The sequence below is a fragment of the Peromyscus leucopus genome, chromosome 2 (assembly GCF_004664715.2).
Source record: "Peromyscus leucopus breed LL Stock chromosome 2, UCI_PerLeu_2.1, whole genome shotgun sequence".
In the NCBI taxonomy this organism is placed as follows: domain Eukaryota; kingdom Metazoa; phylum Chordata; class Mammalia; order Rodentia; family Cricetidae; genus Peromyscus; species Peromyscus leucopus.
In genome coordinates this window covers 128,543,925-128,688,103 of record NC_051064.1, presented here as the reverse complement: position 1 = coordinate 128,688,103, position 144,179 = coordinate 128,543,925, and the positions used below count along the sequence as shown (strand labels likewise).

At 46.5% G+C, this 144,179-nt stretch overlaps 2 protein-coding genes across 2 annotated transcripts in view; one reads left to right on the top strand and one right to left on the bottom strand.

Annotated features, from left to right (window-relative positions):
- The window catches only part of Csmd2 (CUB and Sushi multiple domains 2), a 568,711-nt gene extending 558,273 nt beyond the window's left edge, over positions 1-10,438 (bottom strand). Inside the window, 1 exon segment of the mRNA XM_037203342.1 lies at positions 10,129-10,438. Coding sequence (XP_037059237.1) covers positions 10,129-10,333 — 205 coding nt within the window. The 5' untranslated portion in view covers positions 10,334-10,438.
- Positions 10,439-25,729: 15,291 nt separating this feature from the next.
- Positions 25,730-69,330, top strand: C2H1orf94 (chromosome 2 C1orf94 homolog). Its single transcript, XM_028857708.2, has 7 exons — positions 25,730-26,918; positions 45,850-46,541; positions 50,408-50,668; positions 51,877-52,052; positions 57,020-57,097; positions 61,112-61,308; positions 68,907-69,330. Exons 1-7 carry the CDS (start codon positions 26,605-26,607, stop codon positions 68,980-68,982), a joined length of 1,794 nt encoding a protein of 597 aa, XP_028713541.1. The 5' UTR covers positions 25,730-26,604; the 3' UTR covers positions 68,983-69,330.
- Positions 69,331-144,179: the final 74,849 nt, after the last annotated feature.

Sequence of the window (144,179 nt, the reverse complement as noted above, 5' to 3'; positions counted from 1 at the left end):
CTGAGGACTGGCTGAGCCTATGGGCTTTCGAATTAAAATCTCAAGTCCAACTCTTCCCCCACCTCACCCCCCACCCCCCACCCCCACCCCCGTGCCTGGATGGACTTAACAAGTAACTGACACTTCTTAAACCTCAGTTTACCCGACTATAAAAAGACCCATCTCTTGGGGGTGCTGTAAGGTGTAAGGGAGAAATGTGCAGCCCACGGCATGAGAGTTCTGTAAAGAACAGCTTTGGAGAAACAGTCACAGTGCAGAGGGAGGAATGCAATGTCACAACCCCCAAAACAGCCGCTACTCAAACATACAACTCCGTATTCTTGGCACCAACTAGTAGTCACCTGCTCATGCTTGAAGAATCTGCAAGGCAAAGGCAACCCAGGGTAGCCCACCCCCTTTCTCGCTTTGATTAGAGTTCCCCGGGCCCTAGGTACCTTACAGCCGTCCTTCAGGGGGTGAACTTGGTTTGAAATGGCATCTGCATCTGTGTCCCCAGCTCAGGGCCACTGCACTTGGTTCTCAGTTAATGTTCTAGTGCGCTAGCCCTTGGGTCATAAGCAGATGGAGTAAGCAAAGGTCTTAAAACCCTGCTAGCTGTCAGAGCTGTTTGAGCTGAAGAGAGACTTGAGGAGAGGCCAAGGAAGAGGTCCTGGGTGGAGGCAATGACGTCAAGTTCAGGAAGAGTCTCTGAGGAATGGTGAGGGTTGTGTAGAGAGGATGATGACCTCCACAGAGATTGAGGGTCTTGATGTCCAGGGAAGTGGAGGACTAGGAAGGAGGGGGTACCCGAAAGGAAAGGGAGGAAGGTAAAGAAAGAGCAAGGCAGAAACCAAACTGAATAGTACCCATGGCTCGCTGGGATGAAGGTGAATATGCAGTCTCCCCACGAGTGGGAACCGTGAAACGCCCTGCTAACCCAGCCCCAGCAGGCGGGGGCTCTGCTGTCCTTTTTCTCTAGTGACGAAAATTGTGCCACACTCACGCAGAGGCAGCACAGTGACACAGGAGGCAGGATCTGCGGAGTGGCTTTTATGGGCTTCTGACAGCTCCTTCAGGCCCACGAGGCTGGGGCACAGGGCAGAGACATGGGAGGAACAAGGTCCTCTGAGCTTCTCCCAGCTCACTTTTCTCTACGATCCTCCAGGCTCCCCCAACAGCACCTGTGTTCCCCAGACCACCGAACTCTCAACATTTCCTTAAGCCTTAATTTGCTTTTGTTGGATATTTAACCATATCAAAGAGGAAATTAACGAACACAAGGCACAGCCGAACATCATTTTAAAACACTGTATTTGTGCTACCCTCATGGCACTTATTTGTCCCTTATCTGTCCACATGCATTTAGGTTGCTGTCCCATTTCACAGTGAAAAATGATGCTGTGAACAGGTACAAGATTACGCAGCCCCTCTAAGGGTCCGGTATAGTGCAGGCCTTCAGTAAATGCCTGCAAGAGATCTCTATTTCCTCCTATCCTCTAAGTGAAGCGCCCGCAGATTAATTCATGTGTACTTTAACTGGGGTCTGCAGGAAACAAATGCCTTGAGCCAGAAATCGGGGGAACTCTTGGAGAACCTGGGAGTGCAGAATGGACAAGAAGGATCTCAGACTTCGTAAAACAAGGGGTCGGGTGGGACTGGGAACCTGCCTTGTCCCCACGCTCAGCAATACACTCGGGTTTCTCAGCTCCTGCCTTCCTTAAAACGTGCCTGAAGATGAGGATGTAACTCAGCTGGTATAATGCTCATTAGCATGCAAGAAGTCCTGTGCCCAATTCCCAGCCTATAAACCAGGCATGGGAGTATATGCCTGTCATCCCAGAACTTGGGAGGTCAAGGCAGAGAGTTAGAAGTTCAAAGTCATCTTATGTAGCAAGTTCAAGGCCAGGTTGGGACATATGACACACTGCTTCAAAAATTTAAAAAAAAAAAAAAAAAAGTGATGTATCAGACTGAGTCAGAGTGAAATGCCTCTCTCCAAAGAAAGATGCAGCAAACAAGACAGAATATCTTCAAAATATACAAAATGCAAATTAACTCCTCAAATTTTAATTTAGGAGCTGGAGAGATGGCTCAGTGGTTAAGAGCATTGGATGCTCTACCAAAGGACACAGGTTTGATTCCCAGCACCCACCTGGTAGCTGGCAACTGTCTGTAACTCCAGTTCCAGAGGATCCAACACCCTCTCCTGTCCTCCACAGGCGCCAGGCACACATGTGCACAGACACACATATAGGCAAAACACCCGTCCACATAAAGTAAAAACAAGTAAATAAATCTTGAGAGACAGAATCCAATTTAGCAATTCGGCTAGGTCTCATGGTATAGGCCTATAATCCCAACTCCTTGGGAGGCTGAGACAGGAGGATCACAGATTCAAGACCTGTCTGGGCAACTTAGGTCCTGTTTCAAAGTCAAGCACAAAGCGGGCAGGGGCTGGAAATGCAGCTCAGCAAGAAAGTGCTTGCCCAGAATACTAGAGTTCAGTTCCCAGCTTTGCCAAAACTAATTCTAAAATACACTTTTAAAATACACAAGAAATATGCCTGAGCAGGTCACAAAAAGAAAAACCCAAGAGCTGGCAGGCACATAGTAGACTTTTTTTTCCGGAGCTGAGGATCGAACCCAGGGCCTTGTGCTTGCTAGGCAAGCACTCTACCACTGAGCTTAAATCCCCAACCCCCATAGTAGACTCTTTCAAACTGACTAGTAATCAGGCAGTGCAACAGTTATTAAAACAGTGACAAGTCACTTCAAGCTCACACCAAGGGCAGAATCAGAAAAGTGAGTAATGTAAGTATTGAAGAGGATGTGGGAAAGCAGAAACTCTGGGTACTCAAAGTAGAACCAGGTCCTGGCAATTCATCGGCTACAAAACATCATGGGAAAAAATATAGAAAATTAGCCTGCTGTTGGATACCCCAGGCTCCCATTGATAATGACGGAGTTATTTATCAAGTAGAGTCCCAAGAAAACCTGTAGGAGATATGAAAGGTACAAGGAGGTTCCTCAGCACTTTGTGAATTGTCATGAGGTCAAAGAAGTTAAGAGTGGAGGAACAGGTGCAGAAAATATAACAGGTAAGTAATTCCTAAATTAACACTGTCTCAGAAACCCAAGTCCCAGGCTAGATACACAGAAGAAGCCCAGCGGGACCTTCTTTTCCTTTCTCTCTTTCTTTCTCTCTTTCTTTCTTTCTTTCTTTCTTTTCTTTCTTTCTTTCTTTTCTTCCTTCTTTCTTTTTTTCTTTCTTTCTTTCTTTCTTTCTTTCTTTCTTCCTTCCTTCCTTCCTTTCTTTCCTTCCTTCCTTCCTTCCTTCTTTCTTTCTTTCTTTCTTCCTTCCTTCCTTCCTTCTTTCTTTTCTTTCTTTCTTTCTTTCTTTCTTTCTTTCTTTCTTTCTTTCTTTCTTTCTTTCTTTCTTCCTTTCTTTAGACAGGGTTCTCTGTGTAACAACCCTGACTGTCTTAGAACTCACTTTGTAGACCAGGCTGGCCTCAAACTTACAAAGATCTGCCTGCTCTGCCTCCCTAAATGCTGGGGTTAAAGGTGACCAGTGGTATCTTCAAAACACGGTGTTGAGTAAATCATTCGGAATCTGGAATTGTATAGGTCGATGTCATTTAGAAACACCCCTCCAGATTCTCTAGGGACCATGCCTATTTCAAGACCTATATCAAATCTATCAGGAGGGGTTAGAGACCTCAGTTCAGATCCTATCCTCTGAATGGGTGTGTTTGTGAAGGTCTCCCCTCTCCCAGGTTCACAGAGCACTGCTGCCAGGGCTCAGGGCTTTGGGAGATGCACACAGGTCTGGTGAGCTATGGGGGGGGGGAGGGGCTTCTTGCTTCTTTCCCAGGTACAAGGGGCAGTTGTGCTGGCTTCATAGCAGGGAAAGGTGGGCAAGGGATGGGAAGCTGAGATCCATCCTCCCCACTGCCCTGAATACCCCAAGGCACAGACAGGCAGACTGTGGGCAGAGGCGCGGGCGCCTGACCACTGGACAGAGCTCACACTGGTAAACCTCTGGATTCCAGTGTAACAACTCTGGTTTCCTTCTATTTTGTGGCTTCTAAGAGCTTCTAAGTCCATCCTGGCATAGACGGGGTGGGTCTTACTGCTGCTCCCAGTTGACAGGTAAGGAAACCAGAGACCAGTTAAAGAAAGGAAATTATCCTCATTATCTCAAGGCCACACAGGTTGTGAGAGGCCAGATGGACGCTAGACGAGCTTGCTGACTCCTGGGCTGCACAATGCCTTTCTCCTGGTCACTGCGCTGTGAGCCAACCTTCTAGGATTGTACAGATGACAGAGACCTGGGGGCAAGACCACACAGGTCCTCAGGGAGCCAGGATGTTATTGTAGAGGTGGCTGTTTTATGCTGGGGACAGTTTAATGGGGAAAATAAACCATTCCGTTTCCACCTCTTCATCGCCGAAGGGATCAGACACACCCACTCCTCCCCAATCCTGCAAACTTCTGAGCTTTGACCTCCACCCTCCAGTGGTGCTGCATGACTGGCAGTGGGACTCAGGCAGGGGTGGGGGAAGGGCAAGGAGACAGGCAGCACCGGAAAGACAAACCTCCGGGCGCCTGCGTCAACCCTACCACACCGGCAGCTCATCTCAGAAAGCCATCAATCACGCCACACAAAATGCCCGCATGTCCTCTGATAATAGACTCCACCAATGGTCTAAATTCCCGTCTCCGCTTTCTCCTTTCAAAGTTACAACCGTCACACTTGCTTGCTTTCAATCAATAAAGAGATGTAGCTACTTAATAATGGAACTTACTCGGTTTCTCTATCTGAAAACCTAGAAGATGGACTCCATGCCCGTTTTGAAGTTTCTGGATTATAGGTGCACTTACGGGAGTCTGAAGGAGACACTGGCTGGGAAAAAGGCTCTTGGTGCAGCAATGTGAGCCCTAGACCACACAGAAAGTCTCAACTAAACTTCTAAGAGTTACTTGGCACTCTCAATAATTTACCTATGTTATTTTTAGCATCACACATACACACACACACACAACCTCATGATGATGATTAATTAGAGGGCTGACATTCCCTTAGAGATCAGTTCAGTTTCACATTTTCCAATGATATAGCAACAGATAGGTAGAAAGTAAAATGGGGTTTTCAGTGGGAAAACTCTCCCCAACAAGGAGAGTCATGAGTCAAGTGCCCCTGCCCCACCCAGGCCTTAGATGCTGATAGCTCAGGAACAGACACAAAGGCTTTCTGTGTATTGGACTTGACATGAGTTGCCTTTATACCCCTGGCTCAAGCCAGACACATTTATTTCTCTGATATGGCTCCTGGTGGTGACCACCCAGCACTCTCCCTGAAGAATGCTTCATTACAGTTGGAGAGGGGAACCCACAGCAGTTTAGGAGCCACACCATAGGGGAGAAGACGGTGCAAATGAGGGCTTTGTTACCCTGGAAACTTCACAGTCCAGGCAAGAAGCTGACTGAAGCTCAAGGAGTCGTGGGGAGGAAGACAAAGGTCCTGGGACATAGGGAGAGCTACCTGGAGAGGTGGCCAAGGCTTGACCGCGAAGTGACAAGTGACTTCGAAGTTGTCCCTGAGACATCTGCACTGAAAATGGAGGAACCATTGCGTTTTTTGATGACTAAAAGTTTGGGATCCAGGGTAGAAGGATTCCAAGTGGCTGACACCTCCTGGGTCCCCTGAGTTAAATGGCATCTGGAGGAATGCCCGGACCACTGCTGTGCAAACTGAGTTCATTAATACATGCCAGAGCTTGAGACGTTGGCAGTGAGCTCTCAATGGCTACAGGTGTCACTCCCTTGGCTGTCCAGACAACTTTCTGAGAACCCTAGCTTGAAGAACACATGTTAAAGGCACACAGCCTCCCTGGCTGGCTCCTTGGTCCCCCACTTTGCTGCTCGGACCCACCTTCCCCTTTAAGAGGTACCTTCCCAAGGCAGGTATACAGCCCAGGTCAACTGCCCTTATCTTTTAGAATCTGATCCATAACGCCAGAAGGACTTCTCCCTTTGGAAGTGGGGACCCTGGGGCCTTAGAGAGCTCTGAAGATCAACGTGGTCTCCAAGAGGAGCGTGTGAATTTCCTGACTCCCGCTGGTGTGACAGTGACATGACGTGGGCAAGCCAGGCACAGGAAGCTCTGCTGCCAAAGCCACCTGCTGGAGTCTTCTGGACCGACAGAGCCCATCAGTGTATCAGAGCCTGTACACTAGTTTTCCAGTCCCTTTGATGCAAGGTGTACAAGTCACCAACCCCAGACAGGGCCAACATTGCCAGATGTACTGTCGTCGGCCTAGTTTATTTTATTTTATTAGCCAGAAGCCCACAAATCAACTGTAAATGAGATTCCAAGCCCAAACCCATCTTGGTGACCAAGCCGTTAAATGCTGTTGGGGGCTAGGGTAGGTGAGACTTGTTGCATTGCTTCTAGAATCTAGGACACAGGTTTATCAACCGGTGACATTTAGTTGTAGAGCAACTGGGAACTGAACTTGGTGTCTGTCACTGCGCTACCTCTGCAAACTAGCTGGCTTCCTAGTCCCTGAAACTCAGTTTTGCTTCATCCGTCCCTGGAAAACTATCCGAGGAAAAGAAGACGAAAAGCCTCTGCTGGTGGACCGGCTGCCCATCAGCAGCTCTGTGCTGAGCAGGCCACCCGTAGCTGGGCGCTAGGGCTACCAAGAGAAATACAGCACTGTCTCAGCACCCAGAAAGCTCACGGCTTAGTAGCTGAGGCAGACAAACATGTTTACATTTATTGGGTACCATAATAGAACATTGGGTCCGTCTGGTGCAAGAGGCAGACTAAAAGTCAGTCCTTAAGTAACAAGCAATGCAAAAGACAGCAACTAAAATGTATTTTTTTAAACCCTAAAGGTGAAGACCTAGAAGAAAATCAGAACTCTTTGCATGCACGGCTTAATATCTGTTCTATTTGTAATGACTCCTTGAGGACGAAGGTCCATCCCGGGCCTTTTCAAAATGTGAAGTTTCTCAACCCAGGGAAAAGCAGCTCTGAGAAGAGCTGAGGGGGTCAGATCGCAGGCCTCAATGGCCAGTGATGCAGAAGGAGATGAGGGTTCACCTAAGGCTCTGGGCTGGGCAACTGGGCAGTATTGGAGGGGAAAGAGGAGTGCGATGACCTGAGGAGGGAAGCCCCAAGGTAGGGTGCCCAGAGGGCAAGTGGCTGTGCAGGCTGAATGGACTGAGCTTATCTATGAACTAGGAAGCCAACAGACATACATCCGGAGACGTCTGACAGGACGGATCTGTCTGGAAGCTTCTGAATAGTGTTAGAGGACTGAGCAGGGATGCGCTCACCAGAATGAGGACAGAGTGAGCCAAGTGATTGCTCCGGGACCCCACACTTCAGGGAGAGAAGCTGCGTGTCAGTGTTAGAGACTGGGAAGCAATGAAATATAAAATCCCAAAAGCCTGAAAGAGAGAGACTTCAAAAGAAGTGGCTCAGAGTGGCCAAGGCCACGGCAAGTAGGCAGAGGAAGTGCAATGGGGTTGGCAGTGAGGGTGATCACAAGGGTCTCTTCTAGAATGTTTCAGTGCCAGGCTGCACCGGCGTGACTGGGAGCAGGGAACGTGAATGAATATCCCCTCTGAGGAGAGCTTAGTGGGGGATGGGAAGGTAGTTAAAAGAGGTCAGGAAGGCCAAGTGTTTTATGATGCGTTTTATGTGAAAGACACACTTGCTTACAGGCCAATGGTCAGCAGGTTTCAAAGAGGGAGAGTAACTGGCAGAGAGTAGAAGGGGCAGATAACTAAGGAGAGGCCTCTGGGGAAGCTGGGGTCTAAGACAGGTGGGGGTAGGGGTCTGATGGGAGACAGGCCAGGAAGGATGAAGTGGAAGGAAACAGGCATGGACAAGGAAAACACACACACACACACACACACACACACACACACACACAAATTTTCATATTTATTCTTTTCAGCAGCCCCCCTAGTTAAGGGAGGTCCTCAGTGCCCAAGGGATCTTTTAAAGTCAACAGTGTGAAGAGATCACAAAAGGAATGCCTTTCCTTCCCCCTGCCTCACACATCACATCCTGCAGACCTGTCACTAACTCCACTTCCAAATGTCTGCTGACTGCAAGGCCAGACAGTATGTGGAAATGCACAGGAGAGCTTCCAAAAGAAGCGAGCCAGAGCTGGGCCTGCCAGAGAGCAACTGCCCCTCCTTCACACACACACACACACACACACACACACACACACACACACACACACACACCGACTTATGTACCTACCCAAGAGACAACGACAAATGGATCTCAACAAGGCAGCCTTCCAGCAATCCTGAACACTGTGCAGGCCCGGGTGAGTCGGCCTTTTTCTCTCCCCAGGGGCATGGCATGCATGCTCAAGGGGGCAGGGACAGACCTAGCACGAAAAACATAGTCGGCAATCCCCAACGAGTTCCAGTTAGCCAAGGCAGAGAGGACCCTAGACCGGACGACTATCCAGTGGGTCCTACAGCAAGTACAACCGAGCCCACAGCCCATGAGAAGTCTTCTTGGGGACTGGAAGCACTGGTGTGAGCAGCCTACCGGTGGGTGTGGGTGTGTGAGAGGCCAAAGCTGAGAGGCACGCGCACCACGGGCGCCCCTCTCTGGGTGTCAGTGGCTATGACTCCTTCGGTGAACTGAGAAAGTCCGGTCAAGAAGGGATAGACAGACAGGACTGTCTTGGGGAGCCCTCCCTGGTAGGGAATCCCAACACTGAGTGACTACGGAATGGATGACAAGGTCTGAAGACGCGAGATACTGGAAGCCAGAGAGGGCTGAGAGTTTTTACCACTTTACTCACTGGACAACCATGGGAGAGGCGCACTTACCAAGAAGCGGCAGGGTTTGGGATAGCCCAGGCCAAGGCTCGAGAGGCTCAACCTGTGGTTTTAAAATACCAAGCAAACAAGCAAGTGCTACTCCATGGTGGAGGGTCCCGGCTCCAGGCCCGGGCATCAGGTGCTTGGGGTTTTCTTCCCCAGCGGGTGTCAGCATCCAGTGAACTGAAAATGCAGCCCCAGGCATCCCTGTTTGGACCGGTCCCCTCACAGGCACGAAGAACTTTCTACGTTGTTGCTAAGCTTCAGAAGGTGCCGTGGGAAAAGTAGGAGAGGACCAGCTGAAACCAGTAACCTCTAGTGTGACTGGGTTCACTAAAAAGTCCACGTGCCTCCCCCGCCACGAACTATAAGCTGCAACCAGACATCCATCCTAAAGTCCCGGGGCTCGCCTCACCCTTCAAGTCTGTCCCAACTGGCTAAACGAGACCGGGTCCTGCCACCCGCGCCACGGTTGCCGCAGCCCAGGCGTTCGGCTGCAGCAGGGCGCGGGAAAGGGCACTTTGGCGCGGAGTGGGAACCGAGTAAGGGGGATGTGTCGGCGCAGACCCTGGCGGCGACATTCCCTCCCTCCCTCCCAACCTGGCACGACCCCCCACCTCCACCTCCAGTGGTTCAGCCCCCTCTAGCCCCCCACATAAGCCCTTCAAGAAAGATTGCATCGGACCCCCGACCTAGGCGCGCGCCTACCTGCATCCCGCCCCAAGCCGGAGCACCGAGGGGGCGGAGGGCGTGTAAGGAGGGGGGTGGTGACCGCAGTCTCTGGGCTGCTTGGGCGGGGGCAAGGGCTTTGGTCGGAGAAAATGGGCGGGGGCAGGGAAAGACAGACCCTGCAGACGCGGAGGGGGCGCACCGAGCCTCTCCAACCCCCGGGACGGGCGTGCCAGGCATAATGGGGGAACGGATGGGGGAGTAGGGCTCCGGGAAAGTTTATACCGGAAAAGCCTGGCACCTTGGGGGGCTGGGAGGCTGGAGAAACTGAAGCCACAATTCAGGTGCCCCGCAACCCGGGGAGGGGATGTCTGTCTCCCAGGCCCCAAACACCAGCCGGATCCGGCCAAGTTGCGGCTGGGGTTGGGGACGTCCATGAGGGTAGAGGTGAGGACGTGGTCGAAGATGGAGTGGAGGATCTAGGCAGACAGAGGCGAAGATGAGAAGCAGGGTGGGTAATCGGGAGGAGGAAGCCAAGCCGGGGTGGGGGAAGGGACGGGGACCGCGTCGAGATTGGGTGGGCTCGGGTGGGGCGCGCGGCGCGGCCGGACTCACCCGCGGCAGCCGAGGCACTGAGCAGCCCCCAGCCCAGCAGCAGCAGTAGTGGCGGCGGCGGCGGCGGCGGCGGCGGTGGTGGCGGCGGCGGGCGGCCCCAGCGACTCTCGGTGCCTGGCACAAGCGCCCAAATCCCGGTTTCGCCGCGAGCCCTCCCTGCCCGGCAGCCGCAACATCCCTGCTCCGGTGCCCGCGAGCGCGGCATGGCGCGGCCGGCAGCCCGAGGGAGAGGCTCCGCTCGCCGCCGAGGAGAAAGGAGGTCAGGAGAGCTCTGAAGCTTTTTTTTTTTTTTTTTCCTTCCTGCTCCGGGAGAAAAAAAAAAAAAAAAAAAAAAAAAAAATCCCGGTACGCGGGAGCCCTGAGCTTCTGCGGCTGGAATGAACCAAGTGTCCGCCCGGCCGGGGAGAGGCGCGCTGCGCTCTCGGAAATGACTCGCTCCAATCCCGCTTCGCGGGGTTCGCGCCGGGGGGCGGGGGGGTGAATTATCCCCGGATTAATCACTCCGGAGCCGCTTCTCCGCCGCTCCAAATGCTGGGGGTGGAGGCGCAGCTAAGGAAAAAAATGGGGGGGGGGAGGAATTCAGCGCCACCTGCACCTCCACATAAACCACAAATTACATCTAAAGGGTTGTTTATTCCCATTTGTTTTACAATTGACCAGTTTCTTTTAAGTTCAGTCCTCCAGCTTTCATTTATAAGAGCACCATTAATACACCCCCTCCCGTAGACACACATACACAAGCATAGAGACACACACTCAGCACACACAGGCACACACACGCGTTTGAAAATGGGAATGCTGTCTGGGGAAAGGTAGCCAAAGAAGATCGCAGTTCCCCGAGTCGTGGCTCTTAAGAGGGGGGCTGGCTTTGAACTTGCAGTCTCAGGGCTGGGGAGGACACTCGGGAGCTCAATTCGCAATAGCTCATCCCAGGAGATGGGTGAGTGGGCACCGGAGGAGGCAGGGTTAAGAACTGGAGTGAGTGAAACGGGGTGAAGGGTCCCTTTCACTAGGTCCAGGACAGTCCTACCCCTAGCCTAAGACAAAATCGCAGGTATGTGTACTCGGTTGGGGCGGGGGTGTGAGGTTGGCGGAAGGACTGTGTTAAGACTTACTTGTACAATTTATCCTCAAATTACGAATGGGCCCTGCTTGTCCCCCACATCTTCCCAGCCAGGGCCCCAAACCAGATGAGTTTCTCCCAAGGAAGTGAGCCCTTTTCTTCCTCAGGCCGGTAGCGGCTGCCTTCAGACCTCAAGGGCTCAACGTAGGTCCCCTCCCCATCCCCCACCCCGCCTCGGCAGCAGTCTCAGTCTGGTCTACCCTAGGCTGCTCTGCCAGTCACGATGGCTCCTTCGTTGTCAACGCCAAACTCCTGCCTAGGGCGAAGAGACGCTTAGGGAGGTGGGGGAGACCGGAGGGGACCACGAGCGGCAAGGCTGGGGGAGGAAGCCCCGCCTGGCGCGCGCAGCGTAGAAGCACCTGCCTGTGTACACCCCACCCCCTCTGCCAGAAGCACCCAGAGAGGCAGATCTTGCGTTTAGGGAGTCTGGCAACCGGGTGATTTGGCCAAGCTGGCGCTCTGGCATCCTGGAGGCTCAGGAGACAAGGACCACTGATGGCAGGCGGCGAGGCCGGGACATTTCCTGGGAAGGGCCGAGGGAGGGACTTCAGGGTTGGCGACTTGGGTTGAGGGGGTTGGTGAAACCCAAGTTGGCCAGCTGTGGGCGAGCCTGGGAATTTTCCGGGAAAGGCATGCGGGAAGGCTTCGGGATTATGGCTAGGATTGGAGAGGAGGGGAACAGGCAGGAGGAGTGGACGCTAGTTTCTTATTCCCACCAAAAACTTGCTCCGCAGAGCCACGCTTTCTCAGAGCGCTTGGTATGAGTCTTTCTCCCTCCCCCACTCCACCCCTGATGGTTCCGGTTTCCCTGCATGAGCTCATCTCACAGCTGGGGAGCCAGCCCGGTGGCCCCCGGGGTGGGCACGGAGAATTCTCTGAATCGCGGGCCCCATTCCCCACCCCCATCACACTTGCTTCCCTGGCCCCTACCGACTCGGCCTAGATGAGTGCCAAGAACCAACTGAAGCAGCCAGAAAGCCTCAGTGAAAGGCCGGCTTTATGTGCCTGGGGCAGCGAGGAGGGGGTTATTCGCTTCCCATTGTCCAGACCCAGCCCCCCAAAGAGCTCAGCTAGTCTAGGCTGGCTGAGCCTTCCCACCAGCCCTGCGGAGGGAGGGAGGGAGGGTATGGTGCTGTGTGGCCTTAGGGGAGGTTTTCCTGCTTCCTGGACCTTGCCTAGGGTAGACTCTTGGCCCTTCCCCTTGCTCTTGTGAACAGGGTTCTTTTCCAGGGAGAGGCATGCAGTGATGGCCAGGCCCCTGCAGCCTACAGCTGGGCTGTTCCATAATTGTGGGGCTCAAAGCCAGTGGACTTTCTGCTACCCAAGAAGCCGGCTGACTGGAACTAACAGATGAAGTTCACCCTGAATTCCTCTGGGAATTCGACTGTTTGGCTCTCCACTCTTCCTGGGGCTTGTGGAAGGCAGGGGCACAGTTTTAATCCCTGTAAACGACCCACTTACTCATATCCTCCACCTCTGGGGCTTACTCTGATCTATTTGGGTCCACACAAATTTACCCAGCGCCTCCTGTGTTCAGGGGCCCCATGCTAGGCTGTGCTGTGAGCCCTGTGGAGATGCTCAGTGTGTGGTCCGGGTTTGGGAGGAAGCAGAGGTGGAAACCCACAGGTAACTGATCCAGCCAGACAGCTATAATCACCACAGATGAAGAAGAAGCATGCTACACAGATCCTCATCAGAACACTACGGTGGCTTTGGACTTGGTGTATCAAGAAGGCTAATTTAAGGAGGCCAGGAGGATCTGGGCTGGACCATGATGCCAGGATAAGGACTTGAAGAGGATGAAGATCCATTTACACAACATGTTAGAAAAGAAATACACAGGATAGTGGACATTTCTTAACCTGATGAAGCCATTAAGTAAGCAAGCATGCCTAAGGTTCCTATCGAAGGGTGCTGATGAAGGAAAGGTGTAAGACTATGGGGTGAATTTCACAGGCATCACCTGGGAAGCCCTCTGTGATGTGACCATGAAAACGGATCTAAAATTAAGCAAGTCGCAAAGGGGGTTCTGTACCAAGGGATCAGGCAAGACCTTCCTTGTGGGAAGGCTCCAAGTGACAGAGGGTAAGGCTGGATTGAGGTGAGCAGGAAAGATGGTCCAGAGATGCAGAGATGGAGGGGACTCAGGCCAGGAGGCAGATCATGCAGATCTCCTCAGGGCTGGTGAGGATTTGGACTTTATCCTATGCAATAGGAAAGAGCTATATCTTCTTGCTAGGGCTGAAATAACTGCAGATTGTGTGGCTTAAGCAGCAACGATTTCCTCACAGCTATGGAGGCTCCAGGCATCCCTGAGCTTGGCCCCTCCTGAGGCCTCTTTCCTTGGCTTGTAGACATAAGGGACTTCTTGCATCTCCCCAGGCATTCCCCTCTCTACACACCTGCATCCAGAGTTCCTCCTTTTAGAGGAAATCAATCATTTCGGGTTAAGATCCCACCCTAACAATCTCATTTTGACTTAATTGCCTCTCTAAAAACTCTATCTCCGAATAAAGTCACAGACTAAAAAAACGGGGGAGGCGACATCGAGTTATGTCTTTTGGGAAGTGGGAGCACAACCTAACATGTGGGAAGGGCTTTTCACGTGGAGGAGGAGCAGACAGATGACAATCAGAACACCGATCTAAGGGGGTGTCTGTTAGGGCTAAGGTACAGTTCAGTGGTAGAGTGGCTGGCTGCTGGCTGGCTGGCTGGCTGGCTGGCTGGCATGAAGCCCCGAGTTTGAGCCCCAGCATGGAGGTGGGTAAAGGAGTGTGAGAGATAGGTGTTTGCTAGGCTGTTGGCATCACAGGGGATTGTAGGTAGTAAGACTTACGGTGGAAGGTGGCTGCAGTGCTGGTTTCAAGAGGTATATTTCCCTTTCTAGCCCATGGAGCCAAGTGGCACAGCGCTTCATGTACTCTGTCTGACCTCTCTGCGAAGAATGAAAAGGAAGGGGAGGAACAGAGGAGAAGAGACCGCTCAGGGGCCGGCTGCAATGGCCCGAGGAATATGGGCAAAGGCAGGACTGAAGAGACGGAGCGGGCTAGGTCGATTGATCCTGTCGAGAGGCTGAGGAGTAGGAATCGAGACATTCCAGGCCCTCATCCCTCAGGCCTGGGAGAGTGTGGCTGTCAGCCCCAGAGCCACCCCTTTCCTTCCCCCAGATAAGCAGCCTTGGGTCAAGGTCTCTTCATAATATCACATTGCAGGAAGAAAGAAAGAGAGAGAGAAAAAAAAAAAAAAAAAGCCAGTGCAGTGTAGTGACTTGCCAAGATAAGCCTAATATCCAGATAAGATCGTAGTTAGTTTTAGAAAGAAAACAAAGCCTGATGCTTTGGAGAACTCAGGCTGATTCAACTAAGAACTGTAGTCTGGGTGCCCTGAAACTTTCCTTCTGACCCAAGAAGAAAATCAAAGAGCCTTCTGAAGCTGGGAGAGAGAGGACGAAAAGGGGGAGAAGAGAACTGTGCAGAGAGAAAGCACATTTGGCTGCCCCAGCCATGTGAGGGCTAGGCTGGGCTGTGGATGCTGAGGGATGAGGCGTGAGCCTTCAGAGGGTCTTTGGAGCCAGGGCTGGCCTGGGAAGAAAGGATGGGGTCCGCCTGAGAGTGGGGTTCTAGTCCTGAGTATGATTAGACAGAACTGAGGATTTCTCAAGGGTGAGGCTGGCGCTCTGGAGCTAGCATGATGGGCGACACAATCGTGGGTGAACAGCCCAGGAGGGGCCACACTGAGCTCCAGAACACAGAGGGAGACGTGAGCAGGACCAGAGTCCAAGCTGTTCCCTCCAGTGTTACTGTCGGGGCCACCACATTCTTGAATTCTTCCAGGAAAATCTCTAGTTGTGAATGGGGCTAACACAGGGGACAGGACACCTCAGTTTTTTTCCCTGTGTGTGTGTGCCAAGTCATAATCCATAGAAAAGGGGCTGCCCAGGCTTATCATAGCTCCTTAAAGCTCCCCTTAATAGCCATTCCACACTCCACTTCCCTTGCCTGCAACATCACTTCCTCTCCTGAGTACCACCCAGCTCAAGTGCCACCTCCCCAAGGCAGCCTTTTGTAAGTCTTCCCCACTCTGCCCCCCTGTTGGGTGGGATGGTGCTTTAGTCACAGGCTACTAGCTGGACATCACTAATACCTCCTTCCCTTTTCAAAACAGAGATTCTTAATGGAGGATCATTTTTCCCTCTAGGGGACATCTGACCGTGTGTGCAGGCATTTTTCGTTGTCTCACTGACAGGTACTACTGGTGTCTAGGAGACGGAGGCCAAGGTTACTGCTAACTATCCTGTGATGCCTGGAGAGGCTCTTTCCACCCTCCAAAGAATGGTCCCACCCAAACGTCAACAGTGTAGTGCTGAGCTGTCAGTGAGAAATGAATGCTCAGTCGGGACTACATCTCCCAGGCACCTTTGCAGTTGGGTGCAGTGTGAGACAGGTATTAGCCAAAGGGATATAAGCAAGAGTGGACTAGATTTAGAACCTTTGGGGATGGCTAAACCACAGAGAAGATGAAGCCTGGGTCTCTAAGTCACCGTGGGAAGGAAAGTCGCCTGCCCACCAGAAATACCCGTCCCGGGCCATTCTGTGTATAATATTCTTGAACAGTACTAAGCCACTGAGTGACTGGGGGCTGTTATAGCAGCTAGTCATGCCCTAGCATAGCTTTGTTTCCTTTATGTTTTCCTAGGCAGCCACGTTCATGAGCCCCTCACTCACTCACTCGTTCATTCATGCTACAAATATTCCCTTATATGCTCTGTGTTCAAAGAAACACTCGGAAAGAACGAGACACCTCCCAAGGCTCCTGCCCTTACCTGGTTGATGGTGTACTAAGAAGAGCTAAACAACGGAGCCCAGTTAACTGTGCTAGGTGATGGGATGCGATGGAAACAAGAGCGCCTCCATGCTCGGTCAAGAGACAGGAAGGTAGGTGGGAAGTAGCATTTTCTAGAAAGAAATCCCAGAGCGGCTAGTGCAGGGAGGTAAGATAACAGTAAGAAGCTGCCGCACCAGGCTGTGGCACCAAGAAAGGGCATGGGGCACCACAGGCCTCTGTCTGTGCCACTCCAGGCTCTCTGCTAGCCAGTTTTCTCATTTGCTGTCCCCCAGGCTGACCGGAAGCTCCTGGTGGCAAAAACTTTATCTCGTCCCTTGAGTTCCCAGTGCCTGGAATTCTTTCCTCTGGAATGACCCAGGAGGCTTTTCCTTCCAGCCTATTCAGAACAGAACTCATTTCTAATTTCTGTTCAGTCCTCCTGTTCAGCAAATATTGTCCATACCCACATCGACTCCAGAACCTGGCACCTGGATAGTCACCCTGGTCCCCCATGTCCATATAATCATTAGTCTTCTAAATTCAGCCCCCTTAATACCAGATCCTGACTGAGACCCCATTATCTGTCCTTCTGTTTACTTCCAACCACTAAGTAAGCCACAGGCACCCGCCTCTGCCCATGCCCTCACCAATCCCACTCTACCATGTTCTCTTTTAAAATACCGACTTCATCATTTCACTGCCCTCCCCGGACTTTCTGTGAGCCTGCAGGGTGAAATCCAAGCTCCTGCCAGGCCCTCCCCACAAGGGTCTTGTCTTCATTGTCTGTCTTTGTGCTGCTGAGCTTGCCTTTCCTTGATCTTGACTTCCTTGCTCCAGGCCTACTGAGGTCCTCACATTCTTACCGGGAGCCTTCCTTCAGGGTCCTGCTGTGTGCTGCTGTGTCTACCTGGAATGCTCCCCACCCCCTCCCGCATCTGGCCTTCACCTATTTGCCCTTCAAAACAGTACAGATGTGAGAGTTCTCAAGCGTTCTTCCGCCAGTGCCTTGGTGGATTTTGTAACTTGAATGTGAAATGTCTCGCATAGGTTCACATGCTGGAACACTCATTCTTCGGTCTCAGGCTGTCTGTGAAATGTCTCACATAGGTTCACATGCTGGAACACTTTGTCTGACTGAGAAAGCTGTAGAAACTTTAGGAAGTGGATCCTTGCCAGAGGTCTGACCCACTCCCTCTTCAGGCTCTTCTTCCTGAACGTGGATAAGCTCTTTCTCCTTTAAGTTGCTTTTACTTGGGTGTTTTAGCACAGCAACAGACAATTAACTAAGTCAGTGGACATTCCGTGAACTTGGATGAGTGGATGGATTCAGGGCTGGATAGATAAGGGGATGGGTGGGTGAGTGGCTAGATGAATGAATGGACAGATGGCTAAATCCTTGAGAAGATTCTCAGTAGTATTTGTGAAATGGACTCACTACTGTCTCCTGGACTTCATTGACTGCATTTCTTAAAGAAATGCCTTCCCTGAGTTATGATTTAATGTTACACTCTCTGTCTTGGGAGAGCCCTGATATGAGAAACTGACCACCTTAACAGCATCGCTGTCTTTTAGGAAAGCAGAATGGAATATATTGCCCACTATGTCACTCAGTGTCCTTTATGCAAGGACTCATGATAAATTCATGCTTGGGGTTATTTCCAGGAAACACTTTGTCTCTGCATATGAAGATGTGTGTTTTCTGCTGTCGGGAAATAAAAACTGCCTCTCGACTTGTTTCCACTTCTGCTTTAGCTCACAAGTAGGGATACCTAGTTTTATTACCTCATTTCCTCCGTGCAGACAGACCAATTCAGGGGCCTGAAAGCAGCAACTCTTCCAGCCTTCTTCCAATGGAGTCAGTTTGGGCTTAACTCTGTAATGCCAAATTTTGTACTTGTAAGTCTGAAAGCCTCCTCGAATCAGTACGGTGACCTATGTCCCAGTGCAGAAGTCAAGAAAGGCAGGGTAAAGCATGAAGCTTCTAGTTGGTGGCTTAGTTAGGGTTTCTAGTGCTATGATAAAACACCATGAAAGAACTACTTGGGAAGAAAAGGGTCACATTTAAAACTGAAGGAACTGAGGGAATTCAGGCAGGATGGGAGCTGATGCAGAGGGCCGTGGAGGAGTGTTGCTGACTAGCTTGCTCCCCATGGCTTGCTCAGCCTTTCTTGGAACACCCTGGACCAGCAACCCAGGGGTGGCACCACCCACAATGAGCTGGGCTGTCCCACATCAATCATCAATCAGGAAAATGCTCCACAGACCAATCTGGTGTTTGCATTTTCTCACCTGAGGTTTCCTATTCCTGAATTACCCTAGCTTGTATCAGGTGGACATAAACTAACCAACTCAGCAGGAATCTTGTATAGAATGTCTCCAGAAACCTCCAGGTGGCTAGCTAGCATAACTGGGGCTAGCAGGGGGACCAAAATGGGAACCAGCCTGATTCTGGCTTTTATTGTTATTTTATTGAGCCACCCTTGCAAGCCACTTCTGCAGACTGTTAGGTTTCAACCCTGGGACAAATGGCAGAGGTGCCTATTTAACTTAACAAAGTGGACACAGCTGCCAGATTCTCCCAGCATCCCTCAGTCCCCTCCTGTCATAGGGTCCTCCTGGCCGGCATACCCTGCCCCCTACCCTAAACTTCTCCAGCCCAGGAGCTGGGCTGCCCTTCCCTATATAATCCAAGCATTTTTGGTTTCCTGGTCTTTTTGTCTACTCTGGGCCCCCCGGCTGTTCCACCTGGTTCCCCTCTCTCCCCTTCCCCCTCCCCACCACTCCTCACATGGCTCAGGGTCATGTTCACTCTGGGCATTCCCAGATGTCCTTGCCTCTGACACATCTATAATAAACTCTCTCCTCTACCATATCTAGGAACAGTCATGTCCTTTCCTTTTTTATTTTATTTGTTTGTTTGTTTGTTCACCATACCATGGCCTTTCTTTACCCCAGATCTCATAAACTGACGTTTTTACAAGATTGCTCATAATAATTGCTGATAATAATATTGATTTTCTTGTACCGAGGGCCAGACTTCATACTGAGAATCTTACATGCATCTTGCCCTATTTATTTATTTGTTTGCTTATTTATTTATTTTACTTATTTAAAGTATTGGGGATTGAGCCTAGGGCATCACTCACGCTAGACAAGAGCTCCAGCATTTATGTGTATATATATATGTATATACATGTATATATGCGTGTATATATATATACATGTATGTGTGTGTGTGTGTGTGTGTGTGTGTGTGTGTGTGTGTATCCCAGTCTGCATTTCCCTATTCAAAATCCCCTTAACTGCTTGTTGTAGTCCCTTTGCATATGAAGGCAATGGCAATCCCAAAGGCACAGAGCAAGTAAGGAAATAGGAGGACCAACATTTTAACTCAAGTGCCTCAGTTGCTACCTTCCAAGCTCCTACCTACCTCCTCACCTGTGGGCCAAAAGGACGAATACTCCCCCACCACACTGCCAGGAGGGAGGGATTGCTGATGATGTTGCCAGGAGACAGATGACAGGAGGCACAGCCTTGCTTCCAGAACACTGTATGCTCCTTTCCAGAGCCCTAGAAACAGCTGGCTAGCCTACAGCCTTCTTCCATTTCTGAGACAGGATGACAGCAACTTCCTCTTTTTCCTGATACTTTGCTCCTCAAGAAGTTTGGGATCCTGGGATATCCCAGTCCTACCTCTGGGCAGTTTGACCCTTTAGATATGAAGGAAATGGGAATGGGGTGGGGTTGTCTATAGATATTTTTAGGGACTTGCAAAAGAATTTGAGGCCTGGAAATTTTTATTAGCCCCACAAGAAAAAGAAGAAAATGGCAACATGGAAATCAGTAAATATTTAATCAAATGCAAAGTGTAACATTATGGCAACTTCATTAACTGTCGAATTTGGTAGGCATAATTTTTATTACATTTGATAAGGATTTATAGGTTAGAGTTTTTCTCGATGCACAAGATTTCCTGAGTAGGCACCAAGATTGGGGAGAAATTACTGTTGACCATAAATTACATAAATTACTCGTGGTTTAAACATGTCTCTGGCTGTCCTGGAACTCACTATGTCATCTAGGTTGGATTCACACTTAAAGAGATCCTCCTGCCTCAGCTTCCTGACAGCTGGCTCTTCGCTTTCTTTTTCTTTATGCATGCTAGGGTAAGTACTTTGAGTTGTATCGGATGCTCCATTGAGACTTTAAAAGAGCCCAGGACATGCCCCCTTTTCTGAGTTTTGCCACCTAGTCTGTCTGTCAGATTCGAAGTAGCCTTTGGCAGGAGGGCATGTAGGGATGCTGCCTTCCCCTGAGATTTTTCTGATTGGGGCTGGAGAGAGAGAGTTCATTTGGTAGAGTGCCTGCCTAACATTCACAAGACCTTACTTTCAGTTTCCAGCCCTATGAACAAAGTGTGGCAGTGTGTGCCTGGAATCCCAGCATAGCCTTGGGAAGTACGGCCATGTTTTTGTTTCTCTGAAAAGGGAAAGAAAAGCACAAAGAAAGTAGGAAAAGAGTGGGTAAGAGGAAGAAAGCAAGAATCCTCTCTAATGACAGCTAACGTTCACTGGAGACAGTGTATTCGCCAAGCTACTGAGCTCTTCACACATACTGTCTCAATTGTCACCAAACAGCTCTCTGAGGTCAGGGTTTTTATTAGGTCTGTTTTATAGAGAAGCCAACTGAGGCACCAAGGGCAAAACAAGCTGCCCAGGGTCATATTCAGAGTAAGGGGGAATTTAAGAATTTTTCCAAGTTAAAAATAATTCATAAATGAAATGGTGTCTGTGATCATTAATGGCAGGCTTTAAGAAAAACAACAACAACAACAACAACTGGAAGCCAAGCCTGTCTTCAGTACTCTATCTTCAGCCTCAACCATTCTTGGGAGCTAGGGGGACATAACTCCCTGGACACTGGGATTAGCTTAGTCTGTGCCAAGCATTGGTGGGTTGCTTTGCCCCTTCATGAAGTGGCAATCTGTCTAGGGTACAGGACTTCTTTAATCCCTGTGCCTTACACTATGGGGGCCCATGACTTGTGTTCAGAAATGCAGCCAGTGGCGGGGTGGGGTGGGATGATATGTACACAAAATGCTCGCTGCACAAGCATGAGCAAGAGTTCATCTACCCAGTATTCGCATCAAAAGCCAAGTGGGTGTAGCAACCCTCTTGTAATACCAGGATCTGGGAGGCTGAGGGAGATTTACCCTAGGCAAGCTGGCCAGCTAATCTAGCCCAAATGAAGAGCTCTTGGTTAGGTGAGGGACCCTGCCTCAGTAAACAAAATAGAGAGAAATCAAGGAAGACACCTAAAGTCAATCTCTGACCTCCATGCGAATGTGCACATACATGTACTCAAGCACACACACATTGAGAGAGAGAAAGAGAGAGAGATATGCTTACACACATGCAACACACACACACACACACACACACACACACACACACACACACACACAAATGCAAAAGTAATCACAGCCTGGTGAGGCTCACTTGATGACTTCCCCAGTTAAAATTCTCTATCGCTTCACTTAGCCCAGAAGCCACAGCTCTGAGCTTCCAATAGCATACATTTCAATGTAATCAAAAAGCAAACCAATGTACGGGGCTTTGATGGGCCTCTTCTGTGCCAGGTGTTGTTCTAGCAATTGCTATGTGCTAAGCAATTCCTGCATAACGGAGCATCTAGCACCAGGTCCATTCTACCCAGCCCTAGAGAGCTGCTTCCCTCTGCTTTCCCAACACTGAGATTGTGTGCAGGTACCACTATTTCCAGCCTTTCCCTTGGGTGCTGAGGACCAAAGGCAAGTCCTCGTGCTTTTGTGACAAACACTTTACCAATGGAATTATCTCCCCAACCCCTAATGATCTGGCATCCTCTTCTGTATACACAATGAATAAATAAATCTTAAAAAAAAAAGAAAGAAAGAAAGGAAAAGGAGATTGAGACAGGGTCATGGACCTGTGCAGACAAGGGAGAAGACACCTCTACTTTTATGGAAAAGAGATCCTGTCTCAGTTACTTTACAGTTGCAGTGATAGACTACCCTGACAAAAGCAACTGAAGAGAGAGAGGATGTATTTTGCTCACAATTCTAGGTGATCGTCCATCACTGAGGGTGTGTGCTAAGGCAGCAGAAACCTGAAGCACCAGTCACATTATACCCACAGTCAAGAGTGGAGAACAGCAACTTCATGGGTGCATGTTAAAGCTCAGCTCATGTTCTTCACGCTTATTCAATTCAGGACACAGGGAATGGTGCCACCCACAGTGGGTGGATCATCTCACCTCAACATAATCTATCTCGATTGTCTGTCTCAAATTTTAGGGTTTCTATTGCTGTGAAGAGACACCATTACCATGGCAACTCTTATAAAGGAAAACATTTCACTGAGGTGGTGGCTGACAGTTTCAGAGGCTCAGTCTATTATCATCATGGCAGGGATCACGTTGGGCGTGCAGGCAGACATGGTGCTGGAGAAGTAGCTGAGAGTTCTACATCTTGCAGACAACAGGAAGTCAACTGAAACACTGGGAGGTATCCTGAGCATAGGAAACCTCAAAGCCCACCCCCACAGTGACACACTTCCTCTAACAAGGCCATACTCACTCCAACAAAGCCACACCTCCTAATAGTGCCACTCCCTATGAGATTATGGGGGCCATTTACATTCAAACTACCACCCTAAGACTCGCTGTCACTCCATTTCCCAGGTTCTAGATTAAGTTAAGTTGGCAATTAAAATTGATCGTCACACTTCCGAATGAAGACAACACTGCTGACAAAATTCAAGTCCTATATTTTGAACTTCTAGCCTCTAGAACTGTTAGAAAGTAAATTTCTACATTCCAAGCATGTAGTGTGACAGCCTTCACAAACTGGTACGCCAAAGCACATAGTGCTCCCCTCAGTTTCTGGTGAAGACAGACAACTCAGAGCCCAATGAAATCTTAATTTAAACCTAAGTAGTCTCACCCCAGAGTCCATGTCTTGTGGTATGTTCTCTGTGCTATCCAACATGATAATCCCAGACACTTGAGGTGTGCCTAGTGCAGGTGAAGAATGATATTTTTCTGTTTTATTTAAATAGGTGAGTGTGTGTGTGTGTGTGTGTGCTTATGTGGTATGTTCATATATATATGCCAAAAGGTCAATACACTGGTTTGCATTGTCTACCACTCTCTTATTTTTTTTTAGACAGGGTCTTTTATTGACCCTGGAGTTCATTGATTCCACTAGACTGGCTGGCCAGCCATCCCCAGTGCCTCAGCTAAGGTTTCTATTGCTGTGATAAAACACCATAACTAAAAGAAACTTGGGGACAAAGGGGTTTATTTCAGTTTAGAGTTCCATATCACAGTCTATCAGCAAGGGAAGTTGGGGCAGGAATTCAAGGTATGAATCTGGAGGCAGAGGCCACAGGGGAGTGTTGCTTACTGACTTACTCTGCCTGGCTTGCTCAGCTTGGTTTTTCACACACTAGGACCTCCAGCACAGGGGTTGTACCACCTACAGTGTGCTGGGCCCTCCCACATCAGCCACTAGTTAAGAAAATGCCCCACAGACTTGCCTACAGGCCAGGCTTATGGAGGCAGGTTTTCAACGATTCCTTCCTCTCAGATGACTCTAACTTGTGTGGAGCTAACACTAACCTCTCCAGGACACCCAGGGATCCTCCTGCCTCTACCTCCCCAGTGCAGGAGTTACAGGGTACTGCTGCCTCGCTTCTTTATGACGTCGTCGGGGACCTGAAGCCAGGGCAGCCTCATGCTTACAGGGCAAGTACTTTACCCACTGAGCCCTTTTCTTTCCAGCTCAAGAACTGAATTTTTAAACTTATGTTAAAATACAATTAAAATTTCAATAACTCTGTGAGGCTGGTGGCATTCATATCAGATGTGGCTTTATGCAGTTTTAAAGACGGCACTTAAGGATTTTTCAGCATCTCGCCGAAGCCTGTGTACTCTAAGAAACCACCTCTGCCTTTGTTCCGTACTCCTGCTTCTTTTACCTTTTTTTTTTTCTCCTGTCCTTTCTGATTCAGTCCTCTGTGCCTGGTTTCCTGTGCAGGGGAATAGAATGCAGGGGTTGGGGCGGGTGGAGCCAGACTGGCTTTCTGAATCCTGTGGCCTGGACAGTGCAAGGTCTTGGCACTGCTCTGAGCATGGGTGTTAGCCAACCAAATGCCAAGCGGCACAAACACTGAGTGACATTTTCAGAACTATTAATATTTCATCAGAAGTGATCACTTTTCCTTTAAATACACTCTTAAAAGGTTTTCTACATTCTTAACTATAATTTTATTCAGTCTAGGTCCTCAGAATTTTCCCCAAAGGAGCACATCTTCAATTTCATAATGAAAATCAAAAAGGAATGAAGCTCGGCTTGCAAAACTCAGAGTCAACATTTCCAGGAATTCAGCCCCTCTGTAAAGAGCAAAGCTACGTAGTGGGCACCTACAGTATGCCAGACACTTTATATATACAGTATGCCATTAATTTATCCGACATGAATTTATTAAGTACCTACTGTGTACCAGAAATATGATGGACTGGCTCACTGTGTAGCTCAGGCTAGCCTGGAACTTGAGATCCTCCTGCCTCAGCCTACCAAATGCTGGGATTACAGGTGTGTGCCACCACGCCCCAGCTCAGAAACTCAGTTTTCAAAATCAGCTACTTCGCAGCAGCTCTGTGGTCTATCTGTGGGTCACTGCTTCTGGCTTTTTGAGTTGATAATACACCTCCCTTGGTCAGAAGATGGCTCTGCGAAAGGAATCAGCAGATCTTTCTCCATCATCTTGCTTTCTCCATCATCTTGCTTCTCCAGGGCCCAGCAGCTTACCTGGTACCGAAAGGTCCGTGAGTAGTGGAGAAAAAGGAAGAAGGATTCAGATCACACAGTTAAGGAGTATAGTGTCAGTTCACCGAGACTGGCTGCTCCGGGCTGTCTCCATCTGCCTCTGTTCTTTCTTCCTCCAACTCCTGCTGGTTCTTCCCAGGGTGAACCCTTGGAGGGGTAACCACTGTTTTGTGGGTGGGAGGTGGGGTGGGGGGGAGACCAGGGACTGCCTGGCCTGGCCAGGTGCTGTGCACGTTTGTAAGGAGAAGCTACGGTGGGGGTGGGGACTATCGATCCCTAGTAAAGGTGAGTGAGCGGAGTTTTTTTTGTTTTGTTTTGTTTTGTTTTGTGTTTTTTTTGTTTGTTTGTTTTCCACCTCTGCCTGCCTCCATGTCCCAGCACTGGGATCTGCTTGGGAGCCAAGGGCACTAGATCAGGTCTAGAGTCCGGAGCTTTTGAATTCCAGTCTTCCCTCTTGAACTCTGGACACAACCTTTTAGGACTTGGAGACTCAGTTTCCTCCCACCGTGTATGCCGAATAAAAAGTAGTCCTAAACTCTTTAGCTTGAATAGGATAGGGTTTGAGCTCAGTCCTTGGCCTTCGGCAGTTAGGCTTAAAGCCAGAGGACCAAGGGGCAAGTCCCCCACCCCCGCAGGCTCTGAAGTTTGTAATTCATTGGTGGGGTAGAGACACTGTTTCACTTTGACTTACTTCAAAAGGGAGGCTTCCTGGGGTCTTCCCAGCTGCACCCCTCCCCCACTCCACCTGAGATCCTTGGGTGCGAACGCCCGGCCCGTGCCCCCGCGCACCCAGCGGCCGAGCCGTTGCGCTTGAACCCACAGAAAGAATCCCAGCTCTCGACGGCAGGGGTGTGGGAGCTACTCGGCACGCAAATCTGCTGGCCCCCGCCCGGGCCCGCCCTGCCCAATCGGCGCCCGTTTTAAGGGTTGGGACCCCTGCGGTGCTGAGTCGCCGCTCTGCGCAGAGGCGCCACAGGTGTCCGCTGGGGACCTGGGCTAGGCTGACTGCCAGCACAACACGGCATTGAAGATTTCTTTCTAGGGAGGCAGAGCAGCAGCAGCAGCAGAGAGAGAGGGACGAAAGGGGGCAGCCGGGAGAGCTAAAGCCAGGACCTGCGGTGGGCGGGGGCCGTTAGCCCTCCGTGTGCGCCGGATCTCTGGGAAGGTGGGAGGTGACAGTCCCATGGCCTGCCCTCACCCAGTCTAATACAGTGCCCAGCCCTTACTCAACCCTCTTAGTGGCTTGACAGGCGAGAATGGGCTGAGTCCCAGGCCCTGAAAGGTGTCACAGGGACGTCGCAACGGGGGAGTGCCGGGTTCTGTGGGGAGAGCCAGTCCTCCCCTCCAGCCGTTCCCAGATGTCATTCTGCCCGCCCAGGCGCTTGGTTCCTGAGTTCCGGGGCATTCCACGGTTACTAAGTTACTGGTTTTTGTTGACTTTTAAATATTTTCTTCTAAGGGAGAGGGGGAGGGGGGCAAAAGTCAGGAAAGAGCAAATAAAAGCAAGTCAACATAAGCCCCCCCTCCCCAAAAGAAAGTCGCCCCCTACTCCTCATCCCTACCCAAACCAAAGGCCTCTGAAACCCACCCCTTGGCTGCAGCAACAGCCAGCCAGAACTGACTACTTCCCAGGCCCAGTCCTCAGCTCCTTTTCTGGTGAATGAGGGCTGGTGGTGGACAGTCCCTTTGTCTCCCAGCCCTGGGTGGACAAAGGGGCTTCCGGAAAGAGAGAAAGAGGATGGCTAGTGGAAATGGGCTCCCTCCATCCTCGGCCCTGGTGGCCAAGCGTCCCTCCGCCCTGGGGCCATTCCCCAGATATGTCTGGATCCACCAGGACACACCCCAGGATAGCCTAGACAAGATTTGCCATGACATCTGGAAGAGAGTTCAGGGCTTGCCGGAGTCCCTGCAGCCCAGGACCTCGCTGGAGAAACTCTCCGCTCCAATGACTGCGACTGTGAGCTTCCAAGATGAGTGAGTAGTACCCTGTTTGGTTGATTATCAAGGAATGAAGGGAGGGAGATTGTAGTCTGACTTCGGGTTGAACGATCTGGCCCGGTGTTAAGCTCTACATACATTTTTTTCCCTCCCCATAATTCTTAGTAGGGGCAGTTTGGAGGAGGGAGCTGGCCAAGGTCCTGAAGTTTCAGCGCGAGGGAAGAGACCTTTACTGGCAGCTTCTTTCCAGCTGCTAAGGAGACATTTCTCATTCTAAAAGCAACTAAGATGAAGATCTGGGGTCCTTACAAGAGCATTCTCACCAAGATTAGGAATTAGATCACTGTCTCCAGAGGCAACTGGATGATCTTTCCCCTCTTGCAGGAAAAGTTCAGGCATTGGCACAGATGAGTCTGGTGGTTTGGAAACCACATCTGGAATCCCCTAATACAGAAAGCAGCTGTCCCATTCAGCATCCACAGAGCTACTGCAAGAGCGCACATCAAAATATTTACTGGGAAGGCATTGACATATTCAGAGGACATAATAGAAAATTAAAGTGCGGGAAGATGGCTGTAAATAGCCGGTTTCCGGGATGGGAAATCCCATGTCTGGGAAACACAGAGCTAAGTGTTTCTGTACTAGGGAAAAGTTGAGGAGATATTGTTGGGGCTGGATGTTGGAAAGGCGAGGAAGGGGCAGAGAGGAAGAAGGGATCTCATTAGGAAAAGGAATGCATCCGCTGCAGTGATTAATGTCACTGCTGAGTACTCTTTCAAGGCTCTGCATCTTCAAAGTGGGCTGTGAGCGTTAATTAATCCTCCCAGCATCCCTATGAAACAGGTATTAGTGTCCCCATTTTACAGATGGATTAAGTGTTAATAATTAAGTGCTAATTAAAGACTAAGTGATAATTAAGTGTTGTCTGCCCCCAACACATGCTCCAACTCGGTTCAGAGCTGGGGGAACCACTCAGACATTTATCGGCTGCCTCAGGTTTCAGGGCTCTCTAAGCAATAGCTGAGAGGGAAGGCTACGCAGAGCAGATGCTCAGGTCGGTGCTCGCTCCAGTCCCTTTGCAAGCTCCTTTGCTCGATGCAGATGAAGGTAGGAAGCATGCTGGCTGCTTCTGCCTCCTCTGCCTTGTGCTCAGCGGGACCGACTCGGATGGAAATGGCCTTTCTATAGCCAGAATCCTGTGGCTAGTCTGTGGAGTGGCACTGAGCTCCTCTGCCCTGTTCATTGCCATCTGCTCTGGAGCAGCGCCTAGGCACAGGAAACCTTGGGGCTGTACTCAGCTCTCTCAGTGGCCAAGGAGCTGATTGTCCACTTTCTGGATCAAAGGTCAGCAGCAATTTCCAGTAGATAGCCCCTTCTCTGCCAGGTCACACCAAATTCACGGAGACAGACTCTGCGTCCAGTCCACACTTGGCCGGAAATTGAACTGGCCTACCTTTGGCCGGCTGATTCACTCCATTTGGCCTTGATTTCCTCATCTGCAAATTGAGGATGATGTGTCCTGCCTTGTCCAACTCAGAGTTGATAACGAGGGTCGAATGTGATGGGAAACAAAGAAATGAAAGATGCATTTTACAAACAAGGCTGCCTTAATATGTAATTCATCGAGCTTGGGGCGTGGGAGGGTTACCACTGTTGGCTTTCATCTAGAGTTCTCATGTGGTGCTCCAAGACCCGAGGGTCCTTCAGATGGCCACCCTGGAGTCAAGTGGGCTGTTTGCCGGGCCCCACACAGGCCCCAGCCAGAGCTGTTCTGGCTTTTATTGGTTTTGCTAACTGGAGTTCTAAGTCTGGTTGCATTTGAAAGAGTTCAGAGAGTGAGAGGAGACCTGAGGAACCACCAACTTAGATGAAGAAACCACATCACGATTGTGTGGCTGTCCACCCAGCGGAACACAGTGAATGAATGCTTCTTGAAATGAAAGGCAGCCATGCTGCTGGAGTCAGACTACCAGGTTCAGCCCTGTGCCGGCTACAGAACCTGTGACTCTATGATGGATCTGAGCTTTGGTTTCCTCATCTCCAAGTGGGGGTGATGGCAGGGGTTCCTGGAGGTGACAACTCAAGAATTGTTCAATGGTCCTGCTAGGAATTAGGATGGATAAATCCCTTCTAATAGAACAAGAGTTATGATTTCTGTTAAACCTTGCAATTTTTGCAGGAGTAGGTACCTTTTCAAACTCATTTTGTTTTCACCATACAAATTTGCAAACCCCCTAAAATAAATTAGGGCATTGAGAGTCTATAGTTCTAAATTTCTATAATTATCAAACTATGCCGTTCTTGTCTCAGTTGCTACCCCCCCACACACTTTTAAATGAAATTTATGCTCATTTATTTGTTATCTTGAGACAGGATCTCAATATGAGCCCAAACTGGCCTGGAAGCCATTATACATCCCAGGATGAGCTCAAACTCACAGCCTCCCAGATGTGAAAATAATTTGTCACGGAGGAGTAGGCTGAGGGTTGAAGAAGTTCCTTTCTTTGCCTGAGGTCTGAGGTTCTACCATTAAGAAAGGGTAGAATTTCAGAAATGAAGTACTGGACCATCTTGGCCCAGCTGTGACCAGCACAGTCATCTTCCCCTAGAACATGAAGCATCTCTGCACAGTCACATTACCTGGGAACCCCATGCTCTGAGTGATCATGGGCAGACTTTAAAACTAGAGAGCACACCAGGGTGTTCAGGCCACGAGACACCCACCTATCAATCTTTTCCCTGCCCAATCTGTAGAGTTTGGTTAGGTGGTGTCTCTTTTTCAGATTGGCTAAGCAAGTTCTTGATAGTATCTCTTTTTAGGATCGCTAAGCAAGTTCTTAAATCTTGTTATTCACAAACATTAAAAGTTTTTAAATTATCTGTGTGTATGTCTGTGCACCACATGTGTGCCTGGTGCCCTAAGAGACCAGAAGAAGGCATTGGTCACCTCAATCTGGAGTTACAGACCGTTGCGAACTGCCATGTGGGTACTGCAGATGGAAGCTGGGTCCTCTCGAAGACTACCCGGTGCTCTTCACCACCGAGCCATCTCTCTAGATCCCAAAATAAGTTTCTTGACCCTGTCCCTAAATGTGTTAGAAACCTTGACACGAGGTCTTGGAGGCCATCCTGAGCTGCCTGAGTCACTTCCGTGATGTCCTTGCCAAGCAGTTGTTCACACCCTCTCTCAGATGGAGGAGTGCCATGTCTGAAGCTGTCAACCCTCTCGAAGGGGCTTCGCTTCCCTAGAGCTGAAATCTGTTCCCAACAAACTAAGTGATCGGTATTCTTTCCTTGGGGCTCCTGAATTACTCTCCCCTGTCTGTAATCCTTTAGATGGTAAAAGACAACAGGTAAAAGACCCCTCCCAGGACTTTTTGGCTTTGCAAGATGAATACCCCTAGTTTTCTTTTACTCTTTAACTGACTCGTATATTGGCTTCCTGTTCATGCTCATGGCAATGGGGTCCCCAGAACCAAGTGCAGATATGTGGGTGGTATCCCCCCCTTGCTGCATTATATATTCCTGTTAGTGATGATTGGCACCCCAGTCACATTCCTTTTCATGCTGTGTTTGCTCTCTAGGCACATAGGAGTTCCTTTTCTCAACCAAACAATATTTATCAAGTAGCTACTGTGTGCCCAGTGCAGGGCTAAGTGATGGGGGACAAATCTTTTGAGTCAGATAAAATAACAGAAAGTAAGTAAAATTTAAACCAAAAAAGATCTATGATGACTTCAAAATGTGACAGTCTTCTCATTGGGGAGACCAGTGATAAGCACATAAAAGAGGTGAGATGATATCAGATAGCAACAAGTGCAGCAGTGGAAGCAACATCCAACAAAGAAACAGCAAGAGACCCGTTCGGCTGAATGTAGACGCCTAGGAGCTGAGTCTCCGATGCCAGTAAGCAGCTGGTAGTCTGACAATCCTGGAGGAAGCATCTAGGTGAGAGACAGGAGATACAGCAAGCGCAAGGACCCTGAGAGGATGATATGAGCTCTGGGAAAGAGAGTGTGGCTGGAAGGTCCTGAGGGATGGGGACATAGTGCCAGTTGACACCCAAGTCGGCTGGTGAGGTCTTAAGAGACCCCCAAGTATCACCGCATAGAGCTGAGGTCTAGTGCATATTATGTGGGGACACACTCTGGGAGGTCTTCAGAGATCCCTTCGGTTTCTTCACAGGGATGGCTTAGGGTGTGTGAGAGAAGTCAGAGGTCTCTGGGAAGATGCTGCAGTAGACCAGTTGAGGCCCACAGGGGAATAGTCTTTGGACCACGGTGACTGTACCACAGGTGGAAGGGGTAGAGAGTTCCATGTACAGCATGAGGGATCCAGGGACCCTGATGATGGCTTGGGCACACTGAGACAAAGAGGTGGAATGCAGGGTTTTTACCTTGGGGTTGGACAATGGTGTCATTGAAAGAGGGGGGAAGAAGTGGGAGAAATGGGTTTTGGCAAGAAATCAATAGTTCTGTCTAGAGTCAATTAAACTCCAGAATCCTGCTCAGTTATCTTTTAATTAGTCTTAAATTTGGGCTTAGAGAATTGTGGCAAGCCACTTACTGACTCATATTCCAGGATTACATATTCATTCATTCGCCACAGCATCACTAATAAAATTCCTCAGCCTCAGAATGGGGGCTTTGGGTTTTCTCTTGACTCCATTGCTCTGACTACAGAACAGTACTTGTTCGTTCATTTCTGTTTTGATTCCTTCTGTAGATGAGGCCCAAGTGCTGGGCCACAGGGATACAGGGCTAAGAAGGGAAAAACCTCTTCCCTTGAAGAGTTGCCAGTCCAGTGAGTAGGGTGGGACCCAGACTCACCAGACAGCAGCAATATCCAGGAAACATTTAGTGTGCACTTAACTGTTTCCAATCTAATGTGTTGGTGAAACATTATTTTGTGACAGAAAGAGGAGACAGGCCCTGACATCTTTTATGGAGCTTCAGTGTCTTGTAAAGGACAATGGGTGATGTAAGACAATAAGCATGCTAATGAGGGAGCACATGATTAAGACTTAGAGAAGGCTTTTGAGATAGGTTGGACACCCCTGCACTGTGACTGTAGCAGATGATGTGGGTACAGTTCCATGGTAGAAGACAGTGTCATAATTAACAGTAGCTTCGCTGTCAAGACTTCCCAAATTAAATGTGTCCCTGGTCTTGAGGATGGAGAGGCAGAGCTTGTGGAAAGAATTCAGCAAGTTTAGGGAAGGATGGGAGCTTCCTAAGGATGGAGTGTACTGTGAGAGAGAAAGGGAGTGGTTTGAAAGTGATCCTGTGATCAGCCTCCTTGACTGCTTCCAGACCCTCCCTGGGTACGTGAGCTTGTCAAATCAGGTTGAACCTGGTTTGTAGAGGTCAAAGGCTTTGCTGAGTGTCTTGTAAAGTCTAACAGAAAGATAAGTCTGCAGGAAGAAATCTGTATTAAGCATTCAAAATGCAAGCAAAACTAAAAGCAAAATCAGAAGGAGCCCAGCAGCCTGGTGCTTTGCGCTGCTGACTCCCACTTGTTCCAGTGGGACCCTTGCTCAAGCCAATCTACACAGGGTAAGCCAGAAAGACTTGAGAAGCCAAGGCACTCACTGACTTGTGTGAATGACTCTCCCAACAGGGCAATTCTTTCTACTATCGTTATTAAGCAATTGAGTGGATTTACTTTGCTAGAGAAATCGCTTCAGACACACATTGTCTTTGACTATTATCTTGAAAGCATGGAGCCTGGAGATGAGAGTAAAACTAACAAGATCCACACATGGAGACCCATCCTGACACGTGCCTCCCATTCCAGGCAGTTCTGGGCATCTTTGCTTTCTAAAGTGAAAAGCCATGCTTTCTTCCCCTCCAGGAGTCAACACCTCCTTGAGAGTCTGGTGAAGGCAGTTGGGCACTCTGCTGCTGGAACACATATTCCCAGGTCTCTCAGTAGTTGGAGAATGATGTCAGGGACCCTGTGGGCTTCAGGTTGGGATCCATAAACAGGTGTGCCTCCCTCCTGAGCCCCCCTATTCCAGGTCTCAGAGCCTGTCCACCCCCACAATGTTGACATTGTGCTGCTCCCACCCTTGCTTGTCCCATGAACTAAGCATGTGACATTCAACATCCAAACAAAACAAAATTGAGAGTGAGCCAGGCAGGGCAGCCTAGAGATTTTCACTCAAGTTCATTTGTTCCAGGAGATCCTTGCTTACAGCAGTCTCTCACACAGGGCAAGCCAGAGAGACCTGGGAAACCAAGGAGCTTGCCTTGTTTGAATGACTCTTCCAAAAGGGCAATTCTTTCTACCACTGTTATTAAGTAGCTGCATGAACTAGGGATCCAGAGGTTCCAGAGCCCCCGCCTTTCTCTTCCAGTTCCTTCCATCTTGGCCTTTGAGTCATCGCTTCCTCTTTTTTTTTTTTTTTTCCGAGACAGGGTTTCTCTGTGTAGCTTTGGAGCCTTTCCTGGAACTCACTCTGTAGCCCAGGCTGGCCTTGAACTCACAGAGATCCGCCTGCCTCTGCCTCCCGAGTGCTGGGATTAAAGGCGTGTGCCACCACCGCCTGGCTGCTTCCTCATTTTTGTTGTTTCTGCGCTCCTGTTCTTATGTGTTTGCTTCCTCTCCCTGCAAGAAGTCCTCCACCCTTCCCCCCCAGCTTCATCCTCCTGAAGCTTGTCAACAGCCCTGCCTGAACATCTCGCATTGGCCTCTGATCTTTTGGCTTGGCCGTCAGGAGTCTGTGTAGTAACTCCATGTAGTACCTCTAGGCATACATGTTGCTGTCCTCTTTCAGTGTTCTATAATCTAAGATGAGCACCAGCAGGCATGCAATGGCCTTGCCTCTACTCAGGCTACTCAACTATCAGGAATGCTCTTCTCCTGTTTATCTGTTGAATTCCAACCTAGTCTTAGAAACAGGAGGTAGTATACCATTCTCTATCTCCTCATCCTGTCTCTCTGATACTGGGGATTAAACCGGGGACCTGGAAGTATACTATCCCTAAGCTTTCTCCCCTTGCCCTCATCTGAAAAATGGAGAAAGGCTATAGTCACTACCCTCAAAGGTTGTGTTGATGGAGTAATGAATGTGATGTCAAATGGCACCTGGAATAAGATAAAAAGCTCCATGTTCCTCACTGGCATCATTATCACTGCTCTCACCATGATCACAACACTGCCATAACCACTGTCATCATCATTACCATAGCCGTCATTGTGATTGTCATGGCTGTTACTGTCATCATCCATCATGATCGCCATCATTGTTATCAGCATCAGCAGCGCAATCCTTACCAGTATCATATCATCACCACTATCAGCATCAGCACCATCATTGTCATCATCATCACCGCCATGGCTGTTACCATCATCATCATTGTTATCACCAGCACAATCACCACCATCATCTCATCATCATCATCATCACTAACCACACCACCATCATCATTGTCACTACCGTCACCATCATCACCACCATTATCCCAATTATTGTCGACATCATCACTATCAGCATTATCATCACGCCACCGTCATTGTTGCCACCACGGTTACCATTCCTCCTCCTCCTCACCAGCACCATCATCACCTTCACCATCAATGCTGATATTAGCAAAGATGAAATGACAGCACAAGAGTGCAGGGTGGAGAGGAGGTTTGACGTCTCATGACTCAAGCTGAAGGAAACTAGTCAAGTGAGGGAAAGAGATTCTCGGGAGCCAGAGACTTTTGTAACTTCTATTATCTAACAAGAGAAAGCAGAAGCGATTACCACAAAAGACAAATGCGTCCCTGGCACCAGGGGCAGGGTGGTGTAGTCTTTATAACAGTGATGGGATTGAAGAACCAAATTAGAGCCAGTGTTCTTAGTGCCTGTTGGCCAGAAGCATGCCTGTCAGCTCCGTCCTCGTATGGGAGTCTTGATGTTCTGATGAGGTGATGGTCACCTGGCGCCTGCTGTACACTGCCTTGTGGCAGTGGTCCCCTCCAGCACCGCACTGTGGGGTTCCTTAAGGACAGGGGTTAGGTCTTACTCATCTTTGTCTCTTCAGTGTCCAGCCAAGTTCCTGGCACTTCATGATTATGCAGTATGTATGAATGAGGGAGGAAGTGAATGATGGATGAGCTATTAAAATGCCACCTTGAGAAGAGTGAGGCCTAGAGGTGGCTAGGATCCAAGCAAAGGGTCATAGCCATCAGAGAGAGAGAGCATTGAGGCATGTAGGGAGAGAATATCATGCAAGCCAAGACACGGCAGGTTTTGTCCTTCTGCCTTAGGCTGCATAAAAGGGAGCTCTCGTGTTCTTGAGCAGATTGTACGTGCGAGGGCCTAGGAAGTCAGTGTACTCTTATTTCTTTCTCCGAGCAACCTGTCCATGTAGGTGGTCACTATTACTCTCATTTTGTGACTGGGATGATGCTGGAGGTCAAGTTAGGCAACCTTGCCAGCTGGAAGAGAGCTGAGATAAGATAGGAATCCTGAAGGGCCTTCAGTACCTGAGCTCACTGGACAGCAGACACCCTTCCCAACAGCCTTCTGTGCCTGCTTAACACCAGGAGCCATGAGCAGGGAAGGAAGACGGATCATGATTAACGTCCCGCTTCCCGCTTCCCGTGTCCCCCTTTGTAATTTAATTTTATGGTTTCAGGAGCTATGTCGCAGGTTGTGGGAGCCTGCAGAGATGGGCCACCAGTGGTTTGGTTTAATCCCCTTTTTAATATCTTTGTTGCAACGTTCTTTCCAATTCAGCTCCCAAGTCACATTAAAAAAATACCTCTTCCTTGGGGTAAGCCTTCCCTTATTAAACAGATTCAAATGAAAAGTTTTAAAGATAATTTGAACAATAAGAATCACTCGGTAGCTCCCAGCCGAAGCTCCTTTACTGCTGTATTTATTCCCAGCATTTCCTGTCTCATTCCCCAGCTCACTGAGTCCCTCATTCTCCAAACCCGGCTCTCTCAGGCCTTGGCCCCTCTCAGCACTTGTTCCCCTCAGGAGGACTCAAGGAAGGGGCGTGGTGTGGAGGGGCGTGTCTCACTTCCACTTGCTGATGACTGATAGTCCCAGGACTGCTGTAAAGACTCTAGAGGAAAAGTCATGCATCCAGACTGTGTCTAAGAAGGAAGCCCCACTGAAAATGTTTATACTTGAGACCACACTCCAATGCCCTGGAACCTGCAATAGAACCAGTGTTCTACCACTCTTAGACACTTCCAGAGCACTCTAGGGGTCAAAGGTGAGAAATCCCAGGCTGACAGGGTGAGAAATCTCAGGATGACGGGTTGAGAAGGAGGAGTTTCAAAGAAAAGCACGGCAGGCAAGAAGGAGGCTGATATTTACTGAGTCCACCGTGCGTTCCTGGGACGTTCTTGGAAATGGACTCCTCGGTGTGTGAAGACCTTTGCTGAGAAATGTGATAAACAGGCTTGGCACGCTGGGAGCAGAGCGATTTTATAGTGTTGCTTACCTTTGACCGGGATGGTGTCGCCATCCTGTCCCCACTTAGCAGCTGAAGAAATGAGGTCTCAGTGATTTTACACCTTGGGCAGCACTGGTGACACAGGGCCCAGGCTATGTATGAACCTGGTCTGCGGGACTCCAGAGGCTGCCACCAGGTCCGACTCCGGCTCACCCTGCTGCCTCTCAGTCAGAAGCGCTAACATTTGCATAGTGCTCCTTACAATTTACCAAGCGCTTTGGAATTCATCATCTCACTTAATCCTGCTGAGGCCTGGAGAGGGGAGGAGGATTGGTGGGGAGAGGGGGAGCTGGGAGACCAAAGCTTTTTCAAAGACCCTCCTTACACCCCGGACTCGCTACCAGAAAAGTAATAGCTGGCAGCTCAGCAGGGGTCCAGGTACCTTGGGGACACAGGCTGCCTAGATGACTACTGGACACCACCTCTAAACAGAGAAGTGGTCTGGGTCTCTTGGTGGCCAGAGAGGTGGACTCAACCTTGGTTTGTAAGCAAGAAGTTACCGTGAAATGTGTGTGTGTGTGTGTGTGTGTGTGTGTGTGGCTTTGGGATACATGTATGTATACATGGCTTTGGTGTATGTATGTATGTACGTATGTATGTATGTGCATGGCTGCAGTTTGTGTATATGGTTGTGATATATGTGTATATGCCTGTGTTATACATGTAGTGTATGTGCTTCACTATGGTGTGTGTACATGGTTGTGCACCTGTACATGTCTCTGGGGCATACCTTTATGTGCATGGGTGCATGAGTGTGTGCATAACTGATGTGTGGGCATGGCTGTATAGTGTATGGGGAGAGGAGACCCAGTCATTTGGTGAGTACTGGGCCTGAGCAGGAGAAGATGGAGGAAGATAGGCAACTTTGATGAGCTCCCTGCCCTGATTCCCTTCCCAGTGGTCAGAGGCCACCATGGATGGTATGATATGTGTGTCATGGGAACAGAATGTTGGCCTCTGATTCCATGTAAGCAGAAAAGCCAGAAACATCACCGTCTTCAACCCTAGCTAGGATGGGTCTCCCTTGGGGAAAAAAAATTCATGCTAAGTGCAAGAGTCCCTATCTCTCCAGGGAGGCCTCTCCTTGCCTGGAGCCCTTGGGTACAGTAGTCTAGATTGGCATCTGTGATCTTTCAGAACTTGCAGTACATCACTCCAGGCTCCTCTGGATTTTAAAGTTTCCATTAAGGAATTACGTTATTCTAATGGGCTCTCCTTTCTATGTGATGTGTTTTTTCTCTTGCATCTTTCCGTACCCACACATTGTTTTGAATATTTAGTGTTTTAACTGTGGCATGCCATGGGCAGTTTCTTTTCTGGTCTTGACTATTTGATATTCTGTGTGCTCCTTGTATCTGAATGGCTGTGTCTTTCCTTAATTTGGAGATGTTTTCTCTTATGGACCTGTTGAAGATATGGTCTAGGTAATAGGTCTGGCATTCTTCTCCTTCATCTATACCTAGTTTGAATATTTGGGTCTTTTTGTGGTGTCCCACAGTTCCTGCCTACTTCTTCTATTTCTTCGTCCTTCTCTTCCCTCCTCCTCCTCCTTTCTTCTTTGCTTGTGTGGTCTAATTCCTCTACTTTAGCTTCAAATCTTGATCTTTTGTTTTCTACTTGATCCGTTCTACTTGTAAGGAGTGAGCAGGTGGGGTTCCCTATGCACTTTGAGCGAGCCGGAGACATGGAGGCAGAACCCAGAATTTTGGTTTGGGTTCTTGGTTGAACAATGAAGACATTTTAAAAAGTAGGGAGAAATGTTTTTTGTTTTCTTTCTTTCTTTCTCTCTTTCTCTCTCTCTTTCTTTCTTTCTTTCTTTCTTTCTTTTTCTTTCTTTCTTTTTCTTTTTTTGCCAGAAATCAATCATTCTCTCTAGAGTCAAACTCCAGAATCTTGTTTAGTTGTCATTTAATGAATTATAAATTTGGACTTAGAGGATTGTGACAAGCCACTTACTGAAGAGGATTACATCTTTGTCCATGTGCCACATCACTAAAATTCCTCAGCCTCAGAATGGGGGCTTCGGGTTTACCGCTGACTCCATTGCTCTGTCTGTGGGGCAGCACCTGTTCATTCACTGTTTGATTTCTTCAACAAATGCGCACCGTGGCCTTCTGTAGGCCAAGCTCTGAGTTTTCTAATTGGGTTGTTGAGTTTTTTTTTTTTAATTTTTTTATTTCATCTTCATTTTAGCTTGAGTTTTCTTCAATATTTTTCTACTGAATTCAGTTTTCAAGTCTTGAGTTGTCTTAGATATTTCACTCTGCCATATGTTTTTGTTTTCTTGGACCTCATTCAGGCATGTACTGCTGTTCTCATGACATTCACTGAGCTGGTTTGTTCTCTCCTCTTTAAATGTGAGTTCTTTGATGAAGTTTATGATTGTTCTTGGAAGTTCTGTGTTTTAGAGTTCATCCAGGAAATTCTCATTAGAGAACATTTATATGCGACTGGTGGACTTCATGGGATGTTCTGTCTTGGCCTTTCACATTGTTTGTGTATGTCATAAGACCTGGGGATATGGATTTCTTTCTTTCACTGGTTGTGATTGTGAGTCTGAGACTAGGCTTGAAGGTTGGGGATAGTGTGGGTGGGCAAGGTTCCCAAGACACCCCAGGTTTGGCTGGGACACACATGTGTATCCCAGGCTAGTTCTGGAAGTTGGGTATGGTATGGAAATGTTGGTCTCAGGCAGACTTATCAGGCTGGGATATGTGCCTGGGACCAAGCCTGGAGGTTGGGAACAGTACAGGCAGACCTACCAGACTGAGCCTGAACATATATGCGGAACCCAGGACAGGTCTGAAGATTGGGGAAGGTGCGAGGGGACTAGAGTCAGATGGAATCACCAGGCTGTACTGGAGCACAGGATGTGTGACTTAAGCTAGGCTTAGAGATTGGCTCTCAATTAGCTTTTCGTTGTTGTTGTTGTTTTGGTTTTGGTTTTTTCAACACAACAGGGTTTCTCCTGTAGTCCTGATTGTCCTGGAACTCACTCTGTAGACCAGGCTGGCCTTAAACTCGGAGATCTGCCTGCCTCTGCCTCCCAAGTGCTGGGATTAAAGGCATGTGTCCCCACCGCCCAGCCCCAAGCACATTTTAAGTCTTTGCTTCTTAACTGAATCCTGAAGAGAAGCAGCTATCAAAGGATTTGATAAAGGATTTGATAAAAGCATGATAAAGTAGAAATGTTTCATAGGATCATCATACTACCCCACTGAGGCTATGGTAGGGAAAGCTCAGAGTGGTGTCATGTAATAAATGCTAACACTTAGTCAATTTTCATAAATAGGATCTGTGGCTTAGATATGAGGCTAAAAGATCTGGCCTCTGGGAAGTGGTGGGGAGTTGAGTCTAGTTTCTGCCTCCCTCCAAGAACTTACCTCTTAAGTGTTCTACCATGCTGTACCCCACCAGGTAGATACAGAACTGTGAGGTCAGAGGTCAGTCTGCAGATGAACCACAGTTCAAGCCTGAGTCTGTGTGTGACTCCAACGCCTTCGATTTGCTTCAATCCTGTGGCCGGGACACTTGGCCTAGGTGACGTGTTTGTCATTGGTCTAAGATGCCATGGCTGGAAGAACATATTTGTCTTGCTGTCCTCCTTCGGCGCTAACAATCTCCTGCTTGCATTTTTCTGTTGTTTGGCTCAGCTGAGTAGCAGTTTTCATGTTTGCTCTGTGTTATCATGCACACAGAACTGCTGCTGGGGAGCTAACAACATGCTTGCTTAGTCATTACGCTGGGAAGGGGTGCCAGGCCGTCAGTAGCCTTTATTTTTACACAATTCTGTACATTGCAAATGCAGAAATAACACAGCATTGGAATCACAAGCACACAATTGTCATTTTCAGAGGCTGGTGAAGCCGAGAGGCTAGCAACCTTGGTATGGCTTCTGACTTGATTCCTTTGTCAGGAGCCCAGGAGTTAGGTCGCCTTCCTGGAAGGATTCACTAGCTAGAGCCTGGTAGATTTTAAGGCCTTTATCAACCCAAAGGAGAGAGTGAACACCAAGAGAGGGGTGGCAGGACTAGCAAAACTCAGGGGGAATTCTAGGGGCTGGTGAGACGGTTCCATGGGTAAAGTGCTCTGTGCAAGAAGGACCTGAGTTCAGATTGCTGGCACTCAAATAAATAAATGCTAGGTATGGCAATGCCCATCTGTAATCCTAGGGGTGGGGGGGTGGGGCAGGGCAGGCAGATTCCCCAAGCTCATTGGACAGTTAGTCTATCTAAACTGATGAGCTCCAGGTTCAGTGAGAGACTCTGTCTCAAAAAAAAAAAAAAAAAAGGAAAGTTATCAAGGAAACCATCTAATGTAGACCTGTGGCACTGATGATGATCTGCACTGAAAGAACATCTCTCTCTCTCTCTCTCTCTCTCTCTCTCTCTCTCTCACACACACACACACACACACACACACACACACACAATTTTCTGGTGGATTCCAGGAAATATGCTTATCTTTGAACTTAGCAAAGTTAGGTGGTGCTTAGAAAATGCTCCCATGAAACCCTAGTTGACTGCAGAGAGTCAGTGTGGGCTCCCTGAGGGTTTGTACCTCCCAGTCTCCATACCAGTCAGGGAGTGTGGGCAGCTGATGAAAGGCCTTCACCTGTGCCTACCAGGGATCAGGCTAAGCAGGAGCAGGAGTTGGTGGTGGGGGGTGGGGGTGGGGGTGGGGGTATTCTAATTAACCTAAGAGAATGCCAGCCAGACCAGAACTGAGTGCAAAGCCAGGCAGGTTGCAACAGGCAGAAGAAGCTGGCACAATTCTTGGCCAGGAGAAGGGAAGAGAAATTACAACAGGGGACAGAGACAAGAGAGTTCATTCATACATTTAGTCAACAAATCCTTGCCTAGCTGGAGCTTTGTGCCAGGTGCTGTTCTAGGCTCCAAGGCTGGTGTGATGACCTAGATAGAGTCCCTGCATTCATGGAGTGCATATGATGGGGCAGTACCACCTTTTTAATAATATTAATAATAATAATAAAGTAATAATAATAATAATCACTAGATAGAGGCAGATGCCATGAAAGAAACAGACGGATGGAGACTCCCATAGAGCATGACTAGCAAGAGAGGGTGGAACATTTCTTTAAAAATCAGACAGAGGGCTGGAGAGATGGCTCAGAGGTTAAGAGCACTGGATGCTCTTCCAGAGGTCCTGAGTTCAATTCTCAGCACCACATGGTGGCTCACAACCATCTATAATGAGATCTGGTGCCCTCTTCTGTTGTACAGGCACGCGTGCAGGCAAAACACTGTACACATAATAAATACATAAATCTTTTTTAAAAATTCTTTAAAAAAAATAAAATTCAGATAGAAAAGACCACTTGGAGACTATGGCACCTGAATGGACGCCTGAATGTTGCAGAGGAGCCAGGCGAGGAGCAATCCAGGGGGTTGCACAGATCATTCATTCTACAGGAAATGCAAGAGCCCCTTGTCACAGGAATGAGCTTGGCATTTCAAGGAACAGATAAAAGATCGACGTGGTGGTGGTGGAAGGAATGGGAGATGGGGCCAATTTGCATAGTGTCCCCAGGATCATAAAGGGGTTTGGATTTTATCCTGTGAGTAATGAGAATCCACAAGGTGGTTTTAAGCAAGGGAATTGCTTGATCTGAGTTCTGAGAATGTCCCTGCTCTGTGACCAGGGAGTTTTCTAAAACAAACAAGAAAGAGCCTATCTTATTTTCTTGGGGATAGAGGGGGCTGAGAAGGCTGGGAAGACACGGGATTAAGGACTTTGAGGTATGTGAGGAATCTTGATCACTGCAGGGTGTTTGATAAAGGTTCTCACGGAGGCTTGGAGACTGGATGCTATCAGGTTGCTTTATTTTCCCCACATGTTGATACCGGATTACTGTCATGTTGGAAGTAGGGTCTTTGACACTGTCCCCATGGCCTTGTCCTGGACTCTTCTCCAGTTAGACACGTCTAACTGTGAACGGGTGGAAGACTCAGAGGACATGCTCATCAGACATGCAGCTGACATGTAGCTGTCAGGGATGGCTAATGCCACAGACGACAGGCTGGAGATTCGCCATGCTGCTCCTCCAAGGGCTAGCATTACAGGATGAAAGTGGCAACATCCCTGATCACATTCAGACGGGGGGACAAAGCTCAGGCAGGAGCTGGGGGACTTTGATGGGGGAACACTCCAGAAAGAAGGCTGGCTAAGACTGGAGGAGTGAGTACAGGAAGTGGACCAGCTGTGTTCCCCCACATCAGCTTCCTCCCTAACATGGTGACAAGGTCCTCCGTCTTTCAAAGGGAAACCATTCCTATCTGTGAAGTGGGAATGATGCTGTCAGGTGTCCAGGGGTGTGGAAGGATCAAGTGTGGGCATGGATGCTGATACCAGGCCTCCCTTGTGGCTTTTGGTAGATTCATAATCAATGATGCCTCGAGTAGCCTTTGTGGCAGGTACCTGGAGAGCTCACAGCCAGAGTGGGTAGCTCTACTTTAGGTACAGTGTTTTCTTCTAACTTTTTAACAACCCCTTCGGCCTTGGCAGAGTATCCAGAGGGGAATGAGCTGAATGAGCTGGGATTAAATTGTTCTCGGTGCCCACAGCAGTCTGGTGGTGATGGCAGACTGTGTAAAGGTGGGCTGGGGTGCCTTTTTTTTTTTTTTTTACAGATCTAACCACTGATAAAAACAGGATGGTCTGGCTTGCTATGTACCAGGCTTGCACTAAGCCCTTGCCTAACTTACCTACTTTACAATATCTTCACAGTCTAACCCTGAGAAGAGAGCATGGCCTTAACTTGGCAGGTGTAAGAAAACAAGGCTTATACAGGAGCTAAGGGTCAGCACAGGAATTCCCACTCAGCACCCACTGGTTCTTTCCCATCGCCTGCCTTCCAGGCTGGGAATGGTGGGAGTATCAGTTGGATGTCAAGTAGGGACCACGATGGGGGTCTTTTGACACAGAGACCTCCAGGTCTTTTAGAAGGTGTTTTTGTGGAGGACTTAAGGGATGACTTAGTCATTCAAGTACTCGCCTTGAAGTGTGGGAGCCGAAATTCAGTTCTCAGAACCCACAGGAAAGTGGTGACATGGTGGTATGTACTTGTAACCCCATCCCTAGGGAGATGGAGACTGGAGGACTACTGGGCCTCACTGGCCAACTGGTTGATGAACTCGAGGTCAGTGAGAGACCCTGTGAGCGATGTCCCTGAGGAAGATAACTGAAGTTGACCTCTGGCTTCAACACGTATACTAGCACACATTCATTTACCACATATAAGCACACACACACACACACACACACACTGGGACAAAAGCAGCTGCTTTCCTGCCACTTGGCACTTTTGAAGGTTCAGTGGTGACTCTGTGTGTGTGTGTGTGTGTGTGTGTGTGTGTGTGTGTGTAACCCAGAAACCAAATACAGACACCGGCAGACTGACAAGGGTGATGGCCCCAGGGTTCTGCTTCCAGCTTTCCTTGTGATTGGCATGTACAGCCTAAGAAGGAACTGGTCTGTTGTGCCCCCCTCCCACCCCTCTTCCTCCTTCAGCTGGGTTACTTTTAAAGGAAGCCCCAGACATAATTGATCTATACATATTTAGCATGTAGCTCTGATCTGAGAGACAAGGGCTGCTTTTGTTTGTTGTTTAAGTGTGCCCACAAGGCTATGCTCACAGTGTTAAAAAGTAAGCATCCTTGGGGTGAGGCTAATTCATAAAAGCTATTGGCATTTGACTTTGCAAGGCAGTGGTGGAGGGTGGGGTAGGGAAAGCAAAAACAGTCCTTCAAATGACTGGTTCCTAGGACTTGAGACTCACCGGATTCCTTGAAAGGAGGAGGAGGAGAAACGGGAACTTGGGGCATCCTCTTTACTCTGATTGTTCCAGGGGCACGCGGTGAGAGTAGGGCCTATTTATAGCCCTAAGTCTAGACATGGGAAGGAGGCAAAGGGAAGGGGGTATTCGAGAGGGCCAGGGAGAGGGAGAGGAGAGTGTGAAGGAAAGAGAAAGTGAGAGTAGGAAGTGGGTCTTCCCCTGTGGACTGTCAAAGGCAGGCTCTGCCCCCCCACCCCCCGCGCTTGTGAGTGAAGTGTGAGCCTACCTGCTTCTGTGCACATCTGTGTGCATCAAGGTGTGTGTGTGTGTGTGTGTGTGTGTGTGTGTGTGTGTGTGTGTGTGTGTGTGTGAGAGAGAGAGAGAGAGAGAGAGAGAGAGAGAGAGAGAGAGGGCATGTGTGTGTGTATGTTCACAAGCCAACAGCACTACCAGGAAAGCAGGGACACCCCCTGAACACTGTTTTGGGTATTCTTGTGCCCTCTTAGTGGGTAGTGGGTTGTCAGACAGACAGACAGACAGGGTCACACAGATTCAAAGTGACTCTGGTTTACCCACGGTGAAGCTGCGGCAGCTGAGCCCCATTCCTGCATCCCTTCTACGTTTTCCCTCTGCCTCTTAACCATCTTTCCTCTTTGTGTGCCACGAGAGGCTGCTGAGCAAGTTTCCAGGATGTTCCAGGCACAGGCAATGCTACCTACCCCTCCCAGAAACCCTTTCACGTACGCATCGTAGGTACTTCTAAACTGGGGGACCCTGGCTCCCCTGGGAATGCAGTGGAGGAAGGTGCCTGCCCCCTCACCAAGGTTGCTGCTGGGTAGTTAGGAGGGCAGGCTTATCACTTTCTCCCTCACCCGAGGAGAACCAGTAACCAGGAGCTAGGACTTCATCGGCTCACCCAGCACCATCAGGCTGATGGAGTCTAGATCATTATGGTCATCAGGGACAGGGGGATAGGAGACAGGCGACAGGGAGAGTCTTATGAACCGGTTCAAGGTCCGACCAAGTGCTGCTGTCATCCACAATAATATTCCAATTCAGATGCCACGACCCTGTCAGAGACCACGACAGCAAGGGTAGATACAGATATCCAGATGGTCACACTGTGGAACGCAGGGGTCAGGGTCCGGTCAGACTGAGCCTGAGCTATGCAGACATTAAGAGCTGACAGGTGTATGGCCCTTGTGACAGGGTGCCTGCACTGTTAAAACACCCCTCTGTGATATTCCTGGGAATCACACAAGGATATCAGAGTATCTGAGATGCTGACCCACTTGCTCAGGGTCACACAGATTAAAAGTGACAGAGGCAGGTGTGAACCTTACTGTACACTCCACCATCCTCCAAGAGGGGACTGGCTATATTGTATTCCTGGAGACTTCTTCAGGCTCTGGATTGTATTCATTGAACAGCTTAGTCACAGCCAGCCCCTTTGTTGCTGGGCAAATTTCCCCAGTGCACCGTCTCTCTGCTGTTTGTTATCTTGGGGTCTGAGGAGGAGGGGACAGACATCTTCAGCACCATAGCCTAGTGGGTGATGTTGGCTTTGTGTCCACCTGGCCCATTTTTCCCTCTTGAGAAAGCAACAGGTTTTTCTCATTAGGAAACACGTTTTCAACAGGCTGTGAACCCACCTTCCCTGAGGCCTGCCTCCTGTTGTACTAAGTCCCCTGTGTCTTTGAACCTTTTGCAGAGCTCTGGAGCTGAGCAGTGGCAAGGATGAGATCTCCCTGCTGGTGGAGCAGGAGTTCTTGAGTCTCACCAAAGAACATCTCATCTTGGTTCAGGAGAGCTCCGGGGAGCTGGCAACACCTATTGTCACTTCCCAGGGGACCCGAGAGCTGGCTTCTTGCTTTCTTGTGCCTCCTCTGGGGACAGACAGCACTGAATACCCAGGATCCCCTATAACGGCTGGTGACAAGCTTCAGGAGCAGAAGCTGTCCATGCCCATCATCAGTAGCCGACAGGACTGTGATTCGGCCATGTCTACAGTCACGGGCATCCTGCATGCCGCCAAGATCAAGAGCGTCAAGGGATCTAAAGACAAGAGCCATAGCCTGGGTGCCTCTAATTCAGAGATCAGCAAGCTCCTGGCCCAGTTCCCGCTGAAGTCTACCGAAATGTCCAAGGCCCCCGACAACAAGATGGTGCTGGAAGAGACCAAGGTCATTAAGGATTTCCTGCAGAATAGCATGTTCAATGGCTCCGGACCCCGGGAGCCCATGGGGCTGGGTCCATTCCTCCTGCTGCCGCCGCCACCCCCCCCTTCCGCACCCGCTGACAAGCTCTCTGAGTTCTGTCCTCCGAAAAGGCAGCTCCCAGTGTTTGCCAAGATCTGCTCCAAGACTGAAGCTGACCCCACTCTTGAGGGCCACCATTGGATTGGTGAGTGGGCCGGGGAGCAAGGAAGTACAGGGGATTTCGGGGATCAGGAAAGCTGATCAAGGCCGTGGTGCATCCTGGTGCAAAGCAAAACAACACAGTGTCTCTAGGGGTGTGTGTGTGTGTGTGTGTGTGTGTGTGTGTGTGTGTGTGTGTGATGCATACATACGTGTATGTCTGGAGGCCAGAGGTGTCAGGTGACTTCTTCTGCGGCTCTCCATCTTACTTCATGAGATAGGGTCTTCTACTCACCTAACACATAGCCCACTGATTCAGCTAGAGTAGCTGGCCGGCCAGTGGGTTCCAGAGAGCTTGACTGCCTCCTCAGCACTAGGACTGCAGACAGGCATCACCACATGCAGCTTTTTATACAGAAACTGGGAATCCAAACCTCTGCTCTCAGGCTGCTGTGACAGGCATTTCACTAGCTTAGCGTCTTTCTGGGCCCTGGAAGAGGTATAATTTCTGACTTTACTAGGTACCCAGAGCATGCTGGAGGAAGTATTTACCTTATAAGGAAAGATCCCAGCCTGGGGTCTAGGCTAGAAGAGAAAACTGATTGGCAGCTGTGGATACTTAACCTCTGATGGAGGCACCCACCCTGGTCATCAGGACTGGTCCACTCTCTCTAGGGCTTGGGTTATCCAGGCATGGTTCAAACTGTTGGTCCTGGGATTTGTTCTCTGGGACTCTAGAGGCTTAGCTAAGTATATTTCCAACAATTGAATGAGGACTCCAGAGTCTTCCCAGGACACTCAGCCCCCTCCCAGTGCTCCTGACTCCTCTCTGGGTTTCTGCATTGTGTATGCTCCGATGGCAGAGCCATTTGCCCGAAGTCCAAAGTTACTAGGAGAATAGATTCTATTCATGCCAACCGAAAGAAAGGTCACCCCCCCCCCAGGCTGAAGTGTGAGGGTTAACTGACGGTGGCTGCATGGGGAGGCCTCAGATCCACTCCTTTGAGAAACAAGAACAAGGTGACTTTCCAGAGCATTCTACATTCTGGAGCACTTGTGGGATCCCAGGAAATCAGAGCTGAGATGGCGAGCTGGACTCTGCCCAGCAGGCCTGGAGGAGTCACAGGGCTTTGGAATGATGGCCGTGGGTGGGAGGGGTTTGAACCCCCCCATCCCCCCCCATAGAGGGAAATACTCACCTTCTCCTTCTAGAGGTGCTCTTCATGTTCCTTGCTGAGGGGGCTGCAGATTAGCAGTGTCTTGTCCATTTCCCCTCCCCACACTCCGAAAGTGCCTTTGTGCAAGATGTGTCAGAGGGAGCTTTGTGTAAGGTGAGTGTATTCTTCAGGGAAAGCACAGGGGCGGCACGTCTGAGGAATGCCTGCGTGTAGATTGGTGAGTGTGCTTGTCGTGTGTGTCTATATAGTTATGAGGCAGGGGGTGAGATAGGCATGTATGTGTGCATGTGAGAGACAGACAGAGAGGAGAGAGAGAGAGAGAGAGAGAGAGAGAGAGAGAGAGAGAGAGAGAGAGAGAGAGTCCAGATGTCCAGATGTCAGGGGTCTTGCAGATGTTCAAGGGACTGAGTGTAGATGTGCGAGAGGCTGCAAATATGCCAGTCTCTGGGGAAATGACTATTATTAGTGGCTATGTTATTTCAGCATTCTAGCTGGGGGCTAAACTCAGCAACCAGAGGAACTCCTGGAAGAGACTCTGGGGACATGTTCTGCTAAAATTGTCACCGTCTCCTAAATTGGCCCTGGCTAGAGCAGTGCTTTCCTTTGCTAGGAAGGTAAGGTCCAGGTCCATGCAGAGGCTCTCGAGGCTGCTGGGCTGGATTTTAGGGGGTCCATGATATGGTGGGATCACGACCACTGCCATAGGTAACAAATGAAGCACAGGGCCTCAGAGCCAGCTAGTACCAGAGCTCCCAGGTGCCTGCAGCCTGTCCAGAGCAGCTCAGAGCCATCCCCCTGCACATGGGCTTCTTAGCCAAGCTCTGCAGAGGCTTTCAGAGACAGCCAGTCTGAGGAAGGAGTGAAGGGCAGATGGCAAAGCCAACTTTCTGCTTCTAACAGAGATATGCCTTAATAATAATTATGTCTACATGTGAGTATATGTATGCATTATATAATATATAATATGTGTATACACATGTGAGTATGTATATTAATTATATAATATATAATATAACTTACGTGTATACACATGTGGGTATATGTATATATTATATAACATCTAATATAACTTAAGTGTATACACATTTATAAAGCTGTCTATCTAGTTCTTGGTCCCAGGAACCCCTCAAACACCGAGTCCATAGATGCTCAAGAGTCTTATGCACAATGGCATACCACCTACCCACTCCTCCTGCACACTGTAAACATCTATTGATACTGATGGTGCCTGATCCAGTGTAAACGCTGTGTAAACGGTGGTTACAGTGTGTGGTCTAGGGAATAATAACAAGAAATTCCATGTGTTTTCAGTAAAACGCAATTCTTTCTTAGACTGTTTTCCATTCACTGCTCCACACACAAACACTTCGTTTTTGAAGAAAGCATGACAAAGCTGAGGGGAATGTGGGCGAGAGCTCTGTGGAGATGTCACGGGTGTCATCAGGTGTCAGAATGTCCTTCTGCAAGGGATGGATGCTCGGTGCGTGTGCAGTCAGACCGGAGTCTGACACCCATTGAGTCCCTTCTGTAATTCCAGTCATTTATGATGACTCACTTTGTCCCTGTGATGTTTTTGGTGTTTGTCTGTAGTTGCTCAGGCCTGTGACAACTTCCTGATAGCCCCAGTGAGGGTCTTACTAAACCTTTCTTTCTTGGTTGAAGGATCCTCTCTGACAGACAAGATCCCAGCCAGTGTCTTCTCCCATTCTGTCTCTTTGTCACTTCATGGTGCCCATCTGCCTTGTCCTGGAGCTATTTCTGGGCACATCTCTCTCTTCCTTGTGTGAGCTCCTGCAGGGCAGCCTGGCTCTGACTCATCACTTTGTCCCCAGTACTCAGGGCAAGGCCTGGTGCTTATGGGAGAGCTGAATCACCTGTGGGAATCACAGCAGAGGTGAAGTTCATGATAAGGGACTAAGCAGCATGGCTCAACTGTGTGTTCTGTAAGGATATGTGTCTCCTTCCCTAAGCCATGTGCTCCCTCATGGCCAAACCACATCAAAGCTACCTCATATCCTTAGCCTGGCACTACAGATGGAAAGAAAGAAGTAAGAGAGGGAGGGAAAAGTGGGGGAAGAAAGAAGAAGAGAAGGGAGGGAGGAAAAGAAGAATGAAAATGAATGGCCAGCCATAGTGGTGCACACCTTTAATTTCAGCACTCAGGAGACAAAGACAAGCAGGTCCCTGTGACCTTAAGGCCCTGGTCTACATAGTGGGTCAACCAGGGCTACACAGTAAGGCCATGTCTAAGAAGAAAAAAAGAAAAAGACATGGGTAGAAGGATAGGTGAATGGATAAACAAATGAATAGATGAATGGATGAGTGGATAGATAGATGAATGGATGAGTGGATAGACAGATGAGTGGATGAATGAATAGATAGGTAGATGAACAGATAGATGAATAAAAGAATAAGTGGCTGGCTGGATAAACCAATGAACAGATGAATGGAAAGATGGATGGATAAGGATGGATGGATGGCTGAGTTAGGTGGGTGAATGGATTAATGGGCAGATGGATCAGTAGACAGGTGGATGGAGAGATGACTGTATAAGACAGGGAGGTCAGAACGGGCAGCAATCAGAGGAGACTTCCGCATGAGCCTGGGGATGCACCTGACTGAAACACAGTCCTTTGTATGGCCTGGATCTCAGTATGAGCTATGGGCTGCAAGAAAACAATCCACAAAAAGTTTTGCTTCTCAGAGGCTTTGACTCAGTTTACTCTTTCTGTAGAACGAACCCCTGGTACCAAAGAGCTGACCAAAGGTCGAGAGAGCCTCTTTCTCAGCCAGTGGCCCCAGAGCCGGAAGGACACCTGTGGTGAGGAGGGTCACAGTGACGCAATGGGCACCATCTCAGTGACCCTGCCAACCAAGAAGCCTGTGTGGCCGGCTGAGAAGAACCTGCTTTACGAGATTTTTGGGGCCACTAAGAACCCTGGTGGGCAGCTGAGGCTTCGAAGCAAAGTGGATATGGATGGGCTGGATCTGAAATGTAAGTGGACCTTCCCTGGGTGGGTACCCAGAAACTATCATAGATCCAGGCAGGGGTACCTCATTCTGTCCATGGCCAAGTCACTGTTTTCCCTTGGGCGTCAGGATTTTTAACTCCATAAAATGGAGGAAATGATTTTCTCCCAGCATCCCCTGTGGGAATCCAGTTGCTAGAGGAATATAATTGGTTTTCAGAGATTCCACAGGCACAAACAACAACTGATGTGGTCCATAGTCCCAACCTGAGATATATTACAGCTTCTCAGTTTGCCCAGGCGACAGAGAAATCCATGCTTTGTATTATTTCCACATTGAGATTATCCACAGCCTGGCCTGGCTTCCTCTCCTTTGCTCTCTCCTACAACTGCTTCAGCCATAAAGGCAAAACCCCTTTCCAAACACAAACAAATTAACAAAAAAGGATGCCATGGAGGGCCTTATTTCTGATTCCATAGCCCATGGATGTCTCTGTAGAAAAGAAGAATCCAGTATTCATGCACAGTAACAGTTAAACCGAACCTCATGCTTTAGAACTCAGTATTAAGTTAGCCCACACTGAACTATTTCGTGTTTTTAAATGCTCAGGAAATCACTGAGAGCTAGAGAGATGGCTCAGTGGTTAAGGGTGCTTATTGCTCTTCCAAAGGACCAGAGTTCGTCCCCAGCACCCACTTTGGGTGACTCACAAGCTTCAGGGGGTCTGACACCTGTCCTCTTTACACACAGGACATATACATGCACATAAAGGAAAGTGAAAATTAATCTTTAAAATATTAGGAAGCCATTGCTATATAGAGACAACAGCCTGCACAAAGTTTCTAGTGTTGCTCAGTATCCAGCCCTGGCCGGGGTGGTTTTAATCATTAGAGGGAAACCCTTGGCAACAGCTTTGCATTTGTTTGTATAAAGCTGGCATTCAGCTTTGCAAGTAGGTGAAACAGCCTTAGCAATGTGCTTTCTTGCATACCTTGCTCACCAGCCTCATTTACCAGTGAGTAATGGAGAGAGAAGCCATTCCTTCCAAATGAGCAAGTGGTGCACTAATGATGGTTGCCTGGAGTTAGAAACCTCCTGGACTTGGAAGGACCCTATTGGAGTTGAAAGGACGTGACCCTGAGAGCGTGCATCCTGGGTGGTTATAGCACAGAAGGCATCCAGCCTCTCCCTGCTGCAGGCACTGAGCTGCTTCTCCCATGCTGTGCCTTTCAGTTAACCCACCGACAACAGTGCCGGACAAGAACAACATTAAGTATGCTGGGAATGTTTTTGCCCCACGTTTCACCACAGCCTTGACCTCGACCACCCTGAACCAGCCTCTCTGGCTCAATCTGAACTGTCCACCTCCACCCGTGTTCTCCAGCCACTCTACCTTCCCTCAGTATCAGGTAAGTTGGTGGCTCTGGCTCCCCAATGGAGCCTGCTGTACCAAGAGCCTTGGGACTCCCCTTGAACACCATCCCTAACCATAGGTCACATGAGAACAAGAGTGTACAATGTCCACCTGTGGACCTCTGCTGCTATTTTCCTTGTAACCACAATGACTCACCACTTGGTACACACACACACACACACACACTTATGTGCTCACACACACACACACACACACACACACACACACACACACACTTATGTGCTCACACACATGCATACCATGCATGTACACATGATCTTGGGATCCTGTCTGAAAGGGAGTTAGAAGTGCCATACAAGGGGATAGGGTAGAATTCTAGCAGGGTTTGAAATTTTGCTCACGGAGCTTATTTATGCAGGGAAAATGTAGTTTCTTCATTTTGTCCACTTAACTTAATATCCCTTAAGAGCCATGGCCCACTTGGTAGAAGGAAGAAAGAATCAAATAAATGTCCACTCTAGTTTAAGCCTTTGTCCGATCCAATAACTTAACAGTCCCCTTAGGTAGCGTTCTGTGGTTTCAGGAGAGGTGCTCAGCATCCAAGATTTCCCCAGCTTCAGTTCCCACTCCTGGCTCTTCTCTGTCATGTCCCATAGTTCCTCCAGGAAGCCAGGTCTGAAAGGGAGAAATGGAGAAGAAATTTGTGTCACACTTAACTTGTCCTCCTCCATGTTCCTTCCGCTCGGAGCCAGTGCCGTTTCTCTGTTTACCACAGAGCAAGAAGTGTATGCTTAGTGTAAGCGGGGAACCTCTCTACTCTAAGGACTCCCTGAGCTGATGCCCCTGCATCTCCATCTTAAAGGAGCTTAGCAAAGGACCAGTCTCTATTTTGTTCCCAACTTTTTCAGAAAGAATGAATCTGCACTTCCCCACCCCACACAGGATGAGGTGGAGATCATCCAGTGGAAATCACAGGGCATCATCTTCACATTAGTAATAATTTCTTCACACAGTCTTGAGAGAAGCATCTGGGTCATTAATTCATGGCTTTCTTCACTGGCATTCTTAGCCCCTTGCAATTTGGGGCTTGCCTAATCCCCATTCATTTATTCACCTACTCATTGGCCGACTCATTTTTATTTATTTATTCATGTTTCTTAAGTAATCTTAAAGACCTCTGCTATGGGCTTACTTCAGGCTGAGCATTGCACTAGGTGAGGGCACTCAAAGGTGATGAAGAGGCTTGGAGTCCAGTGCAAGTTCAGGAGCAAATAAAAGATGAGGGGGATACACTCAAAACCAAACACAACTGCATGCTTTCTATAGTGGGAAGTCACTCTTGCTGAACACATGCACCAAGATCACAGTGTCAGGCTGCACTGCAATGCTCCACCAACTTGGCTTTTTCAAGTGAATAAGGTTTGGATATATTTTTATGAGCATAAAGCCTGTCCTGTGTCTTCAGAGACACAGGCGTTCATATTGTATGGCTGACTGTGACTTTCCTACAGAAGGAGGGAAACTGAGTCAGCACCTCTGGTTGGCAAGTTTCTAGAAGCAGAGGGTACTTTCTTGTACATCAAAAGATAGATTTTTATGTAACATGCATTGGAAGTTCAGCTCAGTCTAGTGTCTTAGGCAGCTGTACCCCCAGGCTCATTCTGAAGCATTCTCTGACTGCTGCTTATTTTGGTCTTTCTGCTTTATGTATCCATCTCTCTGTCCACTTGACTACTCATCCATATTCCTATCCATCCGTTCATCTACCATTTGTCTATTTATCTTTACCATCCATCCATCCATCCATCCATCCATCCATCCATCCATCCATCCATCCATCCATCCATCTATCCACTCATCCATCCATTCATTCATCTACCCATCTACTCATCCATCTATCCATCTATCTATCCATCCATCCACTTCTGCAAAAAAGTGATGCCCTGGCCTGGCTGGAAGGCCTACTAGATTCTGTGAGACAATTCAGGCAGTGAGTGGGCCCAACTGAAATTGGCCATGAAGGAGCTGACCCTCCCAGATGGTGGCCAAAGACAGCATCTCTGCTTTCTCATAGCGTCTCACAATCTCCTAGTGCTTGCTTTGAGAGAACTGGTCGGGGAAGCCTGATACAGCCGAGAAGGCAAATCTGGAAACCAGAAGATGGGTGAGGGGGCTCTGCAGCATCTGCACTGTGTGGCCTCGGGCAAGTTCCTTAACTTCCCCAGTTTGTCTGGAGGAGAGCCAGGCTTATCATAATTACGGCAGCCACAGAGACCGATTTGGTTATAAGGATTAATTGAGCCCAAGCACGGGGAAGGACTCTTAAAATCCCCAGTGTGACACAGATGTTCATTGCATTAATATTCAGTTAAGGCTCTCCAAGAAAAGGGGGTCAGGGAGTTCAGTAGACCTTGAGGGGGCAGAGAGAACAGGGGACTAGTCTATCACAGTCAGTTCCACACAGGGCTGAAGGAATAAAGATGAGGCCCCCAAATCCAATTTACTCAGAGCGCCATGCTAGAGAGACTCAGGGATAGGAAGACAAGGTTCCTAACACGGAGCATGAGCATCTTCAGATGAAGAAGGGAAGCCATGTGGGGAAAGGCCGTGGCCTCAAGCGAAGAGGAGTGAATGCTTATTCGCCCCTGCTCGTTCACGATTTTCCAAAGCTGCAATTCTAACAACTGCAAAGGTCCCTAGAGTCAGGCAGTCTTTCCCATACTAATGAACAAGGCAACATCTCTTACAGGGAGGGGGCAGGGCTGGCCAGCTCTATGCCCTCCATTGGCCCCAGTGTGGCCTAGTGCAGAACAGGTGGTGGTGGTGAATGGCTGCATGGTGTCTGTAGTCCTGGGAGAGGTGGCAGTTAAGCTTGTCAATGGAGTAGAAAGGAAGCAGCAGCAGAAGGTCCCTTAGCAACCTGCCCAGAGGCCTTGTGGCTCAGCGAAGGCCAGGAATGAGCAAGGTCATTCCTTTGGCAGGACTTCTCTGGCCAGGTCCATACCAGGATGGGGTGGTAGGGACTGGGCTGGCTGGCCGAACCGGTTGCAGAACTTTAAGCAATAGGGCAGGAGGGGTGGGTGGGGTGGTTCATGGACTGGCTTCAGGCAAGGATGGGTGGAAGTGGGAGGGGCCAAAACAGGAAGGAAGGTCTCAAGTGTCAGTGCTTAGTGACAGAGGACCCGCAGGGCTCTCTGATGGGATGTGCGATTCTCAGAGACTTGGAAGCTGGAACAGGAAGATCTGGGAGGCTTCTGGGGTAACTCCCCATCAGAGATCCTGGAGCCCTTCATGAAGAGCAAAGGACATCATCAGAAGCATGGTGTCCACTCACTATCACCATTTTGGTGATTGACACAAACCCAGAACAGAGACAGCACTTTGGGATGAAGGATGCTCTGGAAAGATGTTCTGGGCTGAGAGGTGCATTGGGCTTTGAGCATTATGCTAGGTGCAGAGTGTCCAGCTTTTTAGCATCTCTGGCCACTGGATGAAGAAGAGTTACCTAGAGCCACACATTAAAGCTAGGGGTGTACAACCCACGGCCCATGGGTTTGCAGGAGCAAACGTGTTTACTTTACATGACATTGTGACAAGACGTTCATGCCCTAGAATCATTCTATCATTACAAAAGAGTTGCAAAACAATCTCAGGATAATGTTTTAAGTAAGCTTACCATTTTATGTTAGGCTGCATTCATAGCTCTCCTGGTCCCCATGTGGGGACCCAAAGGGCTAGGGTGGGGCACCCTTGTGATGTAGATAATGACTGGGTAGACAGTTGGAGAGGTCATGGGTTGGCCCACCCTTTGTAACATTTCGGCTAGATGTGTGAGTTTTGTGTCTCTATGAACACATGATATCCCAGGCCCCACCCTAGTCAGAGCTGTAAGTAAAATTTCCATCCCCTTGGGCTAAGCTGCCAGAGATCCTAGAGGGAGGGGCCAGTGGGGGATGATGGACAGACGTAACATTTACAGAGTCCTTACTATGTGCCCAGGTGCTTTCTCAGCTCTTTGCTGGCATTCCTTTATTTATCCTCCTGCTTACCCTCACCATGAGCTACAGATACACAGAGGGCCCCTCGCAGAAACCCAAATGAGCACGCAGGGGGCCATAGCTGCACATCTGTACACAGAACCACAGGTGGCGAGACCCAGGCCCCTACACATGCAGATGTACTTGAACATGGGATTTAACAGTGCTGGTACCCAGATGTATAGGACACCTCACATCTTAGGTGAGAATTGGCTTAGGAAAAGGTAGAAAAGGGTGATGGCCGAGGAGACAGCTCAGTCCTTCAGTTAAGTGCTTGCCCGGCAAGCTCGAGGACCTGGGCTTCATCCACCTGAGCGCCAGTAAAAAAGCTGAGCCTGGTGAGGTGCAGTTGTGAGCCTAGTACTGGAGAGGCGGAGACAGGGGGATCTTTGGGGCTTAACAGGTTGGACAACACAGTCTACGTGATAAGCCTCAGGCCAATAGGAAACTTTATCTTAAAAACAAAAATGAAAACAAACAAACAAAAGAACCAACAAGGTGGGCAACACCCGAGAAACGGCACAGGAGGTCCTCCTCCGGTCTCCACCCATGTGTATGTAGATAGTGACAATGACGATGAGACCATTGCCACAGGCGTCACAGGCCTGGCCCCGCACTCCTGTGAAGATAAAGGAAATACCCCCAGAGAGGTGAAGCAGCTGTCTCAGGGACACAGGTCAGCCTCTGAGAGACTGTCCGTCTTTGACACTCTCTCCTAAACATTCCTGAACACCCAATCAGGTTTTGGAGTCTGTTGAAGAGGGGCTTCCCGTGTGGCCTAGGCTGTGTTGGCCCCAGCCAGGTCCAGTCAGCTCTAGGCAACTTCGTGGAGTTGGTCAGCTGGGGGATGGGAGGGAGTCAACCTAGAATCTAGATCTAGGCCTGTGGGTCAGATGCTGAGCAGCTTCCACGCCCAGGCTGGGGACTCTTGCCTAGCATCGGGAACCTCTCTCTTTCTCCTTAGGGCCTGTACCCACAGAGGTCAACAAGGATGCCCTACCAGCAACCCGTGCACCCCCCGCTGGGGTGCTACCCCAGACAGGTAAGTAGGTTCTCCCCTTCCACGCCTTGGCTCCATAAGGTCTTTGGGCCAGAAAGCGATCTGCTTCTTCATCCTTGCCTAGCGGTCATCACCGTTACTTTCTGGACCATCACTGACTCATCACACGGTGATACCAGGTGTCACTTAAGAGTCTTGACTGCGTGATAATGCCAAGCCTTTCCCGAAGGCTTCTCCTGCACTAGTTTAACCTTCTCAACCACCTTTATGGTGCATGCTATTGATGGGGAAACTGAGGCATATAGAGATTAGACCAAAAAATTAACACATAGATTTGGGTTTGCTGTGACAACGAGTACTTCAATGACTCAGAGACTTCCCAGGAGTCTTTAGTTCTTATTTGGGAATCTCTGGATTGACTGGACTGGGTTGTGGGTCAGCATCAGGTCTGTTCTCCTTTCTCTTTTTGGGGTCTGAACTGAAGAGGCAGGAGCTGTTGCTTCTCTCCCATTGGATGACAGAAGCACATAAAAGATAAAGAGGAAACTCACAGTGCCCCCAGAAGCCTCAGCTCTGTGCATGGTGATGTCCACACACTTTCAGTTGACCAAAACCCTACAGCTCTGCCCAGCGTGTGTGAGGCAAGAGTCATGTTTATGCTATGTGGGCCAGCTAGTTCCCACACAAGACACTCAGTTTGGTTTGAAATTCAAATAAATAATGAATACAGTTTTAGTATAAGTAAATCTTAAATATTGCACAAGACATATTTATGTTAAAAATACATTCACAGTTTATGTCCAGTTTGGATTCAACTGGTGTCCTGTAGTTTTATTTGCTGAATGTGGCAGTATGAACTACAGAGGTACTTCAGATACAATTGCCTCTTAGATATTAACTAGGAAGCAGCCTCGTGTTCTTGGCCACCATGCCAGACACCTCTTGTAGGTAGATACACGAACGTACTCCAGTAAGGCAGCAGAGGTAGCAACAGACCTACGTAGAGAGAAGCAGAGAAACTAGATAGTGGGCAGGGAGTTAGCCCAGTGGCTAAAGTGCTTGCTTTCCAAGAATGAGGAATGGACTTTGGACCCCTAGAACCCATGCAAAGCTAGAGGCAGTAGCATGCATCTGTAATCCCAGTGTGCTTATGGCAAGACAAGAGATGGAGACAAGAGAACCCCCAAAAGCTCATGGATCAGCTAGTCTGGCGTTTATAGCAGTGAACAAGAGACACTGCTTCAAAACAAGGTGAAAGGTGAGAACTGACACCCAAAGTTGTCCTCTGACCTCCACGCGTGCACTGTGGTGTATGTACCCATACACACACACACACACACACACACACACACACACACACACACACACACACGATAAATACATGTATTTATTTGCATGCCCCCAAGCTGCTTAAGCTGGCATACATGCTCCCATATACTCATTGACAGACATGGAAGCAGGCTCAGAGGTACTGAGTCTTGGGTCAGAGATGGGATATGAGCAAAATCATTTAGACTGGGGATATAGAGGGGGCTGAAGGCAAGTGTTCCATATTCCCATGTGGACTTGCACTTCACACATGCGTCCATGGACGATCTGCATTCCTCAATTCCAGATTCTTCTACCTTGATCCTTGCCAGGGAATCCCACCCTGTTTCTGAAAACCTCTTCTCTGTGCTGGCGTGTTCTGAGCTTGTGTGTTCTGGAGGGTAGAGATGGGCCCATAGGTAAAAACTACCTTGGGCAGGATGCTCCATCAGGAATAAGAGCCTTCCCCATCCTAACTGGGATGAGAGAGCCTGTCTCAGGAATCCCAGTCACATTACCTCCACCTACACACAGTAACACCTCATCCTGGCTCAAAGAGTCTTTTTAGTCGATTATGAGTGTGTATATATTTGAAGGATTTGTGTAAACATGGTAGGAACTTTAAAGATGGAGGCCACTACTGTTTATTGGTTTCTTTCGTATCCTTCTAGGGACATCTACTTATATAAGTATTTCTGAACAAGTGCATCATTCTGGGCACACTGTCCTATGCTTTTGTTAGAGTTGAGTGTATTTGGAGGTGGTTTCCAGAGGTGCATAGAAGCTGCATGTGATGGCTTTGATCATCCCCATGGAATCATGGGCATATCCCTGGACAAGGCTGGTGTGAGCTCTGGGACTCACCCCTTTTATTCTAGTCTCTACCAGGACCAAACATTTTTTCATTGTGGAGACCAGGGACTCTGTGGCCCTCACAGAGTGTGTCCTGTGAGGTGTCTGTCCTCTTATGTCTTGTCTATGTCAGTACCCACATTTAATGTCACTGGACCCTGCATTCTCTCTTTGAGTGGCATGGCAAAGTTTGGGGGAGGGACTCAGCTTTCAAAGAGTGCACAGCATAGTAAAGCTGGAACAGAACTGAACTTTGGGCTCTCCCTGGGCGTTCTGGCTGCAATTTGGGACTGGAGACACTTGCTAAGCTGGTTATTTTACTTCTCGGATCCTCAGCTTCTTTACCTGTCAAATGGGAGTCACGGGGGCCTGTGTTAGTTATTTTTCCCATTGTCATGATAAAATAACGGAAGAAAGCAACTACAGGAAGTTTTGTTTTTATTTCTCTGCCCAGTTCGAGAAGTGGTGAGGCCACCATGGTGAGAAGACCTGGCCTCAGGAACACGAGGCTCTTGGCTACATTGCAGCCACAGTTAGGAAGCAAAGAGAGGTGAAGGCTGCTGTTCAAGTGGTCCTCTCTCTCCCCTTTTTATTCGGTCTAAAACCCCAACTCCTAGGGCTGAAGCAGCCCACATTTAGGGTGGGTCTTCTAGCCTCAGTTAAACTTCTCGGGAACACCCTCACAGCACACCCTAGGTGATTCTAAATTCCATGAAACTGACAATCAGGATAAGATCAGAGGGCTTTGTCTCACAGGGTTTAGAGATGTAGTGACAGAGGTTAGGTGAAGGGTGTCCCACAGCCCAAGGGTTTCATACATTTCATACATACTAGCTCAGGTTGTTGTTTTTTTGTTTGTTTGTTTTGTTTTTTTGTTTGTTTGTTTGTTGAGACAGGATTTCTCTGTGTCATAGCTCTGGCTGTCCTGGAACTCACTCTGTAGAGACCAGGCTGGCCTCAAAGTCAGAGACCCACCTGCTTCTGCCTCCCAAGTGCTGGGATTAAAGGCATAAGTAGGTTTATATTAGACATGAATATGCAGGGAGAAAGGGGGCTCTTGAGTATTGTGGCTTCTATGGTGGAAATCCAGAAACTTTCCTAGCTTTGACAGAAACTCCCCTCAGCGCACAGGAGAATCAATGTGAGGAAAGGCCTTCCAGTGTATAGGCTGTCAGGAACAACAATAGACCTGTTGTTCCTGATGAGTGCTCCCCATCAAGTCAGCAGATGCTTAGTGCTCCCCCTTCTTCCTGCCTCCTCCCTGACCTCTCTTACTGCATTCACTCTGCTGTCTCAGAGCTGGAGCAATAGCAATGAATAACATGGTGGCGCCCTTGCTTGTGGAGGGCAAGAAAGCGGGAGCCCCAGTTCTCAGTGGGCATTTGTCCAGGTATTGGCAGAAAAAATCCTACTGAATTCCCATCTTTCCCTCAGCTTTTTGTTGCCCTGCCTCCTTTTTGCGCTTTCTTATATATTATCCAGTGCTGTAGCCACTAGCCATGTGCGGCCATTTACAGGAATCGCAATTCGATAACATCCGGACTTTAGCTCCTCATTCATCCCAGCTGGATTTCAAGTGCTGGATAATCATAGCTGGCAGTTCTGCAGCCATCCTCACAGCACAGACCTGTTCTTCCCTGGCAGGAGTTTCCACTGGGTGAGGTTGTCTAGGGCTCACAGTCTATTGAGGTCTGAAGGTAGAATCCAGTAATGTGAATCACAGCTGCTAGACCCTCCCCACAGAGTAGATAGTGCTGGTCCATTTTACAGATTAGGAGTTTGAGGCTCAGATACATAAGGCAGGTAAGGGGCACACAAGTTGATAACGTAGCAGCTGGGGTTAGGGTTAGGGCTGGGGGATATTGATCATGTCCCTTTCTTCTCTCTGCCCTGCAGGTGACACCATACAACCCACAGCAGATGGGACAGCAAATTTTCCGCTCCTCCTACACCCCTCTGATGAGCTACATCCCCTTTGTCCAGCCCAACTATCCATATCCTCAGAGGACCCCTCAGAAGCTGCCTGCCAACCCCCGAGATCCTACCCCAATGGCAGGAGATGGGCCTCCATACCTCTTCCCCCAGGGATATGGGTGAGTCCTTAGCCATGGTGGGGATGGGGAGCTGACCTGCATCTAGATGGCTGTCAGAGAGGGCAGGTGAATGGGGTAGGCTTCATAGAGCCTTTCTTGGTATATGTGCCCCATGGTGGTGTGGTGGTGGTGATGAGGCAGGTCTTTATACCTGGCCCAATGTCTCTGAGGACTTGGAGGGAACGCCTGTGGAGGTGTGCCTTGGCTGGGATCTAGGAGGAGCCTTTTGAAGGTACTTTGCAGACTGCCACCTACAGGCCAGTTGTAGAACTGCAGCTGCCCAATCAGAAGCAAGCGGGCTCTCTATTCACACTGCACAGGTGCCGCCAGTGGCTCATGATGCCCTCTCACTATCATTGGATGATTTGCAATGAATGTGGTTAGCTAATCTGTACATGACTCCTATCCACTTCCTGATGCATCTGGAGTCCTTGCCAGGCTAATCTTTCAAGAATCCCCTCTAGACTTCCGACAGGTCTAAGAGAAGGGTCTTCCACAGCTTATCCACTGAACGTGCCCCCCCCCCCCATCAGTAGAAAAGTCTGGTATTTCCTAGGTTTGTATGAGGGGCTCAGCTGCAAACTCCCAACAGAAACTGGGCCGTTAGGATAAAAATTCCTCTTGGATTGTGCAGGGTGTGGAGTTACAAAGTTGTGCTTGTTTTAACGTAATTAACAAGTAGCTACTCAGTTCAACAAACCAAATGCTTAGCTAATATTGGTGACCCAAGGAAGGAGGCATAATACCACCCCTGTGGACCTCAGAATCCTAGGCAGATCGTGAGGCATGCATGTCCCACTTGGAAAAACTCATGTTCTAAGTGAGGATCACGCTCTCTAGGGTGACATTGATTCCTGCCCTCCCCGACGCTGTCCAGCAGATACCTTTTTCCCACCTGACCCACTGCATGACCCCAGACTCCCACCCTTTGAATCTTGCATCTCCCCTAATATCTTGTGGAAAAGGATCAATGTTTCAAAGAGGTTTTGATAGTCAGATCTGTTGGGGGGAAACTGTGAGAAACAAAGACAAGCAGATTTCTTAACAGTTGGAACTCTCAGATCATTTAATTGCCTGGGGTGCTCAGAGAATGTTCAAGAGGTGATCGATGGTAGTATTTGAATATGATACCCATGACTTCTTTTTATGTCTTTCCTTTCTCCTCTACTTCCTCCTCTCTTTCTCCCCTCCTTGCCCTCCTCCTCCCCTCCCTTTTATTTTGTAGAGCACACAGCATGGCACGTTGAACCTCCACCACTATCATCATGCACACTAGAGAGTACTGTGTTAATTTGTGGAGTTAATGTGAACGTAGTCTATAGGGAACTCATAGATAATAAGGCGTATTTCTTCCCTTCAAAAAGCAGAGGGCTGGGGGCTGGAGACATGGCCCAGCTTACTGTTGGTGCAGAGGACCCAGGTTTGGTTCCCAGCACTCACCCATCGGCAGCTTCCAATCACCTGTAACTCTAGTTCCAGGGGATCGCATACCCTTTTCTAGCCTCTCCAGGCACCCCTACACATAGGACATATATAAACCGATGCAGACACACGTACATACACATTAAGAAACAAATGAGGACTGCCAGGACTGGACGGCACATGCTCTGGTAAAGTGAAAATGAAGTGGCCCCAGGCCAGAGGCGGGATCTCTGATGGCTCAGAGGGGGATCCGAGTGAGTGGCTGGAGGAGGCAATCTAGGCAGGGGGAGTCAGGTCCTGCACTGGGAAGGGGCAAGGCAATCATTGAAATGCGCCCTTGAGCTCTTGATTTTGAGGTACCAGGAATTGAACCTAAGTTCTTACTCATGCTAGGCAAGTGACTTACTGCTGAACTGTCCCTGAAGCCCAGAAGGGGCAAGGCAAACTGGAGGCCTGGCGATGGAGGCGTGTATGGTTTGAAGTGTTAGATTTGTGCTTGGAAAATAGGGTTGGAAAGGGAGGTTGGGAATGGATTATTAAAGGCTTTTGGCTGCTAGGCCTGGGGATCTAATAAGGGCCTGTGCACATCAGAGGGAACACACAGGCCTAGGAGAGAGAACAGGAGAGGAGGTATAGTCTGGAAGTCTCAACAGGAGGTTATCTATTACTTTCCTGGAGGTGAGAGTGAATGGGGCTGCCGAGGGACACAGAACCATCCTTCAGCTGGCAGTCATCCCAGTGTTACCGCCCGTGACTCTTCACAGGGACAAACTGGAATGCTGGCTGTCCAGAGAGCCAGGGGAGTTGTCAGCACAAAGGGCAGAGGCCTGATGTCTATGTGTCTTTGGGGAGACAAAGGGACAAGAATGGGCAGTCCAAGAAGTAGGCACGGACTGAGAAGAGTGGGAGACACTGGAGACAAAGAAGAGCAATGAGTAAGGAGAGGCGGTGAGTGGGGCGAGGATGCCTCAAGAGCTGGGGAAACCAGGAGGATGGGGCCAGAAACAGGCGCCAGCCTCTATCCCTAGAGAGGATGATTTGTTCATTTGTCAAAACAAACAAGCAAACAAAAAATGAATGAGGGAGCTGGGAGATGGCTCACTCTGCAACCTGATGCTGATCCCCAGAATTTGCATAGGAATCTGGGCATGGTGGCACAACACACTTGTGATCCCAGTGCTGTGGAGGCAGAGACAGGAGGATCCCTGGAGCTCACTGGCTAGCTAGCTTAGTCTGATGGGTGATCTACAGTCCCATTAAGAGAATCTCAAAAACCATGGTAGATAGCTTCTGAAGAAAGACTCCCAAAGTTAACTTCTAGTCTCCATATACAGCATATACATGCATTTATACACACTCACATACACACAAACACACATGCATATGCATACATTTAAATCTTATTGATTTCTGGGCTTGTAACACATGCCTGTAATACCAATGCTTAGGAAATGAATTGGGAAGATGCTGAGTTTGAGGCCAGCCTGGGCTACATGGTAAGATCCTGTCGCAAACAAAACAAAATAAACTGGTTAGAGCAATTCCTGTGCCTGGCACTGTCCAAGGCGATGTGAACTGGAGAGAACAAGACACACAAAGTGCTTTCTTCTCTCACAGTCTCACAGTCGGGGGCGGGGGGCAGGCAGGGCAGAGATAAGATACAAACGTGTCATCAGAGGCCCAAAGGATGAGGTGGCTTCGGCTTTTCTTCTTCTTCTTTTTCTTTAAAGATTTATTTATTGATTGATTGATTTATTTATTATGAACACAGAAGAGGGTGCCAAATCTCATTTCAGATGGTTGTGAGCCACCATGTGGGTGCTAGGAATTGAACTCAGGACCTCTGGAAGAGCAGTCAGTGCTCTTAACCTCTGAGCCATCTCTCCAGCCCTCTTTCCTTCTTCTTCTTCTTCTTCTTCTTCTTCTTCTTCTTCTTCTTCTTCTTCTTCTTCTTCTTCTTCTTCCTCCTCCTCCTCCTCCTCCTCCTCCTCCTCCTCCTCCTCTTCCTCTTCTTGCTTCTGCTTCTGCTTCTTTTTCTGTTCTTCTGCTTCTTTTTCTTCTTCTTCCCATCCTCCTTCCCCCTTCTCCTCCTTCCTTAAACAAGGTCTCACTCTGCTACCTAGAGCTGGCTTTGAATTCATAGCCTTCATCCTGTCTCTCACATGCATTATGTGTGCTGGGACTAAGTCATGAACCACCATTCCTGGCAAGGAAGGCTTCCTGAACCATTGCCATGCATGTGTATGAGAGATAAGCACTCTACCCAGAAGGATTAGACATTCGAAGGCCCCTGAGTGACTGGAGTCTCAGAGTGGGTGGAATAGAAATCAGAGATGCAGGACTGGTCAGCATGGTAAGTGTTTTGTGAACAGCAGAATGTCGTGGAGATCTTTAAACTGTGGAAGAGCATGCTCTCATTTCCTGTGTAGAGCAGATCATGTTGGCCAAGGTTTGAAGAATGGGCAATGGGAGTGAGGGCTGATGCAGGGGTCAACGCTGGGGTCTTCAATGCTGCCCACGAAACAGATGCTGGTGATGTAGAGGAGGGTGGTTCCTGTAAGAAAACGGACATGTGAACCAATCTAGGATGTTAATTTTTTTGGCAGAACCAGTGGGATTTGGCCATGGTTGTGTATGGAATGAGGACAAGGGAAGAGGACAGACAGGTTTGGGGGCGAGCACAAGTCCCAGGCTTCTGCTCTGTGCACTAGATGAGTAATGGTGGCCAAGCTTAGGTTGCAATGACTAGAGCAAGGCTGTTTATAAAGGGTTCAGTCTTGGACACTGAACTTGCCCGTCAATGTCAGTTACTTTCTCTCAGTGTGAGAAAACATCATGGCCAGAAGCAACTTAGAGAAGGAAGAGACTCTTTGGACTTAGGGTCCCCGAGGAATACAGGTCCATTTTGGAAGGGAGGCATGGCAACAAACAGCAGGCATGGAGGCAGGAATGGGAAGCTGAGAGCTCACATGTTGAACCACAACAGGAATCAGAGAGCAAACCTGATGTCAGGAGAGCCTTACACTCCCAAAGCCTCGCCCCTCAGTAAGATAGTTCTTTAAACTTCCCCAAACAGTGCCACCAACTGGAGACTGAGTGTTCAAATGCCTGAGAGTATGGGTGGAGGCATTTCTCATTCAAATCATCACAGATAGATGAGCAGAACTATTGGTAGACAGGTGGATACAGGAGCCTGGAGCTTGGGGCCAAGGTTGGGGCTGGCAATGATTTTAGGAATCATTAGAATATAACAGATGGAACAAGAGGAATCACTACAGAGTGCACACGCATAGAGGAGACCCAAGGACCCAGCCCTGGAGCCTCCAGCAGGTGGAGGGGCTGGAAGGGGAAGAGAGGACAGGAAAAGATCTCGGAAGCAGCTTCTAGTGAGGTGTGTGTGTGTGTGTGTGTGTACCATGGGGGAGTCAGGAAAAGAATGGAAGTCATGTGTAGAAAGTGATTCTTCAGAAGAGCACTTGGGCGCCAGGGTCAGAGCGGGGGAAAGGAGAGCGGGGTACTACGGGAGCCAACGTGGGGAACTCTGGGTAGTAGAGCTGTTGAAGTTATGCAACTGAGGATTGAACAAGAAGACCCGGTGAGGCTGGATCAGGCAAGGGAGGATGCATGCATGGCCATTGGTGGAGAGTTTGGTCTGGAAGACAGGTATGGTCATCAGAAGCAGAGGAAGCAAAAGGTGAGAGGGGATGAAGTGAGACAGACAGGAGCAAAGGTCCCACGTTCTCAGAACAGGAGGAGGAAAGACCTTCAGTCCCTCTGCCCAGTTGATCTGCATACCCCATCAGGAATGACAACTATACAATGGTCCTCCAAGCAATAAAACAATAAGCTGGAGCATTTACTGGGGCATGAGCAATGCTTGCTCTGGAAACAGTATTCTCTCAGCTGCCCCAAGTAAATCAGGATGCATGTGCACCACAATCTAGAACAGTGGTTCTCAACCTGTGGGTCACGACCCCTTTGGGGGTTGATCATCAGAAAACACAGATATTTACATTATGACTCATGACAGTAGCAACATTACAGTTACAAAGTAGAAATGACAATAATCTTATGGAAGCAAGAGGTGAGAGGGGATGAAGTGGGGTAGACGGGAGCAAGAAGCCCATGCTCTCAGAAGAGGAGGAGGGAAGCCATTCAGTCCCTCTGTGGTTGGGGGTCATCACAACACGAGGAACCGTATTAAAGGGTTGCAGCATTAGGAAGGTTGGGAGCCACTGCTAGGAGCTGATGCAGCTCCTCCTCCCTCCTCCCCTCCCTCTTCCCTCTCCAGCAGGAAGCATCCCTTGGTAGCTTTAGTCGGTACACACTGCTTCTCCCCCTGGCCCTCCAGTGTTCATGCTGTCTGGACCCTTGGCCGTTGATCTGATTACAAGTGATCTACCCAGAGAAGCTAGGGACGAGGGGTGCAGTGAACAGATATGAGGGACAACATGGTTAATTTGTTACTGACAGTCTTTGTAACTGTTTGAGCTTTTATTTTATAAATCAGATCAAAATCCAGGGCATCTTAATAACATCACTTCTTTTCTTCCAGTGCTGGGGATTAAAACCAGGGCCTTCCACATGCTAGGCAGACACTCTGCCACTGAGGCACACCTCAGTCCTTGCTTCTGTGAGGCAGGGTCTAGTGAGACTGAACGGGCCTCAAATTTATGATCTTCCTGTATCCACCTCCCAAGTGCTAGGATAACAGGCACACACCGTACTACCATTGCTTCCAATCATTTATAATCCAGAATGCTTTTCTATACTTTTGTTTTTTCACCTTATGGGTATGTGTGTTTTGTCTGCATATATGTCTGTGTACCGTGTATGTACAGTGCCCAAGAAGGTAAGAAGAGGGTGCCAGATCCCCTGGGACTGGAGTTATAGATGGTTGTGAGCCATCATGTAGGTGCTGAGAATGGAACCTGGATCCTTTGGAAGAGCATCCGAATGCTCTTAACTGCTGAGCCATCTCTTCAGGCCCTTCAGTATGGTTTTGAAGAGAGGAAAAGATATGTGTTTTCCATAGGCAATTTGCCCATTAGGGATGTGCTGGCAGGCCCTGGGTTGGGTGCTGAGCATGGAGTAGTGAGCAGCCAGGTCCTATCGCTGCTGTCCTAGAACTTATTTTAGAGGAAAGGAAATGAAATAGTACCCAAACCGTGGCTGGTCCGCAGACCGTTGCAACTAGGGAGCTGCAGATGTTGTAAGCAGCTGAAGCCGTTACACACTCACCGTGGTATGCATCCATCGCCCTCTCCATCCCCTAATGCTCACACTTGTTGTCTCTCCATTTTATGGGAGAATGTCTTGAAGGTGACTCTCTTTTGTACTATGCATCTGCCCAGCTGAAAAGTGACTGAGAATCCCTGGATTAGACTAAATCTGGCCGTTTGCTCTGAGGCAATTTGTATTAAGCTCTATTTCCATTTGAAGTATGATAGGAGATGGGTGAGGCCATTGCAGTAAGTCCCATCTGAAGAGGTCAGGGGAAGCTCCATGGAGTAGATGACCTTTGAACTCTGTTTTGAATTATGCATACAAGTGTGCTAAGTAAAGAAATCAGGGAGGTGTGTGGGCTTCTGCTCCTCGAAGCAGAGGCACACATCATCTCTGCTCTTTCTTCCCTGAGGGCCGAGTAACATGGCGGGCACTCACACAGTGGTATCTCAGGGTTACTTCTCTGAGGTGTGTTGAGGTAAAGGGGCTGAGAGGGGAAGCTTCATGGAGGGGAAGTTGTGCTGGTGCTGGCTGGGATCAGATGCCGGCATGGGCTCTGTTCTCTGCAAAGTTGTGGGCTTTCCTAATGCATTTGCCCCTCTAAGGCAGCCAGGTGCTCACAGGCCTATCGGTGAGGTGCTCAGATCCAGGGACCTTCATTCTTTGTGGCCCCTTCATGGAGACAGCATGGACCCTAGACATCATCCTTATGTGCTCCCAGTAGCTCCCTGCAGCAACATAGTAAAGGATACAGCTCTTTATTGTCCTTTAACTGTGTTTGTGTTTGACTTGCCCAGAGCCAAAGCCTTGTATGATACTGAAGCTTTTAGCCTCCAAGCTCATCCCAGCTTCCCAACCTTTGACAGCCACAAAATCAATAGATTATTTTCTTCCAGTCTCTCCAGAAGAGTGGAGACTTTGTTGTTACATACATCTCCCCTCTCTTCCAGGTTCAACTCGGCGTCCAGCGGCCCCCTGATGAACAGCCCCTATTTTTCCTCCAGTGGGAATGGAATACGCTTTTAGACTTCTTTCTCTCTCCCCACCTCTCTTTGCCCTTGGATCAGGGCTAAAGATTCTGGAATACTGGATTCTGCAACAGCTTGGTGTGAAGTTTGGAAAGCCAAGGTTCCAACCAGGTGGCCGACAGAAAACAGCAAGACCAGACTCATCTACTGACCAACACTCACCTGCATAGCTCCCCCTCACATGTAGCACACACCACAGACACACCCTCCTCTTCATAAGACCACACAGGCACCTGTATTTAGCTAACATGACTGGTTTTTGTTTTTGTTGTTGTTGGTAAGATAGAAAGTAAGACACTTAATTTAGAACGTTTATATTTTATGATAAAACTAAGAGCTGCTTGAACATGCCTGTGCCCATTCATTTATTTTGCCATGACTTATGAAAGCTTTGCTGCTCATTTTCCTCCCATCAGTCTCCGCGTTTCATCAGACACAGACTGGGGTCTTGGGAAGGTTGCTATCTACATGTGGAACCTCAGGGGTCAAAATCTTGAGCACTTACCTCTTTTCTCCTGTGATTCAGTTACTCCCCAACACCCCAAATTCCGCATTTCCATGCTGTAGCTGGGCATTATACACTGTAGCTGAAAGTTTTCCTTTGTCCCACAGCCTGGTCTGCAGGCACTCAGACACAAGTAAACACATACAGGCTTGTATTAATTATAACTGCATGGCCGTGGCTCAAGACTTTTGCTTGCTAACTCATATCTTAAATTAGCCCACAACTATTAATCTATGTATCACCACATGTTTTGTGGCTTTGCCTGCGTCCCATTACATGTTGCTCCTTGGGTGGCTCACTGGTGTCTCTCTCCACTTTCTTCCTGTCTCTCTGAATTTCCTACCTGCTTCTAAACTGCCTTGCCATAGGCCAAACGGCTTTATTTATCAACCAATCAGAGCAACACATATTTGCAGCACACAGAAAGACATTCCCCCATCAATACAGGAATACTCTCCCCTATGGCCTGTCCCAGGTAGAAGTTTTATACAAAGTCTCTCTTGAACATGGTATTGGCATAGGACATGATTTCAAAATGAATCTTAAGGGCTGATAAGATGGCTCAGCTAGTCAAGGCACTTGTTTTCAAGCCTGATGACCTGAGTTCGATCCATGGGACCCAGTTAGTAGAAGGAGAAAACTGACTCCTAGAAGTTGTCCTCTGATCTTCATGCATGTGTGCACATACATACACACATATGCACACACACACACACTCACTCACTCACTCACTCACTCACTCACTCACTCACTCATATAATCAAATAAATGGAACAAAAATCAATCTAAAATGTGACAAACTCTATTCAGTGATGATGCACTGGTGTCAGCCTAGAGGTCATTCTCAACACTGTACCTAATGATACTGTTTTTGACTCTGTCTTGTCCAACTCTGACCAATGACCTAAATGACAACACTGAGACGTGGTAACATCTATGGAGAATGTACTATGGAAATAGGAGACAGTGTGAATTGGTTCTGTAGGTCTACATCCATGGGCAGGATCACTAATCAGCTATAGGATTTTATGCCCTTGAGAGCTGAAGAATCATTTTCCTGATGGTGCTGCTAGCAGCTATTACAACCAGAGTTGGTCTGTGAAGTGAAACCATGGGCTATCCTTTTAATGCTTGTTATCAAGATGAAATGCAACAGGGGTTGTTCGTCCATGCACATAGATGGACCACCACTATTGCCTCCATATTGCTCTTTTATCAACAGTGTTGGGTACCTGGGAGCTGAACTCTACAGTGAGAGCCACGTCTGAAGAACATTAGACACTATACTCTAGTCCTACATGCAATGACAGGCCTCTGCCTGTCTGAAAGGCATCAGTGTCTTGGAATGGGCTTAAGCCACAAGAAGTATTTCTCTTGATCTCATAGTGTGATGTCACTAGACTCACTGACCTTTTCCTTTGGATTCTGGAAAAGTAACTTCTCCAGTTTCCCTTAGAACTGATACCTTATCTTTCTCCATGGTCTAAACTGGAGGTTCCTGTTACTCATTGGGCCTCCACTTCTCATATTGTTCCTTCTTGCTGTGCTTGGTTAACAGGCTGCCCCTTCCCCATATTAATTACCTTCCTGGTTTCTGAAACCAAATATCGGACCAAAGCAACTTAAGGAAGGAAGGATTTATTTATGCGCACAGCTCAAGCAGTTCATCACAATGGGGAAGGCCTGACAGCGGGAGCCTGAGGCCACTGGTTCCATGGCATCTGCAGTCAGGAAGTCGAGAGCGATGAATGCTGGTGCTCAGCCAGCTTCCTCCTTTTTATGCAGCCTGCAAACCAGGCTCATGAAATGTTGGTCCCCTCCCCAGTGCCCTTAATCTAGAAAACTCTTTCAAGACATGCCCCAAAAGTTATTCCCAAGGCAAGTTGACAATGTAAACTATCACAACCTCTAAGAGTGCGTTACTTATAGCTTGACTATAGTTTACCACCCTCCCTTTATCTCAGCCTGTTGAGAGGCAGAGAGAGAGAGACAGAGACAGAGACAGAGAGACAGAGAACATGGGTTTATCCCTGATCAGATCCAGTTTCTTAGAAACTTCTCAACTTTGATGTTGGCAGAGAACTTACCTCCTCTGGACCTGAGTCCAATTATTGGTAATGGTAAGTTGTGTAGATTAAAAGATGATGTAGACTCAAGATAGACTTAATGTCTACTCAGTGTAGACTGTGGTATAAGATGGGGTAATAAAGACATTTCTGCCCTACTCCTGAAACTTTCTCCCAAATAATAAGAAAAAGCTCCATAGTTAATAAGAGCAGGGGAAGTTATAACCCTGCTGCCCCAGTTTCATTTCTGGTGCTGTGATTAAACACCCTGACCAAAAACAGCCTAGGGAAGGAAGAATTTGTTTGGTATTCAATTCCATGTTATAGTCCATTGTAGGGCAGTCAAGGCAGGAAGTTAAAGCCTCACTGCAGAGTCAAGATCAGAGAGAAGTGAATGTATCCACTGCCTGCTTGCTTCTAGATTTCTTCAGTTATATAGTCAGAACCCTCTCTGTGTAGGGAATGGTACTGCCCACAGTGGGCTGGGTCTTCCCACCTCAACAACCAAGACAGTCCCCCACAGACCAACTTGATGTTGATAACTTCTCATGAAGACTCTCTTCCAAGGTGATTGTAGGTTGGTCAAGGCCACAGTTTAAAAGTATCCAGCACATCCAACTATCCATAAGGCCAAAGTGTGACAGAGGAATGGGAAATGTCTTGGAAGGACAGATCATGCAGGAATGATGGAAGGATCTATGACAAGAAGCAAGCTGCACTTTCAGAGTTCCAAAGTGTACTGAACTTGAGGTTCCACGTGCTGAGCACTCTGGAACATGGACTGGAAGCTGATGAAAGCAGGGGATCAGCAGTGTAAGCGGCTTCCGTCCTGACCTCACACACTCCACAGGCAGTTGTATGGAAGACAGAGACATTGTCTCAGGGGAAACTTAGAGGCCATGCATCAAGGTTGTGGAGTTGAGTGCCTAGATGGAAAACTGGGATTAAGAGGAATACACATGCATACCCCGAGGCAGCAACCAGGCTGTGACAGAGAAGCAGGAGTTTGAAGGCTCTAAAGAATTGCTCAGAGGCCTTTGGAAATCAGCCAATACTGAATGTCCTTTTGTAAATAGCTCCTAATCAGCATTAGGACCTGATAGTTATTAGAAATAGATATTCCCCAATAGGAAACATCAAAAAAAAAATTAAAAGAAAAGAAAAAGTTGGGTAGTGGTGGTGCACACCTTTAATTCTAGCATTTGGGAGACAGAGGCAGGTGGATCTCTGAATTCGAGGCCAGCCTGGTCTACAGAGTGAGTTCTAGGACAGCCAGGGCTACACAGAAAAACCCTGTCTCTGGAAAAAAATGAAAGGAAGAAAGACAGATTAAAAAATTTCTAAAGGCAATGAGAGAAATCAGTAATATTTGTATTTACCTATATTTAGAAAAGATAATTTTTTTTCTACAAGCATATTTTAAATGACTAAAAACAAGAAAAAACAATTCTTGGACTCTTTTCTCCCCTTTTCCTTGTTATTCAAGATTTTTTTTTCTGTGAAGGAGTTGAAAGGTTAATATCAGATCAATCTCATGAAAAGGAGAATAAGCAAGAAAACGGGGTGACCTCCAGGAGACAGAAGAGAGGACAAGTGAGACTGAGTCCAGGCCCCAGATGTTCAGGCAGCTGGAGTTCAGGCTCCAGTGAAAGCAGGGAGGTGGTCCTGAGGCACTGTCCCCAACAGGATGCCCAATCCACTGCTTCTAGAGGTGAGTGGAAGAGACTTACACCAAGGCATAACTTTAGGAAATTTCAGAGAAGCAGGGATAAAGGTAGGATGCTGAAAATCCCAGAAAGACCTTGAGCAACAGTGTTCAAGAACTGGATAGCACCCTGAGTTTTCTCAACAGTAACACCAGAGCCGGGAATATCCATTGGCGTAGTCATAACATCGACTGGAAATGGTCTTCAATCTGGGATTCCAAACCTGGATGCTAACTGATGAAGGTAAAAATGAATATGCTTTCAGACGTGCAAAGTACCTAGAAGTTTATCATCTCCCTGCATCTCTGCCAGGAAAGTGGAGGTGGGTGGGTGAAAATTGGTCCTCTAAGACAAGGGGACCAACCCAGGAAGAAGAGATGGTATTGAAGAACCAGAGATTCAGCACAGGAAGGATGCTTAGGGAATTTCCAGAATGAGAAGACAGGAAGGGCTTAGCTCAATAACCACAAGGCAGAGAGTACCTCCTGGAACTGCCACCACCAGCCTGGATTGGAGAAGAAACCTGGCAACCTCTAGAAAGGAGGTGTGTCAACAGGGTCATGGGAGCGGCTGCAGAATAGGAACGTGGTAGATTAATTATCAGAGGTGGCTCTGGAAAATTGTATTGGCAGTTGTTTTATGACATGAGTGGGAAAATTTAGCTAAAAATTCAAATAACAGCAACAAAAGCAAAGCAGTTGTTAACTCACCAATGCATGATACTACGTGGCCTTAATGATACAAAGCTCAAATATGGATTTAAGAAAAAAATGGCGATATAACTATAGCAGGAAGACAGCTGTAGGAAGCGAAGAGAGCAGAGTTGCTTATCATGACAGGAAGGCAGGAGGTCATACTTGAGATATAGACTTCCAGAGACTCACAGAACCATCTAGAAGTCTGGCTATGAACACCAGGATAAAGAGCCAAGGGAGTGGAAGGGCCCCTGTGGGAAGTAGATGGGTTAGCAAAGGATGGGGGGATGGGGATTGCTGTCTCAGAAATGAGATTTGCCATATTTAAACTGTGTGTGTGTGCATGCGCGTGCGTGCGTGCATGCGTGCATACGTGTGTGTGTGTGTGTGTGTTACCTCAAGCCTTAGGGAAAACAAATGAGAGAGAGAGAGAGAGAGAGAGAGAGAGAGAGAGAGAGAGAGAGAGAGAGAGAGAGAGAGAGAAAGCACATGTGGAAGATGCCCTAATTTGGTCCTCAGTACAGGTTGGTGTCAAAAATGCCCATTGAATTAATTGTGCTGAGCTTCTCCTGACCCACCAAGGCCCGGTGTCTGAGACTCCATTACAGACTGAGAGTAAAATTTTTGGAAGTCTTTGTGATCATGTTTTCCTTAAGAAATTCTTGAGTGAAAACTTAGCTAAGGGAGGGCCTGGCCCCAGTGCCCGACATCTTTCCAACACATTGCTCTCTATGGCTCTGATCACCTCCCAGAGGACCCCAGAAACAGATGGGTAATCATAGAAAGAGGCATTCTTAGAACCTCCCCTGATTCAGAGAACTGCACAACATTCAAGGAAACTATTGCCTATTCGCTCCCCTTTAGTCACCGGAAGCAAGATAAACACAGTGCCTGCCTCATTTATATCCCTCTCCCCTGTATGTGTGTGTGTGAGTGTGTGTACACACAGGTGTGTATGTACCCATGCCTATCTGTGTGCACACAGAGACCGGAGGAGAACATTAAGCTTTTTCAATCACTCTCCACTTTATTCCCTTGAGACAGGGTCTCTCACTGAACCTAGAACTCTCCATTTTTTATGTGACACTGGTGGCCAGCAAACACCAGTGAGCCCCCTCTTTCCACCCCTTCTCCAGCACTAGACTTACAGGAATGTACACCTAGGTCCAGATATTTTGGGGATCCAAACTCAGGTCCTTGCACTTGCTCAACAACCACTTTTACCTACCCAGCCATCCCCTTAGCTTTTGACTTTTTCAACACAGCCATTAAGCTGTAGTTATTCCAGAAGATGATGCAATTATTATAGGGATATCCCAGGATGAGTGAGAACATAGACCCTTGACTTCATTTAGGCGTTTAGACAAGTGACATCTACTCTTTTAAAAACATTCCTGGCATTGTGTCAGCTTTTCTTCACTGTGACCAAAGAGTCCGACAAAGACAACTTCAATAAGGGAGGACATATTTTGGTTCAGAAGATTCAGTCACTTGTCATTTGCTCTGTGAATGTAGGTAGAGAATACCATCATGGAGGGAAATGTTCACTTCATAGTTGACCATAAATCAGAGAGCATGATAGGAAGGGGCTAGGGACGATTGAGCCCCAAAGGACTGCCCCCAGTGACCTACTTCTAACTGGTTTCCACATCTCAAAGTTTCCAGAACATCCCAAAATAGTGCTATCTGTTTGCAATCCCACCCAGACTTCTAAATCCTGAGTCAGGAAAAGTTCCCAGGATGCCTCTTCCCATGGCTATTTCTGGGGCCCCCAGAGAGGTGAGCTGCACCAGGGAGTGTGATGTATTTGGAAGTTGTTGGGCATCTGTGTCAGCTCCTCCCTTAGCTACATTTCTCTCCCAAGAATTCCTTAAGGGGACACAGGGTCTCAAAGGCTTTAGAGAACTGACTCTCAGACAACTCTTCAATCCACGAGCCTTTTGGAAGACACTTCATGTCCAAACCAGAACACTCGGTCATTGCATCAGACCTTCATACGACCTCGTTCATCCTTCCCCACCCTTGGCCAGGGCCTTTCCTCCAGGCAGTTATTTTCAAATCTCAAAACTAATGATAGCTCAGGTGTAGTTCTGCCACAGAGTAGAAGAGTGGCATGTTTTCATGGGTTCCAGAAATTCTTCCTGAAATCAGAACAGCCGCTTACTGGCAAGTCCTTCCATGGCGGCATGCACACACTGCATGCATCGCCTCTGTTACCTAACATCGTGCTGATCCCATGAGATTCCTGTTTATTGCACATGCAGGAAGTAAAGTTTAGAGAGATACAGGACAAATACCTTACTCAGGGTCACTTGGTGGGACTCACTCAAAGACAGTAGTTTTACCTGCTTTCCCGTTTCCAGCAGCACAACCTTGAGTGGATGAGCTCTGTTATAACTTAGATCATCTGTTTCATTGTTATTCATATTTTGGAGAACTAAGATGTCTAAGTGACTCGCCAGTGTTAGGCCATTGTGATAAGACACGGGGTTCAAGGTCAGAGGCTTGGAGGAGGTTGGCAATAGACCCTTCACACAGGAAGGAAGGGAGCTGCCTGAAGCCTGAAGGATGACTCTCAGCCTTTGAGCTCCTCCACCAGGACGTCAGGTCCTCTTCCAAGGTTTCCCGATGCTAGGGCCTCCTCACTTCTCAGTTCTTTGCTATTTGTACTGATGATGCATTTCCAACTTACCTTAGGCACAGAACCCCACTTGCAGACAGACACTTCACCACCGCTTAGCACGTGTGACCTGGTTTTGGCTGGCTGGCTGGGTAGCAAGCAGGAGTGTGTGCATGATTTCTGGAGGTGGGGGATACTCTGTGAGGCTGGCAGAGCATGGGGGGACTGGGCTGAGCTCTTTACTCTCTTTTGGCCTCAGAGTGACCAGGGCTTTGCTCATCTGAGGAGACTGCAAACTCTAACTAAAAATTCTATTTTGAATTTCTTTCACATATAGCCATTTCCAGTTTGGGCATATTAACAAAATGAAGTAATGGCATTTATTTTTATCACTAGTAAATGCTCTTGAGGTCAGGTAATATATACACATGCATAAATATACATTCATATAACATACACCCACCCATCTGTCTGCCCGCCCTCCTATTTGCTTGCTTGCTTAGTAGACATTTTGGGGGTGAGTTCCATCAAAGTCATTTATGACACACCTCCCTTGCACCAGACATAGGGCTAGATGCTAGTTACACAGAATATCATATTTTTGCCTTAACAGACCCAACTGGCTGAAAGAAGAAAGCCTTTTCAACCAGGGATATTTTTCTTGCTACAACCTATTACCCAGACCTTACCCAAGTGAGAGGCAGGAAACTGGCTAAGTGCGGTCAAACTCATAAATGAAACACTTTTGCCATTTGCTTTACTTTAAAAGGGAAGAAGTCCTGGGGGATCCAAAGGTCCACCTGTATCCCACGATGGCATCCTTCTGTCAAATGAGGCGAAGTTCTAGCTATGAGTCAGAGCCAAGGCAAGAGACAATTGACTTCAACTCTTTCAACAGACAGAAGTATTTAACACAAATACTTGTTAGCCTTGTATTGAAAAACTGAAAAGGCATGAAAAAAAAATTCCAAGAATAATTCCCAAAGTATCGACTGTAGGAAGCGGCTGCCACTCAACAGAAGAGGGTGGGGCTACGAAAATTCAAAAGGCTTAAGACGCTGCAGAGAGCTGGAATTCACGTCCACATCTGGGGAGCAGGCTACTTGGGATTAGTGTCTCTGGACTCAAGGAGGTCTCTCAGTGGGTGATCTTCACCTCTGAGGAGGAGGAACTTCCTTCCTGGTATCGGTGTTGGAAGAAGTTACAGTGAGGCTGTTTTTGTAAGTGTTTGGAATTTTACAAACTGGTATGGAAACTGCTGTTGGGGGAAATGCCACTGTTGGATGATGCTGACCAGAAGAGGAACTGAAGATGCTTGGGAAATTGCCCTTCCTCCTCCAGCTTTGGATCTCTATCCAGTGCCCCATATGGACATAGCGGAGGTGGGAAGTAGCAGGCAGAGCAGAAATGGTCTGTAGAGTTCCAGGACCATTGGGAGAGGGTTTGGAGCCAAGGATCAGATCTGGTACCCAGTACATTCTCTGTTATAGGACAAATGCTTATGCCCTCCCAAACTGAACAGGTGGGAGTCTGAATCCCACTGTGATGAGATGGACTATTTGGAGATGAACTTTGGGGAACAACTAGGGTTGGATGAGGTTTTTAGAGTGGAACTGTACTATGGTGTTAGTGTTAGTTAGTAACAACAAGAGATACTAGAGAGGTTGCTCACTTTCTAAAGAACAGATCATATGAGAAGAGAGCAAGACAGTGCCACAGTGTCCACCTGCAAGTCACAGGCAGAGGTCTTAGAACCAAACCTTGATGACAATCATGATCTTGTCTTGGTCCTTCCGACATTCAGAACTAAGAGAAATAAATTGCTATTGTTTAAGTCACCCAACATACAGCCTTTTGTCATGGTAGCCTAAGCAGCAGGAAGGGCCCCTCAATGACCTTGGTGTGGAATCTTCCTGGGGTTAGTGAAATGTTCAGAAGTTGCCAACCCCAAGAGTTGTTTTCTGAGAGCTACCCTAACCTATCAGGTGAGCCTTAGAGGAGAGAGAGAGAGAGAGAGAGAGAGAGACAGAGACAGAGACAGAGACAGAGAGACAGAGACATACAGACGCATACACAGAGAGAGAGAGACAGACAGATACACACACAGACACAGAGACAGACAGACAGACAACACACACACACACACACACACACACACACACACACACACACGGGAAGAGAGAGAGAGCGAGAGCGAGAGCGAGAGCGAGAGCGAGAGAGAGAGAGAGAGAGAGAGAGAGAGAGAGAGAGAGAGAGAGAGAGAGATATCCTGGAGTAAAATGCCTTGGCAAAAGCATATTTACACAATGTTTTCCTGCACCTTCTTTACTCTTCAGTGGCAGCCCACTGTCCTTCAGGATACGGCGTCCCAGGAACCGGGGGTTGGGGGAGGGACTCTCAGAAGCTATTCATCAACATACAAGTCTTCTTCTTGCTGCATCATAAAGTCTTAAGGCCGAGCTTCAGCAGTTTATTAAATTACCAGAACGCTGAGAAAAATAGCTTTAATAACACATTTCTGCCTATCTATTATTTTTTTTTATAACCCAGAGTGGAGAATTAAAAGGCTCCCTACCATTTAAAATAGCATTTTTTAAATTAAAATGAACATGTTAGGAGGAACTTTTTTAACTCACAAAAAGAAGCCAACAATTCAGGGTATGATTACTCCAAGCCAGAATTTTATGGCTACCTCTTTGTGTGGTGAAGAAGAAGGAGGAGAAATATTTTTCCTTGAAAGGTTTAAAAGTACATCAATTAGAACAGGTAGATGGACAGGTCATTCCGTCCTCTCATGTAGTTTAATGTTAGAAATACTATTTTCAAGAATTGCATGGGGGCCTGGCAAGATAGTTTGATGGATAAAGGTACTTGCCACCCAGTGATGCAAGCCTGATGACCTGAGTTCAATTCTCAGAGGGTACAGAAAGGTGGAAGGAGAAAATTGACTTCTGAAAGTTGTCCTCTGATCTCCATACACATGCCTGTAGTGGGTAGCCATTCCAGCTTGGATCTGGAAGTTCCAACCCCCATTGAGACTCTGGCAACTGTCACGCCTACGAGGCCAGGGGAGGCGCCTGGAGACCCGAGATCTGGATGGGCCAGCACATTCTCTGTGCCGGGACCCTGAATGTTGGAGATGGACCAAGCAGAGCTCCAGAGAACATGGCTGGACTGTGATACCCCTTCCCCAGACCCTGCGACCTACCTATCCCTTAATTTGTGAGTTATGCCATTAAATAAATATCCTTTTAACTACGTGGAGTGGCCTTAATAATTTCACCAATACATGTCATGGTATGTGAACCCTCCCCCTAGCACACACACAAAAATAATTTACAAAAAAAAGAATTATATGCTGAAGACACATAGAAATATTGTCCAGGGGGCCAGATGGCCATCCAGCTGAGACCACATAGGGAGCCAAGCCATGACCAAGTACCCACAATTCAGATTCTGCTCCAGAAATGTGCAAAATTAAGAATTTTATTAGGTCCAAATAACTGTCTACATGCATAGGTTAATGCATAAGCTCATCCCTTATTTAGATAGTCATTTTAAGACAGCATCTTTCTATGTAGCTCATGTTGACCTTGAACTCATGATCTTCCTAGTGCTGTAATCAAAGAACTGTGTTCCATGCTTGGATCCCCAAATTTACTTCTAATGAGGGACTTCTCACTAATGTTGTTTTATTTAAAAGGCCTTAATAATCAAGTATGATAAGCAAATAGAAAAAAGCCCCCCAAAATACAAGTTTCAGACTAGTGAAACCATTATAAACCATTATAACCATTATAACCATTATAAACAAGAACTCATGTCAGCACTACTCAGCATAGGAACTAAGTGTCAGACCCCAGAACCCTCCTTCTGTATCCCCAGACACTAACTCTGCTCACTGCTCAGAGGGAATCATGAACCAGACAGCTGGCACCATATTTAAATCATCAAGTTTTGAATTTCATATGGATGCTCTCATAATACATGTTGCAATGTTTTTATTACTTTCTTTTTATTAGTGTATAATTAATTGTACAAAATAGGCCTTTTCTTTCACGTATATAAGGTAATTGAACATATTTGCCCCTTTCTTCTTCTCTAATGACCTCTTTTCTATTTTCATGCCTTTTAAAAAATTCTATGTGCATGCCGGGCAGTGGTGGCGCACGCCTTTAATCCCAGCACTTGGGAGGCAGAAGCAGGCGGATCTCTTGTGATTCGAGCCACCTGGCTACCAATGATTCCAGAAAGGCGCAAAGCTACACAGAGAAACCCTGTCTTGAAAAAAACCAAAAAAAAAAAAATTCTATGTTCAATATTTGTCTTTTAGAGTCCAGCTTGTTTCACTTAACATGATTTCCAGTTTTCCCCCTTTTCCCACAAATGTGATTTTTTTCTTCTTGGTGGGTGAGTATATAGTGTATGTAGTCTACATTTTCTTTATCCATTGGCTTGTGTTTCCATCACTTGTCTATTGCTAACAATGCCACAGCAAACCTGGGTATAAAAGCCTCTCTCTTGTCCTTAATGCTTTGGGGTATGTACCCAGGAGTGATACAACTGTATCACAGGTTAGTTAACTTTCCATTGCTCATGGCACAGCCACACTTGTTTCCACAGCAGCTGCCACTAACAGTGTGGAAGTGTTCCCTGAATTCTGAGGATCAGACAGGAATTGTGCTATGAGAAAGTTGTGAGAAAATCACAGTGCCCAGGGAGTTTGCAGTGTGGGTGACAGGAAAAGTGGCAAAACCAGGCAGTTATGCACCCAGAGTGCTTGGTTATTATGGAGAAGTGCAGGTGCAGGCGGATGGAGTATTAGCTAGCCACTATTTTCCAGCAAATTGTTCCAATATGTGATTTTAGCTATAGGAATGTTTCCTTTATGAACTTGGGTGCCCTTGCATTTGGTGCATAGATGTTTAGAATTGCAATATCCCCTTAGTGAGTTTTCCTTTGATGAGCATGTAGTGTTCTTCCATATCTCTTCTGATTAGTTTTGCTTTGAAGTCAGATATTAAAATAGCTCTGCCTGATTGCTTCTTGGGTCCATTTGCTTAGAATACCTTTTTTTTTTTTTTCAACCTTTTACCCTCAGGTGATATCTGTACTTCATGGGAAGGTGTGTTTCTTAGATACACTCCAAGACCCACTGGCCTCAAATGATAGCATTTATTGTCCCTCTTCTGTGAGCCAGAAAGTTTGACCTGTCTTACTTGGGTCCTTTGTTTTGAGATCTCTCATGGGTGTAATCCAAATGTCTGGTGGGGCTGAGGTCTGGTGGGAGAGCTTCACTGGGGAAGACTTGTCTCCAAAGTGACTACTCACATATTTGTCGGCAAGATTCAGTTCCTTGCACACCATTGACTAGAGATCTCCCTTGATTCCTTGCCCCATGTACCTCTCCAGTGAGAATGTCACAGGCAGTGGTAAGTCAGAGAGAAGGCCGGGGAAGTGCCAGAAAGTATCTACCAGTAAGATGGAAGCCACAATCTTTTATAACTAGGCCAATTGTGGAAGAGGTAGTCTGTCTTTCTTGACATATTTGATTTGTTGGAGGTAAATTACAGGATCCAGTTCACACTCAAAGTGGGGGAGGTCTTCCAAAGACACCAGTACCAGGATTTGAAAGATATGGGGAGCCATGTCAAGAAGTATCTGTATCAGCTATCTTCCTGTGAGCAGAGGTAAGCTGGGGAGCTTCTTGGAAAAGCAGAGCCAATGCAGCAAAGTTGTTTGTGATTCTAGAATCATTTTGCTTTTATTCAATGCCTGGTCCCACCACCTACGGCTTTCCCCAAGTCTCTTCTTGGTAATGGAGGTGTTTAATGAGTGTGAAGTATTTGCCAGGTGCTGTGGCAGAGGCAGAGTAACCAGCAGTAAACAACGTTACTGGTCTCGTGGAGTTTGCAGTCTAGTCAAGGAAGACATGAACATTGCTGTAAGCATCAGAAAGGCATGAGGGAGGGAGCAGCCTATAGATACCTAGAGGAAGAGGGAATTCTGGGAGGAGGAATTGGAAGGGCAATAAACAGTAACAGTGCCTACTTTCTATGGAAGTTCTGACAGGGAAGTTAGATACGTTACGTACCCAGTGATGGCAGAGGCTGCAGAGAGGAGCAGAGGAAGGAGTAAGGGATGGGGCAGCTTATTATCTGTTCTTTTCTCTTGATAAACTCGATTTTGAAATAATTTCAAATATACAGAAGAGCTGCAAGAGAGAATTGCCGTACACCTTTTACTCAGTTTCTCTAACTCTTCATCTTGCTGAGTTCACACTGTCATTTTCCTTTAACACTGTCACCCTCTGAGCCATTTGAATGCATGTTCCGGATAGGCTGTCCCTTAGCTTCAAATACATTAGTATGTATCTTTCATGAGCAAGGGCTGTTTTATTTTTGCAGAGTGACAGACCAATTACAAAAATCAGGAAACTGTGGGTTTCTAATATGAGGAGTGCGATATCTGTCCCACTGAGTCTGGCTTATTTCATTTAACATGATGATCCACAGTGCCATCCATTTTCCTGGAAATGACATGCTTTCATTCCCCTTAATGGATAAATAATATTCTGTATAGGTACCAATTTTTTTTTTCATCCATTCCCCCACTGATGAGCTGATTCCATAATGACTGTTGTGAAGAATGCTGCAGTCAACACGGACATGCAGGCTTCTCTGTTGTCTGCTGGCTTTGATCCCTTCGAGTATGTGCATAAGAATGGTATAGTTGGTATATTAGTTAATTTCTTTTGCTATGATTTTTAAAACACTATGACCAAGGCAACTTAATAGAGGGAAGGGTTTATTTGGGGGCTTAAGCTTCCAGAGGAACAGGAGTCTGTTAGTATCACAGTGGGGAGCATGGCAGCAGACAGGCATGGCAGCTGGAGCAGGAAGCTGAGAGCTCACATCTTGATCCACAAAGAGGAAACCGAGAGAGCTAACTTGCAATGGTGCGAATCTCTTGAAACTTCTGCCCTCAGGGACATACTTCCTCCAACAAGGCCATGCCTCCTAATTCTCTTCAGCCACCAAGTGGGGACCAAGTATTCAAATGCCTGGTATTTATGGGATCCATCTCATTCAACCACCATAGCTGGATGGTGTGGTCATTCTACTTTCAGTGTCGGGAGGATTTTCCATACTGATTTCCGTAGCAGCTGCATTAGTTCACATTCCCAGCAGGAGCGTGTAAGTGCTTTTCCCACTCCCCTCTTTGCCAACATTTGTTGTTGTTTTTGTTTCTTTGATTACAGCCCTTCTGACTGGGGTGAGCTAGAATCCCAATGTAGTGTTGATTGGCTTTTCTCTGATGGCTAAAGATATTGAACATTTTTTTTCCTGTATGTATTGGCCGTTTGTGTTCCTTCATGTGAAAACTGTTCAGTTCATTTGCCCATTTACTGATTAGGTTATTTGTTCCTTGAATGCTTAATATTTTGAGTTCTTTAAACATTGTGGGTGTCAATCACACACAAAACCTATTATTTGTACAATTAACAGAGTCTAGTAAAATGATCTGACATCCTGAGTAGGGATATTAACATCAATACTATTATCTACTCCATAGATCTCATTAAAATTTTAAGTTGTCCCAATGAAATACTTTAACCATGAAATCTTTTGAAATCCAGGGTAGTTATTTTGTAGAGTGACCTCTCCATTTGGGCACATTTGATGTGACAGGAGAACCGCAAGCTGTGGCTTGTCCTTCCTAGTATATCACATCAGGAGGTACCTGGTGGCTTTGTCCCATCACTAGTGCTTGAATCACTTAGTAAAGGATGTTTTCCATCCTTCTCCCGCTTAAAGGCACTACGCTTTTTTTCTTTCACAGTGAATGACTATTTCATGGGGGAGATACTCTGAGCCCACACGATTATCCAACTCATCAAACTTTATCTTACTAGTTTCAGCAATCATCCTCAGCAAGAAGACCCTCACCTGAACCAACTACTAATAAGACAGCTGACCAGCAGTGAAGTCTTTCATTCTACCATCATCCCCTCTGGATTTATTAGTCAACATTCTCTGAGGAGCTATTTTTTAGACATTGCCATGTTTCAGTTACTTCTCTCATTGCAGTGATGATATATCTGGATAAAAGCAACTCAAAAAGGAAGAGTTTATTTGAGCCCATGGCTTGTGGGTACAGTCCATCCCCAATCATAAAAAAAAAAAATCAGCTCTTCTGCTAGGTGCCTTGTGACTTTCCACTGGTGCCCTCTTTTTCCATGGGCAGGCTGTGAGAACAGTTCCATAGGTCTCTTCACAATGAAGAGGAAAATTCCAAAATCTCTGTGGGGAAGCACTGACTTTACGCCATTTGTTTAAGTTGTCCTAGGAGCTGCATGGGCCAGAGAAGATAATGTCTGGATGAAAGCAGCTTTCCCAACAGAGATAGGAAGCCTAGATATTTTGCTCATGCAGTGATAAAATATCCAATAAAATCAACTTAAGGAAGCAAGAGCTTATTTTGGTCTTATATTTTGAGGGTAGATTCCATCATGATAATGCAGCAACAACAAAAAAAAAAAAAAAAAAAAAAAAAAAAAAAAAAAAAAAAAAAAAAAAAAAAAAAAAAAAAAAAAAAAAAAAAAAAAAAAAAAAAAAAAAAAAAAAAAAAAAAAAAAAAAAAAAAAAAAAAAAAAAAAAAAAAAAAAAAAAAAAAAAAAAAAAAAAAAAAAAAAAAAAATACATGAAGGGGAATGCATGCAAACAGGAAGCATAGAAGCGACTGTAACATGAATACAAAAAAAAAAAAAAAAAAAAAAAAAAAAAAAAAAAAAAAAAAAAAAAAAAAAAAAAAAAAAAAATGGTCATACATTAATCCCCCCATACCCCTCAAATGTTCACTTGCTTGGTTTTGATTTTGGTATAAAATATCCTCACAAAAAGCAAAGGGAAGAAGAAAGAAGGAAGAAAGAGAAAGAAGGAAGAGGAGAAGAAAAGGAAAAAAAAAAAAAAAAAAAAAAAAAAAAAAAAAAAAAAAAAATAAAAAAAAAGGAAAAGACAAGAAGAGAAGAAAGGAAGGAAGAGAAAGAAAAGAAGAAAAAAAGGAAGGAAGTAGGAAAGAAAAAAAAAAAAAAAAAAAAGACAATGACAAATTGGAAAGGACAGGCTTCGACAGGAATGTTTAGAGTCTATACTGTGAAGAGACAAAGACCATGGCAACTATAAAGAAAAAAATTGTGGAATCAAAGCTCAGAGGAGATATTATATGGAAGAAGATGGTGAGAGGGAGGGAGGAGAATGATGCGAGCCCTTACACGATAAGGAGCAGGAAGGAACTGAATAGAGTGGTGAGCAAGAGCCCATCCCACCCCAAGACACACCCTCAACAACCACCCACCCACAACCACACCCCAGAGTGCCCCCATGGGCATTTTTTTCAAACAACCAAGAATAAAAAAAAAGATGAGGTTTGATAAATTCTATCATGTTGGAACTAAGGAAGGAATGGAGGGAGGAGGGGGGCAGACAGGAGAAGAGATGAAGAACAAAGCATGAAGGGCATGGCCTGCCCCGAATTCAGTGCAAAAAAAAAAAAAAAAAAAAAAAAGTGCCTGCTTAGGTGCTCAGGTGGACAGTGAGACTGGGAAGTAAGAGGGAGGGCTCTCAACAGCTGAGTTGGGCAGTATGCCGGGCCTCTGTGTAAGACTCAGGTCCAGTCAGTACAGCAAAGTTAATGGGGACCTCAGTGTCACGAATGTCCCCTGATGGACTTCAGACCACTTTATGCTCACACAGCTCATGCTCTGATGGAAGAAGTAAGTCAGAGGGTGACCAAAGGCATGTGGAAGAGCAGGCCACTGCTTTTTTTTTTTGTTGTTGTTGATTTGAGTATCTAAGTGTCCAGAATGGTACCTCCCACACAAATGGCCTTTTTGGTTGAGTAGAATTGAAGTGCCATCTGGACCTGTGATTTTTTTTTTTTTTAACAGGAGCCATTTGTCCCTCTGGGGCAATATCTTCAGACATTTTGGGTTGCCATAATAGGGAGGTACTATGAGCATTAACTGGGGGAATACCAGAGATAATGCTCAATAGCCTATACCTCATAATGAGTGCCTCCCAATTCCAACTGTGGAGACCAGAAAGTGAAGTGACATCATCATGGAGACACCCACTGCATGATACCCAACATGGAGACACCCAGTGAGTGATACCAACATGGAGACACCCAGTGAGTGATACCAACATGGAGATACTTAGTGTGTGATATCAACATGGAGACACCCACTGCCTGATACCAACATGGAAACACCCACTGTGTGATACCAACATGGAGACACTACTGTGTGATACAAACATGGAGACACCACTGTGTGATATCAACATGGAGACACCTACTGTGTGATACAAACATGGAGACACCACTGTGTGATACCAACATGGAGACACCACTGTGTGATGCCAACATGGAGACACCTACTGTGTGATATCAACATGGAGACACCTACTGTGTGATACCAACATGGAGACACTACTGTGTGATACCAACATGGAGACACCACTGTGTGATATATCAACATGGAGACACCACTGTGTGATATAAATATGGAGACACCTACTGAAGCCTTTGCTCTCTCCAACAACAGAAGAAACAATCCTTTAATGCGTATTACTCCAAAGCCTAGTGTGTCTCTCATCTGACCATGGCTGGGTAAACATTGCCATTGCTCTGTCCTCTTAGGGCTTCATGGAGTACAGCTTCCCCAAGCTGACATTATTTCCTTCAGCCATCTCTTAGGGACAGTCCCCTGCTTTGGTATGGGAGGTTCCAAGTGGTGGGCTAGCCAGTATTTGACAACCACATTTCAAAAATATAAACACATGTAATATATAGGTCCGTAAGTTCATTAAAATGTCACTAATTGAAGGGATACATAGCATACAGATAACAAATCTAAAAACACACACTACGCCATAGTTGACTGTGGATTCCCTGTAGCTAACAGAACGCCTTCATTGATTTCTGCTGAACCCTTGTATCCACAGCGAACCTATTAAAACACCTAGGGAACAGGCACATCCCTGACCTGACTGGTGGCTCATATTTTCTCTGCATTAAAGAGTAGGGCACACGCGAAGTAATGAAGCCTTGCCAGGACTCCCTCCATTCATCAGCGCTGTGAGCGGCCGCTTTGCCCAACCAGATAACACTCCAAACACCAGAGGAAGGTTCTCTCCTTGTGTGCCACTCTGTGTAACATTTACAGACACGGCAGGCTTTTCCAGTTAATCTGCACTATTAACATTTTACCAGTTCGTTTTTTAAGTCCAGACAATCAACAAAACAATAACTGAAGCCCTGATTTGTAGCCGTTCCTGATTTCCATGGTATAAACAGTCCCACCATGGCTGATTTCAAACCACCAGCGTGGTGTCTCTGAACACAGTGGGGAAGAGATGGAGGGGTAGTGCCACAGGGCAGTATTTCCACCATGCATGTGCAGTTGATGTAAATAATCTCAAGAACACAGACAGCAATAAGCTAATTATAATGTGATGAGCTCTGGATACTTACTGTCTGTATGTTTAAAAAGTATTAATTGTTGTTATTATTTTTAATTTGTGGTGTGTGTGTGTGTGTGTGTGTGTGTGTGTGTGTGTGTGTGTATTAAATGTGTATAGTTGCTACAGAGACCAGAAGAGGGTGTTAGATCTCCTGGGGCTTGAGTTACAGGTGATTGGGAGTGTCAGCTATCTGTGCTTTAAATACAATTTAGTTATTTGTAGATTTAGATAATTGAGCTTAAAATGATAATAAACTGCCCAACAGTCATTTGAGAAAATTGCAGAGATCTTAGCAATCAGCTTCTGCAAGTTTATGAGTGTGCGCTGCTTTACCCAGTTGGAGTCTGGTGTTGATGGTCAAACCTACTCTGCAGTAGATTTCCAGCAGATCCACTGTCCAAGAGGTAGTTCACTGGGAACTTGTGGGGTTTGTGCTCTGACTATGCACATGGAGCGTGTTCATACTAATCACATGAGAGCTTGTCCTGTCCACATGTCAGCGTCTCAGCTCTCTTGACCTAATTAATGTAATGGGAAGACAATACTTGACTTTTTTGGTGGGGAGAGTTCAAGATAGGGTTTCTCTGTGTAGCCCTGGCTGTCTTGAAACTTGCTCTGTAGACAGGCTGGCCTCGAACTCACAGAGATCTACCTGCTTCTGCCTCCCGAGTGCTGGGATTAAAGGTACACGCACCACCACTGCCTGGAAATACTTGACTTTTAAAACCTGGTGGAATCTAAGATTTCTTTACCCTGCTACAGAGTGTTATGCCCAGATTAGGACCCCCAAAGAGACCACCAGGAGACCAGATATATCCAGAATGCAATAGCAAGGTTTACTTGTTGGCGCAATACGAGCTAGCAAGGAATCCCCGTCCACAGTGCCCAGCGCAGCGAGGCAGGGAGGAGAGTTCCTCTTTCTTGGGGAGATTAGCTTTTGAAGGCAAAAACCACAGAATTCTTCAGAGAGGAGGGGGTTAGTACGGGTCCACCCTTGATTGGTCCAGTTTTCCTGAGTTTGGACTTTTATCTTATTTTTTGCTCTGTCAGGAGTTTTACAGCACATCTCCAAAATTTGGTCATGTTATCTCAGGGGAGGGGGGCGTCTCGTGGTTAGCTACCACCAGTCTGATTTTGTACTTTTAAAACTTCTGACTTCACCCTGTCTGGGAATGGGGAACTGACTTGGTTCTGGCTATTTTAAGATGTCCCTTTCCTCAGCTCTCCGGGCCTTAGGGGGAACTGGGGTGGGGGTCTCTCAAGAGGGGTTCTCTTCAAGAAGCTGGCCTGGGCAGGACAGAGGAGGAAGCATGCACTGAGAAATCCCTGAATGGTCAGCAATGGCTGCCACATGCTCAAAGGGGAGACACATTGAGGAACGCTGCTCACAGAGTTCTCAAGCACACCAGCTCTCTCATTAGGTATCCCCGAGTATCATTTCTGTGTGATGTGTGTGTGTGTGTGTGTGTGTGTCTGTTACACGGTTGCTCACTTGTAGGTGATGAGTGATAAATGACGTCGTGCCCATGCATTGGTGTCCGTTTTCAGGTCCCCTCCATTTTTTGTTCAGGGCAGGGTCTCTCAAGGGTCTGGAACTTTGCTATGGAGGGCAATGGGCCTGGTAAACTGCCGTGGATCCTGCTGATTTCGTCTTTCCTCTCTTAGTACTGTGATGGCGTGAGCACCCCACTTAGTACTGTGATGGCATGAGCACCCCACTTAGTACTGTGATGGCGTGAGCACCCCACTTAGTACTGTGATGGCATGAGCACCCCACTTAGTACTGTGATGGCGTGAGCACCCCACTTAGTACTGTGATGGAGTGAGCACACCACTTCGGCCAGCCTTTCCCATGGGTTCTGGGGATCCAGACTCAGGGTCCCATGCAAGCAATTTGCCCAGTGCCGGTGTCACATCTCAAGTCTTCCTACCTAGTCCCTCTCTGGGGTGGACCAAGCATAGGTCCGTTTTGTCCCCGCACCCTTAGCAGGTGGCTTTTCCCATGCCTGACCGAATTCTCAGGAGGAGCAAGACAAGCAGGGAGGTGTCATTTGGTGGCCTTTTCACAGTCCCCTGTTTTGGAGTTCAAACATGCCCACTGCTCCCCTCCCTCCTGTGGGTGGAAGAAGGTGAGTGCTCAGCACCACTGAAGTGCTCCCCCTATTTCTTAATGAACTCTCTTGTTTTTCTTAAATTTCCCAACTCAAAGAGATTTTTACTTCTACCAACTAAGCACAAAACATCAGTTATCCCTAAATATATTTAAGCCACACAATTAAAACTGTTCTGCTACCAAACCCTACCAAATACATTTAATGTTTAACCTACAGTTTCTCCTTTTCTAAGTTAGCACAATTTCCCCTTAGTCAGTTTAAACGTTAAGGACATGATTTGCTTTGCGGGAAACATTTTTGTGTGTGTGATTTTAAACAAACATCAATGAGAGCCAGTTCTGGGCTAATGGTTGGGAAAATGCCAATGAACAAGGCAGATCCTTTCCCTCCTCCCAAGGATCTTTGTGTGGATTGGGAAGAATGACATTAAGCAATATATATGAGAGAGAGAGAGAGAGAGAGAGAGAGAGAGAGAGAGAGAGAGAGAGAGAGAGAGAGGAGAGAGATCACACAGGTGTAAATGCACAAACCTATATTTATCTATGGAAGTCTTCCCATGAATGGATAAGCTTTGTATTGGGGGCCAGAGAAGGTGTAAGGATGCAAAGGAATAGTTGGATGGGCAGTAGAGTAGGGGTGTGGGAAAAAGACAGGAGAGGGCTCTCTCCTGACCAGGGATGGAGCAGACAGGTGATGATGTGGGGTCAGAAGGGAGACTAAGGTAGGGCTTGCTAGGGTTTTTATCCTAATCTCAAAGAACCGCTGACATCTTAATACAAGGGAGTGAATTTTCTAATACACATTCTGACAGGATCACTCAGCATGAAAGATGAAGTGGACTGAGAGACTAGAGCACACAATGAACCTATGTTAAGAGTGTTTGAAGTGGTCCAGAAGGAAGATCATGGGAGTGTGAACCTCCATGACTGTCATAGAGAGGACTGTGCAGAAAGGGACAGATGAGAGAGAGAGAGAGAGAGAGAGAGAGAGAGAGAGAGAGAGAGAGAGAGAGAGAGAGAAGAAGAAGAAGGAGGAGGAGAGGAGAGGAGAGGAGAGGAGAGGAGAGGAGAGGAGAGGAAAGAGGGAGAGGGAGAGGGAGAGAGCTCATTTGGGAAGTGGAAAGACTGAATGTACCAGGGAAATAGTCCTGCTTAAAGTGATGAGTAAAATGGAGGAGTCGAGGATGGAGTCCAGGTTTTTAGTTGGGCAGAGGGAAGGGTCTCCGGGAAGACTGTAGACACCGGCTAAGAAGCACAGCATCTCTGAAGGGGAAAGATAGTCCCATGGGGAGGGCAGGAGGGAATGGGAGAGACACAGCTGCTGTCATCTACTTCCACTCACTTTGAAGGTGAAGGAGACAAAGAGGGGATAGCCTAGTGATGAAACGAACTGTTTGTGTGCCTCATCCCCTCCAATAATGGACTGGTCCTCAGTCGCCCTGCATTTTTCTGACCAAGCTCAAATACAATGTCCTGGAGAGTGTTGAGCCGGGTGCACCACCAGCACCTCTTGAGTGGCACGCACGTGACTTTCCGAGGCTGCGTGGATGTGCCACCACATCACATCAAATCACACAGTGAGAAAGTAATTTCCTTTTCAATTCTTCCCGAAGCCTTCTGATTACATCAGGGAGAGAGGCTCCGGTTGGTGTTAGTATGTCTTTACACCTCTCTAAGACTTGATAATCTCTCTTTTTAACAAAGAGAACAAGGCCACCGTCTTGGGGTTGTTTTTAGCAGGCCACTGTCTCTGAAATGAATTTAATAACATGGTTTTGTTTTATTGCTAAAAAAAAAATTAAGATTCCCTCCCATTTACGGCAAATAATATTGGCTTTTCATTTGTAGCTGTGTGAGAAACAAATGTATTTAAAAATGAAGTTCTAAGTACATAAAGGAGGCCCTGAAACATGCTAATTAAATAATAGTGCACTTGGTACACAGGCAAATCGAAAATGACAGAGGGGGGATTTGTAATCAAAGTCTAGAAAACATAACATCATTGGGAAGCAAGCACTGTGTGCCTGCTCCCTTCTTGGTCCAACATTGCTTGGCTTGGTCTAATTGAATCCCACTTACTTGTTTTTCTACCTATTGTGTGTGTGTGTGTGTGTGTGTGTGTGTGTGTGTGTGTGTATGTCTGTCTGTCTGTCTGTCTGTCTTTTGGGAGTGTATGTGTATATGTCTGTGTGTATGTCAGAGGTTAACAGTGGAGGATTGCGTCAATTACTGATTTGAAACTGGGTCTCTTAGACTGGCTGACTGGGAAGTCTGTGGAATCCCCTTGTCTCGTCTCCACCTCTCCATTGCTGGGACTGCAGGCAGAGGCTACAGCCATCCATCTCCCTAGGCCTGTGATTTGCTCTGATCAATGACTCACCCTTTCCTGTATCAACTCCAAAAGAATGCGATTTCCTTCCTGACCTGTAGGGGGTAGCATGGGGAGTTGGCTAAATCAAGCAGCACAGTCCATCACCCTGACTAGTGATTGGCTGATGCACAAGCCCAGATGAGACCAATCAGATCCAGAGTAAGGATCTGAACCCAATTTAACCATCAAGGCCATGCAGAAAACCATTTTCCTCTCCTGACTCTCAGATGCTGTGGCTTTTGAGTTGAAGTCTGAAGAATAAATATCAGGATAAAGTTACAAGGATCAGAGATCAGATGACTGATGCCTGAGGCCGAAGACATGCTCAGAAGACCATGGTCAGTGTCGTCGTCGTCCCCCCCCCCCCCCCCCCCTTGCTTCTTCCCAATCAGACACAAAGCTCCCTGAGAACATGGTGGCACACACCTTTAATCCCAGAACTCACTCTGGAGACAGAGGTAGGCGGATCTTGAGTTTGAGGTCAGCCTAGGCTACATAGCGAGGCTTTGTCTGCAAAAATCAAATATACTTTACAACCCAGGCCACTCTGTTGTATAACGTGTGTAGCCTGGAGTTTGACATCTAGGAAATGCATTAAATTGGAGATGCCCAGTATTTTCAGGGGTGCAGAGTTGGGTCTCAGTAAATGTGCATCTCATCCACTGCCCTTCTTCTTGCCCTGGAGTCTGCTTTATAAGGTGGAACCCCTAAGCGAAGCAGCCTTCAGTAGGGCAGCATCTTGGCAGGGAACGGTGACGTTCGGAGGGCACCTGGTACCGAGAGCAGGGCAGGCAATGAAGGAGCACGATCCTCAATCTCTTGGTCTTTGCTACCACTGAGTTTCTGCAGTTAAAAAGGGAAAAAAAAATAAGTTTGGGTTTGGGAGTGAAGAGTTACCGAAGCAAGTGGAGGTAAAAAAAATAAAAAGAGGCAGGCAGCCTTGACTGGTTAGGGAAAAGTCCTGGCTTAGTGTGAGTTGCTGGAGTCAGAGGCGCGCGTTTTTCTGGGTCATGGCCAACAGCAGACAGTGTGTTTAGCCTACAGGAAACAAGGCTTGTCTGCGCGGTGCCCCTGTTTGCAAGTGGGAATGCGTGTGCAGCTACAGGAAGAAGATGAGAGTGTAATTTCAAGACAGAAGTAGTCAAAGGAATTCAACTGAGAAATAACATCCTGGCACAAACTTAAGACACAAAAATAAAATCAATTTCACAAGACCCAGAAAACCTGACTTTGCTTGTAAAATGCCCCGCCTTGAATCCCAGCGAGCTTCCCGCCGGCCTCCGAGCAGAGCTCCTTTGCTTCAGCCCCCACGGATGTGGGTAGTCCCTCAGTCTCTTACCTGACCAGGCTGGAGCCACCACAGCCCTGCCCTCCAGGATCCACAGCCCCACCACGCGCCCCTCGCTGAGACAGCTCACTTCCGCTGGCCTCTCCTTGCTCTGGCCTGGACTGGCTCCCTTTTCTCTTTCCATGGGAGCTCTGTCTAGTACCAAGTCAGTGCAGCTTAGTTTGGGCAGGCTCTGTAGCTGGTCCTGGGGTGTTGCGACATGGCCAAAGAGAGGGGGGTCTTTGCTGGCAGAGTGCCAGGCTTAAGTTCCGGCTTCCCCATCCGCCCTGCGTGCTCTCTTGGATACGTGGTTTCATCTCCATGGGATCTCTTTCCCCTCTGTTAAACCGGGATGGTAATATCACACATTAAGTAAACTCAGAGCAGCTCAGAAACAAGGCTCAGAGTGGCCCGGATGTTGAAGCTTCGTGCACTCGCCTCTGGCTTCTGAAGGGATCACCGGTGCCTAGACCATTTGACTTTGTTCCTTCCGCCTCCTCTTTCTTCAAACATTTGATCAAGGCTCCCAAATCTCTTTTCCACGGAGTTTGGCAATTTCCTAGTGGAAAGCTCCAGGCATTAAGTTAATATCTGGAATCGGGCTGATCACGGGACCCACCACGCAGGTGGCTACCAGTGAGGGCAACAGGAGGGGACGCAGGTGACCTTGGTGAATGGTCTCAGTCACTGTGAGACCAAGAGACCTGGACTCATCCTGGACCCACTGTCTCCACCTGTGCTTGCTCATAGAGTTCCATCAAATCTTTGTGTGTGTGTGTGTGTGTGTGTGTGTGTGTGTGTGTGTGTGTGTGTATGTAAGACAATGCACAGACTAGGTTTGACTAGCCCCAGGGGTCCTTATGGCTCTGCCTTCCCATAACTGGGATTATAGAAGCACACCACCATGCCAGACTGTTTTTGGCTTTAAAAACAGGGTCAGATTCAGGTCCCATGCCTGTACTTAACCAACGGAGCAGTCGCCTGGGCTGGCCTCTCAACTCCCCATTTTCAGCGCCTCCTGGACAGGCTACTCTCTGCACATTAGCACCACTTGTCTATCAGCTTAGCTTGTCCCTGGTCTCCCAACACTCACAGACTATCCCGACTGCTTGCTCTTTCTCCAATGAGACTTTCGTTTTGTAACTCATATGGACCCCGAGGTGCTGATGTGATCCTTCCAGATCAGAAATATGATGACTGACTCAGGCACAAGGACTCTAGCAGCCTGTCAGTCTCCAGGGCGCACTCAGACCTGTCCTCAAGGATGCTGCAAACGCGTCTCGTCATGCTCAAGTTAACCTTCGATTAACCTATCAATGTGTTTGGACACCTCCCCTAACCTGAATCCATGATGGCAGCCTATGCGTAGTGACTGTAGGCTGGGAAAATAGCACAGCTTTTAAATGCATCTGAATTTTAAGAAATCATAGCAATGTTTATTTACATTTAAAAATAGGCTTATAATGCAGTATTTATAATTCAATACTTACTTCACGTAAGAATTTAAGGATTCCTTTTGAATACCTTCATGTCTTCGGGGATTTGGATTAAGCATGATGGTCCAGGAATTTAAATTCTGAACTTCTTGCGTTGTTTTCGTTTTGAGACAGGGTCTCACTCTGTGGTCCTGGATAGGCAGGAAATAACTAGATAGAGCAAACTGGCCTCGAACTTGCACAGATCCTTCTGCCTCTGCCTCGCAAGTCTTGGGATTATAGGCATGCACCACCAAACCTAGCTCCGTGTATCCCCTTATTCCTAAGCACCAGCTCCACACACAGATGCAAGCTCCAGCCACACAAACCTCTTTGCTTCAGCAGAGAACCCCAGTTCCTTCTCCAGCTGCTGAGAGCATCCAAGTCTTGCCTCTTTCTAGGCCCATCTCAGATGTTGTCTCCTGATGAGCCCAGCAGCTCTCTCCTCCATACAGAACCCAGCCAGCACCAAAGTTAATGGGTGGTAATTACATGTTAATATATTTTTTCCCTCCCTTTCAAAGCTTCTTACGCAAAGAATCCCTAGACTGCTTTATACCTCTGTGTCATACCCACCAAAACAGCACCTGCAATTAGTGAGCACTTCATAAATGCTGGGGCTAATGAGTGAATAAGGAACAGTTTCTGAAGAGAGCTGGTCTCTTCTGTGTAGATGTGTTAATGGCAGACTGTCTGCTCTTTGGGGAAGGAAAGAAGATGCATTTTAATGCACTCCTGGCAAAGGAGCTGCCAGGAGCATGGGTGGCACAGAAGAAATCATCCCAGAGAAGCTGATGACCCCTCCCTGTTCACCAAAGTGCTGTGGTTAAGGAAGGGAGCCCCAAGGTTTACCCCTCCTCCAGCTGTGTCTTTAACCCTGGGGGTCCCTACTGCCCAGAAGACAATGAATGGTGCTGGCAGCCAGTACTCCCTATCTGCTTCTGTTTCGAGAAGAGAGAAACTCCTCCATGGTGGCCATGCTTAATTCATGTAGGATCTGCTCTGAAGTCTGGTGTCCTAACGTGAAGACATGTTCCATGGGGAGGAGGCAGATGGTGTCAACAGTGCCCAAGGAGGATGGAGAGAGAGGGCTGGTGTTCCAGCCAGCTACAAGCCACTGAGGTCTCCAGTACACTGGGTCTCCATTTGCAGGCAGTGGCTAAGTCTGTGTCTTCCTCTGTGCTCAGGCTCCTGAGACTCGGGGTCTCAGAGGTCAAATGGAGGGGTCTCCAATGCCTGGTTTCAAATCTTTAAATACAAATACTGTATTGATAGAGAAATGATACAGGCTTAATGCCCACATGTAGAAAATAGGGAGTGGGCAGTATTTCTGACTCTCCCTCTATGTCCCACTCTAAGCTCATTCCTACCTAACTCTTCCAGAGAACCCCATGGTACTGCATGCCCTGTTACCCATTATCTTGCTCTTGATAGTTTCCCTGCATGCACAAACACTTAAATGATAGAGATGTTTATGAACTTGATCTATGTAGTCATTTCAATCAATAGTATATTTATGAGATTCATCTACATTAATGTGCTTAATATTCATTTATGTTCACTATTACATCATATTCCATTATGTAAATATACTGCTATCTTCTTGAAAGCAGATGCCTGGGTTGTTTTGAGTTAACAGCTAATACACATGAAGCTGCTATGAACATTTAAATACCAGCTTTTGTGTGGACAAATGTGTTCATATCTCTTAGGTAAACACCTGCAAGCAGAATTGCTGGCTTTTCAGGTTAAAAAAAAAAAAGGCTTAACATTATAAGAAATCTCCAAACTGTCTTCCAAGCAGCTGTAACGTTCTATGCTCCTCCATTCTGGGAACCGAGGAGTCTTTCAGTTGTTCCATATTCTTGTTAGCACTTGGTGTTGTCAGTCTTGTTAACTGTAGCCATTTGGCTAGGTGTGGATATCTCCATCCATTTCATACTCATTTTTCTGGAGAGTATTGGTGTTGAAACATCCTTTCATGTCTTTTTTTTTTTTTTTAAATTCATGTATCATCTCGGGAGAATCATCAGTTTTTCTCCCTCCCTCCCCCTCCCTTTTCTCACACACACACGCCCCCTCTCTGTGTGTGGTGCACGTACACAGGTGTATTTGGTTGCCTGTCCATGTATGCTCGAAGCCAGAGGAGGTATCAGATATCCTGCTCTATCACCCTCTACCTTGTTCCCCTGAAACCGGCTTTCTCACTGAACCTGAACCTGAAGCTGGGCTGATAACGAGCAAGTCCCAGCAATCCTCCTGTCTCCCCCATTTTATCAGACCGCTGGGATTACAGGTGCTCACGGCCATGCCTGGCTTTTGAAGTAGGTTCTGGGGATATGAACTAAGGTCCTAACGCTTGCTCAGTAAGCACTCCTACCCACTGAGCTATCCTCAAGTTCAAATCTGCCTACTTCTTTAATGAAGGTTTTTGCCTTCCTGTTACCGAGTTAGAGGCATTATACGTTCTAGATACAAATCACTCATCAGACATATGAATGTGAGTATTTTCTCCTAGTCTGAGGTTTGCCTTCTCCATAAAAAAAAAAAAAATAGCATGTTTAAAAGATCAAAGATTTTTACAGGGACTTAGACTTCTTTACCATGTTTTTCTTTTTTAGATGTTGCCCTCTGTGTGCTGAGACATCTTCACCTTTCTTTTGGGCCATAAAGATTTTTAGAAGTCTTATGCTTTCATCTTTTATATTTCAATATATGATCTATTTCAAAGTAATTTTGTGGCTGGGGTAAGGTAATGGCCAGGGTTCGTTTTTCCAAATGGACATTCAGTTGGACCAGTATTAGTTGGTGGGACGATTATGGTTCCCCCCCAGAACTGGCACCACTACACATGGGGTGTATGAGATGACACAGTAAAGGAGAATTAAGGTTAGAGATCTACTTACGGGTATTAATACCTCAGTCTTCAAATAGGGAGGTTATCCTGGATGGTCTGGGTTGAATTAGCCCTTAATAAACAAAGAAGAAAGCAGAATAGAAATCATAGATGGGCTCGGGAGACGGCTCAGTTGGTGAAGTACTTGATGCACCAGCAAGAGGACCCGAGTTCTGATCTCTAGAATGCATGTAAAAGAAAGGTTCACACATGGCTGTAACTCTGCCGCTGAGGTGGCAGAGACAGGAGGATCCACAGAGCTGATGAGTCAGCCAGTCTAGCCAAAGGGCGAACACCAGGTCCAGACCTTGTCTCAAAACACGAAGTAGAGAGTGATAGTGGAAAATACTCAGCATCAATCTCTGGCCTCCACACACACATGCACAAAAGTAAAGACATGTGCACATGCACACACACACACACACACACACACACTCACACACACACAAAAGAAAAATAGTAGTGTGATGCAGTGTGGAGACCATTTATGCGCTGTTGTTGAATTTGAAGGCCAAAGGACATACAAGCCACATTCCCAGAGTTGTGGTCAACCTTTGTTAGTTAGAAAAGGTTAGGGAACAAAGTGAGCCCTCGGAGTTTTTAGGAGGAACACAGCCTTGCTTACACCTTGACCTTAGCCTGGCGGGCGACACCCTTTGGGCTGTTAACTAGTAAATTTGTATTACATAAGCTACTAAACTGATGGTAATTTGTTACCAGATCAGTGGAGGACTAAGGCAGACATATCTAGAAGATGATGTGAACTTTTTCCTCAGACTACTGAAATAAAGTGAGTGACATGATTTTTTTTTTTAAAAAAAATTTCAGTCCTGGAGGCTGCACCCAGGACCCTGGGCATGGTAGGCGATGGCTCTGTTGCTGAGCCGCATCTCTAGGTCTTGAGTGATATGATTTTTTTTTTCAGTTCTCTAGTACACAAATGTTATCTTCATGCCATCCTGTGGTCTGTTAACTGGGCAATAGCATTATATGTCTGAGACAAATGGACATCCGTTGTTTCAAAACACTTAATTGCCAATAAATGCTAAGAATTCCCTGAGCCATCAGCGAGTCACACTCTTTTCTCATCTGGGGTGTCTGGACCTCGAGTTGATGGATTAAGGTCATGGTGGTGGTTACAGTTTCCAAACAGCAGTGTGGTTTGTCGTGTAGATTGACCCTTCTCTTCATGAAAGCCCTCTCTGTCATGTGTGAGGCTGTGGTTTAGCATTCTATTTACAGGTGAACTTCTTTCAAGACTGGGCCCCATTCTCTCACACTCTGCCACCGATTTATCAGCCAAGTGTGTGATGCCTCAAACAGTTTGCCATCATCTTGATACCCACGGCACCTTCTCCAGGGGCAGCCTCCATCTCTAGAAACCATTCTTTTTTGCTCAGTCACAAGAAGCGGTGTCTCCCACAGAGTTTCACAGTCTACACCCACTCTCCCACTCCTAATTTGCATATATACAAGCGTTAAAAGCAAGAATATATACGGGAAAGAGAACATGTGATTTTTTTTTTTTTTGTCTTTCTGAGACTAGGACCCTCACTTAATATAATATTTACCACTTCTACTATTTTTCCTGTAAATTTCATTTTTCTTAATAGCTCAACAAAATTCCATTGAGCTTGCTAAGTCTGCCAGACCTTTGGCTGAACATGCCAGAGATAACCTCCAGACCCAGCCTCAGCTGTAAATCCTGTGTTCTAGTTAAGTCTTTACCCTAGACATGCAACCCAAGGAAAGGAATAGGCACAGCCAGGTCTCATCACAAAAACACAGATGGTCCGAAAGGCCTTGAGTATGTGTGGCACATTTTCATTTCCCATTGTTCTGTTGACAGACATCTGGACTGCTCTGATCTCCCTGCTATTGAACTGGGCTGCAATAAACACAGACATAACTGTCTCCGTGGTAGAATACACAGTTCCCTAAGTGTGTGCCCAAGAGTGATGTAGCTCGATCATATGGAAGTTCTAGTTTTAAATTTCTGAGGAACTTCCATAACCATTCCCATAGTGGCTGTACTAGTTTACATGCTCATCTGCAGGGTAAGCTCAATAAAATTCTTTAAAGAATAAAAAGAGAAGCTTATTTGTTCAAGTTTTATTATGAGATTGTAGCAATTCAATCACATCTTCAGGCCCCTCTTCTGGTTTTCCTGATATTTCTACCTCACCCGCAGCTACTCCCTCCATTGAATTCTTGGGCCCGTCCCACTTACCCATGGGAACTGGAGCCGACTTTCTTTCAAATGTCTGTTAGTGTTGGTATTTTGCCTTCCACCCATGATGCCATGTTGACAATGGCATTGAGGATGGTAAATCCTTTCCAAAAGATTTTCAGTGTGTTTTGCTGGGATCCATCAGAGAAATCACCACCCACAGTGGTGGCATCCATACAAAATGTATTTCTCAAGTAATAAGACTTGAAAGTCAATATTACTCCTTGATCCATGGGGTACACAATGGATATTGTGCCTGCGGGCATGAAAGCGACATTAATCTCATTGTACATCCCCATCAGAGCTCTTGGGTGACCAGATGCATTGTCGATGAGCAGTGGTATTTTGAAATGAATCCCTTTTTCTCTGATCAGTGGGTCTCAACTGTAGGCTTAAAATATTCAGTAGCTATGCTGTATATTAGATGTGCTATCACTCTGGGTTTTTGTTCTGTTTATAAAGCATAACCTGAGCAAATTTAGTATGATTCTAGAGGGTAAATGAGCACTGGCTTCAACTTGCAGTCACCAGCCATCACTAGTCCTTAGCAACAGTGAGTCTGTTTCTGAGCCCTTGAAGCCAGTGAATGACTTAGCTCTAGTCATGGGATGTAGCAGGAATCTTAAAAGTTCTTATTAATAAAATCAAACCCGAGGCGAGTTATTGGGGTCCATGCTGGTAGATCAGAGAGACAGAACAAGCCACAGCTATCTCACCTCGCCGGATCCTCAGCTGGTTTTGTCTCCTCAGACTGGAGGCCTCTGAGTCCTCATCCGGAATGGGTCTCAGCTGAATTACTGCTCAAAAGCCTGAATGCTTAACCAGCCAAATGCTTCTAGTTTCTGATTCTCAGCCTTATATATCTTCCTGCTTTCTACCACCACTCCCTGGGATTAAAGGCTGGCTTTCTGGGATTAAAGGCGTGTCACCATGCTTGGCTATTTCCAATGTGGCCTTGAACTCACAGAGATCCAGAGGGATTTCTATCTCTGGAATGCTAGGATTAAAGGTGTGAGTGCCACCATTTTCTAGCCTTTGTATCTAGTGGCTGTCTGTTCTCTGACCCCAGATAAATTTATTAGAGTACACAATATTTTGGAGAACACAATACCACCACAATGGGAGCTACAGATGTCATCATCTTCAATCTAAGGCTGTCACCAGGAGTCTGGTGCTTAATGTATCCACTTTCCTCAAAGGCCTTAGCTAGGTCCAGTGCATCTTCCATGGCAGCTCTTGTCTCCTCACTTTGAACTTCTGTTGTATAGATGGCTTCTTTCCTCACGCCCTCTGAACTGACCTGGACTAGACCCAAGCTTTTCTTCTGCAGCCACCTCACCTCTCAGCAGCTCTAGACTTGAAGAGGATTTCTGTTTGGTTCTGCATTAGACTTGGCTTAAGAACTTTTGCAGTGGGTTGATCATTCTCCCAGACCACCAAAACCCTAAACAGTTCATCTATATAACCCCTGCAAGACCCAGGGAAATCATGAAAGAAGGGTTAGGAAGAATGTAAGAGCTAGGGTATGGGAAGGGAGAGTTATGGAAAGCTGCCTTCAGACATAGCATGGCCATTGCACTCCTCACTGTACAAGACCTACATTGGATGGAGCCCATCAACTTCTCGTGGATGGGAGAGCTGCCCATGAGGCTGGTTGTTAAGTTTCTTGGGGAATGGGAGACAGTTCTTGAGTGGTGTAGCCACTGTCAAGCTGCCCATGCTCCAGTAAATAATCCCAACCATGGTCACTCAAGAAACCCAGACTTAACTCTGTGTAACACAGACAAAAGACATGAAAGTTGGTGGAGGTGCCGTTGGGAAAAAAAAGAATGTACTCAGTAAGTGGGAAGGGACAAGAGAAGGCAGCAGATGGTGAATATAACCAAGATCCAGTGTGTGTGTGTGTGTGTGTGTGTGTGTGTGTGTGTGTGTGTGTGTGTGTAAAATCGCCCCAAAATGAACTAAGTAGCTCTTTCTCTGTATCAGCAGGCTGCTTCACTTTCTTACTCTTCTCTGGAGTGGAATTTTCTCCTAGACTTAACTTTTGTACTCACAGCTTGGCTCCTTTAGGTACCCAAAGTCCACCTTCAGCCCATCTTGTCTTCTGACCCACCTTCCTTGTTCAGATTAATTATTTCTAGCTTTTCATTTGAAATGAAGGTCATATAAAACTCTTCCCTTCAGTATTCAGTTCCACTGGATGCTTATTATTTTGCTGAACTTCAGCACTGTTGTGTTTCAGAGACCAGGGCAGACCGAGGAGAGGTAGACAGACAGGGGGAATGATCTGGAGTAGTCAGAACACTTCTCTGTGGTCAAGTGTGCCATCTCATATTGATATGGTTCAGAGTGCCTCTAAAGCACCTCCAATAGTGATATCAAAGATCACTGATCACAATCATGAAATTTGAAATATGGTTATTTGAATGAGAATGGCCCCCATAGACTCTCATATTTGAAAATTTGGTCCCTGGTTGGTGGAACTGTTTGAGAAGGATCAGGAGGCATGCCTTTATTGGAGGAAGTGTGTCACTAGGGGTGGGCTTTGAGGTTTCAAACCTCACACCACTCTCAGTTAGCTCTCTCTGCTTCCTGCTTGCAGATAGGGATGTAAGTTCTCAGGTACTGCTCCAGTGCCATGCCTGCCTGCCTGTTCTATGCTCCCCATTGCGATGATGATGGACTTTATCCATGTAACTGTAAGCCCTCAATGAACTCTATAAGTTGTCTTGGTCATGGTGTCTTATCATAATCATATAAAAGTAACCAATATAGGTTGAAACTATCAAAATGTAACAGATATGCGAGTGTATGCCACTGGAAAAAAATATGACACCCAAATTTGTCTAGTACAGGATTGAAACAAAACTGTAGTTCGTTAAAAAGCTATAGTATTTATGAGGTGCAATAAAATGCTGCATGCCTGTTCAGTACCTTTATGGAGAATAACCTGGCCAACTGAAGTGAGTCTAGTTTCACAGTTTGCATCAGTCTGTATGTCCACCCTTGTGCTGATGTGACACTGTCTCATTGCTTTCAGCTTTCACTGTGGGTCAAACCCTTAAATCAGAGTGTAGAAATCTTGCATTTTGTTCTTCTTTTCGAAATAGTCTTTGCTCTTCTACAACATATTCATTTTTTAGCTTTTCGTTCGTTTGAGACAATGTCTCAGATAGATCAGGTTGGTCTGGAACTCACTATGTAGCCAAAGATGACCTTGAACCCTTGATCCTCCTGCCTTCACCTGCTGAGCGTGTGCTGAAATGGTAACTGTGTGCCACCCGTCCTGGCTTATGTAGGATGCCTTTGGTGTTTCACTAAATGTTAGAAAACTCCTTTGAACTTCTGTAGAAGTTGCCAAGTCTTAGCTTTTGATAGCACGGAACCTACAAAACAATCTGGAGAAATTTGATAGATGCCGTAACAACATTGCATCCATATCCATAAAGATAATGTACCTCTTCATTCTTTACTTCTACTTCCTCAGTTTTAGTTTTCCAATGAGTCTGGAACTTATTTCATTGAATTTACTCCAATGTATTTTATGTTTTTCAAAGCTATTGTAAGTGGGATATTTTCTTCTTCCAATTAAATACATGTGGTCTGTATTACTGTAGTCTTTGTTGTATACTGACCTTCTCAAGCCCACTTATTGGTACCAGTGGCCCTCTTTGTATATTGGTTAGGATTCTCTACATGGAGATGGTGTCAACTTCTGCCTTTGGTATCTTTGTCTTGTTGTTTTGTGCTGCTTGGGACATCGAGTACACTGTTGAATAGAAGTCCTATGAACAGGCTTCTTTGTCTTGTTCTGAATTCCGGGGGCAAAGCATTTAGTCTTTCACCATTAAGTATAATGCTAGCTTTGGTGTTTCGTTTTTAGATGTCCATTATCAGGTTGAGAAAGTTTCCTTTTATTCCCACTCGACTGAGGGATTATGTCATGAATAGGTTTCAGATGCTTTTTCCCGTCTCTATTGAAATGATCATAGGCTCTTTTCTCCCTTTATTCTGTTACTATGCTAGGTTACATTGATTGATTTTTGAAGGTTAAATAATATTGCCTTTCCAATTAGTTAGGATGTGTTATCTTTTGATATTTTGCAGAATTCAATTTGCTGGCATGTAGTTAGGGCGTCTGTGCCTATGTTCACAGGGGATAGTAGACTGTAGATGGCTTTCCTCCCAGTGTCTTTGTCTAGGTTGGGTGTACTTGTAATTCTGTACTCACAAATTATTTGTCATTTATTTTTCTCCCAATTGTGTTGCCTGAAAGATTTTGTATGAAACTTGGATTTTGCTTATTTTCCCTTAAGTATTTTATAGAATTTACCAGCAAAGCTACCTGGACCACACATCTTCCTCATGAGGAAGTTTTAAATTAAGAATTTGATTCTGGTTGGGAATATGACTCATTCGTGACACACAAGCATCAAGACTTGAGTTCAGTTCCTAGATCCCAAGCAAAAATTCCAGGAGTGGTGGTGTGTACTGGCAGTTTAGGTACTTGGGAATTGGGGTGGGGTGGGGACAGTGGGTCCATGAGTCAGGCTGGCCAGCCAGGTTGAATCCAAGCATTCTGAATGAAAGTGAGAGACTTTGTTTCAGAAAGCAAGGCGGACATCTCCCTGGTCTCTATTGTCCACATGTGTGTGTGTGTGTGTGTGCGCGCGCGCGCGCGCACACACACACACACACACACACACACACGCATGCCTGTGCACATACACATGAACACATATATGAGCATGTATACAAATACACATATTTACATAAAGCAGTAGATTGAATTGACAGACACAGGGCTTCTCATGTTCCTTGTTTCTTTCAATGGGCTCCAGAGGGTATTGTTGTCAAGCATCTGCCCACGTGTCCTAAGGTGCTGAACCCACTGCAGGAGGCTGCTCTTTATGTGCTATTCATTAATAGAGGTGATGGTTTTGGCCTTTCTTGACAATGGTGTGTTTCTCTGTGTCTTGATCAAACCCACTCATTACAGATTTCTTAATTAAACTGTGTTTGTTCTGCTCAAAAACGCAATTTCTATCTTGCTAATTTTCTCATTTTAATGCATTTTCTAGTTTATTAATTTCTGTCCTTTATTGTTTTTTATTGACTTTGGTCTTTTTGTATCTCCTTAAGGCAGAAGCTTGGATACCCAATGTTAGACACTTCTGTATTAGATGTGGAGTTAGAAGCTCTGCCTTTCTCCAAGCACTCCATCAGCAGCAGCCACAGGTTTCCATACACTTTGCTTTTGTTTCTATTTAGTTCTGAATGTTTTCTAAGTCTCCTTGTGGTTTTTTCTTAGATATGAGTTAGAGATAAATGTTTGGTTCAGCATCTAAATATCTAGGGACTTTTCTAGTTACATTATTTTTGTACTTGTTTTTAATTTAATTTTCCTATATTCAGAGAGTCACTGTTTAGGATTTTGATTCTTTTAGATTAATAAAGACTAACAACCCAGAACAGGTCTGTCTTGGTGAATGGCACGGGTCTACTGGTGTTGGAGCAGTATGTTACAAGTGCCAGTTTATTCCGTGTTTTGATAGGTCAGGTCTTCTGTACCCAGTCTGACTGACCTTTACATCTTACTGACATTGTATCAAGTACTTAGAAATGTCCAAGACAACCTCCAACTCTGACTCTGAGTTTGTCTATTTCCCCTTTGACACCCCTAAGCCTTTTTATATTTCATAATTCTGTTATTGTGAGTTGTCCACACATTTAAGATGGCGAGGCATCTTTGATGAACAAAACTTCTATCTTTATGCAATGATCCTCTTTACTCCTGGTACTCAGTCTAATGTCAGTATAATTAGACCAGGTTCTCTGTGGTTAGTGTTTGTGTGGTATTATCTTTCCCTGTCACTTAGCCTACCTGCATCATTATATTTAAATTATGTTTCTTATATTATATACACTATATAGCTGATATTTGCTTTATAATTATAGCCCAACAGCCTCTCTTAATTGGAGTGCTGACAATATTTACACATAATGTAATTATCAGTGTGGTGATGTTTTCAATATACAACCTGGTAATTTGTGTTCTATTTACCCCATGCTACTTCTTCCTCCTCTTTTGTCCTCCTCGTCTCTTCCTTCTTCACCCCTTTCATGTCTTCCTCCTCCATCTCTTCCTCCTTCTCTATCTCCTCCACAATTCTCTTCTCCATTTCTCCTCCTTCTTCTCTTCCTTCTCCATCTCTGCTGTTTCTCCTTCTCTATCTCCTCCTACACATCTCTTCCTCCATCTTTTTCTTCATCTCCTCTGTCTTTCTCCTTTTCCTCTTCTCTTCCATCTCCTCCTCCATCTCTTTCTCCATTTCTCCTCCTCTGTCTTTTCTCCACCTTCTCCTCCTCTTCCACATCTTCCTCCTCTATCTCTTCCTCCCCTCTTCTGTACTTTATAATCCATTCACCCCCACATTACCTTACCATTTACTCTTCTCTTTTTTATTTATTCTTGTTTTAATCTATGGCTTGGTATTTATAATACGGTTCTCTAACTCACTAAGGCAGTTTTAAGCCATTTGTAGTATTTGACCCCTCTAGCCATAGTGTAAGTTAAAATGGAATCTGGATGACCTCAAACCCTGGATAGAAACATTGACATTAAAGGGGATTCTGATGAGGTCAGAAAGGAAAGAGGAGTGTTGTGCAGACCGTGTCTGTCGTCTTAGAAGGTATACACTGAATAACATGTTCCTAGAAACATGAATATGAAAGACGTGTCTGGTGAAGTTTCAGGCAGAAACAAAGCTGGACGTGCTGCATTGTTTTCTGTGATCTGGAAAGAAGGTGTCTGTGAGTATTTAGCAGGGAAGATTTTTGCACAAAGTGCTAAAGGCATGGGCTGCTGAGAAAGGAGAGAGGAACTGAAGCAGGACTCTGAAATACAGAGAATGCAGCCGTGATGCTGTGGAAGAGTCAGCTTCTGCAGACTGCCGTGTGCTCAGTGCACTTGGCCGTGGCTGTGACTGGCAACCACTTTCTAAAGAGAGTTGGTACTTGTCATGTGACTACCTTGGGAAATATGAACAGACATCTGCCTACCCCAGCTAGGACACTGATGGCTGATCAAAATTACAGTTCCTCCCAAGCCTGGCTTGGTGAAACAGTGTGTTTATTAGGCACATTTACAGGAGCATGGGTGAGGAGTCACCTCGCAGCAGAACAGGTGCCCCCCCACCCCAGTCTCAGCCTCAGATAGCTGCCTCACCGAAAACTCTCATCTTCAGTTAAATTTCTGTATACTCTGGTACTTCTTGAGACCGTGTGCAGAGTTACCGATGGTTGAGAAAGCGCACAGGAAAGAGTGGCTAGAATCTCAGGTCAGTGCCTAATAACATCTTTCCACCCCCTTTCTTCTATGAGGGGATGATCATCAGCCCCAAAGTTAGAGTTAATTTTGGGCATCACAACTGCTCTGGATAAGATGGTAATGAAGATTATGTTTGCAGGATAACATTCCACAATTGTGCATAACATGGAGACTCAACCAACCATCATCATAGCACAGGATATACTGATATACATAGAACATGTACATGATATGTATATGTAGGATGTACATAGTACAATAATGAGAAATGATTATTAAGGAAAGATGTGTGAGACTCTCTAGTGATGGCATGATCCCACCATGAATTTCACAGGAGCTAATAAGATTTTGAAAAATTTATATCAGCAGAAGCATTTCTGGCTTGAGTGAAAAGGGACAGAGACTGGCTGAGATGAAGGAAGAATGATGTTGAGAGGAGAGTCACCAGTATGAGAGGGCAGGGGGTCTGTCACTGTCACAAAGCTCTTGCTCAGGATCAGGGGGACAGGACTTTCCCATTTCAGTTGTCCTAGAGGGTCAACTAGAAAACCTAAAAGAACTGTGCTGAAACCGTACAAGTTGATGGAATTTTCCATTTGAACTTGCTCAGGAGCTGCAAGCCCGTCCAGCTGCTCTTGGGTGCTGTGGGATGGATGTCTAGGCCATGGCTTTGTCAAGGCTGCATTTTAGGAACAGATAACAGGTTCACAGATGGGAAGGAAATGATCTCCAGGAAAACCACACACTAGTCACTGTCATGTCTGACGCAGATGATATTTAGGTGATATTTTAGATTTAGAGCTGATGCTGGATGCTGGGATTGGGTGCAATGCATTTTTGTTTATGACATAGGACATGAATTTTGGGGCCCAGAAGATGGAAGGTTGGTCATACACTGACTTGTATGACCTTCTGTCACATGTTACAAGAAGAGTGCCCTAAAATCCTGTAGCTCAGCATGGGAACTTGGGGAAATTGTGTTATTGTAGATATAATTAATAAGCAAGGATGAGATCATACAGAGTGCAGTGGGCTCCTGATGTGATATGACCAATGTCTTTTCAAGGAAGAGAAATTGGATGTAGGTATGAATTACGGGTTGCGTCACTTTCCCTGGAGAGGCTGTTTCTGTTCACCCCAAACAGAGACATCAATGACAGACCAAAGAAAAGATTCTATCTGAACCCAGATACCTGAACCAATGAGCTTATTGGGGTAACCTACAGAACACAGGTGACCAGGCAGCTTTGTTACCGAGAAACCAAACCCCACCTTGGGAAAGCTTCAACGCTGGAGACCCCTGCATATCCCGCAGGCGGCTACATTGTGGAAGAGTCTCTTTTCCCCCTAACAACTATCTACTGCTTCTATAATCTTGGGTAGGGCCCCTGAGCCTCTGGGGCCTCAGGAACCTCCATCCTCCCTCAAGAGGGACTATTTCAACCAGAGGGGAAGGCAAAGATTTTTCACGTCAGGGAATGCTAGAGGGAATGTAGAGGACTGTGGCTCAGGTTCTCCTTCCCAGCCTTCAGAAGTAACCAAACAATGAGCTGGATGTGACTCTGTAATTCTAGCACCTGGGAACCTGAGGCAGGATGATGGTGGGTTCAAAGTCAGCCTGAGATGCGTAGGTGTAACCAGACCTTGATTTAAGCCCTTCTCACTGTTAAGGGACAGTGCATTATGGTTCAAATATCCAGTTTGTGACACTTTGCCAAGGCAGCCACAGCAACCGATGTTAATATGTGTGTGTGTGTGTGTGTGTGTGTGTGTGTGTGTGTGTGTGTGTGTGTGTATACCCATAGCAAGTAACAAAGCGGTGCTTTCTTTCTAGTCTCCCATCATCTGCACAATTATTACAGCACATTTCCTCTTTATATATCTTAAAAACTCATAATACATTGCTATTAATTTTTATTTCAATAGGATTGCATTTTAAGGGAATTAACTTCATTCCTGACATTGACATTACAGTGCAATATATCTCACTGTTGGTTTTTAAATTTAAACTTGCACAGAATAATGAGTTTTATAGTGGCATTTTTGTGTATATGTATCATACCATCCCTAGTACCCTTGGTTATTCCCTTTCTGCCTCCCACTGCTCTCTTTTTTTCTTCCTTAATCGTCTGCTCCAATGTCTTTTGTTTTGTTTAAGATTCCTCACACAAGAGAAAATATGTAATACTTATTTCTGAGTCTGGCTTATTTTGCTTAACATAATGATCTCCATTTTTGTCTATTCTCCTGAAAACAAGACAATTTCATTTTTCTTTGATTTTTTCTTTTTAATGCTAGTGATCAAACTCACAGCCTTACATCTACTGAGCAAGTGTGTAGCATGAATCTTAAATGGCTTATTAATAAAAATCAAACCCGAAGCCAGGTATTGGGGTGAATGCTGGAAGATCAGAGAAGCAGAACAAGCCACAGCTTCCTCACCTTGCCAGTTCCTCAGCTGACCCTATTTCCTCAGACTGGAAACCTCTGAGTCCTCATCCAGAATGAATCTCAGCTGAACTGCTTCTCAAAATCCTGAATGCTTAACCAGCCTGTTAGTTCCTGGTTTTCATGCCTTACATACCTTTCTGCTTTCTGCCCTCACTTCCTGGGATTAAAGGCTCACTTTCTGGGATCAAAGACATGTGTCACCATGCCTGGCTATTTCCAATGTGGCCTTGAACTCACAGAGATCCAGATGGATTTCTGCCTCTGGAATGCTAGGATTAAAGGTGTGAGTGCCACCATTCTCTAGCCTCTGTATCTAGTGGCTATTCTGTTCTCTGACCCCAGATAAGTTTATTAGGATGCACAATATTTTGGGAAACACAATACCACCACATAAGCGCTCTTCCACTGAGATACATTGTCAACCCAATTTCATTTTTCCTACTGGTTGAATAGTATTCCACATATACTGTGTGCATGCTTGCCTGCATACACACACACACACACACACACACACACACACACACACACACACACACACGCATGCACACATACACACACAATTTTCTGTTGTCATTCATCTGTCGATGGGCACCTAAGCAGGTTTTGTAACTTGTCTGTGGCAAACAGTGCTGCAACAAACCTGGTGAGCAGGTGTCTCTGTAATATGGCAACTTATATTCCTTTGTGTATCATCTCCAAGAGTGGTATGGTTGGATCATGTGATGATTCTGTGTTTAGCTTTCTTCATACTGATTTCAATAGTGGCTGCATTGATTTACATTCCCACCAGAGACACAAAGGGTTCCTTTTTCTCTTCATCCTCTCTAGCATTTTTTCTCTAGTGATATACATTCTGATTCTGGTGAGAAGGAATCTTAGTGTAGTTTTGATTTATATTTCCTTGATGGCTAAAGATGCTGAATGTATTTTTCATGTGTTTAGTAGCCATTTGTATTTCTTATTTTGAGAAGTCTTCACTTTATTTTCCCATTTATTATTAGATTACTGCTGTTTGTCTAATTTTTTGGTTTATTTTAATATCACAGATATCAATCTTCTGACAGATGAACAGTTGGGGAAGGCTTACTCCTGGCTGTCTCTCCACTCGGGTGACCTTTCTCTGCTCTGCAGAAGTGTTTGAATTTGATGCAGTCCCACTTGTCAGCTCTGGTTATCATTTCCCGGATCATTGAGACCCTACTCAGAAAGTCCTTATCTCTGCTCGTATATTGAAGTGTTTCCCTGTTTCCTACTAGCAGCTTCAAAGCTTTGGCTCTTACATTTAAGGCCTTTGATCCATTTTGAGTTTGTTTTTCATACAGACAAGAAGTAGAGAACTAATTTCCAAGTCCCACATGTGTATATCCAGTGTTCCCAGCACCTCTTGTTTAAGAGGCTGTGTTTTCTCCAAAGCATATTTTGGGTTCCTGTGTTGGAAGACTTCTAGCTGTGGATGGAAGTGTTTATTTCTAGGTTCTCCTTGTATTTCAATTGGTCTATGTCACAGACTAGAATCTGTGGGATATGGCTTTAAAAAAAAAAAAAAGAAGTTCTAAAAGAGAAATTTAGAGCTATGAAGGACCCACTTAAAAACAACAACAACCAACAAACAGAGAACTCTTAAATAAATAACCTAATGATGTACTTCATTGTACCTTTAATTAGCTTTAAAAATCCTTCTGAAAGAGGGCAGTTTTTTCTTACATGGGTCATTTTTATTCCCACATCTCTCTGGTAACTGGCTTTTCACACCTGCTGTCTGCTTGTTTATTAGATTTTTCTGCTTTTTTTTTCTCCTATTGATTTGTGGTAGCGCTGTGTATTTGCCAAATATGAGCCCTCTGAGACAATTCTTATTTATGGCTGTTTTTCCTTTCTCTCTGGGCTCTCAAAATGAATAAAAGTCTTAATTTCAATGAAATCAAATTTACATTTTCCTTTGTGATATATTCTTGAAGTCTTATTTCAGAAATTCTTTCCTACCCCAAGGCCGTAAGGATATTCTTTTCTAATTTTTTTTATAAAAGTTACATAATTTGTTTTACATGAAATATTTCATATATTTAGAATTGATTTTTCCTTATGATTTGAGACAAAGTTACAATTTGCTTTACTTCTCTAACACTACTAGCCCTCCAAGGAACACTTAAGAAAAGCCTTATTCTTTTCCTATTTATTTATACATTAAGTTTCCAAATATTTATGGGTCTGTTTCTGGATGCTCTAATCTGTCCCAGTGGATTTTTCATAGATTTGTGCTTTCAATAAAACAACACTGTCATAATTGCTAGAATTTTGTAAACATCTTAAAATTTGATACAACAAATCTCTTACATTAATTCTTCTTTACGATGTCCTTCGTTTTTTCATGTAAATTTTATAGTTTATTTGTCAGATTATGTCAGAAACCCCATTGAACTGTGATAGGGATTATATTACTCGATGTATTACTACATTTCTTCTTCTCCTAGCCCTGAAAAGTCTATTTCTTCACTTATTTGTATTTTCTTTAATGTGAGTTTAATAATTTTCTCCCAAGTCTTGCATAGTTTTACTTTACATTTCCCTTGTATCTGACTGTGGTGCTTGGATATGAAATTGTTGATATCTATCTATTATCTATCATCTATCTATGTATCTATCCATCTATTTATATATCTATCTATCATTTATCTATCTATATATCTATTCTTCTATGTATCTATGCATATATGTATGTGTGTATGCATCTATCTATCTATCTATCTATCTATCTATCTATCTATCTATCTATCATCTATCACCTATCTACCTATCATATATTTATGTACCTATCCATCTATTTATGTATCTATATATCTATCTATTTTTCATATGTATGTATATATGTATGTATGTATATATCTGTCTATCTCTCAATATATTTGTCTATCATCTATCACCTATGTATGTATCCATCCTTCTCCACCTATCTGTCATCTATCTATCTATCTATCTATCTATCTATCTATCTATCTATCTATCTATCATCTATCACCTATGTATGTATCCATCCATCTTCTCTCTGTCTTCTATTTATCACCTATGTATGTATGTATGTATACCTATATCTATCTATCTATCTATCTATATGTGAAAGCTTTGATATCCTCATTCACTTCTTCAAGTCCCTCAGCCTAGAAGTTTCTTTTGTGTTACTGTGATAGAATGCATGATGGAAGTAACTTAGAGAAGAAAATGTTTATTGTTAGTTACAGTTTCAGAAAGTTTCAGTCTGTCACAGCTGGGAATAAAGGTTGAAAAACTCAATTCAAGGTTGTGGGAGTCAGAGGAGGCTGCTCACATCACAGAGGACTAGAAGTCAAGACAGCTGGGCCAGAAGTAGCTGCTTCAAATCCCCCAAGAATAGTGATGTTTTTGTTTACTCCTAGATAACAGTTATAGTTTCTAATTTTTCATGTGTTATCCAACTGCTTAGGATTAGAATATAGTTTTTACTAGTTTAAAAAACACACTTAAAGTGTTCTTATTTTAAATGTAATTTAAACAAATTTAAACTAATTAGCATGTTCTCTGCCATGAAGTTATTGAAGCCACTAGACCCAGTTTAAAGCAGTTTCCGTCTATTCTTGACTTATAATAATTTATTTCAAGTAAAGTGATCAATGAATACTAAATTATATTTAATATATTTCCTCATCTCCTGAGATAATCACATGCTGTTTCTTATTTAATTTCTAATGATGTAAATTATATTTATTAATATTATGTTTCATCAGTCATTTGCTATCATTTTGTTTAAATTTTTGTATCAGTATTTATGAATGAGAAACTGTGATTTTCTTTTATGTTGTTGCTCTTACTAGAGTCAGGTGTTAACGTTATGAACCCCATAAAATGAGCTGGGGAAATAATCTGTGTAATCTTGGCCTATCTGTTAAATGTTTTATGGAATTCATTTGTTTTTGTTTCTGTGTGTCTTAAGATATTGGTGCTGCTTCTTTGTGATAGAACTGTTTATACTTTGTTTTGTTTTGACAATTTAAAAACAGTTTCTTTATTTCATGTTTTTACTTAAGAATAATTTGATGATAAAACTTCCTTGTTATTAGCTTCTTATTCTGTTATGTATGTCATGTGTGTGTCCCATGTATATATCAAATATATTTAAATTTTTCTTAAGAAATTATTTGACAATAAATTCAGTCCTTCTGAAGTGTTTACTCATGCCTTTCTTGATCCTTTTTATTGTATTTACTCAATGATTTGTTCATATTCTTGTTTTCTTCTGTTTACTGTCATCGTGTTTGTGGTGGTTTGAATGAGAATGACCCCCACAGGCTCATATGTTTGAATGCTTGGTCCCTAGTTGGTGGAACTGTTTGGGAAGGACTAGGAGGTGTGGCCTTGCCTTGCTGAAGGAAGTGTGTCACTGGGGGTGAGTTCTGAGATTTCAAAAGACTCTGGCCATTCTCTCCAGTGTGCTCTCTTTCTCTGCCTCCTACTTGTGGATCAAGATGTTGGGAACAGCTCTCAGCTGTTGCTCCCACCTTGTCTTTGCTCCACCCTCATGGATTCTAACCCTCTGAAACAGAGGCCCAGTTAAGTGCTTTCTTTTACAAGTTGCCTTGGTCATGGTGTTTTGTCACAGCAGCAGAGAAGGGACTAGTACAGGTTTACTCTATTGTTTATTACTTATAAGTCTGACTAAATTTATTTCATTAACTCATAGCCTTCTTCAATATATAAACATTTCTGTCTATGCATTTTCCAGTCAGTATTATTCAGCTGTACCCCACAGTATGGACTTGTAATGTTTTGAATATGGCTTCATTTTAGACACCTTCAAATTTACATTCTCTTTTTTTAGGCATATGAGCTATTTAGAGGTCTGATTTTCAATTCTCAGATGAGTGTTTTTCTAGTTGTTGATTTGTTACTGTTTTAACTTAATTATATTATGGTCATTAAATATAGTCAATGTAGTACAGATTATTTGAAATTTGTTTAGACTTCATTTGACATTCCTTATTAACAGGAAGGAAAATGTTACTATTAGCTGTTGCCATGGAGTTCACTTAGATCAAGCTTTTAAAGTTTACATTCAATGTATGAGGGCCTGGACTCAACTCTGGCAATACACACATGTGTGCGTGCGTGCGCATGTGCACGTGAGCGCGCACGCACGCGCATGCGCACGCACACACACACACACACACTTTAATATCATTTACATGCCTGCTGACTTTTACTTAACATATTTATTAACATATAAGTGTTAATATTTACTTAACATTATATTAACACATGTTTTGAAAAATACATTGTAAAGTTAGGTTTATCACATATTTTCTTTCATTTCTTTTGTGTTTATTTATTTTGAAGCAATATTGTATATACACCCAAACTTAAGAATGTTAAAACTTTTTAGCAAATAAAATTTTTAGCAATATGTGGTGACCCTTTCTATTGCTGCTAGTGCTGTTTGCTTTAAAGTCTATTTAATGAGACAAGCCCAATAGAGCTGTATCAGCCTTCTTTAGTGTAGTGTCTAACTGGCATATCTCTTTTCCTCCTACATGTTTTCATCTTCTCTTTGATTCTGCTTACTTTCTGTTTTATGCACAGTATAGACACGTACTGTTTGGGATCAGCAAATTGGTTCAGTTAGGAAAGGCACTAGTTGCCAAGCCAGATGATCCTTCCACATGGTGGAAGAAGAGAACTGACTTCTGCAAGTTTTCCTCTGCTCTACACACACACACACACACACACACACACACACACACACACACACTCACATACACAACCACAAACAACACACACACAGTCATATACACAGTCATGTACACAATAGACATACAGAATGAAAAAAAATTCTAGAAGGGAACTGTTTGTATTCTGGCAACCTTTTTATTTCAAGCAGGGAATTTGTTCATTTTATACTTCCCACGATCACTGCTAAGGTTGGAGTTATTCTGTCGTTTTATTTTGTGCTTCCTGTTGGGGTCGCCTTTTACTCCGCCTTCTCTGTTCTGCTGCTTGGCTTGTTTTGCTGTGGTCACACTATGCAGTCCTAGCACGTCATAAGCTTGCACAGGGCAGGCTGACATCAAACTCACAGAGATTCACCTGCCTCTGCCTCTCTGGTGCTGAGACGGGAGGTCTGCACCACTGCACCTGTCTCCCTTATACTTTCTTGCCTTCTTTGGAGCGATTGATTTTCCCCCTGAATGTATTCACTACCCTCAAACAGTATGGAAAGTGTGTGCAACCTACAAAATGTGTACGATACCTAACCTACAAACTAAAGGAATTTATCTGTAATATTCATCTTCTTCCGAATAAAGACCACCATAGCTCAATGCTTTTCTTTAATACTCTAAACTAGACATTATCATTGTTATCATCATTATTTATACATTCCGTTCAGATTTATCTTTCTGTTCATATGCCTATTTTTCAGTTCTGAAATATCCCAAGTTTCCATCAGTGTCGATATAAAATGTCTCCCACAAGGTCATGGTGACACTGGTCTTACGAAGATAGGGCTTAGCTGGAGGAAATGGACATAGGGGGTGGCCTTTGTGGTTTGCAGCCTGGTCTCCACATTCCACCCTGGGTTTGCTTTCTGACCTGCTGAGATGTGAGCAAGCATATCTCCCCCAATCCCTTCCCCATCCTGATGGGCTATCTTCTCCAATCACGAGCACAACCGAGTCCTTCCTCCTCCATGTTGCTTCTCCTCAGATACTGGTTACAGCTACAAGAACAAGCACCATGTCACCTTTTGGATACAGCCTCTCCTCCAGGCTACGTGTGTTGAAGAATAGCAGAATGCAGGAAAAACTTGCAGAGACAGGTGCAGTATCTAAGCAGAGCCTCGCACCTGTCTCCTTCTCAGCAGTCACTTGGCTGCCTCTAAGTTAGAAGGGCATTGGTAGGGTTGGGCTCACAGTCTTACCAGGCAAACTATGCAAAGTAACCAGAGAATAGTTGAGACACTGGGAACTGCTGCAGGAAAAATCAGCCTGGACCTCCAGCTTGCTCATGTCTGTCCCTGTGGGTCTCAGCTGTGCATGTTCTTTGGGCCTTGCCTGATCTTTAGATTGCCCCTGACAACTGTCCAAGTGGCTTTCCGTCTTTACAAGCAAGAATGCTGACTACAATACCTGAGCCTTCCTGTGCTTGGCTGTGAGATGGTCTAGCTCACTAACGAGGCTCATAAAGCAAGGCACAATAGTAAGGAACAGAAGCACAAGCAAACGGATAAGAAAACACCTTCCCAGCCCCCAGCAAAGCAACTATGTCCTTGGAAAGCCAGGTTACAAGGCATGGCATTGATGGGCAATGGCATATATTTTCCTAATTGCAGAGGGGGCTCCTGGCCTGCTTTACATCACTCCTTTGAAAGGGTATTCACCTCTTTTCCCTTTTGTATCTGTGAGCTAGCTCTCTTGCTACATAATTATTGCATGTATCGAGTTTTTGCATTTTGTGAGACTGTAAGTGGATGGGATTTTTAAAGGGAGCTGACATTTATTGAATATTTTACAATGTGCAGTCTTTTTGTATACATGTAACCTCATTATTTCATCTACACAGCAGCCACAAGAAAGCAGAGTGAAGAAACGGAGGCTCGGAGAACAGACATGACTTAGGGGCCAAAATTTGAGTTCAGGTCAGCCAAGCCAAAATATTGTGTTTGTTCAACCTTAACACCATTCAAGATGTGAACAATGAATGCTAACTAAAGTAGACAAATCACTAGATAACGCTCTAGAAGGAGATGGCACCAAACACCTACTTCAGACCAGCCCCTGCACTTTAGGGGTTCCAGTTGCCATGGCTCCAAAGCCATTAGGTAGGGAGTCCGGAAAACAAAGGGAACATTCTCTTAGTGTTCTTGAGGGAAGTCATTCACTGTGTAGGAGAAAAGAGTTTCTAGAAAACAGCAGACCACTAGCATATAGGGAGTTGACAAAAGACACACACAGAGGCCAAATGTCACCATAAATGAATGAAGTGTGCTAAATGCACATGCACATTTAGATACTGAGTGTCATACGAGAGGTGAAGCCCACATCCCAGTTACCAGGCACATCAGTCCGCCGACAACACCCCTGTCCACTATTGCCTTGTGGGAAATCAAGCCAGCCTGAAATCATCTTCCAATTTCTCTAGGGTTCAGAAGTCTGGAGTTCTGAGTGACATCTACAAATTCTTTTACTACTCAGAATATCTTTTTCAGGAAGGCATCAGTCCCACTATGATTTTCTTGTCCTTCCTAGGCCTTCCTGAGTCCTACCTAGACTCAGAATGGTACCCAGGTGCCACCCTGGGCCGTAGACAGGCAGGATCTGGAGGACAGAGGGAAATCCAGACTTCTGTTCCAAAGGAGGCACAGCATCTCTGAACTGGAGGTTCTGTTTAGACCTTGAATACAGCTTTTTCTTACATCAGTTGGTGTTACAGGTCTCACAAATACAGACTCAGGAAAACAACAGAGTTTGTGTTTGTTGTGTTTCCTATGATGGTGGCTGTGGGGAATGTATTTTGAGTGTATGGTCCCTGGAAGACCAAGAAAATTTATGGTTGCTTGAAAATCCATGAAACTGTAGTCAGATTTTCCTGTCCCCCTGCCAGCTCCCAAATAACCATATAGAGACTTCTCATTTATTATAAAAGCTGGTTGATAGCTTAGGATTGTTTCTAACTAGTTTTTATAACATAAATTAACCCATATCTTTTAATCTATGTTCTTTTATGTGGCTTGATTTCTTTACTTTGTAATGCCCAGGCTGCTTGCTCTACATCTCATGACATCTCCTCACAACTCCACCCTTCTTCCCAGCATTCTCTGTGCCTGGAAATCCTGTCTAGCTATTGGCTGTTCAGCTTTTTATTAAACCAATCAGACACATCTTCACAGTGTACAAAAAGATTATTCCACAACATAAATCATTCCTAGAAGCTGTGAACTTCAGTCTTGGCTGGTACGAACACTGCAGAGTCTTCAACAAGATGCAAAGTAAACACAGCTTTCTCGGGAAGGTAGGTCCATCATCATCCCCAGCAGCCTTCCTCTCCTCATCTGACCCCCCTTTCTCTCCTCTCTGTCTCATCTCCTAAAGACAAGGCCTAGAGAGAGGACACTTCCAGTCCAGAAGACAGGTACCAAGGAAAGATGGACAGGTTTGGCGTCAGAAAGTCCTGCTCTTCTAGATGGTTCCATACTTCACCCAAGTGTTCCCCCAAGAAGGAGTCAGGCACCCCATCCTATTCACTTGGAGACTGTGCCATGTCTCTTTTTTTTTTGCCCAATGGAAGATGAGTGGGCTTGACTGAGTGGAAGCTTGAAATCTGTGGCTTCTCACCTCTGTGTGACCTCCACCTCTGGTTTGTCTCCTCATCTCTCAGAATGGGCACATCACAGCTGCTCATAGTCCTTCCACCTGACCCCAAGAATGAGGAGTCACCTGGGATACAGAGGCACAAATTTAGAGCATGCGACCTTGGGATCTGGGAGTTGTAACTCTAAGCTGACTACACACTCAACTTTGCCACTACTGGGCGGTGTGTTTCAACCCTGATCATCACGAAGCTCATTGCGGAATAGGTCCTGTCTATAAAGTGGGAACCAAAGAAGAATAAGTTTAAGCCATAGGGAGATCTCAATGCAGGGACAGGGTGGGGGGTGGAAAGGTGGGTTAAAAGATGGGGGCCCTCATGGGTGTCAGATGGACAACTCAATCATGGAAATGAAGAGAGCTTCCTTAAAGTGTTCAGTGTAGAGGCCTTGTAAAAGTCACTCTGCTAAATTCCTAGGAACAACAAAGGATGTTTTGTTTTTCTTGCAGAAGAAATAGCTCAGGTGACATGCAGATCTAGGTCTGCTGTGTCAGAGGCTAGTAGCCAATGGCCTCTGAGACCCTGCTCCCTGCTTTCTCCATTTTCTCTATGCACCAGCCTCACAAAGAAGGAGCAGAATGAATGGCCAGCCAGTAGTCGCCCCTGGTTTGTGCCTTGAGCTCTGTCAGGACCCCTAAATGACCACTGTGAATTACTTTGCTTTGGAAACCCACAGAGCAGAAACAGGCAGTCCTTGGGGTGAGCCAGTTTCTGGAAGCCCCACTCCCATTAGTCCTAGACATCAGAGCCAGCAGGGAGAGAGGCTGGGGTCCCAGCTGCCATGTCTGTATCACAGTCTGTAGAGACTGACAGGCCCAGAATGAGTGATTTACTTGTGTTCTCATGTTCATCAGACCAAATGAAGAGCTCCCTCATCTGAACAGAATGGATCGCCCGAGTTAATCCTAGAGTCTGTCTGGAGTAAGCGAAGCATGGGAGAAAAGTAATGTGGAGGAGTCGCAGCTGGGAAATATATTGGTTCCAAGTGCAGATGAGAAAAGAGTAAAATAAAGAGAAGCCCAGAACACTCTTCCAAGTGCTGACTCCACAGTTAAATCCCAATCAGTGTCAAGACACTTCATTACAGGCCTCTCTGAGCTACGCCATGGTTTTCCCCCCTGTGATTTCAGTTTGTTTGTTTAGCTGTAACTAAGACAAAGGATTCCAGCCACTCTACCCCTAACAAACTGCCTGATTTCTGTTCCTGTCCTAACCGACTACTAAGAGCGGGGCTCTTTCTCTGATTGATTCCCCCAGAGTGTCCAGAGCCTGGCGCATGCCCGGCACTGCTCTAGGCCTTGGGGACCAACAGGGCAATGATGGAGCAGCTTCTTCCTCTTCATGGGTGTTCATTTTTTTCTAGAGTATTCAGAAGTCCTCCTTTAGTATTGAATTGGTCACTATTCCCAGCAAGGCAGCACCCTAAGATCTACCCTGCCCCCAACTCCTAGGGTCCTTCTGTACCAAGTTGCCCTCATGTGTTCCCTCACTAGATTTTAACTACAACTGTGCAAAACAAGGTCAATGAAACCCAGAACCAAGGGGTTCCTTTACAGTAAAGGAATATTAGGGCTCATGGCTGCCCTGGGCCCTTTACTATCATCCATTTTCAGTTGAGTGTCGGCTCAGCTTGGCTGGAAGGCACAATCTCTGTGAGCTCCCCAGCACATTTCTGAAAGAGTCCTTTCTTAAATCTTGCCATCTGACAAGGTACTCTTCAATTTTGAGAACATCACGCTAAGTGAAATAAGCCAGTTATGGGAGGACACTTGGTATCAGGTGCCTTTAGTACAGAAGCAGAAGGTAAAAGGGCAGATGCCAGGGGCTGGGGGAAGGTGGAGGATAGGAGGTGTCCTTCAACAGATACAAAGTTCAGTTACATAAGGTGAAATTCTAGAATTCTCTCTATAGCTTCCTTCTCATGGATGATTCTACATGTATGAGCTACAGGGCTAGTACATGAAGATGTCTAAATGGGGTGATCTCGTATTATTTCATGCTACAGTAATAACAATAGTAGCAGGGCTGGATAGATGGCTTAGCAGTTAAAAGTACTGGATGCCCTTCCAAAGGAGCCGAGTTCAGTTCCCATCTCTCACAGGGCAGCTCACAACCATCTGCAACTCCAGTTCCAAGGAATCTGATACTTTCTTCTGCCCTCTTTGGGCACCAGTGTAGCTAGAGTTTTCCTGCCTTGCCCACAGTCAGGACAAATCTCTATCTCCCGCCAGTCCCACAGCCGCTCAGACCCAACCAAGAAAACACAGAGACTTATATTGCTTACAAACTGTATGGCCATGGCAGGCTTCTTGCTAACTGTTCTTATAGCTTAAATTAATCCATTTCCGTAAATCTATGCCTTGCCATGTGGCTCATGGCTTACCGGCATCTTCACATGCTTCTTGTCAGACAGCTGGCAGTGTCTCCTTCTGCCTTCCTGTTCTTTCTTTTCTCCTCTCTGTTAGTCCCACCTATTCTTCCTGCCTAGCCACTGGCCAATCAGTGTTTTATTTATTGACCAATCAGAGCAATTTGACATACAGACCACCCCACAGCACATCAGACACACAAGTGATTCACAGACACACATGCAGGCAACACACACACACACACACACACACACACACACACACATACACACACACACACACCACCGCCACTGCCGCCACCACCACCACAAAACAATAGCAATAATAGTTTCTTGTTCTCTCCTATGAGCTGGAACTGCAGTCCTAGTGCCCTACCTGGAAGGAGTTCCTCCTCTGTCTTCTGGGTTCCTATATCGTTAGGTGAGGCTTCTCATTCAGTGAGCTAGCGCTTCCTGATCACGGACTCTGCACCAGCTTCTCTCTGAGGCACTTCAGAAGCAACGGCAGATCTAATAGACGTAATTTCTGTCTCTCTGGGGATTAGATTGCCTTGACAGCATCAAATAAGCAAACACAGATCCAAGAACTCATTGTGGACTGAGGCAAGGTCTTAGAGGAAAGAGATGAAGTAATTTTATAGGACCTTTGGGCTGGGTTTTAGATACGGTGCCCCTGGAGACAGTTGTCTTTGAACTGAGACCCGAGGGATGACAACCCAACTGCACCAAGAACGGAAGATGGGACATTGCACACAGAGGAAACGTCAAACATGAAGGATAGGACAGTAGAGAGACTCATTATGCTCAATGACCAGAGACCAGGCCATCACGAAAGGGGCCTATGAGCAAAGACAGCGTTCCAGGCTGGGATTGGAGAAACAGGCCGAGTCAGCATCTCAGGCTTTATGAGGACCAAGAACACCTTGGCTGTACTCTATAAGCATAACACATGAGCTGTTTTTAAAATGGTCATTCCTGCTCATGGATGGAGAACCTACTGAAGGGAAGAGGAGAAGCCGAAAGAACTCTCTGGAAGCTGCTGAGAGTGGCAAGGTGGCCAGGCTTGTACTACGGAAGTGGAGGTGAAGGTAGATGATATCACAGGTCATTTTTGGAGGCAGGATCTAGCAGACCTGATAGTGGTTTACATGCGCAAAGTAAGGGATAACAGGACTTCCTTGCACTAGGGCCTGAGGAAGCCAGAAACTGAAGGTGAGATTGTGAAGTCACAGAAGAGTTGGAAGAAGAATGGATCTTAGGCTCCTGGGAACTGGGCATCCAAGGGGCAGTCATTGCGTTTCTGTACCTGGAGCTTGGTGAGCAGGTGTCCAGGCAACCGTGTGGCACACTGGGGAGAAAGGGCAGTGTGTGAGTGGCGGGGTGCTGTAAGAAGTGCACTTTTCTGTGAGCAAGAGGATTTCTTTTAAGAACAAGAAGAGTCAAAAAATAAGTTCCTGTTTTTGCAGATGGTGTTTTCTTTTCTGGAAATAGCCGCTATCTTCCCACACCTGAGGAAGCTGTTTTCCCCGGAAGGCAGAGAAATCATGGGGATCGGCCTCAAAAGGCTAGTTCTTTGTTATCTTCATACCTCTCGTCACTGAATGGCCCTGACACCCAGAAACAGCAAGGCTTCCAGGCGCCAAAGTGGAAGAAAATGAAATTAGGTGGGAATTCCTGGCGTTGCTTCCCAGGGAAATCCCACCACTACCGTGATTTGGGGCCTGTGTGTCAGAAGGACGCCTCAGTAAGATCATCGTCAAGCTGCACGTGGACACATCACTGTCAACACGAGCAACCTGATGGTCAAACCCAGAAGCTCGCAAACCACACCCTCAAGGTTGCAACCAGCTCTACTTCCTGTCTATTCTCTCCATCCTGATCCATTAAGACATGAGGTGAAGACATCCAGTTGCTTTCCTTTGCTGCCATAAAACTGCCTGCCAATGTAAAGCTCCCTGCAGCTCTGCCTTCCCCTCCACGATGGACTGTGTCCTCCAAAACTGGAGCCAAAATAAACCCTTCTTCCCGAAGTCGCCTTTGTAAGGTATTTTCTTTTTGTTACAGCAAGGAGAAACCAACATAGCATCCTAGCCCCAAAGCTTCCTGTCCTTCCAGGAAAGAGCAGGTTGTAGGAATGACCACAAGGCAGAAAAAAACACTCAATAATGTATCCCAGGAACAGGTCCCTACCTGGGTGGCCTTGAGACTGGAAGGTAGTTTGGGATATGGAAGATTCTACTCGATCACCAAGCCATCTCGGTACTGCCAGCCACCCCCAGAAGCATGGAACATTTGACCCCACATGAGGGTGATGGGGACACATTCTTGCCTCATCTTCCCCCTCTGCATCATTTTATTTTCATTCTTATCCTCTATCTGTTTCAGGTTAACACTCTGGCTTGAGAATTTTGTTCTTTTAAAAATACTTAGGGTTTTGCTTTTCTAATTATGTGCATCTGTGGGTATGTTGGTGTGTGAGTATAGTCACATGAATGCAGGTATTTCAGGAAGTCAGAAGAGGGCTTCCCTGGAGCTGGAGTTGTAGGTGATTGTCATTGGCATGATGTGGATTCTGGAAACTGAACTCAGGTCTTCTGCAAGGGCTGTGTGTACTCTTGATCTATGAATCGTCTCTTTAGCCCTAGTTGTTCTTCTGAGATAAGATAACACTGTCCTCTGGCTAGAACAAATCTGAGGCTATCATCCACTGGGATCTTATCAGGTATTTCATATCAGAAACATCAGCCTCTGTGGATGGACTCCATCCATCTGGTTCCAAGGCTGGCATGCTCTGTGTTTGATGACTATGACATGGGCATCATTTCCTGCACAGAAGCCAGGACAGTGTTCAGTGCATCCCACATTAAGAGGTGGGGCCAGCCTGGATACACATACCTTTCTCACAGAACCCATCATCTGTCATCAGCTAAATATCCCCTCTGGTGACCATGTTTCTCATCAGGACCTGAGGTAGAGGTCGGGAAACTATCTCACATCTGCTTTGCTGGGTAGACTGTCTGGTCCACTGGTATTTCTTCCTAGTGGAGTGTTGCTTCCTTCAGCATGGCTACCTAACTTGATTTCTCCACAAAGATCCCAAGCTGCCCAGAGAGAACTGCCCTTCTCATGAAAAATGTAGTCATTTGGTTCATTTAGACTTTCCAGATGTTGGATGATGGGCAAGGGATGCTCTATGCTGACAGATGACACATTTTTACATTCCACCCACATGTTTGACATTGTGAAGATGTAGGCATCTGGAAGCGGAGATTGATTTGTTTTATTAATGAAAAAATCATGAAGTAACATTGGAGAAACTTGACGAGCCTCATGATCCCAGTGCTGCGGAACAGCAGCCACCTCTACATCGGCATGTTTCCTTCCTGTTCCTCTGAGACGCTGCCAGTCTGTTCTCTGCTGCTATAATAAATGCCTGAGTCATAGTCAGTGATAAGGAGGATATATTTGTTTTGTCTTACGAACTTGGAGGCTGCAAAGTCCAAGACTGTGGCCCCACCGTGGCTCTGTGGGTCTCTGATGAGAGACTGAGAGTAACGTCAGGGCATGGTAGACAAGCAGGATGCACTCAGGTGTGTGGAAAAAGAGGAAGAGAATGGTGTTGTTCCTCAGGTGCTGTCCCCTCTCTCTTTTAGACAGTGCCCCTTACAAACCTGAAACTTTTTTTGGTTGGGAGACTTTTAATGACTGTTTCTATTTCCTTAGGGGTTATTGGACTATTTAAATAGTTTATCTGGTCTTAATTTAACTTAGGTATGTGGTACCTATCCAGAAAATTGTCCATTTCTTTTAGGTTCTCCAGTTTTGTGGAGTAGAGGTTTTTGAAATATGACCTGATGATTCTCTGGATTTCCTCAATGTCTGTTGTTATGTTCCCCTTTTCATTTCTGATTTTGTTGATTTGGATTCTCTCTCTCTCTGTCTTTTGGTTAGTTTGGATAAGGGCTTGTCTATCTTGTTGATTTTCTCAAAGAACCAACTCTTCGTTTCATTAATTTTTTTGTATTGTTCTCTTAGTTTCTATTTTATTAATTTCACCTTTCACTTTGATAATTTCCTGGAGTCTATTCTTCCTGGGAGACTTTGCTTCTTCTTGTTCTAGAGCTTTCAGGTGTGCTGTTAAGTCACTAGTGTGAGATTTATCCAACTTCTTTATGTGGGCATTTAGTGCTATGAATTTCCCTCTTAGCAAAGATACCCCCACAAAAGACTGCTGGCAATGGTCAAGAGACAGCCGGAACTGACCTACTCTGGTGATGGGATAGCCAAACACCCTAATAGTTGTGCCAGAAACCCCATCCAAGGACTGAGGAATCTAGATGCAGACATCCACGGCTAGGCCCTGGGTGGAGCACCGGGAGTCTAATTAGCGAGAAAGAGGAGGGTTTATATGAGCGAGAATTGTTGAAACCAAGGTTGGATAAAGCACAGGGACAAATAGTCAAACGAATGGAAACACATGAACTATGAACCAAAGGCTGAGGGCCCCCAACTGGATCAGGCCCTCTGAATAGGTGAGACAATTGATTGGCTTGATCTGTTTGGGAGGCATCTAGGCAGTGGGACCAGGTCCTGGGCTCGTTACATGAGTTAGCTGTTTGAAACCTGGGACTTATGCAGGGACGCTTGACTCAATCTGGGAGGAGGGGACTGGACCTGCCTGGACTGAGTCTATCAGGTCGATCTCAGTCCTCAGGGGAGGCCTTGATCTGGAGAAGGTGGGAATGGGGGGGTGGGCTGGGAGGAAGGGGAGGGGGGCAGGAAGGGGGAGAACAAGGGAATCTGTGGCTATTATGTAGAACTGAATGGTATTGTAAAATAAAATAAAACAAACAAACTAAAAAAAAACAAACAAACCTGAAACTTGACACATGGGCTAGGTCCCCAGAGATCCACCTGTCTCCACTTCCCCAGCATGACAATTACAAGTACCTCACAGTGACCCTTAAAAAAAATCACATTTATTTATTTGTGTGTGTATAAAAGTGAGTGCATGTATGTAGAGCTCTGAGGATAACAATAGAGAAGTCAGTTCTGTCCTTCCACCATGAAAGAAACCTAACTCAGTTTGTCAGGCTTGTGGCAAGCGCCTTTTCCCACCAAATCATCTTTCTGGCTCACTGTGGTCTTTTCCAATGTGGGCTTGAACTTCAGTCTTCACGCAAACACATCACCAACTGAGCTGTCTTCCAGTCCATCTTCCACTCCGTCTTCAACCATTCAGTCTCCCAGCAGCCAGTCTCATCCCATGTGGATGTCATTCATCCTTCCTCACGACCTAGCCACCTCTCTCCCACCAGCTGTCGACATTGCTACATTTGGGGACTGAGTTTCACCATGATGTTTAGATGGGGAGAATGGCAGCCAAGCCCCAGCCAGAAACCTGATTGTAAAAATGATGTTCCCTCGGCCTGGTCATTTGTTTCATCCACCTGCTATTTCTTCAGACATGTTCTCCTGTTTCCACATTATCCTTAACGTTATTGATCTCTATGGTTTCCTACTAGCAGGCCTTTGGAGTGGCCGTACCATTTCTTACTACATCCATTACAGCGTTCAGTCAGCTGGCCCCATTTAGTACCTCAGAGTTCAGTGAGCTGGGCAAGTTAGTATTCAAATCCCTCTTAGCCTCAGTTTATCCATCTATGGATAGGTAGAAATCACTCTAGGGCTGCATCTCATAAGGCCAGTGAGATAATATTATGTAAAGTATGGGTCAGGAAAAGCAGTTATTTTTTGGACACACTCCCCACACCTCAGTGGTTCAAAAGCACGGGCTTATTTCTCCTTCATGTCATATTGTAGGGATTAGATATACTTGATAATTTTCACAAGATAAAATTTCAAACTCTGCGTCACTGCCATTGTTTTTTTTTTTACAACATACACAGTTGTGGTGCAGATTCCAGGAGAGGTTGGTATGAGGACCTCTGAGTGAAACTCACAGAGACTCAAGCTTCTTATGTAAACTGGTGTAGTGTTTGCATATAACCTATGTGTAACTCTTTTGCCCTTCAAGTCCCCTTCAGATCACTCATGATACCCAATACGATGGAAACGCTGCGCAGACAGCTGTGATGTGTTAATGAGAAGTAAGAAAGTCCAAAGTACTGCTAATGAGTCAGCCTGGCGGAGCTGTTACACTGTAGTTGTGAACCCCCACGTCACAGTGGCTTAAATAACACAGGACTATTTCTTCCTCATGTTACATGCATTTAACAGATGGACATTTTCTGGAATGTTCTTGATTGTGCTTGGTTGGATTCATGTGTGTGGAACCCATAGATAAATGAAGGAGTGACAGTCATCAAAATGTCAGGATTATTCCCATGCAGTTCTTAGAGTAGTGGGTTCCTCGGGGTCATTGAGACCATGGAAGGATAACGCTGTCAGCATCGCTGTTATTGCTGTTCTTATTTGGGTCTCTCGACTCTTTTTGCTGTTGTAGGCAGCTTTTTTATGATGAAAGTTTTTCCTTCTGTTGCTTTCTAACGATTGTTTTTCATTAGGAATTAAGTGCATTGGCTCTGAAATCCGACTGAGGAAGATTCAAATCCTGCATGGTGGCCCGGAGAGATGGCCCAACGGGTAAGAGAGCTTTCAGCACAAACACGAAGACCTGAGTTCAAATCCTCGGAGCTGACTTAAAGCTGGGCATGGCCATCTGCATACCTGCAACCCCAGCTCTAGCAGGTAGAGGCAGGAGGATCCCTGGGGCTTGCTGATTGCCAGCCTAGCTCCAGGTTCAGTGAGAGACCCTGTCTAAAAGAGAGTAATAGGAGAATGTTAGCACAAGATACCTGTAGCACAAATTCTAATTGGTCTTAATAATAAAAACCCAGAGTCAGATATCGGGGTAAAAGCTGAGATATCAGAGAAGCAGAGCAGCCAGCCACAAGAGAATTCTTACCGAAAAGGGGGGCAAGCTCTTGTCTCCTCCCACCTTATATTCCTCTCTCGGCCCAGCCCTATCCCCTCCCTAGTGCTGGGATTAAAGGTGTGAGCCTCCACCACCTGGCTCTGTTTCTCTTTTAGACTGGATCGATCTCGTGTAGTAGATACCTGCCATTCTTTAGCCTCCGTATGCACATGCAGGCACACGTCTGCATGTATGAATGTGCACATCGACACACATACACACACCTTACTGGATGAAGAACCAAGTTTGGAAGTTTCACCTGTGCTGGCAACAACTTTTAGTTTGTCTATTTAGGGACTAAGCAGAAGTCAGAAATCTGTTACATTGTTTAGTATGTCACATCCTCAAGGACCACCATTCCCTTCCTGTCCCAAGATGGTAGTGTAGACAAACTACTCTTTTTGTTGTTGTTGTTGTTGTTTTGTTTTGTTTTTTGAGACAGGGTTTCTCTGTGTAGCTTTGCGCCTTTCCTGAAACTCACTTTGGAGACCAGGCTGGCCTCGAACTCACAGAGATCCGCCTGCTTCTGCCTCTCCCCGAGTGCTGGGATTAAAGGGTGCGCCACCACCGCCCGGCGACAAACTACTCTTTATGTCCGACATTTTCTCTAGCCTGAGACTGGTTAGGGCTTGTATAGTTTGCCTGAAGGTAGATTTGCTTCTGACTTTGAGCATCCAGCTCCATAACAATCTCATCCCTGTGTCCACTCCTAGGTAAATAAATGTAGTGATGACTTCCAATCCGGTAGGCGCAGCATACATTTGAGATTCCTCCTTTCAAGTGGAGGTAAAACTGCTTCGTGGCTTTGGCTAAGTGCGGTTGAATTGGAAAGTGAGGGGTTGCAGATCTGTCTCTTAAATATTTAGATTAATGATTTGCAACCCTCCATGGATATCGAGAATCACCTGGGGTGGGCAGACTTGAAAACACTGAGGTCTGAATCCCACCTCTAGAGACTATGATTTAATTGGTCTGGACTGTGTGGGTTGACCACTGGGAGCTCTGAAAGCTCCCTAGATGATTCTAATAGCAAAGCGTGAGAAGTGTTGACTAGACTGGTGGTCCTTGAGCCTGAGGGTGCTGCCAGAATCCCCTGGAGGGCTTATTAAAACCTACTGTCGGGACCCTCCTCCAGAGCTGCTGGCTCCGTGTTCAACAGATGTAGGGGGATCCTGGGAGTTGACAGTCTCAAATATTCATTGCTGCTGTCGCTACATCTGCGTCTGCTGCTGGTGGTGGTGCAAGGTACCCACGGTGCAGAGCCACGGAGGACTGATAACCTTGTGTTCTATCCTCTGGTGAAGGGCTTCAGAAGAGAACAGTCAAAGCAGCCCTTTGAGAAGCAGCAGAACAGACAGAACTCCGTCTCCCGAGACACTGTTGTGGAGTCTTGTTTGTTTTCACTTTTTGAGACAGGATCTCACTTTGTAACACAGGCTGGCCTTGAACTTGTAATTCTCTCACCTCAGCATCCTGCACGCTGGGATAGCACACCTGTGCCACCACGTCTGGCACGCTACCATGTTTTTTTTTCACTTTAGGAGGCAGTAGCTGCTGAAGCGCTTGGTTGGGATCCCGAGCGCAAGCATCGGCCCTTCATCTTGTGGCCTGGAGACATCAACCTCTCTTCTTCCATCCCGTCCATTAGCGCTGTTATTTGCTGCGATTTTCCCCGGCTGTGTGAGTTACAGAGTGCTGACTCTGTAGCTGCATTTGATATCTGGAACTTCCAGGACAGAGAGGAGGGATCTTTGGGTCTCTGATTCCGGAGACTAGAGTCTGGTGGATGATAATGCAGAGGCAGCCCTGGGGTGCACATGGAAGAGGAGCAGCCGGAGTCACTCTGGGTCCAAACATCCTATGTTTGAAGCCAGATGGCCTTCAGATGTCTGAGCAGCTATGAGGAGATGGGCTGTGTGGTGGTGGGGAACTGTCTGGAAATATGTGTTTCTGTATTATCTGAATGATTGGCTTGAACAGTCTGTGGTATAGCAAAAAGATAATTTAATTACCTTGAGTTTACTGAGGAAAAACACCTCATTCTACATACCATCTGCTTTGGCAGGTAAAAGTTTCTCAGAATCTTCAACAACAAAAGCAACAATGGTGATGATGATGATGATGATGATGATGATGATGATAATAATGATGAGAATAACTCACAAGAACATTGACCCAGCCTGGCCCAGGCCCAGTACTCCACACTTTCCACGGGTTGACTCACCCATGCAGGAGGGATTTTATTATTCCTATTGAATAGATGACCAAGCTGAGGTGTGAGGTCAGGTGACTCACTCTATGTTGCCTGTGTCACATGTGCGTGTTGGTTGGGTCTTAGTGCTTGGGAGTCAGCTTGGGAGGAAGCCTGGTGATGGTTCAGGGGAAGGAGGCTCGCTCTTCTCAAAGTCTATAGTTAGGTTCTGTGGGCTGAGAGCCCTTCCTGACCCAGGCGTAATTAGGTCAAGTGTGCTCACTGAATAGCACTCCCTCTGGGGCTCCTAGCACAGTGATGCTTGGTTCCCTTTAGGCAAGAGAGTGAATCTCCCCACCTTCTGCCTTTGCAGCCAGGCCTCTCCGCCAGGCCACCCAGGTACTTTTATGATGACAAAGCCCCTTCTCCCATCATGCATCTTTCCTAAAGCAGCCCTTCCACAAGCCTCTCAGGCACTCTCCCCCCCCCCCCCCCGACCCATCTCCTAAGGAATCTAATGGCTGCTTGGCTGAAAGGACACAAGGGATATGCTTGCTTCCTCTAAACCTCCAGCCACCTCAGTCACAAATGCCCTCCCCCTGCCCCTTTCTTACCAATCACCGTCCCTGTGCCTGTGTGATACAGGAGAAAATAAAGACCAGGAATCTGGTCAAGCCAAGGTCTAGTCCAGCTCCGGCAAATGTCAACTGTAAAACTGTTACTAATGGTTCTAAGCAACGGCTGTGGCATCAGGTGGAGCTGGGCTCACAGCCTCGCAGTGCCTGACTCTCCAGTCGCCAACCTGTAAACTGGGGCCACTCATTCTGATTTGCTCTTGTTACTGGGAGGAACCAGTAACTGTCCACCCGGGCTAACCATCCTCTCTGACCCAGAGAACAAGATTCAATTAGTGTTAATTAGGGCAACTATTGTTCTGATGGCTCCCTTCCCTGGCCTCAGTTTCCCAGGTGATGGGGCTGCTTAGTGTCAGAGACTTTTCCAGCTCTGTCATCCTCTGACTCATGGCTGCCACTGACTCATCCCCATCTCTGCTCCCTTATCATCACTCTCCATGAAGAAAGTCCCCTCCTTCCTTTTGTCCTCAGACCATCGCCCCATCATCTCTGCCCCTCCCCCCCGGGGGAGGGGGAGGTCAAATATTTCAAACCAGTCAGCCCCCTTTGTGGCACCATCACTTTGAGTCAGATTGCCTCGGATTTCTGAGGCACCAGAAGAGTAGGTAGTGGATATGAATAACCATTACATTGGGGAGGGCTTTTTCTTCTCTCTCTGACTGATGACAGCTAAATTACTGCTAAATATAGGCCCCGAATTTGCATGAATCTGCAGCTTGCCACAGCCAGGCTGGGGGTTTTATTGACAGCTGAGGCACTGGAGGCAGGCAGGCACCTGCTCGTACACCTCTTCCCCAGGAAGCTCCAAACGGAGTCAGGCGAAGCATGCCTCTCCATCAACTCCTCTCCAAGCCATGCACTCCTCTCTCCAAGCCTCCAGTTCTGTTGGTCCTGATGAAGGAGGCTTGGGTTGTGTGTTTGAATTCTTCATCTATTATCTAGCTGCAGGATCCTGAGTGAGCTACCTGACTGCTCTCTCATCCTTCTCCAGCCTCAGTTTCCTCACCGGTACAGTGGGCACAGAACACAGAATGGCTGACCTCATCTCACATAAGCAGAAGTTCTGGGCTGTGCTGATCCAAGTTTCTGACTTGTCACACTAACATGTTGAAGGATTTGTTCTGAGGTTATTGGTTCCAAACCCTGAATAACAGCTCTAACTGTAGAATCACATCACGGTCAAGTTCAAAGCAGGGGGAAATGAGGCAGCTTTCTTTGTTGCCTAGCCCCTCCTTCTCTAAGGAGCCTGAGCTTATGTAGATGTAACAATGAGATGTCCCATTTACGGCTCCCACCGTGGTCACATGGGTAGCAGTATTTATTGAGTATTCACAACACGGCAGGCATCTCTCTGCATAACTTCACATGGGTTAATATTCTCCAGGAGCCCATGAAATAGGTACTAGTTCCAAGCTGCAGACAGCTTAAAATACTTGCCTAGGGCTACTCAAAGGGTAATTCTCAGAGCTGGGATTTGAACCCAGATGGCCAGGCTCAGCTGTAGCTAGGATTTGATAGTTGTGTTCATGTGATCAGGCTTATAGTATGGCTGGGTGAAAGATGAGAACCTGAACTGCAGACAGGACTCATGAAGCACACTAACACACCTAAAACAGAAGTGAAATTCGAATACTATGAGGAAGAAGGGTGGGCAGTGTGGAGGCATAAACCAGGGGCGTCTTAGCCATTCCCTCAATAGGTATTGGAGATTAAGACAGAATGCACCCAACTCAAGTTGCATGACTCGGTGTCTTTTTCTTTATAATTTCTTTATTTTTATTTTATATGAATATATGTCTTCCTGCATGTATGTCTGTGTGAGGATGTCAGATCTTGGAGTTACAGACAGGTGTGAATGGCCATGTGGGTGCTGGGAATTGAACCTAGGTCCTCTGGAAGAGCAGTCAGTGTTTTTAACCACTGAGCCATCTCTCCAGCCCCAGGGACTTGCTGTTTTAAACAGCTAGTGTTCATTTCCTACCATCCCAGAGGCTGGTAAGTCCACAATTAAGGCTCTGAGAAGATAGACTTCAATTGGAGTCTTGATATGTTGGCCTTTAGAAGTCACCAAAGCACAGTGTACTCACATGATCTCTGGTGTGGAGAGAGGGGGGTGGAGGGAGAAAGAGAGGAGTGTCTCTATAAGGACACTAGTCCCATCACTAGGAACCCGCCCTTATGACCTCATTAACCCTAATTAGCCCCCAGTAGCTTCATCTTTAAATACCTTTACTTTAGATATTAGAGAATCAGCATATGAATTGATAGAGTCCTCAATTCACAGCCACTGCTAAGTGCCCTTTTCAAAGCAGATGAGCTTGCGTCTCTCTTCCTCCTCCTCTAATTACTGATTCAATTCTTTATTTTTGATGTGGAATATGAAGCTAAGCTCAAGAGACCATGGTCGACTCAGGGAGAGAAGACAAGAAACAGTTAAGTCACGACTCACAGTAGCATTTGTTCAAGGGCCAAGTGCCTGGGCTCCTTCAGGGCTGTGCCAGATGGGACAGCAGGTCCAGCATCTCCTGTCAATCACCGTGGCCAATCTGCCGAACTTCCAGGTCTTTCCTAGGCTGAGCTGCAGCACCGCAGATCACAGTTAACTTGGGGACAGGTTTTTGGACGTCCTGGGCTAGACCATTTAAGGATAGAAAAATCTCAGCTGGCAGAACCAGTTTTGGAGAGAGATGATTTTCTGGGGTTGGGGAAAGCTGGACTAAATGTGGATGAGGATCTGGCTTAAAGACTGTGACATCATCAGTAGATATTTAGGGAGAGATCCTAGCAAGGGGAGACAGTGCTCATGGACGGGGAGACAACACACACACTATCAGGCCAGGCCAGCCTGTCTCCAGGACGTCAGCTGGCAGAGTGGTAGGTGAGCTGGTATTCCAGTGAAGGCTGGAAAGAGACAACATTATCAAATCAGGAACACGAGCATTAAGAATCAGCTGCTTGGAGGGCCCAGTTGCTACGTGGAAGAAGCCAGAACAAGGGTGGAAATGTGTTCAGCTGTCTGGATCTCATGCTGCCCATCGAGAGAACGAGCAAGCTAGCCAGCAAAAGAGCCAACAAGCGCTGAGTCCATGTCTCTGCCAAGGACTGTGGTTGTTGTGGTTACGGAAATGCCATGTGAAAGGCCATAAAACAAGATATCGCTGTGGTGTGACTGGAGGTGTCAATGCAGGGCAAATGGCAAGGGGGCAGGATGACACAATGATCTGGCTCTCAGAGCCTTGTTTGCGTTCTAGACCTACATGACCGTGATCTTGGACAATGGCTGTAACCCCCCATATGTCATTTCTTCCTTGACTGGTTAATAAAGACCATTGAGGATTACAGACCTTCAGATGCAAAGCACCCACAGTGGCTGCACAGAGGCAGGGTGCTGCGTAGCTGCTTCTTCCAGACGGAAACATTCCCTTCTGGAAGGAACAGGGAGGGTCTTGAAATTCCCAAGAAAGGCATGGGACTCCTGAGGCCCCTCTTCAAGCAGTAAACAATTGTTGGGTGAGAGGAGACTTTTCCTCAAGCTGCATAGATGATCCTAAGAAGGTAGTTTTCACAGGCTGTCGCCCACTCTGGCATGGGGTTTATGGTAATGTAGCTGCCCCAGAGTCTTCCTGGTGCCAGTAAATATCCCCAGTAAACTGGTTGGTTCAGCACCCTGGAGTTAGATGCAATTGGTTTTGGGGATGGTGTTAGGTCCTTTTTTGGGTGACTCTCCCAAGAAGTCACACAACAGAGGGAGACCCTGGGCTCTGTGGTTTTGCATCTCTAAAGCAAGAGCTGGAAGGCCGCTTCTGTCCCTTGGGATCTCTTCCTATCAGCATCCATTCCCAGCTTGGGGAAGACAGTGACGGTGATGTAGGGAGCAGCCCTCAGAGTCTTTCCTTCCCGGAAGATGACTTGGTGGCCAGCTATAGAGATAGATCTTCCAATACCAACTTCCTCTAGTTACTAACGTCCCCAAGACCTCTTCAGGGAGGACCCAGCTCATGGCCTTTTGGGATTTAACTCAGGGAGGAATGTTGAAACCTCTGATCCTACTCTATCTGCCTCAGACCATCCAACTGACATCCAGGCTTGGCTTCTAGAGGTATTTCTGAGGGTTCCTGGAAGTGCTCCAATTCTATCTCTGGGGGTGCTTCTGGACTGCGATCAGCTCCATCCCCGCCCCATAGAGCCCAGGAGCAGAAAGTCTGTCCTAGAAGCATCAGTGGGTTAGCAGCATGAGCCTTGAGTTAGATGAAGTCACTGCCCAACTCTCTCTGAGGCATCTTCCTGTCATGTTTTCATACCCACCCACTCCTCCTAATCCCCCAAGGGCTTTCTGTTTTCCTCCTAGGTCCTCAAACCCCTCAACCAAAGACGAGCTCACCAACCTCTGGTTCTCCTCTGCCAGCCATTTTCCATCTCACGTGCATTTATCTCTGTTCATCCTTCCAGGAGGAACTCCTCCAAGATTCTGAACTCACAGAGCCAGTCTTCCCACCCCACTTAGAACTTGGATTCCCTAATCATGGCTGGCTTCATTGATTCTAGCCCTGCCTGCTGTAGATGCATCTCTGCTGGCTCCTTCTCTGTGTCGCTGCATGACACTGTCATCTTCTCATCAGGGCCAGCCACCAGCCAGCCTCTGCTCAGCTGTGTGAGTGTGGGGGCTGGGGGATTGAATGCTTGCAATGCAGATAACAGACTTGGATGTGAAACACTGCATTGTGTAAGGGCGTGCTCAGAGCTTTCCTCTAGTGGTCTATGACCCATCAAAATGTCATGGCCCAGTAGACAAGGGACTTTTTTTGGAGACTGGAGAGATGGCTCCATGGTCAAGAGCACTTGTTGTCTTTCAAATGAATGGTGTTCAGTTCCCAGAACCCACTTTAGGTGACTCTCAACTACCTGTAACTGTAGTTCCAGGGGAATCTGATGCCCTCTTCTGGCCTCTGAGAGTACACACACACACACACACACACACACACACACACACACACACACATCTTTAAAACAGTAGTAGTTGGTTGTCGCTGTTACAGAGCTAAAGATTGAGCTCTGGGCTTCACACATGCTAGGCAAGGGATCCACAACCAACAACTCACTGAGCTGCCTCTCTACCCCTGAGAATCCTCCTCAGTATCCAGCTGTAAATGCACACCTTTGAGGTCAAAGGTAGGCTGGTGTCCTTCATCATTGTGTTCCCATCCCAGTGCCTGACATGAGGTTGGTCCTCACAGAGTGTGAAACTGGGTGTGGCGGTACACACTCATGACCCCAGCACTTTGAAGGCTAAGGTATGAGGGTGTGACAAGCATGATGCTGGCCTGGGCCACATAACGGGTCTGTCTCAAAAGGAAAGGCTAAAACAAAAACGAAGTATCATTGGCTGAACCAAGGGTCTGTGAACAGAGAGCACAAACTGTCCAGTGGAGAAGACACGTTCAGCCACGAAAGGTTCCTTGCTCGTAAGACACTCATAGGCTGGTTTACTTGTGCGGATTAAACCCAGGTCCTTTCAATGTGTCCCTCTGGTTTGGGTTTGGGTCGGGGAGGCTTGCAAAGAATTCATTCTACCTCTTGGGCCCTGTTCTGTTTTCATTTCTGTGGCTACGATAAAAACACCCCAGCCAAAAGCAACGTGAGGGAGGAGACTGTTTGGATTGTAATTCCTGTTTATAATCCATCATTAAAGGGAGGTCAAGTCAGGAAACCTCAAGACAGGCCCCATGGCTAATCCACAGCATTACCCCTGACCAAGGAACTCACTGTACAGTCTCAGAAGTGGGGCAGGGACCACGGAGGCTGCTGCATGCTGCGTGGCATCAGGTTCATGCACAGCTAGCTTTTTATAGCTCAGGACTCCCTGCCTAGAGAATGGTGCTGCCCACAGTGGGCTGGGCTTTTTTATATCAATTAACAACCAAGACAATCCCCCACAGACATGCCCACAGGACAACCTGATGCAGGCAATTTCTCAAGTGAGACTCTCCCCAGATGATTCTAGGCTGTGTCAAATGGACAGTTACGGCAAACCAGGACAGACCCCTTGCTGCGTCACATCAATGGCTCAGGCTTCACCTCTTCACCTCTGCCAGTCTCAGTGGTGTTTGCTGTGCCCAGCCAGGACCCTCCCGAGAGGAGCTGCTGGGGGAACAGTGCCATTTCTGTCTTCAGAGAGATCAACCTGTTACAGGTCTCTGTTCCTACAACCACCCATAGTTCTCTTAATAGAACAAAGGAGATAAAAACAAGGGAGAGCTTCCATTCTCAGAGAAACTGGCTGCCTTAATGCATGCACCAGTAAGGTGATGCCCAAAGACAGCTGCTGCGGATCCTACACCCAGAGCCAGCTCCAAGCTCCCCTAAACTCTCAGCCAAATGCTCCCCTTGCTAGCCCTACAGCCTCCTCCTCATCTCTCATCTGGAGTTCTGTAACCCTGACAGCCTGATGAGTTCCACACACACCTCCCCCTTCTTTTTACATATTTCAGTGGCTGGGGGCACTTTCTGCTTGGCTGAGGCATAGGATTGCCTGAAAGGTCGACCTTGAACCTCCTGCATATGTGCTCTGCTCTGGCCATGTGTCAGACATCCCAGTTGCTCATGCAATTATGGCAATACTTACCATGTGTCCTCTGGAGCCAGACCAGGGTTCAAATTCCAGATCTGCCACTACCTAGTTGCGTTTTTTTTTGGGCAAATTATTTGTCTATGTCTCTATTTCATATGTGTGTGTTGAGCCTGTTGTGTTTGAAGTTGCGGTGAAGTATTTGGCTCAGTGGTAGGTAACTGTTAGCTATGACCATTGCTGACTCCATCTAGGGTTCCCTGCCATCACCTTATCTGAATCAACAGCTGTCCCTATGGAGACATGACCCAGGTTACTGTCTGTGCACAAGGAATGGTCCCTGGCATTAGCTAAGAGGGGCACCTTCATGGTGTCTGATGATGCTACCAGCAAATCCATCCAAAGAGTCAGTTGCTGCTGGGTAGCATGGATCAGGAGTTAGAGTCGTCTTCTGGGCTTGGCCCTCTGGGTTCACATCTCAGCTCTGCTGCTTCCTCAACACCAAGCTCCTTCTCCTTTGTTTGACTCAGTTTCTTTATCAGCAAAAGAGGGTGAGGACAGGCACCAAAGCCCTTCCTGAGAATTCTGTAATGGATGCGAAGCATGGCGCCTGGTGTTCAATATGTCATTGTTAGTGGCAATGTTAGCTGATATTTATTGAGCACTCCATGTGTGCCAGGCGCTGATTCAAGTGCTTTTAGATATATTAATTCATTTAATCTTCACAGCCACCCTACGAAGTAGATACACTTTCTTCTCTTTTTACTGTTGCCAAAGCTAAAGCCCGGAGAAGTTCAAGGAGGCTTGCTGGTGACTCAGATTGGCAGCTGGGGGCTGCTACACACACCACCTGCCACCTCAGGGGTGTTGCGGGCTGTAGGATGTAGTGATGGTTGCATCAGTTCTCCGGTTGTGTTGGAGTTTGTGATGTATCTCAACAAGACACGAGACCATCTGGAGCCACCCTTATCCAACGAGCCTAGGCCAGCCTTTGGGATGCAGATTGGCATGTGTAGGAGGGGAGAGAGAAAGAAAATGACCCCTAGCAGAGATGGACTGTTAAATGTACCGTGTCAGAGCCACTGACCACACTCCCAGGCTGGTGGCTGACCAGGGCACAGCAGCTGTTGGCGCCATCTCCTAGGAGTATCTGGCAGAAGGAATCTGCTATTGCAACTTGCAGTGACCCAAACTGCTGTTGAAAGGGAAGGAATGGGCAGTGCAGGGGCTACAGTGAGGTCATAGATACCATGGCATGGCCTGGGCTCCCTGGTCTAGCCTCTGACTCATAGGATATATACAAAGCTCCCTGAGCCTGCCAGAACTAACTGGGCTTGTCTTGATCTCCAATCCATCAGCATTTGCAACCAATCACAGATCTCCTGGTCTCTCCTGAAATGACGTCTGCTCATATTTCTAGCCCTCAGTTTTCTGAAAGCTTCACCAATTTGGTTCTCTATGCTGGCTGCTGAACTCACTCTGAGAAGCCTAGGAAACTCCCAGACCACTGTGTATGCGTCCTGGTCAGACCAGTGACAAGGAAGTAGGCCCTGCTTTTGGTATTACCCCAACTCCTTACCAAGTTGTTATGGATCCAGCACACAGTATGTGTAAAGATAACCACAATGCCCACCACATAGTAGGTATCAAGTTTACCATCATACCAAGCACAGAGTTGAATTCAAGACTACCTCATGTGTAACACACAGAAGGAACATAATACACGTTTGTAGGTATTTGTAGGGTAGAAGTCTTGGGGAAGATACTGAATAGATCAGAAGGTTAGGAAGTCATATCACCTGGTAACAGGTGGCTCATGACAAAGCGATGCTGGCAGCAGCAGAAGGCAGGCCAGAAACATGATCACTACTCAAGGGAGGTCCTCAGTCCTCCAGTGCTCACAGATACAGCACAGATCCCCAGCACGCAACAGTACCCAGTACTGGAATCTTCCCTGACTAGGCAAACAGCACTCTGTGCTTGAGACAGCCAGCCTTTGCTCTCCTGGGGGATCTCAGGATGCTAGGGAGCAGTACTCTGGGGCCATCTTAGAACTCCAGAGAGCATGCACATAATCCCTGAGGGCACAGCCATATAGGCCAACAGCTGCGTCTTGATCTCCATCCAGGCACAGATCTAGGGACCCTCGGAGCCAGCCATCTACCTACACCCCCAGGAGACACAGCCCAGGTCCAGGAGGCAGCATAAGGTCTCTACACATAGGCTGGGTCTCAGGAGCAACCAGCAGTGGGAAGCCCGTCCTGGGTTGGGTTTCTGGTCTCCAGACCGTAAGACTTCATGTAGTTGTGGTTGCTCAGCCAAAAGTGAGTACCACTCCTTCAGTCTTTGTTAGGCACCTTGCTGATCAAGCTCATTTTCACATAACAACCCTAGAAAAGAGCCCAGCTCCATGTCTGGTACTACTAGGTTGGGGAGCCAGGAAGAGCCTTATATTCTGAAGGATGGATCTTCCATTCCTTAGAGTTTGGCTAGAGATGGTCTTCATGTGGTAGAGAGGGATCCTCATTACTGTACAACTTTTGTTTAGACAGCTCTGCTTCTGGAAATAGTTCATACATATGTAATCTATTTTGCATCAATGATGAAATGCTTGGTACTTTGCTTTTTTTTAAAAAAAATTAATATATCTTGGATGCGTCTATACCAGCTGTCATCTTTTTTCATGGCTGCCTAATTTTCCATTGCATGGCTGGCAGTCTATAATTTATCTAAACTAGTTCCCCATTGATTGACATTTAAATTATTTCTTGTCTTTTACTATTACTACCAATCATGAAATCTTACATGTCTGTGACATATGCATGCGCATATCTGAAAGCTAGGTTCCCAGAAGATAGATTGCTATATTAAAGCATATATACTGGTTTAATATTTTATTGAGGAGGAGGGGTGTGATCATTTATGAAAGGTATGATAAAAATATATGAAGTGGATGTGATGAGTGTCTGGGAATGGGAAGGCATTCGAGCACTGTCCTGGGGAGTAACTCCTCTCATCACCAGGAAGGCAGAGGTGACAGCTTCCATAGTCATTTTCTTAGAGGACATGCTTGTCACCACATCTACTACCACCACACTGTATCCCCAGACCACTGTCTTGTAGGAGTTGGCTCCATGATGGAGAGAATTTGGGTCCATGGTGACCCCCTCCTTTGGACTGAGGTAACAGATTTCATAGAACTTACAACATAGGTGTCGCTGTGTCAGCAGCCAGTCTGTGCAGATCCCACAGTGACAATTTCCTGCCTGTGGACAGCCAACTTTACAGCCCTCACCCATCCCATTTCTGTAATGACCAGCTCTGCTTGCACAGTGCTAACGTCGTGGCCCATATCTCTTCCCTTTCCCACAGGCTGACTCTTGCTGTTCTTTCTGGAGGAAGGCAGGGTACCGACCAGGTCTTGGAGCTTCACTGGCTTCTTCACTAAAGCACTGGGCAGAGCCATCAACATTCACCTCATTAATGAGAGCATAGGGAGCAGGTGGTAGAGGAGGAGGTACCATGCTCTGGGCTGACCTGGCCTGGAGTGAATTCTCCAGAGCTGGTTGGATGGATCCCAGGAGGTGGCTGAGGACAGGTAGACGGGGTCTTTAAGGACTGGCTGGGAAGACTGAACCATTGGAGGCATGAATTGCACCCATTGACCATCTGGCCCCTTCTTTGTCAAATTCCTCACCTCAGAACCTGCACCAATTTGTATCCACTAACAGCACCTAGAAGGGCTGATAACCTTGCCCAATGCCACCCTTGAACTGTATCAAATCTCTAAACTCTCTCTCAGACCCAATAGATGAAAATGTCTCATTCCTTCTCTTCAATCATGAAAGTGGCTTGAATATTAAAAAAAAAAATAGCAATTGCCTTCTGCAAGTTTTTCTTTGAGTTGTCTGTAAGTTTTGTGTTGTTCAGCCCATGTCTCCCCCACCCCATTGGTTCATTTGTTATTTTCTTATTGATCTGTAAAATGCTTTTGACATATTAAAGCAAAGCTGACCCCAGCCACATGGGCTGCAGATGTTTTTGCCCAGACTGTTTGTTGTCTTTAACACTTATTTACAGCACTCGTTAATGTTCAGAAAATTTTCTTTTTTCTACTCAAATGAATCAAGTCTTGACTTTTCCAGCTTGGAACTTTTGTCTTGCTTAGCCAAACCATCTTCACATCACAGTCATTAAAATAAATTCTCCCAAGTTTTATTTCCAGTGTTTTTATGGTTTTAATTTTTATGATGAAAACCCTGCTCCATCTGGAATTTGCTTTGATGTGTGTCTTAGCTACAGTTCCTACCGCTGTGACAAACACCAAGACTAAAAGCTACTTGGAGAGGAAACGGTGTATTTCAGCTTACAGTTACAGTCCATAGTGAAGAGAGGTCAAGTCAGGAACTCAAGGTAGGAACCCAAAGGCAGAAACTGAAGCAGAGGCCATGGAGGAGCTCTGCTTACTGGCTTGCTCATATATGTATTAAAATATGATCATATCCATCTCCCACTTCCCCTTCCAACTCTACCCTGGATTGTCCCTCTTTTATTTTCCATTTCAGAAGCCTTCTGGCTAGTATTACACTCTTCTTTCCATGTTAACTTCTAGTCTCTGGTCTGGGTCTTCTCCTCCATGAGTCCCGCTGGTGCACTCATGAGGAATATGTCACCCTACAGGCATCTCTCTTTCCCAGCAAGACAACAGCCTCTCTGGGATCAAGATTGCTCAAGCCTGAAAAAAGTACAGTCAGCCCAACTCCTTGGCAGGAATCCACAGACTGGATGTTCTGGTGTCCTACAATGAAAAGGGTTGGATGACTCACTAAGTTAAAACCGTGAGCTGGAAACAGTTAAGCAGTGCTCCCTGGTGATGCCTTGACGATCTTGATGAATACCTGCTCGCCAAGCACCAAGTGTCCTGTGCAACAGGAAGAACATGGAGGGAGCGCTGGGCAGGGCCCCGCTCCTACTGAGGATGGCAGGGAACAGCCTGTCCTTGTTCCCTCAGGCTGCTGTTGGCCCCAGCCATTCTGGGGTCTATGACCACCTCATTTCATCTCTGCCTCAGTCTTCTGTTGTCTCCTCCTCTCCTTTCCTTGCCTTCTCCTTTTCTGTCTCTTCACTCAGAGGCTTAGGGAACACATGATAGTTTTGAAGGAACTCGTCTCGAAAATCTTTAACTCAACTACGCCCATGGAGACCCTTTCCCCAACAGCATCACGCTGTCCTTTCACCTCCAAGGAGAGTGTATTATTCTAGATAAGGGTCTTGGAGGGGGCTCACCACTCCTCTTTTTTTGCAGAGCCTCCTCTTCCTTCTGAGTTCTGGGTCCCTCCCTGGAGTCGCTTACTAACATTCCTCAAGGAGGGTCGTAGTCCTTTGCATCCATGGCCTTCCCCACCCGGGATCTATCCATCTCCAGCCATCAGAACAGATGTTTGTGGGAGCTGAGAGTAGAAGAACCTCAGCCTCTCTCTGAGTCCTCCTCCCTCCTCTGACAGCTCCCAGGAGACTCCTGTCTTCAAAAATTACCTCCATGGCTTTCTTCACCCTCTCCCAGGCTTTTGATCCAAAACAACAAAAAAAATATTTTTCCTTCCCTGATCCTTCCTGTTGGGATGTGTCTGTCAAACTGGTGCTGAGGGGTGCGAACTTTCATGATGCAATTGGAAGTGGGGGAGGGGGAGAAGAATGAATACAGCAGAAGTCTGCGTAGAGGCCCCCTGTGTCTCTGGGTTGGTGGCCTGCACTCTGACTTCCTGTGTCTCCTGGTCTTGGGTCCCTCTGTGCCCTGGG

Excerpts from the sequence above, each read along its gene's own strand:
- C2H1orf94 (XM_028857708.2), top strand. The coding sequence starts at position 26,605 with ATGAGGGCTGGTGGTGGACAGTCCCTTTGTCTCCCAGCCCTGGGTGGA. Across the intron at positions 46,542-50,407 it reads TGAGGGCCACCATTGGATTG|AACGAACCCCTGGTACCAAA; the intron begins GTGAGTGGGCCG and ends CTCTTTCTGTAG. Across the intron at positions 50,669-51,876 it reads GGATGGGCTGGATCTGAAAT|TTAACCCACCGACAACAGTG; the intron begins GTAAGTGGACCT and ends TGTGCCTTTCAG.